Below are 121,896 nucleotides of genomic sequence, written 5' to 3'. Positions count from 1 at the left end.
GAGCTTGAGATGTCCCTTGCTGTAAGGATCCCAGACGCTCTCTTCTTCTCTAATATGCACATACCAGTATTCCTGGCTTTAAGCGTTTGGCTCAATCACAGCTGCTAAGCTTTCTTGGAAATTGAACCACAGTTTCATAATTCCAAGGCATGTGATCAGTTTTTCTTTCACACTGAAATAAGAAAACATGAGTTTCTGGTCTGCTGTAATGGAAATTCTATCACGCCTGTAGTAGTATGTTCTTTTTGTTCCCTAACTCAGAAGATGCAAGTACTGGAGACTACTATGATTTGTGTGCTTCTCATTTGAGAATCACAGATTTATTCTGAATTATGTTCCGTACTTGAATCAATGAAAAATTTTTCATTTGTACCTAAGTGCAATTTGCATTTTTCTTTTCAAGTGTTATTCATTCCAGTATGACTAACACAACCTGGAAACCTGGAAGCCAAATGTTCTATTTACTCCAGTTTTCACACAGCCAATTTCAGAAAACCTTTTTTTAAAGAATGAGATCCACTTCTGGACATTTTCCCATGTCATCATGTTGCTAGTGTTGATTAGTCTACCCTGTTACCTGTAGTAACGCATAACAACAGTGATCTCCCCCTGGCTGCAGTATTTTTCAGTGTCTTGTGCCAGATTCATTTAATGCAGTGCACTGATAAATAGTACTCAGACTTTGTAGATGCTTTCATTTTTGGAACTGAATGCTATTTACTTTTTCAAGTTTGCTGACAAATGTTCAGATCCTCTACTGAAGACTGAAGACTTTTAGGCAGTCTCTCATTTCAGCTTCTTTATAAAAATCCTTCAGTTCAGGCATCATGATTTGATAACAGACACAGGTTGGCCTTAGATCCTGGATTTTTAAGCCATGGAACTGGAGATGTTTCATAAAAATCTATTGTTTTCTATATGAGAACTGAAACTCTGAAAGTCTTCAATTTACTTGTTCTCCCAACCCAGTCTTATCTCACAAATGGTCCATGAAGTTTAAATTACCTGGGGTAATCTTCCAAGCAGGGAGAGACATACAGTACTTCAGGTTGTTAGGCTTTACAAGCAAAAGTAAAGGCTGACATAAATGATGATCACTTTTCATATGCATTGTCAGTCAAATATGTAAACTTTATTCATTCATCTGTTCTCTCTAGTATATTATCTTTAAATAAAAAAATGTTTTAAGTAACGTATTCCCTATTTATCTTTCAAATATAGAATCTCAGTAAATGCTTATGGCTCTAAAACACAAACAACATGACTGAACTACCACTATAGAATGCCTGTTAATTGCCAAGGATCCCAGCAGGCTCTGCTCACTTTGTTAGTGATGATATATCTCTAGGAAATCCAACTTTCAACACCTTTGAATGATTTCTCTGCGGAAGAATTTTCATTGGAGAGCTGAGCATTAAGTCAGTCTTCATTTACAAGTTATGAATGCAAAATATGCATATAGTTTTGTCTACGTATTCTATGGGTAGTTCATAGGCAGTTCCATATAGTTAGCTGAACTACTCTTAGAGAGATTACAAGACGGAGGAGAAGAGGATGAAGAGGATTCTGCAAAAAACAAGACATAGCGAGAGGAAATATATATTCTCCATCTTGCAGAGGAAAGGAGATCTGGGGTCTAGGTCATTATTGAAGTATCTAACCTGTGACTTGATGAAAAATCTAAAACAGGTGTCTAGAAGAGACATCATTTGAATGTGGATTCACTTCAATTTATTATATTAATTATAAAACAATCTTTATATTTCAGGCTGTGCTGGACAAATATACTTTCACAAGTTCCATCTGCCATCTTTCTGTGCATTTCTAATGTTTGCATTGGAGATTTTATTTGTAATCTCTTTGTTCAACAAACCTTTATTTTCCATCTCTTTCAATGCACATAAGGAAGAACTGCTTTTGTGGTGATTCATGAGTGCTGGGACCCACCCGTCTGGAGGCTGTTACTGAATGAGGGCCAAGAGCAGTCTTGAAGTCTGCAAACTTGGGTCAAAGTTCATGTTCAGTTTTGAGGACTATAATTAGCACAGCAGATTTAGAAAGGAAGCTGCTCCCTTGAGACCTAATTTCAAGGCAGTGAGGGGTGTACTCTTTCACCATGGCTATTGTGTGCTAGACCCTGTCTGCCCCACAGTAATGACAACGGAAGTACCCATTACTACACATTGTTGTGGCTTGGCTTCTGTTACAAAAGAAAGCATATCTTCTAATTATAATTCAGCATAAGACCAGAGGGAACTTCTGGTAAAGATGAAGATGCTATGCAGAGTTTTGCTACTTTTCTGTGTTTCAAAGATTTCTATATGTGTGTGTATTGCAAGTGAGAATTATTTACATGGAGTAGAAAATTGATGTACTAGCTTAGACACATTTCCAGTCCATGTGTAATTCTCAGTACTACTCCATTTTGGCTTTTTCAAGATGACCATATATGTTACAGGAATTAACTTAATAGCTGAAATATGTTTGCTATACTGTCAGATCACAGAGGGCTGCAGCATCTGAAGTTCAGAAACAAGACAGAAAATACACAGAGCAATTTGTCCCAGTGTAAAGAAATTGTATTGCTTCAAGGTTACTTCAAGGTTAATTTTGAAACACTGTTGTATGTATGACTTCTGTTCTGTTTTGCAAAGGTTGGGAATTTCCCAGAATACTTTCATACTGGAGGACGATCCATGACTTCCATGATTTTATTGAAAGCACATAGGGTACAAATAAGGTCATCTGAAATAATTAGATTATAGATCTGTTTGCATGTATTACAAATAGTGAGCTAGTCTCCCTGCTTAGTCAATCTCAGAAGGAAATGTTTCTCATACTGAGGTGGATATTTAAAATAAATTAGCTAAATCCTCTCTCCCTATCTTTTTCTTTTTCTGTTGACTCTGGAATGTGGCTATCATTAGCTTTGCCCAGACATCTCAGCGTTTTTATGGTCAAACTAATTAACTGTGTCTGTCTTGCTCTCTCTCATGACAGTATTTTGCAAAAGGCATAAGATGAGATGAATTCGTAGTTGTTAAGAATTCATGTGAAGGGATCATGATTTCATTAAAAAGCCAAAGACTTGTTTTTCTTCAAAACCCAAACCTTTAGCAAAGGTTTGCCTTTCTATTTAAATAAAACTACTCTTCTAACTCTATGGCTTGGTTGAACAGGCAAAATCTATTTTAAAAAGCATGGAAGAAAAGATGAGAGCAGCTAGAAATTCTGAGTGCTGTGCAGTTTTAATGTCAGTCTTGTCCTGTGTATTTTTTAATGATTAGTGAAACTGAGATCATTGGTGAAGAGCTGTCAGAGAAAGACTGTTTACTGTAGATGCTTCTTATCCATGTTTTCCTGGGATGCTGTGTTACTAAAGAGCAGCACTTGGAGCACAGACAACAATGCATTCCTTGGAGTCATATCTTTTTTTTTCTCTGAGTATATATGATATTTAGCCATCTGTAACTTTATCTCTGGTTCCTGAGCAAATTACTGTGATTAATACTCAGAAATAAGAGCAATGAAATTCCAGCCAGGATATTGCAGGGAAAATTCATATTCAGCACACAGGAAAGAAAAAAAAATACAGAAAAGATCTTCTAGAACAGCATGTCCATGGCATTTTAACAAATATAATTATTTACAGATGAATAACTTGCCTAAATAAATTGAAACCCAAGAACTATAAAGCTTCTCCATCTTATTCTCCATAAGCAATGACACCAAAACCAAAAACAGAACCAAAAATTAAAAGAGATCATAAAGGATTTGCCATTATCATTAGAAAAAATGCTGAAATACAAGGATGATTATATCCTTTCATAGTTTCAATCTTCTGAACTACATGAACTTTCCATGTCATGACTAGGCTTGTATTTTTGCTACATTTCAGCATCCTTTATTTTGGAAGATGTCATCCACTTTAGTCCCTGTAAATGTCAGAAATGAGTGCTAGCAATAGGAGCTCTTGTTTCTAGCTTTGAGTCTACATCTCATCTCAGGCTGAAAGCTTCCACATAACTGGAGTGCTGTTGAGTGTATCCTTGTTGAATTTATCATGCTTGATAGATTAATTTTACTAATGTATCCTGCACTAACAGATGAGATGCCCTAAGTCCCAGAATGCAAAATATTTCAGCACCACGATCTATATTGTGCGCTCACTCTGCACGAAGGAGGGCATCCTTCGTGAGAAGCAGCTGCTAAATATTTAAAGATGACAAGTTACATAAAAGTTACACTTCACAAAGCAACATTTAGCCAACACAGTCCTTTATTGCAGCATAACAGACATTCCATCATCCCACCAACCATCTCAACCACGAGTCTTTTTTTTTTTTCATGAAGAGAAGGAAATATTTGGTAATCGTGGAAGGATGGTTAGCTCTGGAAGATGAACATAAATTCTCTGCATAGCAATCACAGCTTTTGGCCTTGTGAAACATCTGTGATATATATTTGGAGTGTAATTAACACATCCATTCTTTGCAAAGTAGCTTCTTTTTGTCTTATTTGTAAAAATATGTGCTTCTGCTAATATGAAATTACACTTCCTGATGAAAAGATATGGGTCTTAGTAAAGATTTTCTGGCTCTCTTAGTGTGTGTTGGAAGTTGGAAAAGAAACTGTCATTTCTACAATAATAGACAATTAACCATCTTTACACTCACTTGTTACAGAATCCCTTTATTCTTATTGTCTTTTTATGTGTGGTTGGAGGAAAGAAGTAAAACTATGTTCCCAAACTTTAACACAATTTAGGATGGGAGAGGGACAGTAGCACAGCACTGAAACAGGATGTAATTTACAGATCCAAGCCTTCTTCCTTCTCACTGCCAGTAGGTTGCTCTCTGTCAGGAAGGGGGGTTGAGTAGTTCAAAAAGTTCAAAAACTAAGGTAAAAATCTTTTCAGTTCATCCTAACTCCTTGGTTATAGAGGAACTCTTCAGTCCCTGAGAGATCTCGTTGTAAATACAACATGAGACATATGTTGTAATAGTTAAGCAATGTGAAATGAATTAGGGTTAAACTGGAAACCTTAATTGAGCATTCTTGTTACTTATCATGGTTTGCAGCCAAGCCAGCAATGTTATTTAAATATGAGGTTTGTCGATTTGATTCCATGACCTGTTTCTGAGAGGAGTAATGAGGTTTAAACACCAGAGAATGCTTCTTGCAGTTTGTAAAGAGTATGATGTATCTCAAATAGCATTTCCATTACATACTGTGATAATAACAACCATTTCTTTATTTTTGGAGAGTTGCTGGGGTTTCCAGGGTTCTTTGGCCATTTATGGATATTGGTATTTCTATAGCTCTAAGGGTGTGCTTAGTGAACAGTCAGGTGAGTTATTTATGTGTGTTGGAGATGGATAGAGGCATACTGTTTGGATATTTCAACTTGGAAATGTTTACTGTGAATATTTTAGAGGGAGCAGATGCATGAAATCCTTTTTAGGCCTAAAGGACTGAACACAAAGAAGTCAAGCATGAAAAGTGTAAGCTGCACAGCCAGGGCAAAGACACTTCAGGCAACATTTGTGTTGTTAAACGTATCTATTACAGCCATTCAAGAAGCAAATGTGGGCTGACAGCCAAATGGTACAGAGAGCATATATTCACATCATTCAGACTCATGCTTTCTGGGTGCCACACTGCAAAGTACTTGGCACTGGTCTCCTCTAGGCATCAGCTGCCAGGTGCCTTAAAGATATAATTACCCTTTTATGTTTGTTATTTTTGTTTAATTGATCCGAAAATTTGTGGACCACTGTATAACAGTCCCAGGGTTGTCTTGATGTCATGAGTTAGAGGATATAAATGGCATGCTTCGGAGGACAGCCTGTGCTAGAGGAGAAGAGAGTGGGGGAAGACACATACTCTTACCCATCTTGCTTGTTCGGAAGGGTTCCTGAGCTGAACTATCCTTTAACACACATTTTGTGTTGGATGGATAGCTAGTTCAATCCAAATCACAAGTAAGAATTAGTATTTAGGGAATGTGAATAATAACGGAGTAGACTTGAAAGTAAATTTTGCATGGTTGTGTATGACATTATGAACATATATCCTAAGATTTGCTAAGAAGGTGTGTAAACAGAGATTGGAGTTAGTCAATAGATCATGCTGATCTATGTTAGTGTTGTTTGTATTTTGTATCTTGCCAGGTGAAATCATCAACATAAGATAATAAATCTGGAATCAGTAAGTGGCCTCAGTAAGAAAAATATGTCACAGAAGGAGAACTTTGTGTTGATGACATGTTGCTTACAACTTTTTAAAATTATTTCCAATAAAAACTTTTTTAAAAACATTTTCAGGCCAAGATGCTTTTATAAAGATGTTGAAAATATTAAGGAAATACAGCCATGAGTTCGAGTTTCCTATACAAATGTTCAGCGTGCAATTATTTGAATGACTGTAGAAATCCCATCTCTATGTTTCCAGTACAGCTGGTGTCACTCAGATCACAAAGGATCAGCCAGGGGAGAAGAATGTGCCCTGCCGTGAGCAATCTCATCATCTCTAAAGGAATCCTCCACAGATTTCAGTGGCTTCCCAAGGGGTAGATTATTTTTCTCACCTCTAGTCACTGTGTTTTCTGCATTGCTTTCAGATCTGGTAGCTCACAACATGCTCAGAAACAGCATAATGATGACACAGCTTAAGAACTGAGCAACACCAATATTTATGTTGAACTTGTCAAAACACGGGGAGAGAAATAAAGACACATCAGACTTCCTGAATAATTGTCGTCTTTTAGAGAAATGCAAAAAGAGCACTGCTGTCTGCTGGCCTTTGAAATTTGACTGCAAGGAAACTTAGCATCCTGAGATTTGTTTTCTTTTCTTTCTCTGTACAGAGTCTGCCCATATTCTTTGGAGTTGCATTTATCCTGGTATCACAGAATCATTAAAGTTGGAAAAGTACTGGATGTTGTGTTGAGGGACATGGTTTAGTGGGAGCTATTGGGAATAGGTGAACGGTTGGACTGGATGATCTTTTAGGTCTTTTCCAACCTTGGTGATTCTGTGATTCTGTGAAAAAACCTCTAAGATCATCTAGTTCAACCATGTACCTACCACCAGTATTGCCCACTAAACCATGTCCGTTAAGTACCATGTCTACATGTTCCTTGAACACCTCCAGGGACAGTGACTCCACCATCTCCCTGGCCAGCCCGTTCCAATGCTTGACTACTCTTTTGGAGAAGTTTTTCCTAATATTCAACCTGATATTCATTAAAAAAAATCATAAAAAAAAAAAACTTATTCATTAAAAAATCAGTGTTTTTCCTTCGTGATTGTTTCTCAAGAACATTCTGTGAGCCTGCTGCAATGTAGGGGTATAAATCTGTGTCTGTATATGTACAGAGCCGGGGCCCCAAGAGTAAAAACACACTGGCAGTAATTCAGAGGCATAAGAGAGAGTGTAAAAAGGGAAAGACAAGATCTCTCTGTAAGCTCACCTGTGCTCACCGCATCAGCCTCAGCTCAGAGCGCATCTAAACACCTGGCTGCCTGTGGCCGACAGACACTTCCTGCCAGCGGTTAATATTAGCTTCAGCTAGGCTCTCTGCTGCGGCATTGAAGATGTCATTGAAGCTGTGGTGTTAGTACATAATGCAGGGACTGATGCAATATGTTCTGAGATTCCTTGCTTTCCACAAGAAAGGAGGAATTTAAGGGAGCAGCTGATTAAAAAAGCAAGCAAGCAAACAACATGCAGAAAATGAAAGCAAATTTATTCCCTCAGTGAAAAAACACACATGGGGAAATGTCTTATTTAAAAAAATAGCACCATAAACCCAAGAGGCAATAAAGAAGTAAATTATTTTGTTACAAATCAAGCCTTTAGGCAGCTAATAGCATCAGATGTGTGACTGCAAATGGAAACTCTATTGAAGTCTTCTAAGGCATGGAAGAGGCTGCCCAGGGAAGTGGTGGAGTCACCATCCCTGGGGCTTTTCAAGAAAAGTGAAGATGTGGCACTGAAGGATGTGGTCAGTGGGCATGGTGGTGATGGGTCCACAGCTGGATCAGATGGTCTAAGTGCTCTTTCCCACCTTAATGGTTCCATAATTCTGGGAATTTTCCTATAGAATTTTCTTACTGTTACCTATTCAAAAGACAAATAGAGAAGAAAAAGGTGAGAGTGGACACAGAAGTGATCAGCCTAATTCTCCCAGTAATCAAGCTGCAGCCTTGTGTCCTGCTCTAATACCATCTGGAAGGTGCCTTAACAACACTGTCAGTTAATGAATTGGACTATTCTTTTTTAAATTCCCTATTTACTTCTTTATTTGATGTCCACAGGTAATTCTTTCTATACACTAGGGCATTCCTGCTAAAGTTTCAAACTCTTCTTATCATTTGTTCATTGCTATCTAGAAATAGCAGCAATGGAGTTTCCTTAAACTTGACTTTTGTAACCAAAAATGCACTAAATAGAGAACACTAGGTGTCATCAGTAATAACAATTGCATTTTATTTATGATGAATGTATCAGATAATGGGGGAAAAAAAGAAAGAAAAAAAAAGGACAGTTTTAGTTAAAAGTCAATTTGGCAACTAAAGGCAACAAGAAGGAACAGTTTAGAAGTAAGAATAACAAATGGATGGAAATATGTTTTGTGATTCCTCTCTCATTAAGCAATTTATAAATGAAGCTGAAGATATCAGATGCTATCCAGAGCTGGCAAGACCAAAGGCGGGAAAAAAGTGTGTTTTTCTAAGTGCATCAGGAACAAATCAAGTGCTAGTAGTTGTTGAGGTGGCATGCTTCTAATCTGTGTTTGGGAGCAAGCAGGATGATACGTGATCATATGTAGGTGATAAACTGCTTTCTGAGCTTTTTGTGGTTCAGAAGGACATGAGAAAACTCTTTTTGAAGTCAGCAGGCTCAGATAACTTTGACACAGATACCTCCAAGCGAAGCTGATGCACTCTGGTTCCCTGATGTTTTCTTTTAATCTTACAATACTGGGGAAATTACAGATGACTGGAAAAAATGTTAATTCTGTGCCAGTATTTGCTGAAGAAAAACAAGACAATGCAAAGATAGGCTGAAAGCCAGCCAGCCATTTGTATGAAACAGAGACATATCCATAAATCAACAAAGAGGTTAAACACTAGGACTACAATTAATGACCATTAATGACATTTTAATGCGGAAACAGCTCTTATCTAATGAAACTGACATATTCGTCTGCCAGTAAAATGAAGAGACTGTAAGTTTGGACATTCTCTAAATATTTTTCAAGGGCTTTTAGTACCACTAAATATTCTGAATAAAATACAAAATGTGCTTTGTACAACATCAAAGAATATTTTTGAATGGGTTAAAAGAATCACTTATCTGTCATTTATTTATTTGTTTATTTATAAGTAGGCTTTATGAAGATAAATGTCTTGCAAAGAAATTTGTGTTCCACTGAAAGACTGGTGGCCAGCAGGGAGAGGGAGTTGACTGTCCCCCTCTACTCTGCCCTTTCGAAGCCCCATCTGGAGTATTGCGTGTAGGTCTACAACCTCCAATACAAAAAGGATGTAGAGCTGCTGGAGCAGGTCCAGAAGAGGGCCAAGAAGGTGATCAGAGGGCTGGAGCACCTCTCCTATGAAGACAGGTTGAGGGAGCTGGAGCTTGTTTAACTTGCACCCTTCCAGTACTTGAAGGGAGCTTATAAGCAAGAAGAGGAGTGAATTTTTACACAATCTAATAGTGATTGGGCAAGGGAGAGTGGCTTTAAACTAAAAGAGGAGAAATAGATGTTAGGAATTTAAATTACATGTTAGAAATATTTACTTAGAGGGTGGTGAGGCACCAGCAGAGGCTGCCCAGAGAAGCTGTGGTTGCCCCATCCCTGGATGCATTTCTATCCAGGTTGGATGGGACCCTCGGCTGCCTGATCTGGCTGGTGTCAGTTCTACCCATGGCAGAGGTGTTGAAACTAGATGCTTTATGGTCCCATGGTCCCTGTTTGCAAGCAGTGGGGTGATATTTGTGACTTGCAATTCACAGGAAACAAGAAACATCATCTTCAGTTCTACTGATGGTGATGCACAAGGTGTATCTACGTTACCATACAGATATTTGAGATCTCACTGCATTACTTTGTGTAGGCATACCTTACTTTTTAAATAATGAATTATATGAATAATGGATTATGAAGCAGAATACATAAGACCTCCCTCATACTTTACTTCTTTTAACCCCCTCTCTCTCAGTTAGAAGTGGCAATACAGCATGTCAAGCAAGGTCCTCAGGGTATGCATATAACATTGCATATCCATCAGTGCAAAGTTCCTGCTAAAATTAAAAAAATAAGCAAACAAAATTACCATGCACTTCCATGGCAGAGTTTCTGCTGCATATTCCTGCAGAAGTCTGTGGGTGGGTTTGTCATCATGTAGTGCACATCTCTGTAAAGAATCTACATGTGACTAAACAAACCCAAGCTCCTTTTGTGGTCAGTGGAGAGCCTGTCAGTAGTGTAGGAGTTTAGGGGGTGGTTTGTCTCCTGAAATATATATCTATACGTGAGTGGATAAACTGAACCATAAGCTCCACTGACTCAACTGGATATAATGGAAGCCCAGACAGCCAGCTCAAGTCTAACTCCCATAATATCATTCGTGATTAATTCTACTTTTCGTGGTCTTACAGATCTCCTCTTAATGCTACTGCTGTAGGCTCTGCTGTAGGCGTCGTACAGAGACAAACTGAATGTAGTAGAGCTGTGAGCTGTGTTGCTGTGACTTATTTCATATGGTAAAGAAAACTAAATATATCTTCTTTTTTTAGGACAAAGCCAAACAAATAACTTCAAAACATGCAAAGGACTTCACCGCTTTATAAACTTTGGCCATGTTGAAAGAACAAGGGTTAGTCTTTCTGTATGAGAACTGCTGAGTCACAGCCTGAACCTCTGATTAATCACCTGAGGCGAGCCATGAGCCAGCCAGAGGAGCACAGGTGAAGGCAATTCACCTGTGCTGCCGGAAGGGGTGGAGCCAGGCTCCACCCCTCCTAGACCTATTTAAGAGCTGGCTACCAGAGGGGAAGGATCTTGTCTGGAGATCCCTCCTTCTGGTGTTTTGTGGTGTGCCCAGCATAAGGGTAAGCCTTCTATTTATTCTCTCTTGTTATCATAGTCCACTTTGCCTAACTCTCTTGTTTATTTTGTGATTGTAACATCTTGATATCCATTGATTATACATTTTCCATCATTGCACCATCTGTCTCAGATGAAAAGCTATTAAAAAATTAAACTTACCTTCAATACAGCTCTACCTGTCACTTGTTTCTTTCCCCTTTCTCCTCTTGTCTGACCATGGATTTGAGGAACGGCACTCAGAATTCCTGCCAACTGCACATGAAAATGTGGTGATGTAATATAATTTCCTCTCCATGTTCCATATGCACTAAGGCAGAGACTATGCAGATAAGCTATATTTATGGTATAATCACAATATTTCCTAAAACAAAGCAATGTTTTACTGCTTATATCCAGTTCCAAGTCATTACTGCATCCTTCAAGCAGTATTTCCATAACCTCATGATTAGTAGGGTGAATGTGAAGGAGTGCTGCAAGAAATTACAATCAGAGTCACTTATATCATCACATTTCATTCATGTTTACCAAGAAAGAATATAGAAGTCACACAATCTGTGGTTGATCTGAGATATTCAGCTCTGCTACATTTGCTCAGGCATTGCTCTCTCCCAGTGGTGCAATTGGAAGTAGGCTTTATGTGGTTCCAAAGTGTGGGGTCACAAGCACATATGGGGGAAAGCCCAAAGGTGTGTGAGTTTTGCTTCAAGTCTGAAGGACTACTTGGAAGAGGGTACTTTTGCTGCTGTATCCAGTGTTGGTTCCTGTCAGCCACTCTGCAGTAGGTATGAAAATCATGCAGCAAACAAAGAATAGACTGAGGATTTGGTATGCAAGTCTCTTCTGAGACTTTATCTTTCCTGCATATGTAGACATAGATCAGATACACCAAATAATCACTTCCAGTTTTTAAAAAGGCAGAAGCAAACACTAGCAATTGTAACTTTGAGTCTACCTCAGTGTGAGCAGCTGGACTAAGGGATCTCATAAAATCTCTTTGAGTATTCTGTCTGATTTCAAGGGTTATGCCTTTCATGCGACAGAAACTACACTGTAAATGCCAGATTCTCCTGGGCACTCCAACTCTTTTATGTTACCCTGGAGAAACAGAGCAATTATGAATTGCTTTTGCGTGCTTTATGGCTGCTTTGTATCTTTGGGGTATTGCAAAGCATTTGATACATTTTCTCTTGCAAAGCCTAGGGCACACTAATGGTAGGTGTAAGAATAAATATTCTCACCTGGGAGAAAGCAATAGGAGCAATCATGACCAGAAAGCTTCTGGAGACCCCCAGTGCGCACTGAGGGGGAGTGGCAGTAGCATGCTATTTGCTATAGAAGTGGGAGTATGCTTTATGGAATTTTCCAAATTATTTGCCAAATATCTCACTTCAGCTAAGAATGGGTACATAAATGCTACTGCTGCTGGATGTGTGAGGACTTACACGTGTGGTTTAAGGGGTAAGATGTGGAAAAAAACTTTCATCAGGGCTAGATTTGGAACTTAAATGCCCACTGTAACTCCTTGTTCCATGCTGTAATAGGATTTCATATTATCTAGTCAGCCTGCAGTCCAAGATCATGAAAAGTTCATTCATATGGAAGAGCTGTTTTATCACTAATGACAGTAAGTCAAACAGCAGATAATTTACTCCAGCATTTTCTTCACCATGCTTCTCCACATGAAAGTACAGTGGAAACAGCTACCCTCAACATGCACATGCAGCTCCCTGGATTACTTACAGAGGAGAGGGCTGAAGAGAAATAGGCTTTGGGCTTGTTGTGCACATGTGCTGCCATTTTGACTTTCTCTGGAGCAGAATTTTAAAGAAAAGCTGGGAGAGATTCACATACATATCTGTGACCGCTGAATATCTTATTTCTCTTCAGAATTCCAATGTCTCAATTTTTGGATACAGTGTGTTATTAAGGGATATTGAAAATGGAATAGAAAGGTGTTGTATTAGGTTGCTCTGAAAGTAATGCCTCCTATTTATATCCATGGAAACTACAACAGATACAAAGAGCACAACAACAGTACTTCATACAGTAAATTCTCAGCTACAGATCACTATTTTTAAGAATAGTCACCACCATTAGCTATGCATTTTCACCAGTGATGAACAAGAGCCTGCATGCTCCTTTCAAAAAATCTGTACCAGCAGAGATGACAACTTTGACTGGCTGTCCAGACATTGCTTTTCTTTCATGTTGCAGTCACCACTGGTGAAATGCACCACCCACCATCTCACTGTGCTGACATTCAGTGTTTGGTCTCCATAAATGTTCAACAAACATCAGTGAATATCAATGAGTGCCATTTTTTCTGTTGGAGGGTATCAGTGACACATCTGTGCTTCATACACACTTCCATGCCAGTTGCAGTTTCATCAGACTGCCCCTCTGCTGTCATCTGTCACACGGCAATAAAATTTAATGGAGCATTGGCAGGATGGTTCAGTCTCTGCTGTCATACCACCAACACTCACCTCAAATTTCGTAGATCAAAATAATAAAATGAAAGGTATTACTTTTGGACCAGCCCTTGTACCAGCATTTAACCCAGCGTTAACCCAGCATGGAAGCAAAGCATTGTACAGGCGTTCATTCTAACCCCCTTAAGCAGGATGGGATAAGATAAAACTCGCAAGTTATTCTGTCTCACCCACCATCACTCTCCTCACTGGCAGTGAGCTGAAGGTTACTTGATTTAAGCACTGGTGTGCAATGATGATGATCAACATTTTTTTCTCCTAAATCCAAAACATCACATCATACCAGCCTCTATGAAGAAAATTAACTCTATCCTACATGAAACCAGGACAAGAGGGTCAAAGGTTTTGCCATTTGATAGCAGAACTTTTTCTTAGGCATCTGCTTCTTCAACTCTATGCAACTCTGAGACTGTTCTTAATTTTACTCACAGAAATGATGATCCTACAGCATTTCCTTTTTTATGACTTTACCCTAGTAAAATCCCGTTGATAGATGATCCTGGCTCACCATTCCTCAGACCAGAGGTGAAACACAGCCTGTGCTGGTAACAGCTTGCAAATTGCATATGTCAGACAAATGGTCCATGGGGGTATGCAAGAAATGGAAACTAGGTCAATTTACTAAGGTTGCAGATTAAAGATTTGCTGGAGCATGTAGGGCCAAAATCATAAAGCTTAAAGCACAAGATGAAACACAACTAGCAAGGGACTTCAGTAGTAACAAGGAGTGTTCCATTAATATTTCAGAAGAGAGGAAAACTGAGGCAGAAGCTGGTCCTCCGCTTAGTGGTAAAGGAAAGCTAATAATGCCTAGGGGCTGAAGAGATTAATGCCTTTCACATGTCAGTCTTCACTAAAACTGCCATGAGCCAATGACTGATACATTAACACCCATGAGTGGACAGGATTCAGCCTACAGTAAGCAAAAGGCAAGCTAAGGGAATTCTTTGGGAAGACTGTTTTTGTTCAAATCAGAGAGCTGGTTTGAGCCAGCTACCCATTGTCTTGAAGAAAACATGGGGATTAAGAGAGAGAAAAGGGTGGGCAAAGGTCTGATAATGCAGAGGGAAATGAAGAGCCAATGAATCGGTCAATCTTCAACACCTAAAAACTTATTAATACAAACAGCAGAACAAACCATTTCTGAACGCTTTGAAGATCAGAAGTTTAGCAACACCAAGCATATGTAGGCTAAAAATAAATCATGGTTAAAAGAACACTGGGTCTGAGATAGATCTTGAGGACGTGAGAGACAGTATCATAGAAGATTATGAAGTTGCTGTGATGTGATTTGGTAAGACTTACTTACTTACTGGGGTAAGAATTTTGTCACTGTCTCATATGAAATTTTCTCATTTCAGATGGTAATTTAGCCCAGATTAAATCCTGTAGTGTGGATGGCTATTTTATGGGAGAGTTATCTTCAGTGGGATTTGTGAGAGAAGTCCTTTGATTCGATACAGTAAGTCCTCAAAGTCTTCAGTCTGCAATATCCAAAGTCAAGCAGAATTGTTCTGGACTTTGAGTCGAAAGACTTTCCCCTTGTCAAGTAAGAACTAGGTATTATGACAGCATTAGGGCAGAAAATTACTTTGTGGAACATGGGGAAGTTTTCTTTTTTGGCATCTCACAGTGCTATTAACGGCAAATTGAATTCCAACTTTGTATGATGGGTGCAACCATCACAGTACAACTGGATGTTTTTCAGGGCTGGTGGATGTACGAGCCATATTTTCAACTTTTTTTAAACAAAATAAACACACTGGCTACAATTTTTGCCAATTGTGAGGGACACAAGGTTTATATTCTCTGTATGTTTTGGTACTTAAGAACAGGAATATATGATGCAGCTTCAGGAGCATTGTGGATCCCAAGTGAAGATCTAGTCCCCATTCCTTCTTCACTTCCATGCTGTGACCGTCTCATCCAGATTCCCTTCAGGAAGCTTATCTTGGCTGAATGTGTGCAGCCTAGCAGTTACTTTTGAACTCAACAATTTTAAGCTTGATTGCAGGACTGAAGCTATGTTAAAGGGAAAGAAGTACTGCCAGACCCTGTGAACCCATTTTATTACTTGAAGTAAGAAGAAAAGCATCTGCTGTTTCCTTAGATCTGATTGAGTGTTCCCAGGCCTGGAAGGAAGCTGTTTGCAGCCATGGGGGATCTGCCTGCTTCCTGCTCTTGGATCAAGGCAGCCTCAGCTCTTGGGCCTCACTCAATCCTTCTAGGTGCGTGGGCTTACAGCCTTCTTCCAGGGCAACTCGTTCTACTTCTTTCCTTCGTGTCAAGTGCAAGTCTTTATCATCACATCTGCTCCAAAATGCTGACAGGAGGAACAAATTAGCCTAGAAGGAAATAATGATTCCTCTATGTGGTCCCCTTAAGTCCAGAAGAGAATGATGTTTTGCCACGAGGCAAGGACTGAGCAAAATGAACACTGACTACAAGCAGCAGAGCTGAGGGAAGTGTCCTGCTCAGACACATTACTTCCCATGCCCTGTTCCCTTTTTTCACTTCGGGACTATGTATATTGGGTTGGCAAACTATGGTTCTCCAAAGAAAATCAGAAAGCAAAGCCACAGTGCTCCTAGTTTTGTAAAACTAATGATAACTGTGGTCAACACTCTTCAGGAGATGAAATGTACTTTATTATTTCATTATGACCTTAGTAAAATGTTTCAGCAATTATTAGCAGTAATAAAAGCACATATCTCCTGAGTGCTCTACATAGGCCTTCTGCTGAAGTCTTCTCTAAAATTACCAATACCGGACATTTATTTTCATTCACCTTTCTGAAATGGAACCACTACAGATACACTGGAAGGAGTCTCAGTCTTGACCCTTTGAGAGAGTTAAGAATTTGTGAGGGATTTGCTATTTTAGTTCCTAAAGTGATAGTGTGAAAGTAGATACTTTTGTTTTCACCTGTTTTGCTTTTATAACCAAGAATGAATTCAGGAAAAATATTGATGTAGGCTGGGAGGAAAGAAGACTTAAAGTACAGCTTGCAAGAAAAAAAAAAAAAAGATGAGAACTTGAGAACATGTGGACTGCCTGTGCCTGAAGTTATTTCTGTGAGCACTACATGAATAAAGCTGTTTTCCCTGCAGATTTGTGTCTGGTAGCTGACTGCTAACTTAATCTGAAGTTGTTTTCCTGCAGTTGTTTCTCTGAGATGTCTCAGCTGTGTGGTTTCTCTGGCTTCTATTAGTGTATGAGTAAAGACTCTACTGTTCCCAAACATTGAATACTGCTGCCTACAGCCTCTCTCTTCTTCCTCCATGCTTCTTTTCACAAAATGCATGGGAATGTGGTCGTGTTTGAGAAATCCATCAAATTTGGCTTGATTTTGGCCGAAAGGCTCAAAAAATTACTGTGAAGAGAGACAGACAGACATGAACATGTATTAAATGGTTGCATAAACTCAGTTTCCCCAGGAAACAGGGATTGAAAGCTGCTCTGTATAAAGAGAAATATTTACCAACCAAATACCAAAGGAAACTTTGAATAAAATTTTGCCAGAATTAGAATGTAGAATTTGGAACTTGAAACTTGAGTATTTCATGTTGAAAATGGGCTCAATCTCTTGGGGATCTAATTGTAATTTGTAAATGCCCCATTAGGTTACTTTATTATTTTCATTACAGTGGAAAAAAAAATGCTAATAAAGACAGACAAATTTTAAGAAACAACACATGAGCTAGAATGGTAGAGCTACTTTCCAGAAGAAAAAGTAAGCCCATCTGAAATAGGAGATGGTTATGCTTTATAACCTTCATTCATTTACATTTAATGCAGTTTCATTTGTTTGTTTTTTCTTTTTTGTTTGTTTGTTTGTTTTTCTTTTTCCAACCAAAGATATGTACAATCTACACCAAACTTGGAAATATTGTGATGCATTTGCAGTGTTGGGAAGCCTCAGCGTGTGTGTGATTGAAAAGACCAAATCCAGACCTGACTAGGAGCAAAGACAGTGGCTACAGTGGATTTCCAGCAGACTTTAAGAGCTCTCGCTCCTCATGTGGCCAACTCCATCCATCAGAGGCTGGAGAATATTACTGTAGTAGCAGAAGGAAAAAAGTCCAGATGAATGAATAGTTGTGTAATTTTGTGGTCACCAATCTAGAGAATAGAAATACCAGAATGTGCACATTATTCACAATGAGTGAAGTCATTTTTTGGAGCAAGCTATAGACTCACTTTTCAAGGAGACCATGATATGAAGCAGACCTAACTACAGAGGGAGCAGACTGGGCCACTTCAGGAATGTGTGCTGTATCTGCTTGGATTTTTAATCATTTCATTCTTTCATAGTTTATTAGTCAATATATTTTACTCTCTTTTCTTGTCCATCAAGGCAAACATCTGCAGGTGGCATACCCAAAGGTTAATTCCCACTTTTGTTCAAATAGTTGAACTAATATTTATAAATAATTTATTGCATCAATGAATGCCATAAATCAACTCTAAGGACTTTGTTTTTACACCAGCTGAGGCTCAGACTCATTATGTGCTATTAATGCAGCTTTATTTATTGGTTAGTTAATAGTACATAAACTTCTACTTTCAGAACTTTTCTACAGCAAGGATTTCTCAGAGCTTGTTCATATTTCTGTCAGGTTCTTGGTTCTCTGTGGCTTGTTCATTCTGGTTATTAGTTATTCTTGGATATTGGCCTCTTAATTGTGTGATGTTTGTTTGTGTTTCATTTTTTTACTTTATTTTTTTTTGAAAGCTTTAATCAAGTAACTGGAATGTATTTTTCAGAGTGGATACTGAAGCAGGCAGTCATTCATGAAAGACATCAAATTCCCTTGGGTACTGTTGCCATTGTCATGAATGCCTGGTACTGGTTCAGAAACACCAAATTGCAATTTTTGCCCACATATTAACCATATAAATGTCCAACAAGAAATTATGAGAATTTAAGAATAGATGAACACAATAGTCAGGCCATTAATCTTGAGGGCAAAATATGAGAGAAGGTAAAAGAATTTATGGAAGAAAACAGAACACTTGAAGTTGCTGGCATAAATCAATGAAGATCTAATATGATATATATTTGTAAATAAATATAAAGCTCTACGTTTTCTCTAAAAGTTCTGTAGGAACTTACAGAATCTAGCATTTTAATGGCTCATTTTTTTTCATGGCTGCCATTCAAACCCTAGATGTTTTCACTTATAGTGGAACAGCTCAGCTGCTGTCAGCCAGATTAATACTGCTGAAATCAACAGTCACACAGATTGACACCAGCTGAAGAGCTGTCCTAATAAATCTGAGTCTATTTATGGGGGCTGAAACCACAGTCATGTCTCCCTAAGGGCAGTTTTTTCACTTGAATACAAATGGCCTTGGCTGCATGAATGAATTAAATATTGAGGGTTCTGTTTTTCAGACTTTACTGTGGCTTCACCCACATCAGCAGACCTGATCCATACCTTTCCTTTGGAGGAATAATCCTTCTGTCCTGGAATGCTGACCCTCAGACTGTTTTACCAGAACCAGATGATTTTTAAGCTGTTGGATGTATTATCAGCCTTAGATCTATGTCAGCATGGATGGAGAGGTGCAAAGCACAGAACTGAGAATGCTTAGAAGTGGAAAGTTGGGTTGAATGACACTTCTCTTCATCTGGCACTTCTTGAGGGACTGATGGATTCTAGAAGTGGATTTACCACATTATTACATCTCCAGACACAAAGTACCAGCTGGTACCTACTGCATGATGGTACCAGGGATACAAGGTTGAATGGGGCAAAAGAGCTCTTGGCTGTTTGTCCACATAGTGATTCCTGTCCATCTTCTCTGGACAAACTGTTTAAAAAGCAAAAAAGTGAACACTACTGCTGTATTACAGCTTCTTGCACTCTTTGGTGTCAAGTTGCATCTGCAAAGGTTGTGGAAACGAGATACTCACCTGTGTTGAAGTGGGGCTGGCTGCTTGCTCAGATGCTATCAGGAGTCAGCTAAACCAGATGTTTCTCAGGCTCCTTTGATATTTCAAAGGGGCAGGCTTTGTCTCTAACAGGATGTAACTATCCTTCCTACGGCCTAACTAATAATATCCACAATAATAGAGAGGGTAATTTGACTCCCACATTTTGCTCCCCATTCCATATTGTCATCTTCAAGTAGGTGATGTTCCCAGCCTTGGCCAGCAGAGTCCATCCAGCAGGTAAATCTGGATCTGTGTGGGTGAGGCACCCAAGGATGCCCTCATAGAAGACTAACACAGTTACCCACTTGACTTGTTCAAAAGCCAGATTCATGGCTCAGCCTTCACCTTTTATGAGTTAGGAAATTCCAAGGTGCTCTTTTTTTCCCTTGGACTTGCAGGCAGACTCTGATCTCACTTCTTATAGGGCAGATCCACTGCAGGCAAGGAGCTGTTTGTGCCACACATTTAGAATAAACTGTTTTCCTTGATGAACTTTCCTTCTGCTCTTAGCAGATCCTATGTAGTCTAACTACTTGCAGCCCTCAGTAAAAGTGTCACACACAGCAAACAGCATAAAACAAATCAATCATTTTATTTAGTCTAAAAAAACTGAAATGTAGTAAAACTGAGAAATGCATTTATGTGGCCAAGAAGGACATATTAAAGAGGGAGTGATATTTCAGTGCTGGGCTTACAGCATCAGAGCTGTTTTGCATTGGGTCATGCTACCTGTTTCCATTATCTGTGAATGGCATGACTGCAGAGTGATAGATAGTTGCATTCACAGATTCACAGACAAATATCCATGGAAGGTGAAAGGTAAAGAGATAAAAGGCATTAAAATTATAATAATGCTTCAAGATCCAGAAATCCATTAGACACTGCAACTGAAAAGCAATGAGACTTCTTTGTTTTATGGAAGAGTAAGTGGTGTTTTATTGAACACTTGAAAATTCATTCTCTGGAAGAAGGTACTGAATTCTCATCAGCCAACAAAACACTGGCAGAAAGATGAAACTAAGAAACTCAGACTGAAAATGTGGGACAGACTTTTAATGGTAAATGAAGTGGATTTTCTGTCATTTGAAAATCTTAAACTCAGTTTTAATTTTTGAACTTGACAGAGAAGTGTTTCCTGAGCCATTTATTGGAGTTGGTGCAAAACTCTCCAAGATTAAAGAAGAGTGAGAAACAACTGCAGAAATCTCTTCTAGCATTGTCAAACTAAGAAAGAGCTGAATACTGAGAAATAGAAGTAAAGATGGAGATTGTTGCCAGTCAAACAAAAGCCAAAGTCTTCCTGGCATTTTAGACTATCAAATGTCTGTGCATACAGTCACACCTGTGAGTGCACTGATTTGCAATCTGCATACAGAAATCAGCAGAGAGGCTGCTGACCTTGCTGGATATCTCAGCACCCTGCTCTGGAGCAACAGGATCACTCCTTAATCCCTGTCTCACCCGATCTAATGCAGTGCTATCTTATGGTCACCACATGACAGACTCTCATGACCAACATGAGATGAGCTGTGAGTTTGCAAGCAGATGGATGTCCCTAACTCAAAGACTCCATCCTTGCTGACATACTTGACCACAGCATTAGCTAAGTAATTCACTGAGAGGAATAGGCAAGGGAAATGCTCAAACACAAAAACATTCACAAAAAGTGAGTGTCGCTCATAGCCTACCCGCTTTGCATCTGAGCTATCACACTGGCTGATCTAACTACTTTCATCTGCTTTTGTAAGAAAACATCTAATCTAGGTCAGAGGTATTGCTTTTCAAATAGTCCTTGTGCTAAAAGAAAGTCGGGGGGGTGAGGGGGTTGATCTCAAAGTCAGGTACCAGGTGGTAGCCATGTGCAGATGAAACTCACACATTACGTGGGATGAAGATAGCAGAATTCCTTCTAGATTCCTCAGCAGAGGAGAATGCACATGGCTGAGTATTGCTGGAACACAAAGGAGGATTGTAGGTGGCAAAGAAAGTGTGGGTGAGAGATAAATACAGGGACTGCTCTGAAAGTAATGCCTCCTATTTTATTATGTTGGCCCACGACAGTAGAGAAGAATGTTGATGGTACAGCAGTAGAAGATTAACTTTACACCAATATTCCATTACATTTTGTTGCTGTGTGGCAGATTGCAGCAGGGGGGCAGTCTGACAAAATTGCATCTGACATGGAAGCGTGTGTGAAACAAAGGTGTGTCATTTAATTTCTTCATGTGGGAAAAGTGGCACACATTGACTTTCATTGACACTTGCTGAATGTTTATGGAGACTAAACAGTGGATGTGAGCACAGTGAGGCACTGAGTGGTGCATTTCAGTAATGCAACAGTGACATGAAGGACAAGATACATTGTAGATGGCCATGCACAGCTGTCACCCCTGCTGGCATGCAGACTTTTGTTCATTTCTAGTTAAAATATATAGCTAATGGTGGTGACTATTTTGAAAAATAGTGCTTTGTAACTGAGAATTTGCTCTATGAAATAGTGTTATTGTGCTTTTTGGGCGACAATGGCCCTGCCTGGAACACTCCAATGGCAAGGGGGAACAGAAATTAGGGCAGTTTCATTTCTCATTGGCATTAGAACATTCACCCATCCATCACTACCCATCCTGCCACACCAAGCAGGAGGGTTTGCCTACTTTTAAATTTATCTTGATACCTCTTTTACTCCAGATCCTGACTTTTTGGGGTTTCAGGTATGTAAATGTCTTTAATGTGACTTTGTTCCTTACATTGTTCAACTTCAGATGAAGAAAATAAGACTTTAAATTCTTTCAAATGCAGATTCAGAAGGCTGAGGGAAAATACCCTGCCTAGGTATGAATAAAAAATTTCAGAGATGAAAATCCTTCTTGCCAGACCAGGCTGTGCATTAAAAGTAATCAGAGTGAAAAAGTTATCAGAGACTTTAGCTCTGCTTGCAATGGAGTTTGCATTTCAGTCTACCTGGGCAGTATTCCGTATGCCTACTGTTGGCATAGGTTAGAAATAGGATGCCCAGGAGATGACATGTGCTCCAGTACACTCCACAAAAATCACAGGGGGGATACAAAGCATAGCAGTGTGTCCTTCCTTTCTGATTCGGGTTTCTCTGTGAAGAGGGGTGCCCCATGGGGTGCACTCACAGGTCTGACCCCTTCTGCACGACAAGGGGAGCCACCTTTAATTAGACTGTATACATCACACATCTGGGGATATTTGCGTGCATAAAAGCCTCATCATTCATAACCAGCGAAGTCAGACTAAATGTTTCTTGCCTAGCTGAATGCCATGAGCAGTGTTATGGACAGGCACTGAGCCTCTCAGAGCAGAGTTAAGTCACAGCATTGGACCAATGTGCTGCAGCTTTCCCTTTAAGAGCCTTTGGCTAACAGCGATGCACTGAAATGCAGGAGGTGGGACAACACCACACACAAAAATGAAGAAGTGAAGGCAGGAAAAGTTTCTCCAGAGGAAAAATGCAGGGCTTGTCCTTCACCCTGACGTCAGATCTGTCTTTAATAAAATCCCCAAAGAGCCAAGAGAAAAAGGCAGAGTTCCTAGGCTAGGTTACCAGTTAAGGATTGCTGTGTGTTCCCGAAAGTGGTGTTTTTGTTCAAAACGGCTCTAAATCTGGGTTCAATCAATGTATTTAATCCCGGCTTCCAGGGATGAGGTGGCTTTTGCCCTGGATTCTAGCAACAAGCAGCATTTTGCAGGTGAGTTTGGAAACTGCAGGAGTATCCTCTGCAAACACTCTTGTGCTTAGTGCATTGTAGGGTGGTGGGAACGAGTGCAGTGTGTGTGGGGAAGTGGGAACTGGTGAGTGGTGGGGAGGTGAGAGTGGAAGTGAGAAGGGAAAGGTGAGCTGTGGGGAAAAGGAAAGGGGAAGGGGAAGGGGAAGGGGAAGGGGAAAGGAAAGGAAAGGAAAGGAAAGGAAAGGAAAGGAAAGGAAAGGAAAGGAAAGGAAAGGAAAGGAAAGGAAAGGAAAGGAAAGGAAAGGAAAGGAAAGGAAAGGAAAGGAAAGGAAAGGAAAGGAAAGGAAAGGAAAGGAAAGGAAAGGAAAGGAAAGGAAAGGAAAGAAAGGAAAGGAAAGGAATAAAGGGAAAAGGAAAGGAATAAAGGGAAAAGGAAAAAGGAAAGGAAAAAAAAGAAGAAGAAGAAGAAGTAAGGAAAGGAAAAATGAAAAAGGAAAAGTGCAGAAGTGCCTGTGAGTTGAGTTCATCTCTGCTCAGCATCCAGGTGAATTTGCACACAAAACTGTGGGTTTCTCTTTTTGTTTGCTTGTTTGTTTTCTTTTATTGCTACTATTCTTGTTGTGGAGCAAAACAAGGAGGAAAAGGTGATCCAGTGCTGCCCGGAGCAGCCGGAATCAGGCTGCTAGGGGAGCAGGTTGGAGCGGAGAGGCGGGCGGCGGTGCACGGCGGTGCCGGGAGCGGGGCTGGAGTCGTGCCGAGCCGTGCAGGGACCGGGGCTGGCTGAAGGACCGGGGCCGGAAGCAGACATTGCCCGCCGCTCCCCTCAGGTGCGGTGCCGCTGCCGGCGCTGACTCCGGGCAGTTTTGTTTCTCGCTGCCGGGGTAAGAGCGGTCGCGTTTAGGAAGGTGACGGCCAAGGCAGGGAGGTGATGCGTGCGGGGAGTGTCTGTTCCCAACGGGAGAGCCGGGAACAGTCCCAGTTCCCGGAGGCTTTGAGGAGCGGTGGGTAAGCAGAAAGAGGTGCAGAGTGTGGGTGCCAGCGACACGCTTGAGGCTGTGGCATTCCCTGAGACAGCCACGTGTAAGGCAGTGTTTGAGCATCGCTTCTGCTCGCAGGGGGGTGAAATGAACTGCTTTGCACGGGGGGGGGATTTGTCTTTGTAGGGCTGCTGGCACTAGCGGTCGTGGGGTTTGTAGAGAGATGAAGTGGGGCATTACAGCGAGAAAGCAGCACGCGTGGTGTGGTGAAACGCACCTGTGTGCAGGCAGATGGCAGACGATAAGTCCTGCTTGAATGTGGAGATAGGCTGATATGGTGCCTCTTCAAAACAGAAAAAAAACCCTCCTAGCCAACGATCACAAAACTAGTAACAAAATGCACTCCTCTGTCTCTCTGAGGTAATAATCAACTCTGATTTTGTTGAGCAAGCAAAAAGTCACATGAACAGAACAGGAGACCCCCAACTCCTCCCTCTCCCCTCCAGCAGGGTTATTACAGAAGATGTGTGTGAGTGCCTTGGAAATCTCATAGTGGCTATCCCAGGCTCCCTGATATCAAAGCTGTTTGTCAGAAAAGCAGCTGTAGCATGAAAGTATGTGTGAGTGCATGCAGACACATGCGTCTGCTATGGGGATGAATGAGTGGGTGAAATCTGAATAGTTCTGGCAATGTATTTGGTCTAAAGAGTATCTAAAAAAGAGTTGAAAGAATATAAAAAAATAGTCTAAAAGAGTCATGGTTCTGGACTGTTTCCAGTTCAAGCTATCAAACTATCTGTGCTAGTGGAACTCCATCTCCTCGAAGTATCCCAGGGCATTGCCATCTCCTGAACCAAGATGTGGAGTTGGACCCTAGGAGCTTGTGCCATCTTTAGAAAGAAAGCTCCAGTGAGGAGCTGGCTTTCTGTGGACCTTCTCCACACCTGAGCTGCTGTGGGATGGAAGTACTAAGCTGCTGAAGGAGAGATTTGTGGTTGTTATACAAAAGGTGATGAGAGAATGGGGGTGACTAGTGTGACAATGCAGAGAGATGATACACGTAGGGCAGAGCAACTGGGAAGGAGAATTAGTCTGTGCAGTATTTATATGACTTTTGAGGGAAGATCAGGCGTGATCTGGTCTGCTTAAGAGATGTTAAACAGTAAAATGGAGATTGCAAGTGATATAAGATATTATAAATATTTATCTGTCATGACCACCTTGCTCATGAGAGATATCTCTTGCTCAAGGAGATGTCTAATAGAATCATAGAGTACCCCAAGTTGAAAGGGATCCCTGAGGATCACTGAATCCAACTCCTGGCTCACCACAGGACCACCCAAAAAATCAGATACTTTGTCCAAATTCTCCTTGAACTCTGTTAACTTGGGGCTGTGACACTTCCCTAGGCAACCTGTTCCATGCCCACTGACTTCTGGTGAAGAACCTTTTCTAGAATATATATATATATATATATGGGCTTCTTGCCAGTAGAAAAGGAGAGGAGGTTAATATGAGAAGAACAGGTATGTCTTCAAAAGGCAGCTCTCAGGTCCTGCAGGAGACACCTTCATCTCAGTGCTGCATTCAGCCACAGGTGGTCACTGAGTTCATAAAATGTTTTATTGATAAGGTTTTGTACTGGGACCTAACTGTATGGGTTAAGGGTTTGGTGGCTCTGGGCAGCCTGGTCTAGTAGTTGATGACCCTGTCTGTGGCAGGGGGGTTGAAACTAGATGATCTTTGAGGTCCTTTTCAACCCAGGCCATTCTATGATTCTATGAAATAGTAGAGTGTAATTAGAACTTCAGGTGTATCTTTTCAGATGTCTTAAAATGTTTTTCATACGTATAAGGGCAGAGACCATGGGAGCCCAAGTCCCATCAGCTTTGCTGAGATTCCTCAGTGCCTGAGTCATTTCTGCAGCAAGAGCTTTAGTTCTGGGTGCGATGGCCCCTTTCAGTTCTGTGTACAGAGGAATGAGAGCTGGGATCTTCTGCTTCTTGTCCTCTTGATTCGGCAGACAGGAGATCCCTTATTCAGATGGGACAAAAATTCCCGGAGCAAGGTGATGGTTAGCAAAGCAATTCTGCACTTTTTAGAAAACTGGGGAATTATATAGGAAGAAGGACAAGACTGGGTTTTTCTAAAATCCCCAGTGTGAAGTGGGGGAATGGGTGGTGTGTAGACAAGGAGTGAGTGCAGTCCCCCAGAATTCTCCTTTGATCATCCAGCTCCCCTGCACTGAAAAGGGACAACTACAGCTCTATCAGGTTGCTCAGGGCCCCATGCAGCCTGGTCTTCAGTGTCCCCAGGAGCAGGGCATCCACCACCTCTCTAGGCAACCTGTTCCAGTGCTTCATCACCCTTACTGTAAAAAGTTTTTGTCCTATATCCAGACTAAATCTCCCCCTTTTTTTTTTTAATTTGAAACCATTTCTGCATGTCCTGTTACAACAGACCCTGCTGAAAGTCTGTCCCCTTCTTTCTTATAGCCCCCTTTCAATACTGAAATGTCACTATCAGTTCTTTCAGTGGTGCTGGTAACAGCAGGTCAGATGGCAGAGTGGTACTGCTCTTCATTATATCATCTAGTGGGCAGGTTTCACACTTTTATTTGATGTGATGGCAGGCATGACACATAAACACCAGACTTTTGGCTTAGCGGGTGGAAAGGAGAAGAGAGATGTTCAAATATGATTTTACAGCCTCTTTTGTGAGCAGCAATTTCATTAGCTGGTCACTGATTACAACCTGAATTCAGAGCTGCCTAAGGCTGTGTGGAAGGTGGTTTGAGAACTGTAATGTGTGGTTTTTCCTTCTTTTTATAAGACTTATTGGCACAGATGTGAGCCAAGAAATTCATTTGCAAAATATTTGGATATGGTGGCAGGAAAAAATTATTACATTTCTCTGTGATCTTCCAGAAGAAACCACATTCTGACCAAGTTTGAACCAAAAAAAAAAAAAAAAAAAAAAAAAAAAAAAAAAAAAAAGAAAGAAAGAAAGAAAAAGAAAAATCTAGAGGTTGATTTCTTAATTTATCTATTTGTTTTGCTAGCATCTCACATATAGTTTAGAACAAAAGACACCTTTATCCTTGCCTGCAAAATCCCATGGCTCTCTGAGAGAAGTGAGCTGAGGTTTTTCTACTGAGTGCCCTGTAATGGAAGGATGCAAACTTGCAACATGGATAATGTCACATGGATAATCTCAAGCAGCATAGATTCAGGGTTCATAGTACTTCTCCCTCTAACCTTCCCACCATTCCCTGTTGCATATACTTAGCAAAGAGAAGCTGACTGTGGTCCTTAGAAACACAGTTTCATCCTCCACTTCCATACATTACAGATGTCAATTGAAGTTACTCTGATTAGAGCAGCAAAAGAGCCAGCTGTGAGTATCTTATGGCTCAGCACTGGTAGATGTCATTCCTGCGTGTATGGCTGCACCACACGTAGACTCTCCTAAATCTGTTTTATTCAGCAGCACCCCTTGCAAATCCTTACACGTAACAAAATTATTGCCATTTTTAAAGCAGCACACTGAAGGCAGAACTGAATGGTGCTTCAAATGGCTTTGAGGTCCAGACCCAAATCTGAGACTGCTTCATGTGTCAGCATTTCTGCCTCCCATGTGAGTACTCTTCTGGCAGGGATTCTCAGGGGAAAGGCATTAGTTAATGATAATAGCTGTGGGCTTTAGCAGAACTATGAGATTCCCATGGTTGTGTTGGGTGTTCTTTGAAAGAGTTGTGTATGTTTATGTTCTTCTGTTTTCCCAAGGTGCTGGGAAAAGGTCAAAAATTTCAGAGGTCCTCCACGTTTCTATGGGACTTTTGACTTCTTTATTCAGGAGTTGGACTCGATGGTCCTTTCCAACTTGCTTTATTATATGATTCTGTGATTCAGAAGCCCTGGGCTCCCACACTGGGGCACTAGGAGATGCTTTAGTATTGTGTCAACACTCATCTTTCTGAGAACTGCTCTTTTTTGGATGGCCTCAGTGTCCCAGCGGGGTCTTAAGCATTCCTGTCTGTACAGCCTTGGCTCTCATGTGTGAGTGGAAATGAAATGAAACTGTTTTTTTTTTTTTTAAAAAAGAAAGAAGTACTGCTGTGCATGAGGACATTGGCAGATGTGACCTGGAAGAAGCTGAATACCCACAGCTTCAACTCAAGATACTTTTGGGTATCCAACCTGTCAATGTCTCAAGCTGGGGATCAGAAATCAGGGGAATTTTTCCTTTCTATTTTCAAACTTGAGTTTGCCCCTGGGAGAAGCAGGTAAACACCTTAGATTAAGATGTCCTCCTGACTTTCCATTTGCTTTCTTATAATATAGCTCAACCTCTGTCAATCTTAAGATGCTTATGTTAAACACAACATTTTATGTTTCTATTAAGTAGAAATTTTGACTGATAGCTGCCAGTGTGGCAGTGAACAAGCCTAAGAAGTCAAACAAAGTCTACCCACTTATTTTCCTGTACATAGCAAGAAATCAACTCTATATCTCTGGCTTGGGCTCGTAGCACCCAAATTTTCCCATCAGTACCTCTTCTAAGCTTTATCCTGCCCAGAAGTTGCTGCATCCTGATACAGGCTACCTTCAGCCTTTCACTGCTCAATGCCGGCTGGCAGGAGATCACAGAATTTTGTTTTTACAGATGTGTTCCCAGGTTGAGGGTCTCTGAGTCTGCTGCTTTAGCAGATATGTGCAGATGTTCCTCTGTGCTGCTCTAGGATTGCTAGCTGTGGGAAGGATCACTAATTCTCCTGCAAACTAGTGGTCTGCCAGCTCTAGGTGGTACCTCCACTGGTCCCTGTTTTTCTGTGCATCCATACTGAAAACCTATGTTTTTCTCTCCTGACTGTTGCTTATTCTGGCATCCTGGGTGAATCTTCTAGAGTTCTCTTAATCCCTTGTGACTTCTAATAGACTGGGCTTTGATTTGTAATCCTTGCTCTAGGCTAGGTATGGGAAAGTAGTAGGAAGAAAAAGCATTTTTACCTCTCTGGGGTGCCAACAGTTGGCTCTGCTGTATGCGTAATTCTTCTTGTGGATGGGGAAGGAAAAGAGCCTTTAGGCTGAAACAGCTGTTGAAGAAGATAACATTTAAGCTAAGCTTTGCAGCACAGCTTGAATAATGAAATTCTAATACTTGGGTTGCTAATGCATTCCAGAACTGTGTGGTCATCTCTGTGTTCCACTTCTCTTTCTCAATAGCTCCCATGTTGTTCTGTTTTATTATTCTGGGTCTGTCATTCTACTTAACCTAGAAAGCAAATGAGAGATGACCAAGTTGGAAGGCCAAGTTTCATGAACTCCAGGACGGCTTTTGTTGAGCCCAAAGGGAAACCTGAGAAGTACTTGCAGAAATAATTGTGGGTTGATCCATCCATCCATGGGGGGTTGTGAATCAGCTGAGCATACCTGGATCCTGATGTTGCTGGACATGCGTGCAGCTAGAACCTTGCTGTAACAGAGCAATTCCAGACCTTCTCCTGAGACTTTGCCTTCTTGCAGATTTGGAAGAAAAGATATCTCATGCTTGGTGATGGAACAGAATAGCAAGGTATCTTGGTCCAGCATTTCTTTGATGTTTTTGATTTCTTTGATGAACAAAACTCTCAATACTAGTACTGCTTTTGTTGTTTTAATACCTTTCTATTAGAGCTGAATCAAATTCCTTCTGTTCAGTTTATCGTCACTGATATTTAGGGTGCATCTGTTCTTTCCCTTTTTGGCATACTAAATGTCTCTCCAGTGCAATACTTCCAAGTGAATATGAAGCATTAGTTTGATTATTCTGTCTCCAGCATGCAACACTAACTCAACCAAGTCAGTAGCATTAAATACAGAAACATGGAACTACTATACCTAGCACCCATATAAAAGAATCATCGAATTACAAAGGTTGGAAAAGACCTCCAAGGTCATCCAGTCCAATTGTCCATCTATCACCAATATTTCCAACAAACCATTTCACTCAGTAAAACATCTAAATGTTTCTTGAACACCTCCAGGGAAAGCAACTCAACCACCTTCATGGGCAGCTCATTCCAGTGCCTGACTGCTCTTTTGGAGAACATCCAATCTGAAGCCATTCCCTCTAGTCCTTGGTGTCATCTGTGAACTTACTGAGGGTGCGCTCTATGCCCTCATCCAGGTCATCAATAAAGATAGGAATAGGACATACCCAAATACCAACTCCTGGGGAGCACCACTCATGACCAGTCACCAGCTGGATTTAACTCCTTTCACCACCACTCTTTGGGCCTGGCCCTCCTGCCAGTTCTTTACACAGCAAAGAGTGTACCTTTCAATGCCACGGGCTGCCAGCTTCTCCAGAATAGTGTGGGAGATATTGTCAAAGGCTTTGCTCAAGTCTAGCTAGACTACATCAACAGCCTTTCCCTCATCCACCAGGAAGGTCACTAGATCATAGACGGATGTCATCTTGGTCAAGCAAGACTCGCCTTTCATGAACCCATCCTGGCTGGGCCTGATCTCCTGGTTTTCCCACACATGTTATGTGATTCCTCCCTCAAGATGATCCGCTCCATAAGCTTTCCTGGAACCAAGGACAGGCTGACAGGCCTGTAGTTCCCCAGATCCTCCTTACAACCCTTCTTGTAGATGGGAAGCCTCCAATCTTCTGGGACCTGTCCGGTTGACCAGGAACAGTGATAGATGATGGAAAACAGCTTGGCAGTCACCTCCACCAGCACTCTCGAAAATGTAATGGAAAGAACCATATGTAATGGAAAGAACATAGTAAAGTCAACAGTAGTAAAGAACTTCTGTACAACACTTGACACAAAACTTGCTACTGCCACCAAGGGCAATGCAACCCACATAGACTTTGACCAAAATAGCTCTGGATGACACAGGGATTTTTTCTTCTGTGTTAGATGGTAGCAATTTTTTGAACTGTATGTATGCTATAGAATTGTCTCTTTGCTACAATTTGCAAATTCAACTGAAACTTCTGTGTGGTTTGAAATTTATGATTCCTTTCTGTGCTCTACAGCTTTCCAGAGTACCATCCTGTTTTGGTTTTGGTATTTTCTAATTGAAGATTTTGAGTAACAGCCAATAGTAGGAGTGGACAATTACTTCTTTCTCTTCTTGAATTTTCCTCATCTCCCTGAAATTATGCTTGGCCTGTGACAGGGTGATCACAGAGAAAAGAAGGAAGCATGATTTTGCTTAAAAGCAGTTTGATGCCTTTTGCTTGCAGCCTAGAAAGCCAACAGTATCCTGGGCTGCATCAGTAGATGGGTGGCCAACAAGGTGAGGAAGCAGATTGTATCCCTCTATTCTGTCTTTGTGAGGTCTGGACTACTATGTCCAAGCCTGGGGCACCCAGCACAAGAAAGATGTTGAGCTGCTGGAGTGGGTCTAGCAGAGGGCCACAAAGATGTCAAAGTGATGGAGCACCTTTCCTATGAGGATAAGTTGAGGGTATTGGTCTTACTTAGCCGTGGAGAAGAGGAGGTTCTGGGGAAATTTCATTGTGGCCTTCCAGTACTTGGGGGGAGCTTACAAGGTGGAGAGGACAGACTTTTTACATGGTCTGATAGTGATACAACAAGGGGGAATGACTTTAACCTGAAAAAGGATAAATTTAAGTTAGATGTTAGGAAGAAAGTATTTACTCAGGGAGGTGAGGCACTGGCACAGGCTGCCCAGAGAAGCTGTGGATGGCCCATCCCTGGAGGCATTCAAGACCGGGTTAAATTGGGCTGTGGGCAGCCTGATCTGTAGGGTAGCAATCCTGCCCATGGCAGGTGTTTTGAGCTCGATTATCTTTAAAGCCCCTTCCAACCTAAGCCATTCATGATTCTATGTGATTATATATGATTCTATGATTCTTTTGGGGACAACATTAAACACCCAGAACAGTGACTCCACTGAGCTCGTCTCTGTTCAAGATGAGACTGTCTGTTTTGCACTGGGCAGACATTCATAGAATCACAGACTGATTAAATCATCCAGTTTGAAAAAGACCTTCAGGATTATCTTATACCAGGTCTCTGCATTCAGGCTGGTAGCTTTGCCCTGAAATTCTGACAGTATCTCAAAGCATCTCCTGGTTGTGTTATAAACAGTTGTCACTGCCATGTCTGCTAAATGCTGTCCTTTGCATGCTTATATTTGTGGTGCAAGAGGTTCCTCTGTGTTTTTTTTTGGACTTGTGGATCTTGCTTCCTGGGTTTTGAAGCCCACCAAAACATTCCTTCATATGTACGATAACTAAGTAGGCTATATTTCACATTTATGATCACCAGTTTATATCTGCTTTGACAAAAGGAAACTTCTGTATTTGGGCTGATAAGAAGGCAGAGACATCAAAATCCATCTGGAGGAAATTAAGCACTCTCTCGAATGGCTGGCACATGTACTTGGCTGCCTGCAGGCAACCAAGTCTTTGGTTTTAGAGTAACAGCTGGGTCATTTTATCTCTTTAGCAAGGAAGGACCAAACCACAAAAACTGCAGCCAGTGCTGAGAATCTTCAAGTGGATTATGCTATAAAACTCTTCAGTTACATTTTTAAGAAAAAAAAAAAAAAAAAGGAAAATAAATTAGGGAAGTATGCATTTTCCATTAACTAGTTTGGCCACTCAGCAGGTGATTTATTCAGAAGCACTGCTGGCAGTATTTCCTGCTCTTGGTCTTGGAGGACTAGGTCATACCCACAGCACCCGTGTGTGGGCTGGTAAACGCTGTTATAAGAATATGGGTGCAAATTCAGCCAGCTTTCCTGTTCCAAGTTTGACTTCATCTATTGCAGTCACCATAGTTAAATATATATTGATGTCCCTGATATCTGTCAATGAAGTTCATCTATGAAGATCATTTGCTGTTAATGATGTATTCACTATTAATGACAGCTGGACTAGATAATCCCCTAGTGGTCTTTTCCAACCATTATGATTCTACAGTTCTATGATTCTAATCCTCACTGGGTTGTTGGTTTGTTGTTTTGGTTTTTTTTGAGTACCAATTGTACGTCTCTAAAAGCAGACCCTTAACCAAATACTTTTGTGATACACAGCTCTCCATGGGCATCAGAAAGGGGTCAAATGCAAGTAGATGTCATGTCACCAACTCATGTTTCTGGGGGTCGCTTTACTTGTTTTTAGAGATTTTGCATCAAAAGTGATAATTGGCTTCTTTGGAGCACTGGAGTTCCCCCAAGGGTTGGTGTGACCATGTTTGCACAGACAGGTGCATTCCTCGCTCGTCAGAGTTGCCTGGGTGTGGGTGGGCTCCTAAGCTTGCAGTGGAACAATGCACTACTGTCCTGCTTTCATACTCTGATAAGAAACTTCTGCTTCTTCTAGATGGTGTGCTGAATTCGGTATGATTTACTTATATGTATATGCAAAAAATAGACATGTATATTCCCCCTACACACCTGTGTTTTTATGATTTGTGTCAATTATTCCATATGTATCACATAGGCTGTCTGCTGTAGGCTGAGGGGGTGCCTGTGTCATATTTTAACTTATTTTTTTTCCCCTCACCTATATTAAAATGTGTTCCAAGGTATCATCTAGAAGGCTGGAATGTTTGATTAGAGGAATGAATTGATATGACAGCAGCACAGTTAGGGTTTCTTTAAAACCTCTCCATCCTCGATGCTTCCACCATTTGAAAGAGGATTAGTTGGAGACTTCCATCTGTCCCATTCCCTGTGTGATCACGTACCTGTCAATGCACTGATCGCGCTTTTGTTGCTCACCCTGTAACACAGAGGGGAAACTCGCTTAGAAAAACCACCGGGAGTTGCGCAGATATAAATATTTGGGCTTAACACCACATCTCCCTCCACATGCGCTCCCCAAACGCGTTATCTGGGACACGAGGCGTGCATGGGGAGAAACCCCAGCCGAGGAGTTCGCGCGGGAGGAGCAGGAGAGCTCCGAGCCCTGACATCTGTGCACCAACACTGCCCTCGTGTGTCGGGGAGCCGGGAGCCCAGCCTTGTGCTCGAAGCTCCCACTTGGCTTGCGGGGCGCTGCGTGCAGCCGGGACCAGGGCCAGCTTTCCAGAGAGAAGCAAAAATGTCAGTACCCATATCATGAGAAATTAATTTTTTCCTCCTGGATCCATAGAATGTGTCCTCTCCTTTGTGGAAAAGCAGGAGCTTTATCCATTAAGATCTGAAATGTTTTTACCAGTTTATGTTTTTTAGGGTGGGAGAAATAGCGGTAGTTTCCTGGAGTGGTTTGGGTTTTTTTGGTTTTTTTTTTTTTTTTTTTTTTTTTTTTCTTCTTTCTTTCTTTGTCTTTTTTCTTTTTTCTTTTTTTTTTTTTTTTTTTTCTGGAAGATGTGAGGGTGCTGATGGGCATGGCAAAGTCTAAAGCACTTTGTACTTGTGACATGCTAAGGCACTTCATTGGAACCCACCAGTTGGTGGGCTGGGGTGGAGCTACAGCAGTACATGTGACTGGAAAAAAGTTTTTTTTTAATAGAATCATAGAATTGTTAAGATTGGAAAGGCCTTCAAGATCATCTAGTCTAACCATCAGCCTATGCCTGTGACCATCCCTGATCATAGCGTTCAGTGCCACATCTACACTTTCTTTTACACCTCCAGGAACAGTGACTCCCCCACCTCCTTGGCAGCCCATTCCAGTGCTTGACCACTGTTTTTCTAATGTCCAACCTGAACTTCCCCTGGCACAACTTGAGGCTGTTATCTCTCATCCTGTTACTGTCATCTGGGAGAAGAAGCCAACCCCCACCTCATCACAACCTCCTTCCAGGTAGTTGTAGGGAGCAGTAAGGCCTCCCTTGAGCCTCCTCTTCTCCAGACTAAACAATCTCAGTTCCCTCAGCTGCTCCACATAAGACCTGAGCTCCAGATCCTTCGCAGTTTCATTGATCTTCTTTGGACACAGTTCAACATTTTTGTTCTAGAGCCCAAATGAACACAGTACTCAAGGTGCAACCTCAAGCTGTTGTTATTTTTGCTTTTATGTCATTTATAGCTTTAAGAGATCACTGGAATTCTGGGGAATTTTTCCACCTACGTGCTTTTTACTTGAGTCCCTGTAGGTATCTCAGTGTCTGAGTCATGCGTGAGGGACTCTTACATCACATTGCATCAGCACAGCAAGTTGTAAACTGCTGATCACCAATGATCTGTTGGAGCTGAAGGTGCTGGAGGGGTGAGAGATTCATGCCCTTTGCAAGCATTGGGTGCGTGTGAGGGCTGAAAGATAAAACACAAAATAAGTGACTGCTGAGCAGCCGGCAACATATGAGAACTAGCTCAGTGGAACAACTTCTTTTTTGCATCCAGTAAGAACTAAACAACTTGGTTTGTTATCTGTGTGTAGGAGGAGGGATCATGGTATGGTTAGAGTGGGGGAACAAGAAATCTAGTTGCTATTTTTGGATCTGCCACAGACATCCTGTCTGCCTTCAGGACAGTCACTTCATCTCTTGGGCCAGAGATTAAACGTGGTTATTTGATACTTTCCTCCTTGCAAAAGATGCTGCTTTTCACCCTGAACATTCTGCTCCTTGAAGCAGAATGTATCACACTCTTCTTGGCCTTGCAAATGCAATGTATGTGTTTCCATCCACAGAGCTGACGCCATTGAGTCTATCAGCATGCACTGCTTTCACCAGCTGTTCCGTGTTCTTTCTCTCACATCTGGATTACCAAAGCCTTATGTTTCAGTTCTCCTTCCACTGACTTCTGGGGCATCAGGATTCATTCTCCAGCACAATACATAATTTTCCTATCTGAATAACTTCACTCTTTTTTTTTTTTTTTTCATGATTTGATGCCAAGAGTTGTTCTAATTTCCCCACTTGTAGTTTACACTGTATTTAATTTGAAAGCAATAGTTTTGTCCCTAAAGCTTTGTACGAGCCAAGGGCAAATCTATGGGTCTCTGGTTTCCTTTTTTCCATCCCCATTTGCAGTGTGGCAGCTTTCCTTTGTTGGGGGTGGGAGAGAAGGTACAGATGCATTTGGGGGATTTCTGTTGCATATTAAAACAGAATCTGAGCTTCAAATGTGTCTGGAATAGTGTTTGTCATGCAAAGCCCATGCTGACTTGAGAGCTGGCTCCATCTACTTCCGAACCTCCCTCCTCCTCCTTGCCTGAGTTTGCTCCTTTTGCTGCTTCTGGGCCAATTCTTCAGGAACAGTCTGTTCCCCTCACCACCCCCTCCTCCTTGTTCATAGCTTATGGGATAAGATGCTGTTTTCAGCCATCACTGCTGACTGCTGTCCTGCAGTGGTTCTTGGGACTGCAATAGATCTGTGGGTTCTGGAGGATGGAAAGCTGAACATGAGCCAGCAGTGTGCACTCACAGACTGGAAAGCCGATAGTATGCTGGGCTGCATCAGAAGAGGGGTGGCCAGCAGGGAGAGGGAGGTTACTGTCCCCCTCTACTCTGCCCTTGTGAGCTCCCATCTGGAGTACTGCGTCCAGTAATGTACTGATGCCTCCAATACAGAAAGGATGCAGAGATGTTGGAGCAGGTCCAGAGGAGGGCCACAAAAGTGACCAGAGGTCTGGAGCCCCTCTCCTATGAAAACAGTGAGGTAGTTGGTCTTGTTCAGCCTGGATGGCTGAAGGCTCTGGGAGATCTTGCTGTGACCTTCCAGTACTTGAAGGAAGTTTGTAAGCAGGAGAGGGACTGACTTTTTTCATAGGCAGAAAGTGGATAATGAGGAATGGCTTTAGCCTAAAAAAGGAGAAATTTAAGGTAGGTGTTAGGAGGAAATACTTTATTCAGAGGGTGGTGGCACTGACATAGGCTGCCCAGAGAAGCTGTGGATGCCCTATCCCTGGAGACATTCCAGGCCAGGTTCACTGGGGCCCTGAGCAGCCTGATCTGGTGGGTGGCAGCCCTGTCTATGGCAGGGGATTGGCACTGGATTGACATTAAGGTCCCTTCCAATCTAAGCAATTCTAGCATTCTAGGATTGTAGGTTTCAAAATATGTCTGAAAGGACTCCATGTTGTTAATTCCACGTTGTGGATATGGAGGATGCACTGCCTTCCACTGTTACTGTATGGGGCTGGCTAATGCACTGAGAAGAAGACGTGGTTCTCCTATCCATATAACCACATCCTCAACCAGCATCTTCTTGATAAAAATAATGGCAGGAAATGGGCAAATGCCTGCTGCAAAATTAGACTGCAGTGCACTGGTCATGCAGGCGTACATAAGGGTGCGAACTGCTTTATGCAATTTTTGTAGGCCAAATCTTGTAGGGCTTGTTTTCAGTATGGGAAAGAATTACACTACTTATGAGCAAGGAGCCAAAGGAAGGAGAATCCTTTTCATACCAGGTCCATAGGATTCTAAATATGGAACTCTGTGGAAATCCAGGCCAGTACAGACAAGATGTAGAGAGCTTGTCCAAAGCAAAGGAAACTTGATAGCTGTGAGAGAACAGTACTGTTTTAAGACTAAATTCCAAGTTTTCTTTAAAGAAGCAGAGAAAATCTCAGATCATCTGTGGAAAGGAACTCTGTACCATGCAGACAAAGCACTGTTTTGGAAGAAAATCATTATTTTATTCTCTTCTCACCAAAATAGAGTAAAATACATATGAGGCATTTCAGTAGTCAGCGTTCTGAATGATTTCAGTGTTGTCAATGTGCAATTTCCCTGACAGTCTTCGCCTGCAGAAAGCTCTTAACTTCAGGAAATTCATTCATCTCTGAAACTTTTTCTGGTCATCTAACTTCCTTTTAGCCTTATTAAAATTGAAGTGATATACACCAGAGATGTGGTGGATGCTTCACCCCTGTAGACATTCAAGATCAGGCTGGACGGGGCTCTGAGCAACCTGCTCCATCTGGAGGTGTCCCTGTTCACTGCAGGGAAGTTGGGCTAGTTGGCCTTTAAAGGTGCCTACCTACTCAAATGATAATATGATTCTGTGATTCCTTATAGTTTTAATTAATCTTTAGTCAAACTGCTACTTTTAGCAGTTATCTGATACTATTAAGATCTATGGGATGAAATGATAGATCAAAATTTAACATGAATAGGGTAACCATCCAAGGGAAAAGCAAAAAAAAAAAAAAAAAAAAAAAAGTCAAACATAAAGCAGACATGGATCTAAGTCACTCTTAAGAATGAAACATAGGACAAAAAAGCAGCAAAGCCTAAACTCAGGCATCCCCCTGCTGTAAAGGTACTGAAAAGCAGACAGCACCTATTCCCTTCAGTTTTGGAGAGTTAATGGTTCTGGGCTCTGCAAATATTGGATGTGAGACCCAGGTCCACAAGGATCAGCCCTAAACTGTTGACCACAGTACAGTTTAGATCCATACATGCATTTTGGTATCTCTGTATTTTTCTGTGCTGTGTATCTGAACCCAAACAGAAAACAACGAGCCTTGGACACTCCTCTGAGGCTGAATGATAGGCTGAAAAATGGAAGTCAAATTTTAACATTCTAGGGCTTTCAGCTTAGCACACAAGGGGAAAGAGGAGAAAAGTGACCTGGAGGCCTGGCAACATATAGAGATTTACAATCATGGGAGGTCTGGTCCGTACAGCTCTGGTTGCATCTGGCTCAGCTTGACCTCAGGGTCTGGCAGTTACCCTCCAGACAGCAAATTCCCATTGTGTGAGCTTTCTTCAACCTTGAATAGGCTTCGTTTCTTGGCTGTGTCCTGGAAAGTGGATGTTGTTGCTGATAGCACTGTGTGGCTGCCAGCACACTAGAGCCAAATCTCCTCCCTCTCAGCACTTTGTTGCTACAGAACTTACACAGTTGGGGTCTTTCTTTTTGTTATGAAATCTCAACTGTTAATCTTCTCAGTGGATTTAGGGAAGAAAAGGACATGTTAAAATTGCACTTTTGACTCCAGGTTCCACTTTTCTGTTGATGCAGCCACGTTTCATACTCACTGGTTTGATAAACAGAATAGTTTTGATCTTCAAATCTTCATAGAATCAGAGAATACCTAAAGTTGGAAGGGTCCATAAGTCCTGGATTCTCTCCTGAAAGCAATTTCCCCCTTTAGTCCCTGTCCAGAGCAGCCTTTTTTTTTTTTTTTTTCTTTTTTTCTTTTTCTTTCTTTCACACATCCCACACATTTTCCATCCTTTTGTGATTTAATGCTTTATTCAGAACAAACAAGATTTCCTCTTGCTTTTGATGAAAACACTCCTCTTCCTTGCAGCTCTCACTTTCTGTTGTTGTGTTCATAAAAGAAAAAGTTGTTACGACTTCTAACTTTAATTCCAAGTAATTAAAATTCAATTGATAAATTCCCTGAGTAGTTTCTACAGAAGGAGAAGGGTTATTTTTTTCCTATAATGGGATGAACTGACTCTTGAATACTTGTGCACTTCAAAGCTTTGCCCTTCTGATGGAATTGTCATGAAAACACACTTTTATTTTTTATTAAAAACATGGAATTTGGTTTGTTTGTTAGGTGCTTGAGAATGTAATTCAGATGAAATTAACTGCAGCATTACAAAAACTAATAATACGGTATTTGTGAATAGAAAACTGAATATGAGCCGGCAATGTATGCTTGCAGCCCAGAAAGCCAGTTTTGTTTTGGGCTGTATCAAGAGGTTTAGTTAGCAGGTTGAGATGATCGTCCCCCTCTGCTTTGCCCTCACGAGGCCCCATCTGAAGAACTGCTTCCAGGTCTGGAGCCACCAATGCGAGGAAATCATGGACCTGTTAGAGTGAGTCCAGAGGAGGGCCGTGAGGAGGATCGGAGTGGGCTGGAGCACCTCTCCTGCACATACAGGCTGAATGACCTAGGGTTGTTCAGCCTATAGAAGGGAAGGCTCCAGACATACTAGCAGCTTTCCAGTATCTAAAGAGGGTCCACAGGAAAGCTGAAGAGACACTCTTTGTCAGGGAGTATTGTGATAGGACAAAGGGAAATGGCTTTAGACTTAAAGAGGGAAGATTTAGATTAGATTTTAAGAGGAAATTCTTTATTCGGAAGTTGGTGAGGCACTGGAACATTTTGCCCTGAGAATTTTACGCAGAAATGTTATGGAAGGAGGATGCCTCATTCCGCTGGTCCACTGTAGACTCTAAACTATGTGCTTAGTCCTTTCTCTTGTAATGTAAAAATCTTGTCACAGACGTGTTAAGATAAATGCATTAAGTACACTCAATTTGCAGTTGCCCCTTTTCTGCTTACAGAACCCATACTCCAAACTATTTCAGTCTTGACTACTATCTAGAAAGGATACTGATTTCCATATTTGTTTACTGATTTCCTCCATCCTCATAGCATTAGCCTTTATAATCATCTGTGTGAAGTGTTTCTGTATACATGTTTTTGCAAGTAATGCTTCTGGTCCGCATGTGAAACAGTTAAATTCCTTCAGATAGTCTGTTTTGTTCCATAGATTTACGATACATAAGCTCAACAGAGGTTGGGAAAAGGAGACCTTTAGCTAATATGAGCATAGAATGTTTCATCATTTCTCTAGCTTATGAGTTGTCATATTTTTGATATCTACCTGGTGTGTTTGGGCAACTGTTCTGTGTGGTTCCATACATCTGACCTCATCCTGTGCTGCCAGCTACATTTCTATTGAATTTACTGTCTTTATGTAAAAGTCTTAAGACTTTTTTTTTTTGCTATTGTTCGTTAGATCTTTGCTTTTTAAGTCAGCAGAATAAATGCTCAGAAGTGTGTGCTTCACATTCTGCTGCTTGCTTCTCCTTTGAACATCAAGAATCACTATAGCAAAGAACTTCAGAGCTCCTTTTACAGTTCCTTTTTGGCACATAATAAAACACAGTGACAAAATGCCTAATTAAATCCACTGAGGGAGATTTCAAGAGGCAGTTGTTTGACATTAGCAGCCTGTAATATAGCTAAAGGCTTTACATCAGCTTTAGGAAGAAAACAATTAGGAAGATAATATGTTCCCAGGGAATTCAATATTTCATCTCCTTGAAGAATTGATTTAGAGCAGCATCTGCTCTGTGCTCTGTATTGTTTTATATTTTCTTTCAGATCCCTGAACCTTAAGTGGATTATTTAGATACTCATCTGTTTGTGTGAATCAGTCTGTATACACACATATGTAATAGGAATCTTTCTAGGATTTGCAGTAGGGGGAGGGGAATGCAGAAAACTCAATCATTGGAAGTAGCATAGGCCATGACAACATTTCTGTCCTGCTGGTGGTGTTGTGAGGTGCCAGGAGAGTTTGAATGTTTGTCAGCAGAGGCCACAGAAGATATCCAGTTCCCTTTCCTTCTTTGTGTAAACATGGACACTCTTATTATTCTGTGTTCATATTTAAATTCCCACTGAGCCATTAACCACTTTGTATGTCCTGGCAGGGGGTGTTTGTGGTTTGTCTCCTGACTGTGTGTCTCTTTTGCCTCTGCACCGTCATTGTGATAGCACAAAACTCTTGCTCTTCCTATGCATATTAGGATACCTATAGTTCTATTTTCAGAGGCTTCCAGATGCCTGGCGCTTGTTCAGAACAAGAGACCACCTCTTGCTGTCTGGATGTATAACATCATCTTCAATTCCTGTTTCCCTTCCTTAATTTAAACGCTGCTGCCACTAGCTAAATAAGTTTATAGCACCATGAATACTTCCTTTATCACCGTGAGCTTTTTCCTTTCAACCTTTGTGCACTATGCACAGTTGATGCAAAGGAGGGCTGTGTTTCTTCAGTATTTCCTGTATCTGTCCAAATTATTGTAATGAAATCAATTTACCTAATAAATCCCATGTTTTAAAAAAAAATAATCTGATTTTCATTAAAAATCTTTGCTTTACACAGAGTTTAAAGTCCCTTTAAACCTCCATAGACTCATGAAAGAATACTAAGCCCTACATACTTGCTATGTTACCACACTGGGGACCTGGACAACCTAACCGACTACTTGATATAGTGGTTGGCAAGCCTGCCTGTGGCAGGGGAGTTAGAACTTGGTGATCCTTGAGGTCCCTTCTAACCCAGGCCATTCTGTGATTCTACGATCTTTTATACTAATCACAGGAACTTGTTTTTCCTCCATCTGATACTCATTTCTACCTGCAAGTAATGAGAATCGATGATTTAGTTGACTCTTCCGTAGACAGAGAAGCTATAATAAAGACTCTTTAGCACGGTCTCATGATAGGACAAGGAGAAATGAATTCAAACTAAAAGAGGGGAGATTTAGGCCAAGTATAACAGCAGAAAAAGATTTTTTTGATGATAAGAATGGTGAAGCACTGAAACAGGCTGCCAGAGAGGTGGTGGGTGTCCTGTCGCTGGAGAAATTCAAGGTCAGTCTGGACTGGGCTCTGAGCAACCTGATCTAGCTGTAGGTGTCCCTTTTCAGTGCAGGAAGGTTGGACTAGTTGACCCTTAAAAGCCCCTTCCAACTCAAATGTTTCTATGATTCTGTTCTGTTTCTGAGTATAGGAAATTCTGTGCTTCCTACAAGCATCAATCTCTTATATGTGGAAAATTATGTTTGTTCTCAAGGGTTTTTCATCATGAGTGATACCAGCCAAACCTTTCACAGTACAGATGTGGAAATATCATAATGCCTTTGAGTATAGTGATGCTATCATATATGTTAAATAGGGGGAAGAGAGGTTTCCAGAGGATGTGAGGTAGAATTAGCAGAAATATTTTATTTGGAAGGGACCTTTAGAGGTCATCTAGTACAACTCCCGTTGGACAATTCTGCAGCTTATTCTTCTTCCCACTTACCTGGCAATACATTCTCTCCTTTTGGACAAAAATATCTCCCCTAACTCCTTCTCATCAACAGAGAGCTCTATATACCACAGCTCTGCTTTGCCATCTGGCTGAGAAAAAAGCACTTGTTTGCTATACATTCTCTCTGCTAAAACAGATCACTTGTTCCTGTGCCTTCAGAGAAATCAGGCTGTCTCTGCAGTGAGAAATTAAAGAGAGGATAAAAACAGAAGCATTTGGTTTTCTAGCGACTGCCTCAGACGCTAGTCAGATGCTGGATGAATATTTGTATTCCATGTTTCCATCTTCTCAGAAGAGCTCCAATAACTAGGCTGTGGTAGATCCTGATGTGGGTATCTTTGCTTCAAACCTACTAATGCTGCCTTATTCTCTGCACACACAGAGCTGACTCACTTTCAGTGCTACAGAAGGTTTTGCCATGATTTTGCCTGGCAAAGGGTAGAATAAGGCATATCATTTTAAGTTTGGTCATTCTATTCTGCAGTCAGACTCTGAAATAGTTTCAAGTGTCTCTAGAGCATATGAAGGTCTGGCATCTTCTGCTTGTCCTAAGAATGTTACTGACCCATATTTCTTTCATCTGCATTATCTGTCTAACAGATTTAATCAGACACCAAAATACGCCATTCTTGGAGCAAAAATATCCTTTCACTATGGGTTTCTTTGCCTGGAAATGATACTGTTTATTCAGAAAACTTGTAAGCTCCATCTGTTTTTCACTCAACCATAAGTATTTACCAATGCAGCCTTACTTCTCATCTTTCACTGAAAGTCTTGAGGTGGCTTTGATATAGTGATATGACACCACATTAAATGGTAGCTACATTTCTTTGGATGAATCTGCGCATGCCATGTGTTCCCATGGGGCCATTAGAACAGCAGTGGCAAATTCACTTTCCTTCTATTGTTTTGAAATCCTCCAGCTATGAAAGTAGACATATGGTATGTTTCCTGTTATCAGATAAAATAATAATTAGCTGCCAAATGACATATTTGTCTGTGCTTATGAAGAGGAGATGTATCTACAAAATAGGATATTTTTGTCTGCATTAAATGTATTGTTTAACAAAAGAATAACAGTATTTTACTTTTGTGTGCCAGAACCAGACTTGAGCTAGCTGAAGGCAGGACTGGTTTGGCTTATGGACATATTCTGTGAATGGTTTTGATAAAGTATGCAATCACACAGTCCCAGAAATTGTGGTTGCCACTGCAACAGCCAAAGATGAGAATTCAGACCCATAGGATCTGTCTCAGTTCTACACTCACCTCCTTGTCAAGAAGTAGCTTTGCTGGTACTCAGACAAAGGCTCCCTGAATGAATTCTGTGGCTATTGTCCATATATATGCCTTCAGCTACCATGAGAAGAATTTTGTTGTGATGTTTTTTGCTTACCTTCATGCAGCTGTGGGTTGATACCAATCAGCCTCTTTGCCAGACTCCAGAAGCCCAGTTCTCTCCCATCTTGCCTCAAATTATGTTAAGACTCTGACCATCTTGTTTGCCATTGTCTGGTGCCTATTTCCTTAATATTCCACTTAAATAAGGGCCCAAAACTGAAGTCCAGGAGTGAAATAAATCCCCTGATATCTCACCAAGGCTAGATTAATTTCTGTATTCCGTCTAACCTATTGAGCCCTGACAAGATGAAAGCAAGTTGTTAAGTTGTTACTCCTTGGTATGGACTTCAGGGAGGACATTTGAAAAATAACAAGTGATCAACATAGAAAGCCAACGCTAAGCAGTGGAAGCTTGACATGGGAGGAAAATTGTTATTTAAAGGAAGTAGAAACATACAACTTCATCAGTTCATCATCATCTCAGGGGAAAGGCTGACATTGGTTCAAGCAAAATGTTTCAGATTTAAATGGTAAAATTTTGAAATGAAAAGTTGTTTTAAGTCAAACAGTTCTGCATTGAAAATATTGGTAGAAAACTGCTAACATTCAAAATTCAGACTTCTGTTTCGAATAGAAGAATTATTAAAACTAAGATGATTTAGAAAAATGTCATCAAACTTCTGCTATTCTTGACAGGGGGAAAGAAAGGAAGGAAAAAAAAAAAAGAAAAAAGTGGAACTTCTGTCTTTACTTTTTTTGTATGGCTTGGAACAAAGTGTTAAGAGTAAGAGGACAGAAAGCATCTTCCCCTTTATTCCAGATCATGACTGAATAATATGAGATAAGCAGAAATGCAGAACATGGCTAATTGCAAAGTAAAACTCTGCCAAAGCAGTCTGGTTCTGTCTGGGAACTGGAACTATGATACTGCTTTTGTCACCCAGCCCATGACTCATATGTCAGCATCTTGTTCTGTACTGTTTTAGGATGATTTGTAACCTTATGACCTTGGATGGTCCAAATGCACTCTCATTTGTTCTGCATTCTACTTTCCTAAAATTGAAGTCTGCCTATTCATCCCTTGTGGAGACTCTTCTCTGTTGCTCCAGATGTTCCCTGTTGATTTTCAAACTCTAGTTCAAGCTAGTTTTACCACATGAGCTCATTAGCTGCACAGATGAAACATGTGCAGCACAAGACTTTGAAATGTTTTCAGAACGCAGAAAGTATGTTGTTTAATGCCCTAATTAATGGAGTATGTAGTGGCCATGTCAGCTTGTTAATGATGTACAAACATTTTTAGGTCACTGTAATTCTAAGGAAGTGCTACTCTTACTGGAAGAATGCTTACAAAACATCAGGTTGCTTTCTATCAGAGAAGTTCTTTCACTCTGAACACTCCATCAAGAAAAGTAAAGAAAACACAAGACTACACTGAGTTTGCCACTATGAGCAATATTTTGGCAATATTTTGGCAAAGCAGTGAATGTATGTAATCTTTACTCTGCAATTGTCTGAACTGAGTTAGAAAAGGATATTTCAAACATCTGCCTGCATTCTTCACACAGATATATTTTCCAAAATGATGTTATGGGAAGTTGGTTTTTCATTACTTGCAGATCTCAGAAATATTAATGGTTGACTCACTGTGGATTTTTTATTTTCTTAAGCTATTGAATGTTATGCTTCATGAAGAATGTTCCTTTCTGCTCAGCTTACAGTGCACATCAAGAATAAATCCAACTGGCACTTGACATCTATAAAACTGTCTTACATTTTCTGTGTTCAGGAACCACCAGTGTACAATATATTTTGGAGATTTCATGTCTGACATCAGTTTTAAGAAGGTATCTAGAAACTCATGGATGCTCTGGGAAGCTGTGCCCCGAGTAATCGTATTTTCCTCTTCCTGTTATGTGTCCTGCAGAATCTGATTTATATCTGTGCCCTGCTGCTGGCTCACTCATCATTAGTATTATCTTGTGATAGTTGCTGAGCATTCATAGGGATTTGGGGATTTGCTGTGAAAGTATAACAAGGAAAATCTGATAGCACTGTGTTTACTGCTGATCTAGCTGTAAGAACTGGTTCTTTGTCAACCCATCTGTCTTGTATTTAGTAGTAATCCAAATATTCAGCAATATTCAGCTCAGAATTTCAAACTGAGTAAAGCCAAAAAGCAAATTTCTACCTAGATAGCCTGATTTGAGCCAGGTGTTAGTTGACATCTGGCTGAACGTGAACCAGCAGTGTCCTCACTGTGGACAAGAAGGGCAATGGCGTCCTGACTTGTATCAGAAATAGTGTAGGGTTAGAGAAGTGAACATCACGCTGTATTCTGCTTTGGCGAGGCTGTGCCTTGAGTACAGTGTTCAGGATATTAGGAAAAATTTCTCCAAAAGAGCGGTGAGGCATTGGGACAGGCTGCACAAGGAGTTGGTGGAGTCACCACCTCTGCAGGTGTTCAAGGAAGCGCAGATGTGGCACTGAGGGACATGACATAATGGGCATGGTGGTGATGGGCCAACAATTGGACCAGGTGATCTTAGTGACTTTTTCCAACCTTAATGATTCTGTGATTCTAAGCCCACTGATGTAAGCCAGGTCCTACTGTGCTCATCAGAAACCAAGAAAAGCACTTGCTCTTTTGACCTGTAGTAACCAATACTCCTGCTTTCACACCCTGGCAATGTATAATGAGATAACTCTTCTGCTGAGCTACAACTAATCTCCCTTTGTCCCACATTATCACTTTGCTCTAGCTTACAGCCTCCTGAAGCTAGCCTTATTAGGCTTAAAAATAACCCTTCCCTGGCATGCCTTCTTCTCTATCATCTCCTGTATACAGTCACAAATCACAAATGTGTCCTGACCTTACTTCTTCTCATTTGTTTCTCAAAACAGTCAGAAGACTGTAGACAAATGTAATGTCATTTGTGTGCAAAATGAGTAACATTTAGAAAGTAGCTGTTTTTCATGACAACATAACCAGTTGTTTCCATACACTGGTGTCTTTGCTGTAGCTTTACAAGCTAGGTAAAGCCCTCACAATGGAAACACCACAGCCAACTTGCCCTTTCAGATTCATTTTGATATGTTATCTATTTTATAGTGAAATAAAAGTTGTCCCTTTTCAATGTGCCTTTCAGCCTTTCCTTTTCTTCATCATAACTGAATTCAAGATTAGTCCATCTATGAGTGTCTTGCACTGTTGGGAAAAAGTAATTCTAACAGCAGAAATAGCAGAAATGCAAAATTTTGCTCTTCATATGTTTGGAAGCAGCAATATTCATAAGGTTTCCAAACTGGATACTCAACAGAGCTCTCACATTTCCATCAAGGTAGACATAAAATTGCTTTTTTTCTCATGGGTTTACATGACAGGCATCCATACTGTGTGAATGGGGTGAAAATGTTTTGAATTACAGCGTCTCTAAGCATGATTTTCACAATGTTTTTAGAGAGACTGATAAAATTGCTCCACTCTCACTGGGGATTTGCCTCCCATTCAGATATCCACACAATACTACTCCCTTTTTAACTGTGGAATTGAAAGGTAATTCTAGATCCTAAATGTGGTGAAAAATCAGCATTATGCACTGAGCTGTCAAGCTCTTTTTCTGTTGGGTTTACACTAAGCAGTCTCTGTGCTTTCCCAGTGATGGTACTCAGAGATGGATATTGCCTCATTACATACATTCTTTTTATATACAAACATACATACATACGTATATATAATTCATTTTAACTTCTTTATTAAGCTCCAGCCCTTGTGTTCTCCTGCAAACAGTGTTGCATCAGGTTGTTAAGGGGATGATGCAGCTCTCTCAATCTGAGTCTCCTGGGTGATTTTCAAAGAGCTTTGAGTGAGAACATTTGGATCTGTATGTTGTACGTAGAATTGGCTCTACTGATGTTTCTGCTCAAGGCTGACTAAATAGTTCAGCCAGTAGGTGGAACCAGGAGAAAGCAGATGCACCACTTGGAGGAGAGACGGGAGGAATTCTCAGTCCATTCCTCAGATATGCATGTGTAGGTGTCCACTTTAAGTATTGCTATTAACTTCAGTGTCCTGGCTTAGGACAGTCAATCTGAAAGAAATATGATTATTTCTAAAGAGTGATAAGCTGCTGCTCACAGCCCTGGGCACACAAATCCAACCAGCGAGGCTGTTAGGGGCAGTCTGCAAATCAGATGATTTGATCACATAATCTTCTTTTGATAATAAGGAGGGTATTATAAAAAAGGTCTCCACTTCAACATCTTTCTCTTGTGAGTGTGCCAGAGCTGGAGGACAGGAGATAATTCAGATTGCGTCTCGAACGTGTTCAGAAAGGCAGTATCAGAAATGTAGCTTAGAAATGCTCCTTTGAGCTGCTCTACAGTTGGAAAATAGAGACAGTCCACCTTTTTTCTCATCAATAAAATAGAGGGGAAGAACACTGATAACTTTTCTCTCCTTTCTTCTCCAAGACAAGACCTACCTTGTCTTGAGAAAAAATTAGCTGAAAGATTTTAAGACTAAGATCTTACAGCATTGGAACAGTTACATGAATACATGCAAATGTACTTTTAAAGATCTATAAGAAGTGGAAGTAAAGGAATATATTGCAATGTATCTCAGCCTTTATTCTAAAAACAAAGCTTGAGGTTTCCTCATGTATTATGTAACAGTGTTGCTGTTCTCTTGCAATTTGGGCTGTATGCATTAATTTCAACACTGCATCTTGGTCTTTCCAACTTTAAAAAATAAAACAAACTTACATCTATGGTATTTTCCAACAGATTGGAAATACACCTTTCCAGTAGGTAGAATATGCTGCAAAAATTCTGGTATTCATATCTTATCTTAAAAATCTGCATAATAAAACTTGTGGCTATTACAAGTATTGATTTTGTGGCTGTGGTACCCACTCAGACACTTTGTTTTCTTCTTCTCTTTTCTTGACTGTGAACCTAGAAATTATCAGGAAGTTATTGCTAGTGAAATGTTATTATCTGTGGATACAAAAAGAAATGATTTTGGGGTTTGCCTAGCATAAATTAGGAGAGATGTTATTACAGAGAAATACTTCAGTCAGTAAGTGAGAATGGATTTTTAATCCCCAGTAGCAACATAGTTAGATCTCGTTAATAACTTGCAGTGGAGCATCTTCTTCTCAGCACCCAACACAACAGATTTGCTGACCCCAAGTATGAAGAGTAGTTATAAAAATGAAATTAATTACCAATATCTGGAAAAAAATTTTCCTAGCAGATGCTTTTTCTGTTTTAAAATATGTTTTTCAACTCCCCATCACTATTGTTACATTTCTCTTCACTCTCATGCTGAATTTCATACAAAATAGTTGTCCTCCTATGTATTATATTGACCCTTAAGACACGATTCTTGAAATGGTAACTTACACGAAAGTTTTTGTTGTGCTGTGCCTTTGTTGTTGTTGTTGTTGTTAATTCTACTTTGATTTTGGTAAGGATGCCTGTTGATGAGGACCATTACTGTGTGGTTTTGATAGTAACCATGAAAACGATGGTTTTTATTATGTTTTTTAGAAAACATTACTCACTGTGACTTAACCATAAATAGGAAAGTATCCCAAAAGGCTCTGAGATGCTGCAGTAGAGGGGTTAAATGACTTTTCCAAAGGGATTTAGGTATCCCAGTGGTGACAGATGGCCATGAGAAAAGGCCAAGTATTTATAAATGTGTAAAATTGCTTCTTTTATAACAAAGGGAATCAGGAGGGTAGAGGAAGAAGGCCTGGAAGCTGCACAGGTAGCATACTTGCTCTGGTGCATGATGGACACATTTCAATATATGGTGGTGACCAAGCCTTTACAAGTATGCAGTCTTAACCCTCACCTATTAACTATAATCAGTGGATTGACAGGACTTACTGATTACTTTCTGTATGTTGATTCACAGACATTTAATGTAGATAATGTAGATACACATAGGGCTGTTTGCTTGCCCTTATTAACAGTAGAAACAATGGTCTGCGAAGGGGTTTACTTACGGGGTTGGGCCATGGCAATGGGCCCTTTAAATAGCTGTGTGACTTTTGTCTGTCTATCTGGATTTGATTAAGCACTTTTTTACTCATCAGCAACAAAGTAAATAGGTTTATTGCACTTGAAGAGGCTTCTCAAGTAACAGATTATTGAACTTTCTCAAACTATTCTGAGTGGAATGAAAAATACCATTAAAGGGACAGGGCTTTTCATTGTTCTGGACATTCCTCTTTTAACAACTTTGGCAGCATTAAGGAGCTTTAAAGTGGGAATAAATTATATTGGTATGTTTTAGTTTAAACATGAGTTTAAATGTGATTTTAAGCCAACTTTAAGGCCAGCTCTGTATAAAGGAGGCCTTAATGGATTTGGGAATGATGCCCAGAGCAAACACAGTGCCTATTTGGCAGAGATTAGCAGTGAGTTAACAGTTTAGTGTTCTACATAAAGGATAACTAATTACTAAGATACTTAAACTTATCTTCAAATATAGCACTAGCAGTGGCAATTCTTGGCTTTTCCCAACAAAGCCTTTGTTTTGATTGGAGTGAATAGAAAGCCAGCCAACCTCCACCCCATTTTTTGTTTTTTTTTTTTGAGACATTTGACACTGTAAAGAAAACAATACATTGGAAAATATATAGAACCAGGAGAAAGCAGATGCACCACTTGGAGGAGAGACAGGACGAATTCTCAGTCCTTTCCTCAGATATGCATGTGTAGGTGTCCACTTTAAGTGTTGCTATTAACTTCAGTGTCCTGGCTTAGGACAGTCAATCTGAAAGAAATATGGTTATTTCTAAAGAGTGATTAGCTGCTGCTGACAGCCCTGGGTACACAGATCCAACCAGCAAGGCTGTTAGGATATTATAAAAAAAGTCTCCACTTCCAACTCTTTCTTTTATATATAGAATATACAGTTGTTGTGGGAGGAGACTAAAGCACTGCACGCTTCACTTGTAAGAGGAAGGCAGAAATTTACCTATTGGTATAAATAGATACAAGATGGTAATTTGAACAATGACTTCACAAGATTTGAAATGGCTAGTTATCCTTGACTATTTGCTACACAAAAGGTGGGGGGTGAAAAATGAATCTAAGCTCAAATCTTAGCAAAACTAGAGTAGTTTAAAAACAATAAATCACAGAGGATCTGTCAGCAAGGCATCACCAAGTCCTGAGTGAATCTCTGCACGCATGTTAAGTATCCTCGAGACTTGCACCTACTCAAGGGGAGATTCTGGTGTGCAGCCAGATGCTTGCAAGGAGAGAGTTACTCTGCCAGGGGTTCTTAGACTGCTTGCTATTTTTGGGTGGAATGGTTGACTCACAGTTATACAGTTTAGAATTGGTTCTGTTGAACCAGGTGTCTGTTATCAGGTGTTTGATCACCACTGGTGAAACCTTGATAGTTATTAGTCCCAAGAACAAGATCTTTTCCACCTCATTGTGTGCACTAGGCCTTAAATAGGCCACAACGATCAGACTGGATTGTGGGGAGAGAGGGGGGTGTTAGGGCGGGAAAGGAGTGCACTGTCACAACAGTACAAGATAGCCAGGAATGGATGGGGTTAATTTAGCAGTCACATCTTGTGATTGGGGAAAGTTTCTACTTTAGGACTGAAAGAGAGCATCTCTGTTGAATGTGTGTGTGTGAACACTACAAAGGATGGATAAGGATGGGGATGGTTAAAAGAAATGCATGTCTTTTTTATTCTTTTTTTAAAATGTTATAGCCAGAGTATAGCTTCCTTGCTTAGCACTGGGAATCTCTCAGGGAACTCAATTTTATGTGTGTTGTGTTACAGGAGGCAAGCAAAACATTATTCAGAGGTGAGTGTACTTGAATATCAAAATGCTCAGAGCCAGTTGGATAGATTTTTATTTCAGAGACTCTCTTTGCTTTTCTCTAACCTTGTTTCTGTTCAAGTTAAAGTGCTAAGGTATTGTAAGAAGGCAGCTGTATTAATGCTATTGCAAGAAAAGAATAGGTGGCCAAGCCATCCTCAGGAGATCCATGATAGAGTGTAAAATCTGTAGATTTTAGTTCATCCTCACATCAAAGAAGTTCCTAGCTGCATGTCAGTGTGTTGTGGGCTCACAGACCTTTTTCCTGTCCTCTTGTGAGAGGATGTTTTGAATGCAAGAGCCACATAACTAGGGATAAATCCAAGGAAAAGGAAGTCAGATAGAGCCCATTTTCCTGTGTTTTCAAAATACAACACTTTAACCTCTTTTGCAGAAGAGAAGGCTCTGGGAAGATCTCATTGTGGCCTTCCAGTACTTGAAGGGAGCATATAAACAGGAGGGGGAATGGCTGTTTATGAGGGGATTGTGATAGGACAAGGGGGAATGGTTTTAAACTGAGACAGGGGAGATTTAGGTTAGATATTAGGAGGAAGTTTACCACTCAGAAGGTGGTGACATACTGGAACAGGTTGCCCAAGGAAGTTGTGGATGTCCCATCTCTGGAGGCATTCAAGGCCAGGCTGGATGTGGCTCTGGGCAGCCTGGTTTGGTGGTTGGTGACCTGCACATAGCAGGGGGATTTAAACTAGATGATCATTGTGGTCCTTTTCAACCCAGGCCATTCTATGATGATTCTATGATGACCCTGGTTGGAGACCTGAATGGCAGCTACTGTTGCCTGAGGGAGCCTTCAAGTTGTCAAAAGGCTCTAATGCTATCTCTCAACCAACAGGCAGCAACAGCTATGGTGAAGCATCCTCTACCACACCAGTACCCTCTCTCATAGCCAAGTACCCAGGATAACACAGACCGGACTCATCACGTCTTCATCTCATATATCAGATTTTCCTACATGTTCAGAGAGGAGAGGTCTGGAAAAGGCTGAGTACCAGCAATCTGGATCTATGCAGTTTGAATGACAGTCCAAGGTGCAGAGTCTTTGTCCTTGGTTGACATCTGAAGGGGTCTATGGTAGAGCAGCGCATTTATGACATTCTTTGGTTTCCTTGTAGCGTCTTTGGAACCAATGGGATTTTTATTGAGGACTAATCACCGCAGGATTCACGGCCACTTTTCTCTGGAACAGTTTCCAAGCTGTGTTTCTTTGTTTGTAGGCCATTGCCCAGACCTCCACCACCATGACCCCCACCATCCCTGCTGCAACAGAGGCCTACACACGGACTCAGTACTGTAAGTGGCCGTGCGAGTGTCCGAAGTCCCCACCTCGGTGCTCAGTAGGAGTCAGCCTTGTCACAGATGGCTGCGATTGCTGCAAGATGTGCGCCAAGCAGCGTGGAGAAAATTGCACTGAGGCTGATACCTGTGATTTTCATAGGGGCCTGTATTGTGACTACAGTGGAGACAGACCTAGGTACGAAATAGGAGTATGTGCACGTAAGTGATGTACATATATTTTTGACTTAGATATACACTGGCAGCTCCTCTCTGTCTGAGCTGAAATTTATCTCATTAAATACCTGACTGTAAATTCAGTGGCTCCTCCATTCATCCTCTTCCATTTCCTTTCTGTCTTTAGTCTTGGAGTAGCTGGCTGGATGAGGAGGAATGGCAAATGAATTCTTGCTTTTTGAGTTGCTGCATCCACAAGCAAGAAGTAACCATCATTTGAAGGCCTTACTTCACCTGCAAGTAGATGATCCTTGTAACAGGAAGAGGTTCTATAGTGGGTTGTGAATGTAGGAAGTGCTGTTGTGCAACTGTCTTTAAAGACAAGAAATATTAGGGTCTGGATGAAAAACATGCTGATGGAAAGATTTATTCCCAATAATGGTTTTCAAAGAAGAACAGCACATTTTTGTAGCATACACAGAATAACAACTAGAGAAGCTATGTTATGGGAGCTAGAAACTTAAACTGTGTTTTTTAAGATTAGAAAGATCCAAGATAAAGAAAAGAGGATATAGGATCATTCAGATGTTTTGTCTGGTGTGAACATGGTATCTTCTTGGGAGGTCTGCAAGAACAGGTTAGGTAAACATCTGTCAAAAACAATATCAGTTCAGCTGGCCCTGCAGTTGGAGAGGAAAACAAGCTGGAGGTTGTCTCTTCCTCAGCCTTCCTAAGCTTCTTTGGAAGCATTGCATTGTGTTTACTTATCTAAACACTTGTTTTCTTAGTTGGATTTCACAATTTGTAGTCCTCCCATAAATCCCAAATAATTACTATACTTGTGGCAATAACAGTGTGTTGTAGGAGGAGCTACAGCTTGTCCTGTGAGGTCTAAAAGGATTCCCCATCCAATATTTCACATATTTCACATATAAATTCACATATAAATATTTCACATCCCCTATAATCATGAAAATATATCCCCTAATTTGTGACATTTTTGGTTATATGGTGAGGGGCATGGTGGTGTGCACAGCTGAGGGACATGAGAAGCTAGGTCTTTCCATGATTATGAGGTAAAACAGCTTATCTCTGACTACAACAAAAAGTTGTGGTGTTACCCTTGCTTTCAGCATGTGGGTGGATGCAGATGACAGATGTGCTGACACGTTCTTTTCCATGCGCTATGTTGTACATAGGCTGCATCCCTCCACTCCAAATACACCAGACTCTCACTGGCTATAGGGTGACTGAAGGCAAGGGTGGAGCCCTGAGTTGGGGATTGGGGGGCTAACTGTTGTGAGGAATTTGCTATGTAGCTGGATGCCAAAAACTCTAGCTCTAGAGAATCCAAAGCATAGAATTGTAGAATGGTTTGGGTTGGGAAGGACCTTTAAGACCATCTGGTCCCAATCCTTCTGCTATAACAGGAACACCTCCCACTAGATCAGGTTGATCAGTGCCCCATCCAGCCTGGCCTTGAATGCCTCCAGGATGGGGGAATGCACAACTTCTCTGGGCATGCTTGACTTACAGGAACAATAGGATTTGTGGAAAATACAGATCCTGAATGATCTTGGAAGCAGAATCAGGAAAAGAAATATGGTGGAAATTCAGAGTGTATCTGGACTAGCATGCTGATGTATGTCTTGGACATCAGATAGGAGCCTGTTGAGAGTCACTACAGCTCTCCTTGTGTTGCTGGATTTTCTCTGTACTGTAGCAGGGATACAGTGGGGTGCAGAACACACATCCAGATGGAGAAGTAGGTTTTGTGCATGTAAGGATGGGAATTGTGAAGTACCCCCCATTCGCTCATCTTAGTTGCAGTCTGTGTGCACAGTCTGTGTTTGGGGCTGTTTTCACAGTGAACCTCTTGGTGGATGTGGACTTTAGGAAGCAGAGTTAGCACAGTTCCGGAGGAGTGTCCTTAAAGCAAATAAAAAGATACCAGGGAATACAGAATTTTCTTGAAATATAATCTGTGTGCGCAGCCAGAAATGTGTGCAGCAGAATCCTCTGCTTTGGCTCCAACAATGAGTAAACCTTCAATATAAAGGCTGAAGCATCATTGCAATTGGATCTAAGCACAATCTGGTTCTGTGCTTCACATTCCAGCAAGTATATTTATTTATTTATTTTCTGTGTGTGTAGAAGAAAGGATTTGTGTTTGATCTTTTCATTCCACTCATTCTAAAAATAGGCAGCTTTTGAGGATTTTAATCCAGCATTTCAGTTTGTGCTGGCCCTGAAGCACAACCGCACTGCAGCTCCATTTCCAACCAGACTTAAAACTTGAGCAAACTGATCTCTGGGTGCACACTGCCTCCGTGTGACCAAACAGGAAACTGAAGCTTGAATTTACTATTTGATTTCTCCCACCGATTCCAAATAATTGTCCATGCCTTCAAAATTAAAATTGTTGCTCTGCATCTTATTGCCTAAATCAATGAGATTCCTATTCAAGGATAGCAAAAAAACTTGATCATCCATGCTTTTATGTACAAATATGCATCAAATGATATTTTTCATAACATTACAGTGTTTTTCTTAATTTTCCAAGGAAATTGTTCTGTGATAAACTCGGTGGGATCTACTTCCCTAATACAGTAATCCACTCTCATTTTAGGTGCTCCTTTGCTATCTCAGCTCTCTTCCTACTGCTGCTTTGGAAGGGTACAAGTGTCAGCCAGATCTGTATTGCATTGAGACTGCGTGCAATCCTCTCTTATTTCTCAGAAATTATCAAATTTCACTCAGTTTCAGTTTTAATTAATTGGGTTGTTCCTACTGTGAATAGCTTCTGATAGTTTCTTTCAGACTGCCGTGAAACAATCATTTAAGTGAGAATTTGTGCATGAAACATTTTATTTTATACCATTTTTTTTTTCATGAAGCATTATAGGATTTATTTTTTCAGTGATTCGGAATTTAAGGTTTCTCAGATGGTGTGACTACATTTGTCTCAGCATCATGCTGAACACTGCAGCCCTGACATGTCCCTATGTTGCCTCCTTTTGCTCAGAGAGCAGCTTGGTAAATCACAGAATTGCAGGGCTTGGAAGGGACCTCTAGAGATCACAAGTCCTACCCCCTGTTAGGGGGGACCCTACAATAGATAACACAGGTAGGCATCCAGATGGATCTCAAATATCTCCATAGAAGGAGACTCCATAATCCCTCTGAGCAACCTGTTCCAGTGCTCTGTCACCCTTCCTATAAAGGTCTTCTGCTGTTAGTATGGAACTTCCCATGTTCAAGTTTTAAGCCTTTGCTCCTTGTCCTATTGCTACACACCACTGAGAAGAACCTAGGCTCATCCATTTGCCTCTTACCTCCCTTTAGATATTTATAAACATTTATCAGATTCCCTCTCAGTCTTCTTTTACCCTGGCTGAACAGACCCAGGTTACTCAGTCTTTCTTCAAATGGGAGATTCTCCAGGCTCTTTATCATCTTTGTGGCCCTCTGCTGGATCCCTTCTAGGAGATCCCTGTCTTTTATGAACTGAACCAAGTATTCTAAATGTGGCCTTACTAGGGCAGAGTAGAGGGGAAGGATCACCTCCCTTGCCTGCTGGCCACACTCTTTTTAATGCACCTCAGAGTGCGTTAAAAGGAATACATTAACACAGTTCATTGACAGCATTATTGTAATGGTGCTTTGTGTGTCTTTTTCTTCTCTCCTTTCAGAGATTGTCGGTGTAGGATGTGTCCTCAATGGAGTCAGATATAATAATGGTGACACATTTCAGCCCAACTGCAAATACAACTGCACATGCATTAATGGGGCCGTGGGCTGCATTCCCATGTGCACAAACTCACGCCCCCCCCTTGTCTGGTGCCCGAACCCAAAACTGATTAAGATGGCAGGGAAGTGCTGTGAGCAGTGGGTTTGTGATGACTCCAAGAAAATCAGGAAGACTTCTCCACGTCACATCTCTTCTGCAGGTATGGTGAGAGTTTGGTGGATGTCTCCTTAGTAATCAGGGAACTGAACCATAGCATCATATAATCAGTAAGGTTGGAAGCTGCCACTACAATCATCCATCAACCCATCCCCACCATGCCCACTAAACTGTGTCCCTCAGTGCCACGTTTCTCTACATTTCTTGAACACCTGCATGGACAGTGACTCCCCCAGCTCCCTGGGCAGCCTGTTCTACTATGTCACCACTCTTTCTGAGAAGAAATTAATACCCTAATACCCAACTTGTATCTCCCCTGGTATAACTTAAGGCCATTACCTCTTGTCCTGAATTGAAGTCAGTGTCAGCAACAAAATTATTAGTTTGCACTGTCTGGCCTGGCAGGTGTCTTGTATTTGTGTGAACAAGGCACAGACACTCTTAGATGACTTGTACTGAAGGACAGGACACGTATACAGCAGCGGGGTGCTTTACCTCCTGAGCAGCAACGTGAGATTGATCAGACATGCCTGTGTGACAATAAACACACTGCTGGCACTTGTAAGATGTCACAAGTCCTTTTTACTTCACCATTTTTTCTCTGTCTGGACCTCTGAAAAGCAAAGTGATCTCATTTTAATTTGATACTGAGAGTTTCTTTCTGGCTGGTACTGCATTAGTAATACATTTTTAAAGCCCCTTAATAGTCCCAAACTCAGATATGCTTTGAAATATTGTGGTGAAAGGTTCACTAGAAATTTTGGGCAAAAATGTCTTTGAGATACAAGGTTTTTGTATCTCAGGTTTTTGCTGTTATGTTCACTTGGATCAATGTCATTATTCACCTTATGTTATGTATCATATAAGGTATCTTTTTCCCTCACACTCACATTCACAGTGAGGATCATATAGTTCTCTGAACAGATGTGGTACCATTTGCCACTTGCATGGTCTCTAAATCTTACAGTGTGTTTCCATTGCCATGTGTCATACATTTATCCTCATAACATTGTGAAGCAATGTACAGACGTGAGTCACATCATTCCACAGAATATGTCACAAAAGTAGAGCTCAAGGAGACACAGGTTGTTTGCAGTAGGCCAGGGAACTTGGTTATTTTTCCGTTGATGATACATACATTTTTTCTCCATCCTTGGACCGTATGATTGTTGTACAAAAAAATAAAAATAAAAAAAATCATAGAATACCCTGAGTTCGAAGAGACCCATAAAGTATCATCAAATCCAACTCCTGAAAAATCTTTAGTCTCTTTTCTGTGGATTAAAACCACCAGATTTTATCACTCACTTCTGTCCCTGGTATCTCTCAGCTGCAAAGTAGATCCAAATTTAAAGCATCTCTTACTGAAATGTGCCTTTTGTCTGCATGGACTATAGCATACAAATGGGCATAGCACAGCTTCCCCTGCCTAACTTTTTATCTTAGAAGTAGAAGTAGGGTTATCTTTTATTATATTTGATTTAATTATTAAAATAGCATTTTAAAATTGATAGCTAGTATTATAATGAGCATGCTCAGCACAGCTGAGTTTCTACCAGAGCCATCCTGTGAGCTGCAGACCAGTGGGGACTTTTACAGAGACTGTGAAGGAACCTGACCTGAGGTCGATGGCTCCTTTCAAAACAGAGCCCACCCTTTTCTAAGCGGTTCCCAAGTTCCTTGTGAGCTATTCAAGCTGCTCTTCCTTCCAATGAAAGGCGGTGGCTGCTTCCCAGACCTCTCAGCCATACAGCAAAGACTGTCAGCAACTTTCTGCTACAGGGAATCAATTGAATGGACTCAGAAATCATAACCCTTCATGGTGCGATCAGATCTCATTACTTCTCTGCACCAACTTCTGTGATGAAGTGTTTGCATTGTGATAGCACCTGGGGGCCCAGACAAGGACCTCCTTGTGTGAGGCTGTAAAGAGAAATAGAGAAATCAGCTCCGGCCCCAAGAGCTCGCAGTGCTGGAAGGGCTGACACAAGTAGGTCAGTGGCAAAGGGGGTGGGATGGGGAGGTAAAAAAGCAAGCGGAGCTTCGTGGGGATGCTGAGCTGCTCCGTTGTGATTTAATTATTTGGGTTAGTGGCCTGAATGGGTAATGAGCTTGAGCAAGGGTGTTTAATACAGAAAGCTGCCTGGCTGAGTAATATATGATAATCTGTTCCCTATAGCATACGAGGGGGAGGATGAAGCCTGGCAGAAGAACTGCATCGTTCACACCTCACCCTGGAGTCCCTGCTCAAAGACCTGTGGGCTGGGCATCTCCACCAGGATTTCCAACGACAACGACCAGTGCCGGCTGCTGAAGGAAAGCCGCCTGTGCAACATGCGGCCCTGCGAGGTGGATATCACCAAGCACATTAAGGTGGGGACCACTTCTTCGTGCTTCCCTTGAGCTTTGTCTGGACATGAGGCCAGCCTTTGTTTGCTAGTGTGCTGGCCTCTGAGAACTGCACTTCTGAACTCAGAGGCCATTAGTGAGCGCACGCAGACTCACTGTGCTGCAGAGAGGTCAAAATGTCCCCTCCGGTGCTTTCACATGCTGGAATGAAAACCTTCCCCTGAGAGCTTTAACTTTATCCAAAAGCTCCTTACAAGGAAAAGCAAGCCAAGCCTGCTCTGCTCACTGCTGGTGTAGGCAGATCTGAGGCTCAGCTAGCAGAAAAGTGATGCTGCACTGCTGGTCATGCCTATAAATTGTACTTTGCAAGTATCCTACTTGCAGCTTCTGGATTCATGTTTAGATGTGTCCACCTGTCACACCTCTAGATCCAGTCTGTAAAACACTTTTATCAGCTTCTTAGAATCATAGAATCATTAAGGTTGGAAAAAAAATGCTAAGATCATCTACTCCAACTACCAACTCATCACCATCACGTCCACTAAACCATAAACCTTGGCGAGGTGGTTTTCATCTCCCTGTGTCAGTTTGAAGCAATGAGTATTAATCAGTCTCTTTTTCTGTTCCCTGATTTAGCCTGGGAAGAAGTGCCTGGCTGTCTACAGGGCCAATGAACCCATGAACTACACCATCTCGGGATGCGTGAGCAAAAGTCCTTATAGACCCAAATATTGTGGTATCTGCACAGACAACAGGTGCTGCACACCCTACAAGTCCAAGACTATTGAAGTGAGGTTTGAGTGCCCAGATGGAACTGAGATTTCCTGGAAAATCATGTGGATCAATGCTTGTTTTTGCAACCTGAACTGCAAGAACCCCAATGACATCTTTGCCGACTTGGCTCATTACCACGATTACTCTGAAATTGCTAATTAAATTGGCTGAATGCTGGAATTGACCCATTGCTCTGATTTTACAGAGGTTTTAAAATAAAAGGAGAATCTTTCATCCAATGCCAATGTACAATTTGTTTTTTCCTGAGTTAGGATGTTAAGTTTCCTTGTTTTGCCACACTGCTTTTAGAGAGGCTTTGAACAAGCAGGGTTTTCAACTCTTAACAGATCTCCATCCATTAAGAGTAGCCAGAAATTCTTCTAAGCAGACTCCAGGACTTAAATAACAGTCTTGCTGGCACTGGAACTTATTAGCCCAGCAGTTTCACTGTCCAAAAGAAAGAGCATTACACTTGTATGAGAGCAAAAGTATGGCTGTCAGGAACTTAGACATGAGCTTGAGACATCTTTACTATTGTTTCTTGAATAATATAATCTAATATGAAAAACGAGCATTATTATATGTAATTTATTTTCCCCATAATACTTCAGCCTTTGATGCTAGTGACCCTCTGTACTTGACCTGTTCTCTATCACACACAGAGAACAGTCCCAGGAAATTCTCCTCTGTCATCCTCCCTTAGATCCCACTACTATGGATCCATGGGAAGACCTTTAGGAGAAGAATGTTCCTCTGTGCTGTCCCTGTTTCACTGCACTAGTATAGGTAAAAGATCCTCTGTGCTCCACACTTCTTGAGCTCCTATTTATCTCCTGGGGAATCTTGTGCCAGAGTTATTTTCACAGTTTTGCTACCAACTCTCATCTTGAACAGCCTGAATGCTCTGAATCCAAAATGACTACTCCAGAGCTCATGCCTTCAGGACAGAGTCACTTGCCCACTTATACTTACTGCCATAGGTCAGTGTTGCAGACCTTGAGGAGAAGCTGTAGAGAGTCAGATGAGAGATGAAGAGAAACACCTGTGGTAGAGGAAAGGCATTACATGCATGTGTTAGTCTTCCCATTAGCTCTGTGGATGAGTTCATATGAAAGGAGAGTTTCTGGCATAACCAATGATACATCAGTCACAAATGGATTGCTTTTTAGAATAAAATGATGTTTAAAGTGGTTTCACACTAGAATATTAGGTAAGAGTAAAGCATATTCCTGTTGTTACCATTTCAGACAACACACTTCTTGTCACCAAAGTGTACTGGAGTCAGTTTTTTGAGAGCTAGTTGTAGGTACAGATCCCATGCACCATGACCGGTTCACCAACTGCTTCGCTTGAGAGAGCAGAGCAGTAGAAATACGTTTCTGCATGGGAAACTTCAGTGTCTGTTTGTGAATTCACTGGTGACACAGGAGAACCACTGAGTGGACTGGGGCCTGGACCCACAAAGGTCTGAACTTCAGTTGATAAACTGTTTGAAATTAGTCATTTGTTTTGCTTTAGTTACAAATAGCAAGTTGTCTGTCTTCATCCTGATAAGCTAGAGGAAGCTAGACTAGTTCCCAAGAGACATAAATCTTTCTGACTAATGATAAATTAATGTTTCTTGTGAGTAGGATGAAAATAATGCAATCTGTAGGTAAAAACATACAGGAAAAGTGCTGTAAATCTTCAAAACTCTAAACTTCAAGAACAGTGTTATGTACAAGGATTTGATGTGTACATTCTCCCATAGAGATAGCATATTCCTTAATCCAAAGCTCAATGCAAACTGAAGCTCAACTTTTGCAAGACTGGGCATGTCACATTTTAAACATCATCTCTTGGAAAAATGGTCGGTGAGGACATGAGAAAAAGAGACTTCAGCCAAGAAGTTGGCAATATTTTCCAAAAGATGGAATGGTTTGCACTGGGGTTCTTGATAGAGAGGTCATCCCAGGAACTCAGTAAGATTCCCTGAATATGATTTGGACCATGTTCTAGATTTGGACTATGTATATGTATATATACATGTGTGTGTGTGTACATATATACTTACATACATATATGTTTGTGCATATCTACATAGGGGGTGTATATAGGAATATGTATATATTTGTCTTATATGCATGCACACATATGATGCTGCATACAATATTTTACATATTTTATATATGGAACATTTATGAACATGTCCATGAATATATATGTATATAATTATGTATATATATTCCTATCATGAAATACACGGTGCATAAAACAGAGTGTGTATATAACATATTTCCATGTACAGTATGTCTTTCTCTCATACAAGTACAGGTAGAGAAAGAAAAAATTAGGGTGAATACACAGACCCAAAGCTATGGCAATCAATACCCTTGCTTAGCTTTGCAATTAGCTAACACTGTAACCACCACTGCTGCAGTGGCTGAACTACACAGATTTCATTGAGAGATAAAAGAAGCTATTGTAAGCTAATGCATGACCAACAGCTCCAGTGTGTGTTGGCTTTTAGTGAAGTGAATGCCTAGAAACCACAGATCTCCCCCTAAAAACCCAAGATGTTTCTGTTTCTGTCATGGTTTCCTAAGGGAACAAGGCATATGCATTTGTTTATCTATTAGTCGCTCCGTTGGTAGCAAATGTCAAACGAAGTAGACAGAAGAGTAAAGATCTGAGAAGCATTCTCTTTCCTGAAATAAAAAATGAAATGAGACAGCAGGGAAGAGGAGAGGACCAGCACATTGCTCCTACCACACTCGTACACATCTGCCAGGAAGCCAGTGCAACTGTAGGGATGGCCCAACCACAACAGCAGCATTAAAACATTTTGAACACATCTGTCAGTTGGAAATGAATCGCAGTGGTGAAGGAAGTGCTGAAGGTATCCAGGTGGGAAGTAATGGCTATTACCCTTCTTTAAAGGAATTTCTGAGTCACTGGACACGGATCTATAGGAAACCAAGCACCGTTGGCTTTGCTGCTGGTGGTACAACTGCTTTTCTGTGCAGTGACGATGGATGGGATGGGTAACTCTTTTAGCCAATGCACCTGACTTGCAGTTTATGGTGCTTTAAAGCTCCTTTGTTTTAAGGGATGATGTTTACAGGAAGATTAGTGCTAGGGTTAAGACCTCTAGGTTTGGTTCACTGGCTCTCTCTGAACTTGAGCAAGTCATGTAACTTTACAAAAGTAGCTTTGGGATTACTATTTACATAAGCTGGGGAGCAAGGCCTTCCAAGACCTTGGAGGATTCAGCCCTCTGCTTTGCTTATCCTCAGTCCTTCATTAGCGAGGCCAGAACAAAGCTATAGTGTTTGTTGCCTTTAGTAAGGGTGAAAACTCTTCCATCAACAGGAACTGATGATCACTTTGCATCTGTACTGTGCCTTGCACAATGGGCCCAGGTCTCTGCTGGGACCTGAAAGTGGTGTCATCATCCAACAAAGCAACAATAATACCATTGTGGAGATGTCAGGCTCTGACCTGGTGCCAGACCCATTTGGTGCAGCAGTCCAGAAACAGGCTTGAAAAAAGATGAGAGTGAGGATTTTGCAATGCAGACTAAGCTGAGACTGTTTGACCCAAACCCTGCCCATAATGATCATCATGTTGGCCTTGCAGACTGGGAGAAGGATGGAGTATGAGACTCTGATGCAAATGGCAATGCTCCAGAACCCATAGCCCTTTGTTTACCCTAGGGGCTTTTCCAGTGTCTATATGGCAGCTCAAGATGCTATGTTTGGGAACTACTCCTTGAAGGATGGAAAGAAACAAGCACGTAACTTACAAGATGTCTTTGAATGGAGCTTTGACTAGAATTTAAAACACTATTTCAGCATGCATTCAGGGTGTGGTGCAGTTGCTTCATTTTTAATGGATTCACAAGGACTGTGCTGTATATATGTCATGCGTCAGGACTGCAATACTCAAATTCTGAGTCATCCAGTGAATTAAACCCTGTGGGTTTTTTTCCCCATTTTTTTTTTAATGAATTTTAAGATAAGCAGTTTATTAAATTGATGGAAATGGAAATCTCTCATTAACTGCAAGCAAGCAAATACATTTTCAGACTGCTACTTCTTTATTTCAGCAGTCCTGCAGAAATATTTCTGTGAGCTTCAGATGCTGAAATATATGAAGAAATAATAGGAAAAATAGATTGGTTTGGTGTGTTAGTCTGAGTTACACCAACCACGAACACATGTTATTTGTTCATTCGGAACCATGGTGAGATTATGTGGGTGGCATGTTGCTGCTGTGGTTTTAATATATTAAATAATCTCATAAGTGGCAAATGGTTAATGAATATATGACCGACACCTCATTTAGAGGCTTAGGCAAGCAAAAAAAGGTGAAGTATGCTTACCATGGACGTTTCTTTTTCCTTTTCCAGTCTCCTCATCTGACCAGCATCCAGGTGTGAGCTTGCAATTTGTGACAAAGCCCTGAGCTGTAGGATCTGTAAAAAATGAAAATAAAGTAGTATGGAAAAGAAAGATGTTCTGAGGGGAGTTCCTTCAGTGTGAATATTTTGGCAGCTTGGGAATGCCAAGTGTTCCCCAGCTTACATGTCCTCATTTGCAGGCCTGTTTCTGGCTCTACTGGCTCTACTGGCTCTTTCTTTTTTTTTTTTTTCTTCTTCTGAAGTATTCTTATTCTTATTGGACTTGGGATAGCTTGTGTAGGCTCTTCAGCAAAGTCAAGTGTTTTAATCAACCTGCCTAAGCATAACTTTTTTTTATCTCTCTTAAGAAGCTACAATAATCTGTTTGCAACAGCCGTATGGACACAAATGGTTTAAACGAGGTTATTAAAAACAAGGAGAAACACATTTTAATTAAAGAATCATTGTTCCATACCCCAGCTCACATGCTCGCAGCTAAGCCCAGAAAAGATTCCATCATTTAGTGCTAGGAAAGTTAAATTGTCATCATATTAAGATTTTCAGAATTTTCCTACAAATCTAAAGGGGATTTCCTGGTCCAGTGGGAACTTAAAATACTTTCCAGGACTTGCGGGACTTGCTTATGGCTACTGGAGCATTAGGTGAGAAATCAAGCTCCTCCCAGCCTTCTCCTTCACTATGCCTGTTTGGATGTGAAAGGAACTCCTCTTCAACTTAAACACATTTCAGCAAGAGACTTCAGCAAAGGCAACACATTTCCTACAAAAGTCCCATCTGGCTGATGCTTCTTCTGCTTGCATGTCTGTCAGCTTCCAAGCATACTGCCTTGCATGGAGGGCACCCTGGCTGCTTTCTCAGCCACTGTATTTGGACTAGCTTGGGAAAACCATTGCCTCCTAAGCACTTTCCAAATCAAGTACTGACAGCCATGGTGGGCTCTACTGCTATGAGATTCCCCACAACCAAAGCCCAACCTGAGCAGTGGAGAGGGAATGACTGTGGGATCAAGGTTTAGTGCTGTCAGCTGGTAGTAAAGGAGTGAGCCTTCTTGAAGTTGTTCCTTAGTTGTCATTAATATTAAATGAAACCACATTGCAATTGGTTGAGCAGAGACTTTTCCCAGGTGGGGAGATGCAAGTGTAGGTGTGAGGTAAGGCAAAGAGACCAAGAGGAGCCTCACTGGTGTGTGATGGGCTGGGTGGCACCACTCCGTGGGGCAGCTTCACCAGGTCCTACTAAGATGAGTGTCAATGATGTGTAACAGCTGGGTAACACCACTGCTGTCACACACGAAGCCCTGTCACACAACAGGACCACCGTGTGGGTTGGAACCTCGGCTTGGCAGCTGCACTTGCCCTGTACACCTTGCTGCTTGCAGGGACATGCACACACACACAGCCAAAGACTGCCAGTGTAGTCAGTAGGACCAAGGTGGTGTTTGTCCCTCTGTTCTCAGCTCTGGTGAGCCCCATTTCTGTGTTTAGATTTGAGCTTCTCACTATGGGAGGAACATTGAGGCCCTGGAGCATATCCAAAGAAGGGCAACAAAGCTGTGAATGGTCTACAGCACAAGTCTTATGAACAGCAACTGAGGGAACTGAGACTGTTCAGTCTGGAGAACAGGAACCTCAGGGGAGACCTTATCTCTACAGTTCCCTGGAAGGATGCTGTTGTAAGGCCAGGATTGGGCTCTTCTCCCAGCTAACAGTGATAGCACGAGAGGTGATGGCCTCAAGTTGCACCAGGGGTGGTCTAGGTTGGTAAGGCACTGGAAATGGCTGTCCAGGGAAGTGGTGGAGTCAATGTCCCTGGAGATATTTAAAAAAAGGGGTAGATTTGGCACCGAGGGACATGGTTTAGTGGGCATGGTGGTGGCGGGTTGATGTTTGGACTAGATAATCTTAGTGGTCTTTTCTAGCCTTAATTCAATGATTCTATGAAATCCAGGCTGCTAGCAGTCTTACATTCTTCCAAGAGCCATTAGTTATTGCTATAGGGTGTGTACAGAGCTGCCCTAGTTCTCACTGAGTGCAATCGCCCAGTAAAAAGCTCTTCCCTGCCCCCAGCACTCTTCACGCACTGACCTTGACCCGAATATCATAATCCACTTCAGCCACAAGGAATAGCAGTGCATGGCGGGTCACCCAAGGACTGTTTTCAGCTCTGATGTGGGTCACGGCTCACCAGAGTGGTGGTGACTGCATTAGGTGCTGTGTGGGAAGGAAGAGCTTCCTGTAACAGCTTTCCCAACCTTCAGTCTCTTCTGGGGTTGCTCCATGATGTTTGTGTCCAGTGTCTGATATACACAGGGTGAGGGCTGTGAGGGCTGCTTCTTTAATTACCGTCGAATAACAGCTCTGCTCTGGCCCCCAGTAGCTGCTGGGTAAGCAAAAGATCCCCATGCTGGATTGCAGGGAACAGACATTGGACTGTTTGGCAGTTGCAATCAAAAGCCTTTTTTTTTTCTTTCTCTTTTCCCAACACTGGTCAGCAGCTGTGTTGTTTATAGGATGAATGGAGCCCTTAATGAAGCAATAGATAGAAACAGTGAGAGGCTGTGTCTGTTGCAAAGGGCTGAGGGGGAAGGGCTGATCTCCTGAAATACCCTGACATCCTTTCTTTTGGTTATTTAAACATCAGATGCAGCAGTTATCAGCTATCAACATAAAGCCTATATTTGGCTCAGTGGAAACACTAAATCCACACATCAAAACAGCTGTTGATATGTACGGATCCAGAGAGACTTACAGGTCCGGTGAACGTGGGATAGCACAACACAGTACAAAACAGTGCAAAACAAAAGCAGACAGCATGTGGGAAGAGGGCAGACCGAGTTACTTGTGAGATTGCTGAATGTGAAAACAACAGTGTGTTACTGGCACAGCACGGATTGCAACAGACATGAAAACAGACAGGAAGAGGATTCCAGCAATGGAGAGAAAAATAAGCAGCTTTTCTATAAACTGTTTCTTTTCCTCCAGCTCAGTCCATCGCTTGCAACACGTGACATTAATCATAAACCCTGCAAATGCATCTAGGTTAAAGTTTCCAGCTGTTTGGTCTCCAGAGACTTTTAAATAGAAAAGCAGCATCCTTCAACACAAAAGTCCTGTGTCGCTCATGCAGTATTGGCACATCCACTTCCACTCTTGCTCTGCAAGGACAGGATGGGGGAAGGCTTCGCTGAAGTTTAACTGATCTTTGCATAGTAGATGCTGAGGCCCATGAAAAGGTGGAAAGAACTCTGATTTCAGCAATTACTCTATGATTCTACGAGAGGTTCTGAAGAGCAGTTAGGAAGCCTGTTGGTCCTTCTGCTCTCAGTAACCCCAGGAGCACTATGAAAGTTGAATTGTTTATTTTCCGGAAAACTCCTGTTATCTAATCAGAATTTCCTCTCTGCCATAAGGCACTCCTGGCTCCTTAGAGGCCACCCTTGAGTACTAAGTTTTGGGCCCCTCACTACAAGAAAGTCATTGAGGCACTTGCAAGCTGTAGGAGTTGGGTATTTTTATTTTTTAATGAATTTTCATAAACCTGCAAGCCATTTGCATCTCTTCAGGTTAAGCACCAGTAAAGGATGCCCAGTACTGCAGGCAAAAAGGAGCCTTAACTCCTTTTAAAAGGTAAAGCACCACTTCTCTGTAAAGCTCTCCAGGATTTCTGTACAGGTACACACTGTTCCTTGCCAGATGAATACTTTTTGTTGCAGAGCTGACATTTATAGTGGTCCTAGCAACTCCCAGCTGCTGAGAAGTGCTCACAGATCCCTTTGTGCTACAAGAAGGATTGGATGCATTCCTCCCTGTTTAAAAAAACTAAAATGCTTAGGCTTTGACAGACACACCATGGTGTCCTTGTGGAAGGAATGATTAGTCATTCCCAGAAAAGCTCACAGAAGAATATAACTTTGCCCTTCTTTTGTAAGATGTGTTGGCACATGTTATTCCCATTTTCACTGGCAGTGGCATAGGCTGTGGTTGACCAAACCAACCTCCATTCTGGTGACACTCCAGTAACAACTGCTGAATAATCACATTTAGTGGGACATGGGCTCAAACATGACAAATATTTGCTTTTGTCTCTTTGTATCACAGTATTTTCTGAAATACAGGAAGAGCATCAAAATTGTTTCAGCAAAGCCACAAAATCCCCTATCCCCAAAACTCCCAGTATATTACAATGGTCACTAGGTAAGAGGGTGGTGAGGTTCTAGAACAGGTTGCCTAGAGAGGTGGTACATGCCCTGTGCTCCTGGGGACACTCAAGCTCAGGCTGGATGGGGCTCTGTGCAGCCTGCTCTAGCTGTAGGTGTTCTTGTTCATTGCAAGGGATTTGGACTAGATGACCTTTAAGGGTCCCTTCCAACATAAACTATTCTGATTCCAAGAGCACCAGTGTACATAAAACCAGTCTGCCAGCACCCAGATTGGTATGAGAAAGCAAACTTATACTTCTGCTTTAAGGACAGAAATAAAACAGTGCTTTAATTATTTCCTGCATCTTCAGATTCCTCTTTCTTTTATGTTTGGGGTTTTCTTTCAAAATTATTTGGAAGAGGGGATCCCTACTGTTTTAATGTGAAATTCAAAAAAGAACAGTACTTAGAAACACAGAGAGGTAACTGCAAGGCAGTCAACAGACAAAAATACCTCCAAAGGCAGGTTCACACACCCAGAATTCAAAAGCCTCAAAGGCTGAGGAAAGAAAGGGTGCAGTAACGAAGACACCAATTCCTGTGAGAAAGACAGGATTGTATAGAAACACAAAATCATTAAGGTTGGAAAAGACCACTAAGGTCACCTAGCCCAACCATCAACTCATCTCCACCATGCCCATTAACTCTTCTCCCTCAGTGCCACATCTCCACATTTCTTGAACACTTGTACGGACTGTGACTCTGCCACTTCCCTGGGCATCCTGTTCCAGTGCCTCACCGCTCCTTCTGAGAAGAAATTATCCTTTAGTATTTTGAACAGCCAGTAACACTTCATACCAGAATGTTTTGTGTTTTCTTAGTATAAATACTACACTGGAGTGGGGGGAAAAACAAAAAGAAAAAAAAAAAGCTCAGAGCATGAAAATAGGGAAGGGCAGGAATAGGAGAATGAGGAAAAAAGATTTCATTTCTACAAAGGAGTGACAAGGAAAAAGCTCCCATTAAGCAAGCTTGTTGTACTCCTGGTAAAAGATGAAGACACACGACATTGCAAAGTTACAAATTTATTTGTTTTGAAATAAATACAAATACTTCATTAAGAAACTTTTCTTGATAGACTTTACACAATAGCTTTATTCTCTCTTGAAATTGTCCTTCCCACAAACCATTACAGATATCCTACACGAGAGCTGAGTTAGTCAATATAAAGTAACCTAGATGGCATTCCTCTGAACAAGCAATCCCAAAGTATTAACATCTGCCATTTAACTGCACGGTCTTTGAGTTTCCTTGTTTATGCAAGGGCTGCAATGCAGCAGGTATGCACTCGGTACTCAGGAAATCCCATCCTGTTGAAGGACAAACTTAAGGACATCCAACTATGAAAATCTGACTGGCAGAAAGATATCAAATCACCAACATCAAAAGAAGTAACCCAAGGTATCGGGCAGCTACTTAAAGATGCAGAACCAGCAGATCATTACATTTACATAGTCATTAAACACTGTATTTTGCAGTTACAGTACTGTTGCTCCATCACTTTCTCAAATACGCTTCCCAGCACCAGTGAGATCTCAGTTTCAAATCTAGTAATTAGCCATAGTTGAATGTACAGCATTTAATTACATGCCATTTCACACTTATTCATCTATCCTGACAAAGAACAGCTGGATCTGGCTGTGCTTACAGATTCTGAATGTCTTTCAATTGTGCTGGACGCAAAAACTTGAGCTGCAGACATAGGAAGCTGTCTGAAGTAAAAATCAATCTGCTTTTGCTTTCCTGGCATGTATGGCTACCCTACTTTCTCAGACTACACCATTTTTTTGCACCACTATAAACCCTTTGGCCCAAGATCCCAAAGAGAAGATGCTTCCTTGCTCATAAAATTTAATCCTGTCCTCACTTGGCTAAGCAGATTTTAGGGTCTAGAAAGGGGGAAAGAAAGGAAGACTGGAACTAGATCTCAAAAAAGTGAAATAAAAAAAGCTTAAAGATTTAGTTCATCTTAAAGTCACATTAAATTTGTCTATTTTAGTAGTATATTATTATGTGTAGGAAAACTAATGAATTAGAAGGCCTATAAATGCACGATACATTAACTTCTCTATCATTTGAAGTCAAGCTATATACAATGCATTCAACTCCAGCTTCAACATGAGGCCATAACACATTTGTTTCCTTTTTTTTAAAAAAAAAAAAAACAAAACAAAACAAGCCATCCATAATAGTGATTTTCTCCCTCTCTTTGAAGCTCATCTCAAATTGTGCCAGTTACTTCAAGAGAATTAGAGATAAAGGGGCACGTAATTGATTTTGAAGAAGAATATTAAGCAAGTCTGGTTTGACTCTGAAGTGTTTACAACCATATCGGCTTTTGGCAAGTTTCCTTTTGAATTCGGCATCCACTGAAGGAGGGCAAAATAGCAGCAACTGTCTGAGTTACAAGAGTAACAATAGAGCAAATGAGATGCTTCTTTTCTTTGGTCCCCATCAGACCCTGGAGAACAGAGCTCATCCTACAGAATAGCTTGAGATTAATACCAGTTATGTTTTTGTGATACACAAGGGGCATCCTTTATTTTTTCAGACTGTGACCAGTTTAAACCTCCCTCACACGCTTAGCAGGACACTTCCATGGACTTGGGGCCTGATTGCTCAGCATTGCTGGCTGAATTCGGCGTCAGCTCGATGCGTGTGTCTGTGTGGGAGCGGTTCCTGGAACCCTCCCCAGTGTGGGATCGGCTCCGAGTTCCCTCCCCAGTGTGGGACCGGCTCCTTGTGCCTTCCCCAGTGTGGGACCGGCTCCTCTGTCCTTCCAAGGAGGTTACGCTGGAGCCAGAAGCAGTGCGGGACCTCATCAGCCTGGTCATGCTAGCAGAGGGCACTGGAAGAATCACAGAATCACAGAATTATTAAGGTTGGAAAAGACCACTAAGATCATCTACTCCAACTGTCTAACTGACTTTCATTAATAACTTGCTGTCTAAGCTTGGAAGAAAGCCTTGCCTTTCTTCCAGCCCTAACTACCCATCATGTTGAATACAGTATTCAAGGTAGCTTCACACATAGAAGTTAAAGCACTGTTTTTACCATGTGTAAAACCCCAAGTTCCTGTTCCTTATGGAGGCAGTTGAGTTTGCTGGAGAGTGCAAGTTCGGCAGTGAAAGGACTGCTACTTCAGACTCAGCTTGAATGGAGTCACCACTATGCCATCTTAACTTTCAGGGCTTGGAGAGCAAAATGGAAGATGAAAGGAAAGGACCTAATGTTTCCCCTGTAGCCGATACAATAGATCACCTGCAAACCTGTGCTGGGATCCACATATCACACATCTGACCAAAAGCCTCAGAGATATTCTGCAACTTTGTGAAACGCTGCCTCCTGCACTCTTTGGTATGAAGACGTTTAGTTTAAGAATATCTTCATGCATTCTATGAAACACAGAAGCATCCCTTCCTCAACCTACTGGTCATTAAAGAACTGACAGAATAGTATGAATAATGATTATGGGAAAACATGGATTAGATGAGATGCCTGGGAATTACGTACAATTAGTCAGATAAATAAAGAAAGGGCAAAAGAACTTCACCTTTATTTTGGAGAATTACTTTGCAAAAGAAAACTATCTACAAAGCTTTCTACTATCTAATAAGATGATTTGGACTCAAAACCCCTCTCCAAGACATTGATGGTAGTCTTTTTTTTTTCTCTTGCAAATGCATGTCAACAGGGAAAAGACCAAATATCAGTGATCAAAAGGCCCTCTGAATGCTTAGATGCCCAACATAGTTGATAGCTACAGGAACCATTCCAATACCAATACTTACTGTATCCCATTCCCTGAACAAAGTATTTGAAAGCTTCTGCAAGTTTTGCAGGCTGTAAGAGAAACAGAATATTACTGTACACAGTGATCAGCAATTTAGTTATATTACAGTATGGTAGATGCCACAGATGTCTGACCTTCATAGGACATATTAAGTATTTTCTAGGTTCTTCTGAATTCCCCTGAATTTTTCATTTACATGAGGAAATGCCACTATTGCCCTATCTCATCTGCTTCTCTGCCCCACTGTATTAATAGAAGGAGACAAGCATTTGAGAATGACATTTTGGGATAAGTGACTGTAAGTGGTCTATGACCAGTTCAAACTTTACTAGTGCAGTTATTTAGGCAGATGAATCAAAGTAAAACAACTCGCCTCATATGAGGCATTTCATACTGGGTCCAAATCAGCAGAGAACAAATCCAAGCAGTGAGAGTCAACAGTTACCTTTACAGGGCAAAATCTAAGTGGAATTATCCAAGAACAATTGTATGACTGATGTTCTTGCAGTACTTTTCTTTGCTGATAATGCACCAGCCAGATCAGCCTCTACCTCAGTTACTCAGTTTGCAAATACTGCTAATATTTTTGGCATAATTTTTTCCTGAATCAATGCAAAGAATGGAATCCATCACAGCAGCAAAGTACAGACTGAACCTGATTTATAGGTCAGCATTTTTAGTGAAGCAGAACTAGAGCATAAGTATGTTTTTAACTTTTCCAGCCTGGTTTCACTATCAGTCCCCAAAATTGTACCCAAACATATTTTAGAAATTCCAGTTCATTCTCAGTCAAGTCAGGCCAGTGTACATGAGAACATGGCATTGTTATTCCCTGCCTCCCCCCTTCCTGATCTGTACTAAAAATAGTCCAAGTAAAAATTCAGCTTGAAAATGCTAGTGCACAAGCCTTAATCTATGTTAGCTTAGTAGACAGGCATAAAATAATATCTTTTCATTCCCACATCAAACCTTTTCTTGGTTAAGACTTAATTAGTGGAAACAATACCCCCTTCTATTCTTAATTCTGAGCTTTATTGGTCTTTAAAGAAAAAAAAGCTGAGATGACCAATTGACTCAATTATTCAAGTAATCATAACCACCCTTTTGGCTGAAATTTGGGAACAGCGAGTACCCCGGAGGAAAACACCCATTTGTTGCAACCTGGGACACTGCAGAACAGGATTAGTAGGATTTCCGTCAGCCAAATCATACCTGGGAAACTTGAGGGAGCCCACCACAGTCAGCCATCTGAAATGAGGATGAGAACAGTTAGAATATTGCCAGAGGAACTCATTTGTGCTCAGGATACACTAAAATGACCTTTTTAGCTATCTGGCAGGAAAGCATTTCCTTTTCTTGTACGAGTAACACACATGTAGAAGAGTGCACTAAAGCAAGTAGCTGAGCATTCATGAAAGCAACGACTGCACCCCAGAAAACCTCTGAAGCTATTTGACCCTCAGGCAAAGCATCAGCTAGAGCTACAAATAAATGTTTTTGATAGGAAGAGATCACTTTCTTAGAAACTAGCCTGATAGTCCTGGTTACATCTCCAGTTCTGAATTACAGTAATGCGATGCAGTATTGACCTTAATGACAGGGGAGAGAAAACAACTGCCTAAATCTCAGAGGTGAGGTAAAAACACTTGCTGAGATTGTGGATGGCAAGCATCAGCCTGACTTGCCAAGGGAAGCAGAGAAAGCCAAATTAGAAAGCTATCTTGAGTGCATGCAATATTTTTGGAGCACTTCATTTTTCCTGCCACTCCACCCCTCGACGTCATCCCAACAAAAACAGTCCTGTTCCAAGGAACACCACAAGCTGAAAACAGCTGAGTTGTGAATTACAGGAAACCCCAAATCCTATTTAGGATTAATTAGCAGCAAAACAGGCCTGCAGCAGGTTCTAGCATCAGCCATATCCTTGGATGGGCAAAGGCTGGTCACTGACAAGTGTTAGAGACAGTGTCAGATTTTTCCTTAGGATAAATCTGCCATGGCCATGTAGTAGGTCAGAGTTGGAACTCCCCAACATTAGGAGGAAAAATAATTTAAAATATAATTGCCTACTATCATTTCCTCTGGAGAGTTTAATAAAGAGAGGTCGTTAGAATTTCCCAGTAGAAGGATGACCAAGTTTGTGTCAACATTTGTGTGCTATTATAATCATCATACTTTAAGCATCATTAATGAGCTAGAGATTGCATCCATACTATGAATGCCAAATACCAAAGACTACATGATTCTTTGCAGTTTTGTTGGCTCAACTTACCAACTTTTTGGAAAATACAGAAGTTATTTCCAAATATAAATTGTCCTGCATTGTGTCTGCACAGAAGGCAGGATGTCAATACTACGTGAGATAGATCAGTTCCCTACTCATCTCATAAATTTGCTGAGGTGCAGAGGAAAATAGAGTGGATTGTTTTCCATTTTCACTCCTCTGAAGCCCTTTTCAAACACCAGCTCTGCCAGCTCTGGTCAGATTCATTATGGGTATGTGAAATACTGAGCATTCTAAGTCTCATGTCTGGTGTTCTAGAATAGAGGGGCTGTGAGGTACCCTGTTGTTAGCACTGACAAGAAGCTCCCAGCTTGTTTTATCCCAATAGAATATTCACAGAAGCGTAGAATCATTTGATTTGGAAGGGACCTTTAAAGGTCACCCAGTCCAACTCCCCTGCACTGAACTTGGACACCTACAGCTAGAGCAAGCTGCTCAGAGCCCCATCCAACCTGACACTGAATGTCTTCAGGGAAGGAAGGGGCAAGCTACATCTCTCTTGGCAACCTGTTCCAGTGTCTTACCACCCTTCTTGTAAAAAAGTTTTTCCATATATACAGTCTAAATCTTCTATTTTAGTTTGAAACCATTTCCCCTAGTCCTATCACAACAGACTCTGTTAAATTATCTGTCCTCATCTTTCTCATAGACTCCCTTTTATTATCCTGAAGGCACTACCCTTCCACATCAGAAATTTCACTGTGTCACCTCTACTGCGTCGCAGTGGTCTGGCTCTTTCAATTAATCCATTATATTTTAAATAAGGAGAATGTTAAGTTTAAAAGAAACAGCTCTTATTACCTTCAGAAGTGTTGTTCTTGTTGGGTCCAGCTTTGAATTGCATTCAACCTATGTGAAAGAAGTGCAGGGTAAGGCATGGTAACAAGATACAAAAATATGAACTGCTTGCTGAAAACATTGGTTTCTGGCTTAACGCAGACTAACTTTGGTACCTTAGGCTTCTGCATAAAGACAATACATATATACTATATATAATCTTATTGTATACAGCTGAACAAGTGTCAGTTCACATTTACAACTGTATTCTTTGCCATGCATAAAACAAATCCATTAGCTAGGGCTTGTGATTTTTTTTTTCCACATGTGTCTGGCACGCTTGTGGCAACAAGGGTTGTTTATCTTGTAATCTGGGGTCATCTGGTAGTGTCCCAAGTGGTGAGCAGCCACGTGGCCACCAGCCAGCAGGCTGGCTATGCCTGTTAGGGCACAGCACTTGAAGTCACTCAGTCATCTGGGGCAAGTAATAATAGACAAATAGAAGCTCTTCGCTTCCATAGTGACCCATGGCAGGACTCCAATGCCACAGAACAAGTTCAGATACCAGCAGCAGATCCCTCTCTAAAGGAAAATATTTGCAGTTTGTTGGAACTGCTGTGGCAATTGTTCTTAATGCAGGAGCTATTAAATAATGATGCACAGACAGAGGGCACAAACAGCTAGGAATAATGGCAGCTCTCCCGCGGTCTGAAAGAGGACTGTCATTTGGGCTGACTCGATGGCTGGCGAGATTGCTGTGCTGCTGGGAGCTTTGCTGGGCTGGCTAAGCATCTTGAGTCACCTGCCTAGCAACACTGTATTGATGAGGGTTCAGTATACACACCACAGCATCCACTGCTGGGGAGCTGTCACCAACTACCAGGAGCACAGGGCACCTGCAAGGAAGCATACAAAAGCTGTATTATTTCTGTGATGCAGCCCTCAGCTTCATTTCGTGCCCTGGAAAGGATAAGGCAGGTGTATGAAAATTATGTGTTGTGTGTTCCTGGCACACATAAACCACTCCATATTACACACTCTGAATGGTTGAGGTTGGCAGGGACCTCTGGATCCATCTGCTGGCCCAACACTGCTGAAGCAGGGACACACAGAGTAGGGGGCCCAGGACCACATCCAGGCAGCTTTTGAAGATCTCCAAGGAGAAAACCCCACAGCCTCTCTGGACATCCAATGCCAGTACTCAGTCACCCACACAGCAGAAGTGCAGATACACAGACATGCCTTGACACCTTGCCTGAGATCCTGTCCTTTTTCTTGTGGCAATCAGCCCTTCCCATCACTCTTTCTTTTTTTTTTTTTTTTTTTTTTTTTTTTTTTTTTTTTTTTTTTTTAAATTCAATAAGGATTTGAACGTGAGTATCAGCCTCAAAGTCTCATCCCTCTCCCCAATGCTCCCCCAGTTCTAACTTTTGGACTGTAAGTCAATTCCAACCAGTTTGACAGATGAGTGAATGTTTCCCACGTTTAAAGATCAGTATAGGACTGGAAAACTATTTCATTTACAAGATGCTGTGTAAGTAAAAAGCTATCAGCAGAAAATCTGGTAGATAACCGTTCTCACACCTATTTCACTTTCCTTTGTTGTTCAAATTGGTTTTGATTATGTTTCTCTGGTTGGGTAGGCATGGCTGTAGTGCATCCAGAGCTGTAGTTCCCTTTAACGAGGACAGACTTCCAGGCTAAGTACATCTAGTTTTTTAGCACCTAGTCTGGTTTTTGCACTGAGTTTGCAGTACACAGTACATGGCAGGCACTACTTGTCTATGTAGTTAATGTGTCTCTGAAGTTTGAAACGGGGAACTCTCCATACTGAATGTCCCTGACTTCACAACAATTCAGCTCCCAGATGAAGCTACAGGACCTTGCCAGAAACTCAGCTACAGCCCTATAGTGTCCATGCAATGCACCCAGATTCCATCTCTTGGCTCACACCACATACAAGTGAACTGATGGGAAATAAAATACTTACTGAAGGGTGACAACATTTAATCCAGGAACAGGGCGCTCAATCTCTAGGTCTCGACGACTAAAGAAAATGAAGAAGACAAATATTTTTGACACGCTGAAATTGAACAGATGCTTCCAAATTCTAGTTTACAGAAAGCACAGACGCTCACAATATGTTAATCTGATACGTTAATCTCCATAACTGATAGTGAAACACTTTTAAACTGAAGTATCAATGTCCACATGTACCATCTGTCTCCCCATAAACACATGAAGACCTTCTCTCATAAGCAAACCACCTGAGATCCCTAAAGGTGCATATCAAGTAGAATTTCATAAGGGGGGAAAACAAGAAACTCCACCACACAAATAACACAGGCTGAAAAAGAGCTGGACAGCCTCTTAAAACAGTTTCCAGTTAAAAATCAGGTAAATACGTTTACCTGTTGTAAGAGTTGACAAAGAGATGAAGGTTGGTTTGATTCATATCATTAATAATATGCTGACGGTAAGTATGGATCAGGTCATGGTTGCTGTGAATCTCTTCCTACAGTGGAAACAGAATTGTTCAGAACAGGGGCTGTTTTCTGAGAGGATCTGAAGACATGGCACAGCAGTCATGTATCAGGCTCATATCCATACAACAGGAGTGCACTCTTAGGGCAGGAACAAGTTGCAGCACTCAGTTTTATCACCCAGAGTTAACATTAGCATCTGACTGTTGTTCCATGTTTTTCAATTTAAGAGTAGGCTTGCACTGAAGAACATCATTTGTACTAGTAAGCAGTTTTCTCAGAGATATAAGTATATTACTGTATAAAAGCACAGTAGTGCTCTACTCGTGCTTAAATATCAGCAAGCCAGTCTGGTAGCTACATCTTCTGGAGTTGCCATGACAGCACTGTACTTGGTTGTTTGGCACTCAGCTAGCTTCACTGCAGCATCCATACTTCAAAGAGCTGGGAATGCAAGTATTAATCCTATCCCACAAGTTTAAAATTAAATTTTGCTACTTAAGTGAAAGATTATCCCCTCTTCCAGCTCCAGGAGGTAAATACAGATGACTGAAAAGACTAGGTTAATGTTTTGAACGTGCTTACCTTTCCAAAGAGATGTGAAATGACCAAGTCTGGTAAAGCATTTGTCCAACCTGAAATCTGAACAGCAAGATTATCTAAGTATGTGATATTAAAACTATCTTTTGAAACCTTTTAATTACCCCTACGTAGAAGAATGGATGTTTATCCTGGACCGATGTTCTTCCCCTCCATTCCTACTATAACATCATGAGGCATCAATTATGTTTGAGTTGTTCTCATAGAATGTTTTTTACTAATGCAGATATGCAAGGAGCACACTACTAGTGGCATAAGTATATATGGAATTACTCTCTGAAAATCAGCCAGATGCATGCAATTTAACCTCACTGTCCAATACCACCCCTAACACAATGGCACAATGACAGTAATGTGGAGCTGGAACCTAAGGACCATAGAGGTCAAATTCCAGAATACATCCTCTTAGTTTGGAAAAACTGAAGGATACAAGGGACATCTGAGGTCGACAGCACCTAGGAGAGGTGGACAGCAGAGACACAAATGTGAAAGAATTTAATAATGGAGAAATATTGCATGAGATAACCCCGAAGGGTCAACTGCTATATCTCAATGTAGATGAGTTAATAAATACAAATCCAGATCACTTAATGTCTCCTGGGACATTTACATGGGATCTCTGTATGTATGCTTAAAAGACAAAACAATAATTTTTGTACTTTTGTGTGTTCATAGTAACTGTCATTCATTAAAACATGACCCTAAATGATATGAAGTGCCAGCTTTTTCAGTCTCCTCTGAAAAAATGTTTTAGTAAGTTAAAATTGAGTGATGCATAATGTAACATTTATACCTATTAGCTCCTTGAGGCTGCTTGAAACCAGCTCTCACCACATTTTTCCCACATTGTAATCTTATAGCTACAAAAGAATGATGTTTACAGGGGATTCTTTATTTGTGAACAAGTTCACTTAAAAGTCTAATTGTACGGGCAGCCTTTCCAGCAGTTATCATAGCCAACGCTCTTTTATGACTCTTTTCGGTATCCAAGACTCAGCTAGATGGCCTAAACCAGGAATATGTTGTTTTGAACATTTTTTTTTTCCTGTGTTTTAATTAATATTTTGGACCATGCTTGTAAACAAAGCCACAGGCAAGAAAAGCAACACTAAGCTTGAATTTTAATTGGAAGAATGCTGTTTCCAAACCTATCTCATGTCCAGGTTAAAATAGCTTTTTCCCTGAGTCATTACCAGCTCTCAAGTATTGTTTGTACCTAACAGCTCCATTATACCATGGGTAAGCAGCACTTATTTTTATCGCTAGCCCTACAGGAGGTATGTTTGAAAATGAAAAAATAAACCCAAAAGAAATTTGTCTAAGATATTTTCTCTTTGCAGTCCTGTCTCGACACACAATCTTGTCCAGCTCCTCATGCCTGACCGCCTCACAATATGATTTATTTTTCTAACTTAAAAAACGTTTACCTTTGTTGCTGCCCAGTCCATCCAACCTTCAGCACAAGGGTTTACATTAATGAGAACCAATCCCTCCACCATGTCCGGGTGGTTTAACTGCAAAAGAAAAGGTTTGAGTTAAGATTCATCCTGTGTCCTTTGCAAGCTGACAGTCAGCATAAAATTTAAATTAGCAAATTATCTCCTGGGGAGAAAGGCAGTAGGTGTAGTTTTATCTTGCACAAAACAAGCACATGTATGGAAAAAGGATTTCATTAAAGCAATTCAACTGAGCAGCTGGAGAACATTAAGATTTAACATCTTCCCCACCCTCAGTCTAAATAAAGAACTCCCATTAAAAAAACCTTTTGTAAATCAGCTGGGTAGAGCCCAGGCTCTAGAATGGAAAATCTAGGTCTTTTGGTTGAGCTATCCTGCAGGCTGTGGTATTCCACTTAAAAGCCTGGCTGCTTGCTTAAATGCACACAGCAGAGCAGGAATTCTCTGCTCACCCTATGGGGGCAGCAACACCTCAAGGAAATGGGGTTCAAGCCTTTAAGAAGGCTCCATGACACTTACAGCAAATCTGGTCAGGACGTAGGCACCAGCTCCAGTTCCCATTCCAATAATGCTCTTCAGCCTGCACAGCAGTTATGTGGCATGAGATAGAGGAGACAAATCAGTAAGAGAACACCAGAAATAAACAAAACCCTATCAGCAGCTTTCCTATCAAGCTGCATATTAGGGAAAATTTCTTCTGGGAAAGAGTGGTCACGCACTGAAACAGGCTGCCCAGATTGGTGGTGGAGGTACTGTAGTTAGAGTAGATAGGGCAGGCATGGCACATGAGTTAGTGGCCATGGTGGGATGTGTTGATGGTTGGACTAGATGATCTTAGTTATCTTTTCCAATCTTAATGATTCAATGATTCTTCTTGCAAACACCAGTGAAAGGGCAGATCACATCTAGAGCAAACCACAGATTTCAGCAATACCTCCAGTAAAGAGCAGGGCACAGCAACTAGTTGGTTTTAGGAGATTAGCAGACTTTGGTGCTCACACACTACAGCCCAGCAGCAATCCTCACTTATCCTTAAGTAAATACATGGAGAAACAACAGCATTGTTCTGACTCTGGAAGGAAATGGCTCCTCTGCCAGAAAAACTTCTAAGATAGAGTCCTGTGGTCTGCAGTCAAAACACAACAACTCCACCCCAGACACCCCTGCCCTCTGCTATCAAATTGTGACGCCAAGTCCTCTCTAGCAGGGAGCTGGCAGGGAAACCTCTCCTGCTATCCAGTTGCTGGAGTGAGTGAGATTAAACTTCAGAACTAAGCAGGGCAGAGACAAATCAAATATTTGCATTTGCTCAAATTGGTTCTAAAGCATCGCCTTCAAGGTCTTAGAATATACGTGGAAGGGAGACTAGACAAAACCTGTCAGAAAAACAGGTTACGCAATGCTTTTAGGAAAATATCTTGAGAAAGATTTCATTCTCATTACAATATTAAATCAAGTCCAGTTTAGTTGGTTTTCAAGGTATTGACATTATGTCAGCATGTTGTTGCTTTTTTTTTTTTTTTTTTTTTTTTTTTTTTTTTTTTTTAAATGGCCAATAATGCGCTTTGGTTTTGAAAAAGAAGGTTTAAAACCACACCCTTGTTTTAGGAAGGTAGCGAGATAAGAGGAGTATCTAGTCAAGATACTGTAACAACTAATTTGTCTAAAGTGAGGTGGTGTTTTGAGACTGAGGGCTCCATCAGCTTCCCAACCTGTTTGCCCTCCAAGGCTGCCTAACCCTGAATGTCAGATTTTCTCTCCTTAGTCTGAAAAAAACCTGCAAGGTGCTCACCTACAGATTCTAAACTGCTCAAACCGTAGGTGTCCTGGTCATTGCAGTGCAGTAGGGATAGATGAGTTTTAAGGATCCCTTCCAACTCAAATGATTCTATGATTCATTGCACACCAGGTGCCCTAGCTCTTTAGTAGGGAAGGCGTTATGAATAGCTCGAGTTAAAACTAAGTTTTGAAGGAATATACACAGCTAAACTTGCTGCAGGTACACGGCAGAGGAACAGGGAGGCTGAAAGCAGATGATCCAACTCTCCAATCCAAACCATTCCATGATTATATGAACACTGTCACCAAGTTCCTCAGCATCAGCAATCTGGATCTGCACAGGCAGAAGAGTGCTAGTGGTGGCAATGGGGATGAGGAGACGTTGGACTAGATGATGTTATAGGTCGTTTCCAACCTTGTGATTCTATGATTCTAAGAGGCTTAATGAGTCAGGACTGACCCCTGAACATGCTCAAGCCACAGAAACAAAACACTACGTGTCTTCAGATGGGGCTATGTTTTTTTCTGCTACCCACACAGGAAAACGTGGGTTGCTTCAGTGGGAAGAACAGATTGTCTATTCCCTTTCCCTTACAAACAGAGAAAAACCGGAGGAAACCCCTAAATTAGGCACATGTGATTTCACTCAAAATTGCTTCCTGTTTAAAAATATACAGACTTTCAAAAAAAACCCAAACAAACAAAAAAAAGGCCAAATAAGTTCTTTCAGAATCAAAGTTAAAAGGCAGCCAACTGTAATGGAGGAGTTAAAAAACAACCACAACTGTAACTCTAGGAAAATGTCAGGTAGCCTGTGTGAAGCTTTGGGGCAGCACAGATGCCGTTTGGTATGCCAAACAGTGACAGTAAATGAAGAAAATAAGTCAAGAATCCTGCTCACCCAAACTGTTTCAGGATTCCAGGAAGCATTTCAGCCAGCTGATCCATGGAAGGATATATGTACCTATAACAAATACATGTCTGTGAGTTCCTATGCCACGTTCAGTAGAGTAGGCTGCTGTATTTAGGGAAAAGGTGGTCATTGCAGATTAAATAACAAATGTGTCCATTGCCAGGTCACGGTCAGCATGCACTGAATTTAAATCAGGAGCAAGTACAATTAAGTGATTTCACAGGAGAATGAGCATACTCAATATGGTACTTTATGTGAGTTACAGGAAAGATGTCTGCTCCAGCTGAGAGCAAAACAGAGCACAGCAAATCTCTTCCAAAAAGCAAGTCAATACTTAAAACCTATAAAATATTTGAACTTCAGAGGTGAGACTCCAACCACATTCACCACATGTGTACTTCTGGTTTACCACAAAAAGGTTCTCCCACGTCACAGAATCAGACTACTGCAGTGTGAGATCTTTGGCAAATATTCACCTGCGTGTTTTCAAGGATGTACATTTCTACAGCAATAAAATGAAAAAAACCAACAACTTCCTATCGATAAAATATAAATATAAAAAATATATAAAATATATAAAAAAAATATAATATAAATATAAAATATTATATAAAATATATAATATAATATATAAAATATAAAATATAAAATATATAAAAAAAAATATAAAAAATATATAAAATATATATAGAAATATAGAAATTAAAGCCAAAAGAAAGGCTGTGAAGCTGCTGAAGGCGTTTGACAGCTCTATATTAATGCTTTTGTTCTGCTTCTGAGTGACAGTGGAATTCTGAAAGGAGAAATTTTTTAACAAAATCTCTATTGAGCAGCAAATGGAAAAAAAAGTCCACCCTAAGAAGCTGGAGAACATAGTTCAGCTTCTTCTGCTGCCATCACTAGCAGAGACTATGACAGTTGTGCAGTTGACAACTCAGACGTGTTAATGCCTGTTTAGGACATGAAGGTTAAGACACTTAAAAGCTTTTGATTCAAATAAATACAAACTGAAGTGACTGAAATAGCTTTGTCATCTGCTTGAGTAGTCAACTGGGCCACTGCATTTAACTCAGAACGTGGCCCATGATGACCTCCTCAGCCAGACCAGCTTAAAATATAAGAAGGTATGGCTCATGCAATAAGGTATGTACAAGCTCCTTAATACCCAATTCTTACAGAACAACTGTCTCTTGACTTGTCCCCCACCTCACAATGTTGGCTACCCTCTTTCTCAACCAAGCTGACTCCCCACCTAGGGGCATCTTCAAGCAAACCCATCTCATTTCGCTAAATGAGTCAAGCATTTTGGCAAAGGCAGTACTCAAAACTCACAAGTTTCCAAGAGTTACAACATCATTTATGTTACACGGTCAAGAGCATGCAGTAATTTATGATATCCCATGGCTTACATTACTTTGTTACTGTACAATTAGTTTAAATTTCCAGGAAGCTTACTATATCTATTTATCAACAACTACCATGCAGACATTTCCTAGAAGCTATAGACTTAGGAAAGAGATGATACAGTGGTGAATGACTGTGTTGTTTATAGTAACAACTTTGTTTTGTATTTGCATGCTGGATGTCACTACAAAACAAGGTAGCCAGTACTTAAACTGGCAGATGTAAGCATGTGTCGAGGAACTGTTTTACAACAGGGTGGTTATTGGCAATAAAACACAAAGTTACAGACCTGAAGTTTACTGTGAACCGGCAAAACTCAACAGAGCTCTGGAAACTTAAATAGAAATTATCAGCATTCAAAGGAATGCTACTTTTCTTTCTGCAATTGCTCTTCAGTTGAATTGCAGATTAAGGCTCTTTTTCCTGACAAAAGATAACTCCGAAAGCAGAGGCTGTTTTCCTCACAACTCACCCAGCTTGGAAAGATGGTGCCCCATCCTGTTGACCAGGTGCATCCACGTGGCAAACTGCAAAGTGCTGGGTGATTTCCTGCATATCCTCAAAGTTGAAGAGAGGATTGAAGCAAGTTTTGTCTTGAAAATGAAAACACGAAATAATTTTGCTGAGATTAAATGGTCTATTCATTAGTAAATTTGCATCTCTAATAAAATCACTTGTTTATTAATGTTACCTCTGCTGAAACCTGGACTACAGATTAATGAAAAGTTCCCTCCATCAGCTCAGAAAAAGTGACAATTCTTTATTTTTAAGGAAGAATGAGGAAGTCCTGCTGCAAAGCAACCTGTGCTTTGTACAAAATTGTATCAACACCCTGAAGCAAAAAAATGAAAAGCTCTCTCCTCATGGCCAGCTAGCATGTATCCACATTATTCTGGTCCTTCCCAGAAATACTGGCTTGGTACACCAAAAATCAAGAAAATGTTCCTTATGCAGAAGTAAAATAGTCATAAACTGTCATCAGGAAAATTCATACTGAGTTTTGGCTCAGGTAAAATTATCCATTTACTTGTCCAGCCATTTTTCTTTGGATTATGTCAAAACAGATGGGGCAAAAGGTATCCAGCTCTGAGATCGTGACTTGTGTTTCTGCCCAAGTATCGCAAGATAAACATTACGTTTGTGTCTCTCACAGCAGGGAATTCAAGACAAAAGTGTCCTTTTGGGATACTGAATGCTGCAGGCCCCCAGCTCTGAGATGATCTGATTTCTGATGTTGAACAAACTTTAGTGTGGGGAGAAAGTTAGCATGTTCTCCTCTTGGAGTGCAAAGAAGGAATTCTGTAGCACCGCCTCTGATACGCGCAGAAAATAACATCTGTGTGTGTTTCCGAATGTCCTCTTACTACACAACATGCAAAAAAAATCACTAGAGCATATACAATATTTTCAGCTAAAATCCAGCTTTAGGAGAATATGCAAGATAGGCATAAAGCTTTCTCCCTTCTCCTTTAAAAGGAAAGCTTATTCATCATAATTTTTTTTATCTCCAGAAAGAAAGTTTTATTCAAAGATGAGACCCAGATTAAGCTCTGCCCTGATCCACTAACAACCCAAAGTAAAATAAGGCAGTGCTACTAAAAACATGCAAAAAAGAGATTTTTTTTTTCTTCTGAGTAATATCACTGCTGCCACTCCCCCAAAAGCCAAACATTCAAGATTCGCAGCTGTTTTTAGTTTTAAAATTGATAGCTTTCTTACAAACAGCAAATGGTGTGAATCAGGGTACTAGTGAGAAAAACAGACCAACAGATCTGGACATCTAGTTCATTATATTCCTGAATACGACAGATACGACAGGAGGCACTTGTCAAAGTCACTTTCTTAATACAACACCAGCTTTCATTTAATCATTCAGATTTGGCACACAGAAGTGTAAGACTGGTTTCAGACAGGAACCTACAAGCCAAAGCAACAGCAGCGTTCTTGTCAATCCTGCTTTCAACACAGCCTCAGCCTTCCTCTACAGATGTTTTTACAGCATTTACACACAGTCATTACAAGCTACCAGGACATCCTTTCGCCCATTTAAGTGAAACATTCCAATTACTTTCTTTGGGAGCATGTAAATCTGAGAGTTAAACTTGCCATAAGAGAAGAATTAGGCTAGGCACAAAGGCAAGTACCTTCTATGAGTATGCAGTAGACACAAGTGGGTGAGGACCTGGGAAATGTTTCCTAACCATCAGGGATCCCACACTTTTGACTACAGCTATAATGTTAACCAACCAGGCCATCACTATGCAATAAAATATAAAGCCTACTTACGATTCAACCCAATGTCATGGTATGTGAGGATAGCAGGTCTATTCCCTCTTGGTGTCCCACACATAGTGACATGGACTAAGCCATGCATGGTCTCCACATCTTGCTCCTGACAAAGAACAAGGTGAAACTGTCAGATTGTAGAAGGGCTCTACTTAACACTCTAGTGTTGGCAGCCATGACCACGAACACAGCTCCTGCCCTATCTCAGGGCTGTCCACAGCCTCTCTGGCCCCAGGACCTCTGCAACTCCCATGCCAACACACTCTAAGCCTCCCCATGGTGCAGGCTCTTTGCTAATGTTTTTCACGCAGCTGTCATCTATTGCTGTTGACAGCCAATGACAGAAGCACTCAAGCTGCTAGCTCTAACTAGATGCTGAGGAAATGGTTTTTGACCACAACAGTCAGTGTTAAAAAAACAACAAAAAAGCTTTAAAAAAGAAAACGAATAGGAGAGACAAAACTGAAAAAAAAAAAGGAAGGAGAAAACAAACAAACAAAAAAAAAAAAAAAAAAAAAGAGGGGATAAGATAAAAAAAAAAGAAGTGGGAAATAAAGATGAAGGTGAAAAAAAAAAAAAATTAAAAATTTAAAAAGGTAGTTTGGGGCAAAGATGCCTAAAATAACCTAAGATGCCTAATGGCTCACTAGCATGGCCAGCAGCATTTGCAATGGTGCCAGTTTCCAAAACACTTCTGTTTTCTAGGAAAATGATCGTAACTGAGCAAATAACTAATATTCCCCTAAAAAGCACTCCATTAAAATAGCTTGTATTCACCATAAAGACTAATCACACTGCAGGACCTTGTGATTAGAGCAGCTTTCTGCAGTAAATATGGCAGGCAGCTACATGTTAGCTTTATGGATTGCTATTGCTTAAACCTAAGCACAAACTCAACTGAATGAAGTCTGCAAGAAAGTAATATGGCTACAACAATGCTGTGGTGCTTATCACAGAAACAATCTTAAACAGCCCATTGCTATTATCTGACACAACTGGATTTTGTACTATTTAATGAGCTTAAAACGCCTTTAATATCAAATCGGAGACCACTTCATTACCATCCCATTTGCTAGATGTCTGTGTTGGATAAATGAAACTTGGTTTGCACCAATGTCCTCAACGTATGGAACAGTTCTTGTTTCTTTCACACTTGTACTTAAGATAGACATAAGCAATTTGTTAGCCTGACAATGTATGTAGGGGGGGATTACAGAACAACGGTTATTTTCTATCTACAGTTACTCTCATGGAATCAAAGCAGTATGCAGTTAGTGACCGGCTTTAATATTTCATAAGAATATTTTCTGCATAGGATACAGACATCCATGTCATTCAGTACAGCATACTGCTCCTGCCTGGCTTTATTTACTCTTTGCAACAATGCCCAGATGCAAAATCCAAATTAAATTAAATTAAACATACTACAAATTATGCTGTAGAAATTAGGAGCGAACAGCTCCAGCAGAAACCTTTTCAGAGCAAAATCCAGAAGCCTCTGAGATCTGATGAATTAATTCAATCTAAATTATGGCTCAGTAATTTCATATGTCAAATTTACTATGTGTTTTGTTGAACATAAGGATGCTAAGCAGCACTGTTCCATATTTCCCCTATTTTCCTTGCAATTTACATCAGCTATGATCACACCAACAAATCAAGACCACCCCATGCACCCAAATACCAGGAGAGTCTCTCTGCTCTACACTACACTGAAACCCCACTTTTCAGCTTTTCTGTTCCCCCAAGGTTGTTCCCCAGAGGTTAATTCCTCTGCATACTCACTGCATTATTTAGCAGGTATGCTGTGTCTTCTACATCCAGTACCATCTTTAGGCAAAACAGGGTGATAAATCCACCAAGCAGAGAGAGGACAGGAGCTGGTTCCTACTCTCCCCAAGTAGGAAACTGGGTTATATGGAGAGGCTGCTTTTCTGCACAGGCTTATGACACCCACAGTGCCCAACCAGAAAACCCAGAACAGACTAACTCAGGAGGACGTCATTCTTAAATAGGATTTGAGTCAGGTTTGACCAGGAGAAGTGCTTATTCTGTAGAGCTCAGACATCAAAGATGAACTCTGTCACACAATGTACAAATGCCAACTTTCAAACCTGGGAACTAGTGATTAGCATAGTATTTTCTGGTGATGTTTCAATTAGACTTTGGTAAATACAGATTAATTTGAGGTGCTGAACCACCCCAAAACTATTTTACATAAAATTAGGAGCAAGTTCTTTTCTATAAGGTGGGAGTAAAGCTTCCACGAGGAACAAAAATAAATTAAAAACTTCATGTAAATGAGAATGATTCTGCACAGCAACACAACAACGTCTGACTTTAAGTGCTAAAAGTCTTGTATTTTCCAAAGTTCACAAGCAACACTTAGTCTAAAATATTTCAACATCACTCACCTGAAAATTAAGTTTCACTTTTGGCAAAAGTAGAGTGTTGTAGGTACATTCATTATTTTATTATACAGAGATTTGCAATACTAATAAATAGAATTTAACAACAGTAGTAATCAATATTGTCCACATTCTGCCTTCCTTCTGCATTTAGATTATTCTCAGTAGAGAGCATAAGAACTGATAGGTTGGGAATTTTAGCACCAGTAATGAGTAACACACCTTCACGTGAAAGATAATCTCCTTTTCAGTTAGAGAACAACAGCATTCTCTATCATCGGGTTTTATTGCTAGACCTTCTCAACAATAGCACTTAAGGGCCCAGAACACTTCCTTAGGAGAGACCACCTTTCAAGCCTTAGGTTCTTTATCCTTTGTGCAGGACAGAAAAAAATCTCTTTGTGACAAAGCCAGACACTTGAACCTGCCCACCCCACTGACCTCCACTGCTAATTATTCTTAACTGGAATCCTGAGTCTAGTTCAAACTCAGTGTCAACTAAAAATAGTTCAGAGGTGATGGGAGACCACACATGTAATTACTGGCAAAAGTCACCATCAGTTTAACGATTAGTTTAATTCCTCATTATCTTCACAATAAGGCTCTTGCGATGCAATAGTAATAATGTTGCACTGTTCTCCATTAGTGTTAATTCTTAATGAATAATGTCCCAAATTTTCTCCTAAAAAACAATTTAAACTTGTTTCTTTAGTGATGCCAAGCCAAAAACTCAACATCCCTACTGATCCTATTAAAGATCAAGAGATTTGTCTACGTGATGTCGGCATGGATGTTTTCAAAAAGCAGAGCACTGAAAACAGATGGCAGCACACCCCAATCAACGTCAACATTGTAGTAAGAGGCTCCTCAACCAAGTGATTTGTATTAAAACACTATCTTAGAAAAACATCCAAGGTACACTAATCCGATAGAAGGATAAAGACAAGCATGCCATCTGTTCACATCTCACTTTAACAGAGGTGCAGTCTTTCTTTAGTGCTCTAAAATACACACAAAAATACCTACGATACATGCAATTTAAGACAGACTATCTGTGTTTAAAGGGAGTTGTTCTCTTCTATGGCAGATTTTCTTTTCCTTTGGGTCAAATTGACATTTTTTGAGATGCTGTTATGGGTCTATAAGAGGGAGGCAACACAGTAACACACGAGAGTCTTTTATTCCTTCCTCTCTCCATCCCGGCAGATAAACACATAGAATGAACATGTTTATAAACAGGTTTTTGTTTTGTTTTTGTTTTTCTGAATATGTAATCAAACCATCTTTGCTGTCTAAAAGGGAAAACCAGACATTGCCCACTTAGCAAAAAACAATGCATTTTGTATTTTAAGTAAAATATTATCTTCCATCAAGATTATTTTAATAATTCCCATTATTCCCTTTATTTGAAAGGTCCCACTAGGAAATGCACTCCATCAGTCACAATGCTGATTTGTCTCCCACTGCATCCATGGTGGCTCATTCCCTCTTCCCAGGCAACAGAAAGGGATTCTTGCATGCTTGTAAATTTTCATGCCATGAGCCCCGAATTGCACAGGACAAGCTCTTCTCTGCTGCCTACAGATTCTGCACAGCTCGGAAAGCTTTCCTTCATTATTGAAAAAGCAGTGTTCTGGCAGACTGTTCATTTCTGAAGTATAGAGCCACAGGAATGTATACAGCAGCAGGGAGACAGTTTTCCCCGGACTCCAATGTTAACAGGTAAAAGAATAGGCCAGTGCACTCAACTGCAAATATAATAAAAGCACATTGGGCATTCAGCCAACACAAAGCAGCACAGGGCACACTGCCCTGCATCAACTTATCTTGAACTGTGCTAAAACAGGTTTGGCGAGGAATAGTCACGTTCTTGGGAGGCATAACTTAACTTCTATCTTCAGGTATGCACCACGGACAGAAACGTAGACAGTACAGAGTGGTGGGAGTTCAGAGTTGTCAATTCTTCCGTTCAACTCAGGTCTTGGCCAACTCCCAGTAACTCACAGAATCATTTAATCATTGGATATACCAAGTGGGAACAAACCCAAAAGAATCATCAAATCCAGCTCTATTTATGGCTTTTCTCCAGAGAATAACCACACACAAATCTTGCAATTTGGAGGATGATATTCTGCTATATAGTGGGTCACTTCAAAAATGGAAAGTTTGTCAAAAATAGCCTGTGAAGTAAGAGCCTGCTTCTTTCCAAATCTGAGCAGCTAGATGAAATTTCTTCTTGGAACAAATACACTCACAGGCAGCCACTACTTTTCACTGATGACAGAAATGAAGTTATTAACTGAACACTGCATAACTTGTCTGCAAAAAAGGACAGTGATATAGAGAACTGTCACATCCCTATACAGACATATGGGCAGTAAAGGAGTGTCCTGCTGAGTCCTGGGATCCTTTCTTAGCTAGATGCCTCCTTCTCCCAAACATGCTCAAGGGACAGATCACTCACTAAGGGCATATGTGAGCTTCATTGTCAGTTCTGAGTGTCCTGGATCCTCCAGAACCTCTTGAATAAATTAAGTCATTGAGGTTCTCAAAACAGCTTCAAACCATCTTTCTTCATAGATCAACCACAAGGAAACTTGAAGATGCATAGTAGGGTTCTTGTGGTTTTAAGCACCAAAGCAAAGTCTCCTTTCCAACAGCAGTTCTTAAAACAAGGGATTGAGGTTGTTTTCCCACATTTTGCTTCCTTGAACTAGAACAATCAAAGATTAAAGTCTAAGAAAGGAACATCATTAGAAAAAGAAAGAGATGGCAGAACAGGGCTAAATAGCAAGAACCACTAGTCTGGATTAGTGACAGTTAATCCAAAACATGGGAAAAAAACCAACAAAATGGCTTAGAGAATTTGATCTTGCAAGTTAAAAACCTATATATACACACTGTTTACAAGCCAAGCAAATTTATTCCAAGAATAGAAATAAAATATGGGTCACTTCTGGATTTTTAATCAAAATGGTGCAGTATTCCTATTCACAGACTTAATCTGGGATTCATATTTATTTAGAACAAGTGGTCAATCTGGGCCCAAACAAAAAGCTTCTCCCATGCTGTGCACAGGCCTGCAGAAAGTCTGATGATGAGAAGTTTAACTTATGTCTATCAAGACTTCAGGCAGTGGATTTCAACGTTAGAAAGAATGAAGGGGAAAATGTCAGACTAATATGAACTACATTCTTGCTAAAAAATTAAGAGCTGCTGAAAGAGGGCAAGTTGTTTGCAATAACTGCCTGCCTTGGTTTCCAGGGAGGTGACAGCAGTGTTTCTGCTCGATTTCTAACCAATCTGTAAAGCACTCAATAAAATATAAAGAAGTGAAAATAAAGTGCAAGATGTTGCAGAATTCAACAGGATTATTTTTTCAAAAACCTCTGCTTGCACATATAAGAGACTAAAAAAACTCAATAGCTTCTCTTATTCCTGTATGATCTATCTCCCATTAAACATCCTTGATATATACAAGACACCTGGCAAGCCTCAGTCTCTGACTCATACTCCTTGTCCTCAGTAATGGGAATGCACTGCTCACTCTTTTTGTTGAGGCAGGTGCACACTCACTTTTCTCTCTCCCAATCCAACTCAACCTGACTCCAGCATTAATTTCCTTAGTTGTAGCTTAAGAGCCATCAAGAACAAGACTCAGCACATGGAGATAAAATAATTTAAAAGAGGAGAAAAAAGAATCATGAAGTCACCTCTCAAACACACATCACATGAGAAAAATGGAAAGGCACCATTGGACCTGGCAGTATACTTCATGCACAATTGTGTGCAGGGTGTAAATAAATGTATGGAAAGTGCCATCACACTTCGTACAGCCAAAATTGATTGCTTACTGCCTTCCTCTTATTCCCAGGCTTCAGAAATATTTTGGAAACTTTTAATGGCATAATGGGTTACACCAAGAGGGACATTTCCTCATAGGAAATGCACACACACCGCTAATGAAAGGAAATTAATTGGGGAAACTGCATGCTCATGTGGGAGGAGTGCATTTTGATTTTGCTACTACAGCTGGAGAATCTTTCTTTTAGCAAAAAACAGAGCTTCTTGCAACTCATTTCTTTAGGATGATTTTTTCTCAGCTTTAGGTTGAAAAGACCTCCTGCAGTCCCTTTCACAAGATAGTGTAAGAGCCCCATTCAGGCTCCTTCTCACAAGTACAGCATTTTTTATGAGCAGTCAGTCATTTCTGATCCAATTTCTGTTTTCCCTTTTATTAAAGAAAAAAAAAAACCAACAACAGAAGTATAGCTTCACTGACCTGAACATCGAAGTCTGGAAGGAGGCGAGTGATAGCCTGTGAAGAGATGACAGAATACTAAGTCAGATAACATTTGCAGTTAAAACCTCTGCACTTGTATGTGCACTGAGACACGTGTTCTGACCCACTGGTTCTCCAGTGGAGAGCTCTTTCCCTTCATTTCTTGAATATTGCTGAACGTCTAAATGTCCACTCCTACATCTAGCCATTGCTATTACTGACAAGCTCCTCTGCATCCCCTGCATTAAGATCAGAAAAAGAGTAAGGCGACATCATCCTCATCTCCATAACCTCAAAGGAAGACACATCTTTAAGACGTTGCTAGCTATTAGAAAACTTGGAAGGAGTCAGTTACATTGAGGGAGATGCACACAGTAGGAAGAGCAGTCAAGCTGGCACTTGTTACACTGCAGTGTGACCAGGAAGTCAAAGCTTGAGGGAGAAGTACAGAAATAAAATGCAAAGTTCAGGAGCCTGACAAGGAGGTCATGCAGTCCTAAAATCTCATGTAAATGAAGGATGGAAGATATCAGAAGCAATACAACTCTGCCTTGCGTAATACCATCTAGAGGATGGACTTCTAAACTTTGCAGTTCAAACCACAGTTACGATGTAACACTAAAGCTGTGATCTTTAGGTAATTAAGGACTGTGATGCACATGCAAACAGGTACGTGAAGAGCTGATGAATTTGTAGAAGTCAATTTACAGCCTGAGTCCAAGTTCACTCTTTACAGACTATGTTTTTAACCTTAGACAATCTTTTGATCTGCACTATTGGACTCATGACCTTTTAAACATAGTAATTTCAAACACTCATGTTTCCAAGTGGTCTACAGATTGAAGGTGTATGTAGGTATAGCAACCATCTAGACAGTGTACAAAACAGGGCTCCATCACCACTCAGGAATAAAGAATTGGCTATAGAAAGAAGCCTAGTACACAGTAAGTAAGTAAGATTACATTTAAGAGAGCATCACACACTCAGTCCCAATCTCCACCACTAACCCTAGCATATGCTGAGTGTCATCTGAGGCAATCATTTTTCCACTTTCTCTGAACACTATAAAAAACTTCCTCCATTTATGATAAGGATAGCCCAACAGATGATCAAACCAGATTAACTCCGCTACTTTCCCCACATTGGCAAAAATTAAGGCAACTGTGAATAAAAGCACACAGGACTCCTCATCAAGATAGCAATTTTTCATCTACATGCTGCAGAAACGCAGGAAATTCTTCAGTGTAAGACATTTCTGAACTCTGAAGCAAAAACATTTCAGTAACCAGAGAACTTCTGCTTCATTTTGCTGCTACTGAACAACATTGGCATTAGAAAGGGATCTTAGTTCCTGAAAGCCTTGCTTTCATGCAGTGTCCTTGGCACAGGAATTGTGTTTAAAGTTTCTCAAGACATTTCATTACATTCGTAAGTGGAAATAATTTCCCGAAGTGTTTACTCAAAAAGAGGTAGAGAATAAAAAATGAAAGTAGCAAATAAAACAATGAGGAACCTCAGTGTAGAAAAATAGACGAGAATGTCACCACGTGTCAAGAATGACGATCACTGGGGAAAGTGAAAGAAGAATCTTAGCCTTGATTCAAGAAAAAAAGCAGCAAGTTTGTTTGAATATTCCAATGAATTATTTGCAATGAACATGCACAGGGTAGTAGTGCCATTGATCAGAGTCAAACAGACACTGACCCTAGATGCTGTGGAAAGAGATTTGGAGAAAAATAGTGCAAAAACAAATGCAAAGAAGCACAACAGAGTTAAGCAAACAAAACAAAACACTGAAAATGGTTTTATGCTGCAGTCATAGGGCAACCTGAGCAGACACGATGGGGCAGACATGCTTTCAGACCCAGAACTATCAAGAGCAACGTAAAGGCTCTCTCTGCATATCTGCTCCTCCATGAAAGGCACAGGATAGAGCAAAGTTTGAAACTCTGCACTGAGAAGTCTATAGGAATAGGTAGATCTACTTGAGTTTGTCCAATTGGAACTGTTCAAAATAAACCCAGAACTGTAACTATATATATATATATATATATATATTTTTTTTTTTTTCCTGAATATGTTCACAATAGATCAAAATTAAAGAAGCACACAACCAGAGCAACAATTAAAACTCAATTTTGCTTTATTAACAAAACCCACTATTATTGCACCACCAGTTTCTCATCTGTCTTTCCATACAGCTTGTTAGAACTAAGAATAAATGCACAGTTGCAACAGGAATCCTGAAAGAAGACACAAAAGCTTTAAAAATGTTTAAGATAATTACCTCCTCCTTCTCCACCAGAGGTTTCACCTCTGCAAGGTGAGCATCCTGGAACTCTGTTGACATGGTCAGTAGCTGGTATCTGTGAAGATGAAGAAATATTTGTTTTCAGCTTGCATAAAAGATTAAATACAGAAGCAAATAAAGACCCTCCCCCTCCACCACCTCCAGTGATCTGCTGTCTCAGGTTATAGTTTAACACAGCTTTGCAAGAGGGTTATGAATCTCCTGTAAAACATCTCCTGGTTTGTTTATGTACACACGCCTGTACAACCTGAGATTAAAGAAATGTTAAGGCTGTGAGATCAAAACAAAAGTTTGGCAACTTCAGAGCAGAGGATGCTGAAGGAAGTAAGGCAAGGACAGCACAACTGGAGTTGAACTCGATGATCCTTATGGGTCCCTCACAACTTGGGATATTCAACGATTCTTGCAGTATTCATTCAATCACATGAAAACTCTCATTTCACATGTGAAAGGAAGCATAACCTAATCTACACAAAGATCTTCTCTCGAAGTTAGATTAAATACTCTCTTTGTTTAGATATAGGCTTCCTCTCCAGTATCTCTGCTTTAAGTAAACTAAATTAGATGCTCATAAGCACCATTCTACTCTCTTACCAAGAGTAAAATTGGAACAGGAATCTTCTTTGATTTGAACAACCCAAGCAGTACCGTGTACCAAGTAAAAACAACACCAATGCAGCTTATGCAATAAAAGGTTTCAAAACTATCACAGTAGGGAAGAAGATTGCTGCATCCTGCTCTAGTAAAGGCACAGCATCACTCTGCCCAGCTTAATTGGGCACATGGATTGGAAACAACCACTGGAGCCCCAGATCACATGAGTGCTGATGAGACAAATGGTGCAGCAGATCCTTCTGCAGGTGCAACACACTGTCTGCATACTGACCAAGCTGTACTTCAGTTTGGTGAATATATCAGTCCAAACTGGGAGCTAGAAAACAGAATATTTCATTCCTTCCATGGAGTTAAAGTGCCAGGGGCTGCTCCCTCTTAAGCCTGATGAATGACCATAGCAGTGTTTGCCTATGAAATGGCAAACACTTGATTAATTAAGATAATGTCAAATAAATGCTGGCATCTATGTACATGTAAATGACTTCAGATTTTAGGAAACCTTCTTGGAAGCTATGCAACTGGATGCAAATTTTGGCAGAGTGGATTTTAAAGTTTAGAGAAGTGTTTAATGGGTGTATAACTTCACAACTCGAATCATGGGAGCAAAAGCAGAACTGTTATACAGAATCATAGAACCATTTATGTTGGCAGGGACTTACAAGATCACTCAGACTAACTATATATAACTATATATATGTAACTATATAGCATATATATATAATATATATATGTATATTTCAGTCTAAATCTCCTGTTCTCATTTCCCATTCCCAGTAATTTGTAATTCAAATTTACAAGACACCAAAGCTACTTAAGCAGTCAGAATAGTCAAAACAGAGTTAATTCCCCAGCAGTCACTCTAACTCACCCTCTTTCTCCAGTTTTGTTCTGAATGATTAAGATCTTCACAGACAAGCAAAATCAAATTTTTTTTGCAAAAATCAAAAAAAAAAAGCAACTGAAAGTGACGTTTTAGAAACAATTACATTTTTTTTGAAATTACAGCCACCTGTGCAATGTGTCATTCTACACAGTTAGCAACTCGTTGTGGCAGAAAAGGAAAATAAAAGCTGAAAATATTTACATGCAATCTGGAAGGCTAGAAGTACAAGGGATTTTCCATGTTTTCCCTATATGGGAGGAAAGTAAGAAGCCAGGCTCCCTGCAGTTTTCCAGTAAGTGGCTCAAGGAACAAAGCCACAGCTAGCACTCGTCGAAGAAAGTTGTTTACCCAAGACAGCTTTGGGTTTTCAGGGAGTCAAAGCATTGACTACAAATGACCAAAAATCTCTGCCAAAAAGAACAACATGGATGTCTTTTATAGCCTTAAAAAACAATCCTGTTGTAGCCTTGAAAAACAATTTTCATAATAGCTCAAAGTTGTTGCTCTATGTTTCCGAAAGAACCAACATTAGGAAGTGCTGACCAGCAGATTACACTACTGCCATCAAGTCTGCTGAACAAAAGCCCAATGTGCACCACGTTCTCACTTTTGGAATGATACCAGGCCTTCAAGCCACACTATGTTTTCAAATAGACATTTACAAGCTCTGGGTTCCCCCTATCTGCACCAGGGATACCTGAAACATTCCAACTAAGGAACAGCCATGTGATAAGCTGGCATAACGGCACATTATTTCTTCCTGAGAGCTGGCAAACAAAGCCCTGCTATCTGACACCACTGTAAAAAGCTTCTAATTTTCCAAAGAGAAAGATGCTGGATTGCATAGAGGTTTTAAAAATCTCTAAAAAGGTGCTTTGTGCTCCACTCTTATGTGACAGGATAGCTTGAAGCTACTGTAACTGCATAACTTTCCTAAATAACCAGACAAGCATTCTTTTATATCAATTGCAAAAGCACTTGCCTCACAGAAGTATTCGTAATACAAAGTTCATTTATGTCTGCATGCAATAGAGTAAAGTTGCCAACTCAGAGAAAAACAAGTTTTCCACTCCATTTGGCCGACTCAGCCTGCACAAGGTCCCAAGTTCTTCCCTCTTGGACAAGCCACATCTACCTAGCAGACTCCCACTATATCCAGCTATCAGCTGAATCCACAGCAGATACACCTTACAGTTTTAACTTGTAAAGCAATCATTTTTTTGAGTAAGAGGAAATAAAAGTTTTCAGCTGGCAAAGCATCCTGGCTTTTCAGAACAGGGATCCCAAAAAAGGAGCTAAGAAATCACACATCAGCTTATCCATCCTCAGACACCAGCAATGATGTAATCACACATACCAAACACTAGATAATCATAATATATGTGATTTAATTCATCCCAAGTACAGGAACCAAACAAGTTCCAATATACCTTGATGAAACAAAGGGAAGTGGCTTCTAACTAAAAGAGAGAAGATTTAGAGTGGATATAAGAAATTTTTTTTTTTACAATAAGGCTGGTGAGGCATTGGAGCAGGTTGCTCAGAGAGGTGATGGGTGTCTCATTCCTAGAGACACTGAAGACCAGGCTGGAGGGGGCTCTAAGCAGCCTGATCTAGCTGTAGATGTCCCTGATCACTGAAGGGGAGTAGGATGATTTTTAAAGGTCCTTTCAAACTCGAAGGATTATGATCCTACCTTGCTTCAAAATTTATTCTGCTGAAGACACCCGCAAGGATGTCCAGGTTCATGAGACAGAATGCACTGCCAAGCAGGATGGTCTCATGCCCATGAGGGCTTAGGGAAACCACTGCAAGCACTACAGGATTTACCTCTGCACTCAAACCCAACCTTTCTTTATTTACACGGTATCATGGAGAACAAAGAACAGGAAACAACTCCTTGCTAAATGCATCATAAAGAAGGCAATCTCCTCTAAACAGTTTGTTTAAACACTGGCGGTAGATATTATTCTCCTTTTGATATATAACACCGACATATAAGAAATTAAGCTTGCCAGAACAGCCTGACAGCATTTCCACCACAAGCTGAGCAAGCAGGAGGGACAGCAGTCACTTTAAACGTGGGACTAAATACTTGTGAGGATTAAAAGGCAAAGAGAAAAGGGAAAAGTCCTTGGACGCTGAAGATCATGACTCCTAAGCTCTGGTGTTGCTCTCTTTGGGCAGAGAGAACCATGCAAGACTTAACGCCTGGGCCACATCTTGGAGCCATTTCAAGGCTGGCCATATCACTCTGAAAGCCCCATGTGTCCTAAGAGCTCAAGCACCAAAGCAGGTAGGAATTATCCCTGGAGGATTACCCAGGTAGGAATTTATTCTTGGAGGTGTTCAAGGCCAGGTTGGATGAAGCCCTGGGGAACCTGATGTAGTGCCTGATTTAGTGGTTAACAATCTTGCCCACGGGAGGGGGCTCAAACTAGATGGTCTTTGAGGTTCCCTCCAATGCAAGCCATTCTATGAATGTGTGGCAGCTCAGGACTTCATGAACAAGCAAGGTTGGAGCAAGGAAGGAGAGACCTAACATCTCCAGAGCTCCAGACAAATAACTAAGCAGCTCAGGCCACTGACAATAAGGCAAAACAACTTATTGTGATGTTCAAACAGCATTTATAACCTTACATATAGCCAAATAGTGCTTTCCCAGTGATTAACAAGAAGTGCTGTGAGCTAGTCTGATTAACTTAAAAGAAAAATATATATACGTGGTCTCTATAAGCTGGAGAAAACTTGGGAAAAAAAAAACCACAAACATCTCTGTTACACAGAGACACGTGGACTTAATAACAACAGTGTATGGTTATGCTCCACGGCATCATAAATGTGGCTTGCATTTCAGATATTTCATAACAAACGTTACAAATATAATCTTCCTCTTTATGATTAGCTTGGAAATTAATCATCTTGCAAGCATCCAAAAGTGTTCATGCATAAGCATCTGCCCACACTATGCGCTCTTTAAGCTATTCTTTGTTACAGGCTCTGGTGTCACAAGGTCCATTGTGTACTGTCTGAATTACTGATTTTCTCTGACATAGTTTCACACAATAAATCCAGAAAAGGTTTTAACAGAAGTGACTCTTTCAGAGCTCTTCCCCTTTTAAAAATACATGACTTGACAGTTACATAGCATCTAAGTAAACTGAACAGCAAGTGTCAAAAGTTGAAGACTCTCACCTGCTTGGTACATACTTTTCCTTAGCCTTTCGTTACTACATCAGCCTCTTGATTTTCAACTGTTAAAAACCAGGTAACCTTACATTGCTTAGAGTCTCCTATCAAAAATGTGTATTTTTAAATTGAATAATACCAGGAATCTGAAACAATTTTTGTTGCCTCAGAGTGGCAGGATGCACTCGGGTTCATAGATATTCTGTGCATCACTGGTACCCTTCTTAAAGCACAGAGCGTCGCTGATCCTTATGTTTTTTGCTGCTTTATTTGGCTTTATTCCCTTCCAACCTCTTTTGAAGTTTGTCCACAATCATGCTTTGGTAGAAAATAAAGCTTAAGTCTGGAAAAAAAATTGGTTCTTAATAGCATAATGGATCATAACAGCAGTTCTCAAAGCCAAAAATAATTAGGGCTTAAAGTTTTAGACATTCTAAAATTGAGATTTATGTCATGTACTAATCAATCTGATTAGGAAACTGAGATGTTTCAGCCAAAAGCTTGAGTCCCATGCCAAGTAACAGCTGAGTTAAGCCACAAGGATATGATCACGGTGATGGAGCCAGCAGTGGGTCTGCTGGGCTCCAGGTAAAGCACCACAGTGTTCCCTATGGTTTCATCATACCCCTGCTGGTATGAAAACAAAGATCTCAAGGCTTGTCTCCAGTCTTTTTGTTCCATCTGTTTCCCTTGTGTGGCTGGCACCAGTGCAGAGCTGTTCTGCTACAATCTCTCTGGGATTAGACAGAGCCCTTACACTGCCAATTCCTCAGACCAGGGCCTGGTTCCTCTTCACACGCATGATACACTCTGGCAACTGAGCACTGTAGTAGCATTAAAGCAAAGGGAACTGGAAGCAAACCCTCTCTCTATCCCACAGATATTGAGTAAATTGGACAGAACTGTTGCAACACTGTTTGCACAATATTCTGTCTGTGGGATGCAATGAAGAATGTTTCTTGAAAGGCCTGGGGTCTAACCATGCTTCTTGGTAGTAAAATCTAGTATCACAAAAGGTGGCAATGCTAATTAAAGTCCATGTCTCCCGTTTCTTTTTTTCCTATGATGAACACCCCTACCTCCTCCACAATATAATGGGAAATAGTTGGCACAGAAATGGACAGCCTGCCATGTCTTAATGTTTTTATTGTGGTTGTTTTTTTTTTCTCCTATTGCAGCAACTTCAATATAATCTAAAGTATAGCATGAGTCTGGGAAAGGTAGACTACAGACCCAGACATTCATGTTTTTTTAGCACCTGAAACGTGGAAATCTTAGTGGAAAGTGAAATCTCCAAAAATGTGCTTTCTTTTTCCAAAAAGCTTAAAAATACTTGTGCTTTTAACACTAGCATTAAATAGTGTTTTTAGCTCCAAACAATGCTGTTATCCCCACCCACCTCCTCAAGCAGCCAATGTTCTGTGCTGATATGGTAGCAAACACTCCTTGCAGATTGTGGTGGCCCAGCACAGCCGTATCACAGAATCACAGAATGGCCAGGGTTGGAAGGAACCTCAAGGATCATGAATCTTCAACCCCCCTGCCACAGGCAGGGCCACCAACCTCCCCATTTAATATTTAATACTAGACCAGGCTGCCCAGGGCCCCATCCAACCTGGCCTTGAACACCTCCAGGGACGGGGCATCCACAACTTCTCTGGACAGCCTGTTCCAGCACCTCACCACTCTCTCTGTAAAGAACTTCCCCCTCAGATCCGATCTAAATCTTTCCTCCTTCAACTTAAAACCATCTCCCTGTGTCCTGCTGTTGTCTACCCTTCCAAAGAGTTGACGCTCCTCCTATTTATAGGTACCTTTAGGTACTGAAAGGCTGCAATGAGGTCACCCCGCAGCCTTCTTTTCTCCAGGCTGAACAAGCCCAGCTCCCTCGGACTGTCTCGTAGGGGAGGTGCTCCAGTCCCCTGATCATCTCTGTGGCTCTCCTCTGGACCCTCTCCAACAGCTCCCTGTCTTTCTTGTACTGGGGTCTCCAGACCTGGACGCAGTACTCCAGATGGGGCTTCACAAGAGCAGAGTAGAGGGGACAATCACCTCCCTGTCCCTGCTGGCCACCCCTCTTCTGATGGAGCCCAGAATACCATTTGCTTTCCAAGCTGCAAGAGCACACTGCTGGCTCATGTTAAGTTTTTCATCCATCAGGACCTCCAGGTCCTTCTCTGCAGGACTGCCCTCCTTCCAGTCTGCCTTGGATTCCTCTGGTCTAAGTGCAAAACCTTGCACTTTGCTGTGTTGAACCTCATCAGGTTCACCCGGGCTCACCTTTCTGTTTGGCATCCCTTCCTTCCACTGTGTCACTGCACCACTCAGCTTGGTGTCATCAGCAAACTTGCTGAGGGTGCACTCAATTCCATCATCAATGTCATTGATAAAGATGTTAAAGAGCACCGGTCCCAAGACAGACCCCTGGGGGATGCCGCTCATTACCAGCCTCCAATTTGGACATAGAAACCATTAATCACCACCCTCTGCCTGTGGCCTTTCAACCAGTTTCTTATCCATTGGGTGGTCCACCAGCAGGGGAGCCCAGGGCCTCAGTGAGAAGAAACTCAATATCTAAGTGGCAGCTGGAATTTACTTAGAAATTCACTATGCTCATTTGTTCTATTGCCAAAGTTTTGCTTTAAACAACTCCAGGTCATGAGTGGTGGCACCAAAGAGTGAAAAAATCAAAGAGCAAGCAGATGTCTTCCAGGCCTTGTTCTCTCACACCACCATGCCAGCGTGTCTCCTGTCACTGTCCCAGCACTCCTAGCATCCTCTTAGTATTCTTCCCCAACCCTCCCTACTCGCCTCCTTGAGCTGAGGGCAAACAGAAAGGTCTTAAGCAAAGATTAAACTAAAAATTGAAGGCAAAGTACAAACCCTGACACCTGGGCACTAGGCTGGGCTTTGGGGGCTGATTCAAAAATGAAAACTGCAAAGACATATTTAGCATTTCATTGCATGAGAAAGAGACGGCTTCAGCCACAAAGACTGCAGTCTAAACAGACAAGAAACAATCTATTGTTCCTGTAGCTCACCAGTGTCAGGCTATGCTCCCCACCCCCTCCTATTTTCAATCTGCCATGCTTTAACAGTTCATAGCTTCTGCCCAGCTGCAACTACTTCAAAAAGTGGGTGGTTCTGTGCAAGTTAGTGGCAAAAACACGATGAGATTATTCCAGAAGGGACATGCTCATAGAATACTCAGAGATGAAGAATGTTATTGGGCTCTAAGCTGCAGCACCCTTACAAACACATAATTTCTTTTTATTCAATTTGCTTTTCATGCTGATATTGCAAATACAAGTAATCAAATTACAAAACAACACGACAAAGGTTGTTGATGTGTTTCAATTTACATTTATTCATTAGGTTATGCTATATGGGTTACAGCTTCTGAGTTCATAGACTATTTGTTCTACCAGCTATTAAAATTGCTCGCTCATTGCTATTATAAGTTCTCTATAATCCTTGCCAAAATGTCTGGGATGAAGTTTTCCATGACAAGTCTCCAATTGTTTGTTTGTTTTTTAGTAGAAAAGTATTATTTATGGATATCTTTTTGATCCTGCAAGCTTTCAGTCCCCTTTTCTAGAAAGAACTTTGGTGTTCTTGAACTTAGCCAGTACTGGAACTTTGCACAAATAGTCATTGTGTTAAAGACACAACTTTCATTCTTCTGAGGGAATTCCTGTTATAAAGTTACTCAGATTTAAGCATTAGCACACACTGAACTATTCCGGGTTAGATTTGGGTAACAGCGATATTGCCTACAAGTCTCAACACCTAGAGATACAAAATAATCTTCCTAAGGTTGCACACACCATTGCCTGTATCACAAGGTAAGAGGTCAGTGGGTTGTATCAAAGTTAGCACCATCAAGTGCTGGAATACTCTTTGTTTCTTACAATAAGAACTTCCAAATTCCATCAAGATGATGAAAAAGCAATTCTTTATCCTCAGATAATGTTTTCCAATACCTTATCCATCCATACTCCAAGTCGGCATCTATTGCATCAAGTAGTGAATTACAAGTTATCACTTTCCAGACTTTCTTTATAAGAGAGGCTGGGGTTACCCAGGCACACATTGCAATTCATAATTGGGACTTTACATGTGATATAAAAAAAATAAAATAAAAATGCAGTATGTTCCACGAGAGAGAAAAAATGTGTGATGTTCTTAAATACTTTCTGAACATGTCAAAATATAAGGGGCCATCACGAAACACAAGAAAGCCTATATTTCATAGAATAATCACATAATCCAATACAGTTCAAATTTGTCAAAGGATATAAATACATCCTAAAATTTATCAGGGAAATGTTACATACAATATATAGAAAGTATATTTAGAGCACTCAAGAATCCTAGCAGAAAAAAAATGACATCATTAGCTTGACCAGGTGCACACAAACTTCCCAAAGGAAGCTAAACCAAAAACTCACAAGAGCAATCCTTCCTTCCTCTAATATTGCATTTCCTGTCTGCATGCCTGCTTACTCTGCTAACAAATAAGATTTCCTTTAAATGTTTTATTCTACTTTCCTAACTACTTTTCTGCTATACCTTGTGCCTACTATTAAATACACTCCTGTACATAAAATATATTACAGATCTTAAGCTTTGAACACCAGCTCTTCCATCTAGCTTGACTTAACTGTAGAAATGCCTGTTCATTGCAGGGGAGTTGGACTAGATGAACTTTAAGGGTCCCTTCCAAATTAAATGATTCTTTGACTATGGTCAACAGAATCTTCAAGGATATTACAGTTAAGATCCCTATCACTTTTTCTTCCTAAACATCAGAATGTCTATAGAGAAATGAAGTCATAAGAGTGGTGAAATGGCAAAGAAACAAATAACTAAGTAATTAACTCAGTAAGTAAATAAATGCCAAACCAAACAAACAACAGCAACAGGAAAACACTAGGAAAACCTTGAAAGAGCATGGAAAAAAATTGTTTTAATTAATTAGATTTTCATGCTCTGCTAACTCCTAAGGTTTGCTCTTTTCATTATGTTCTACATCACCCATACAGTACTAACAGACTGGTCTTAGGCATAGTAGAAAAGAAGGAACAAGAGCTATACTTTTGATACTATACTTAGATCAGAGAGGAAGTAGGCAGCTAAAGGCTTGGAAAAGTATTGAATATCCAATTTTAAAAACAGGACTTGAAAAGGAAGATCTGCATGGATCCACTTCCATCTATAAAGATAAAAAAAAAAACAAAAACTGACTGACAGATGAAAAAGATATATTAAAATTGTGACAATTAACTGAAAGGAAGTAGCACAAAACCCAAAAGAAACATAGGAAACGTGATCAGCCACACAGAATTAGAGCAGTAAAACTGACATACATCCTGCTTCATACAAACAGATGTAGCTGCGGAAAATTTCATCAGTACAAGCTGTCCAGTTGTGCATCCACACGCACACCGTGGAGCTCTGCTGGATGGAGAACATCCCGTTGACAACAAACTGCTGGGTGCCATCCAAAGACAACACTCCCATGCCAGTTTGGAAACAAAACAGGCTTGATCCTGCATCAGCCCTTAGCTAAAAGTAAAACTAAACTCATATCCCTCATTGTTAACATAGGAGCTTGCACATTTGAGTCTGAAAGTTGGATAATTGCAGGCTTTACTCTCTAAGCACTTTCTGAGTTTAATTACATGGCAAATAATGGTACTGATTCCCACAGATGCTCTGAATTGAGTTTAACTATGTCATAATAACACTTTTATGATACATGATCACCTATCTGAGAGAAGCTGAGAATGGTTTGTTGCTGCTATTCCAACTCCACAGTTGAAGTGAATTAACAATAGGGATTACCTCCCGCTGACTGCCCCACTGAAGTTACCCAGAGCTCTGGAAGTGAGACAGATAGGAAAAAACATCACCATTTGAGAGAAACAAGTTCAATAGCCATTGATTTCCAAGAGGCTTAACCCAGCTTTTTAATAATCGGTAGCAATACACATTACCAAAGTTGAAAACAGGAATTCCATACTCAAAGCCTTTTAAACAGTATTTCCCATGACTTTCCAGTACTAGAAAGTCATACATGCACCACTTTTTAGACACAGTTTTTGATAGATAGCACAGGAGCAACTGCTGCTTCCTTGATCTGCTGGAGATCCCCATGTCTACATCTAGAACTTCTCCACCAAGAAGATGACAGGGATTCACCTTTGTGCATAGGTAGACTTATCAATGCCCACCTAAAAGCAGAAGCTGAAGGGACATCTACATATAATACTATTTGCTTGGAGAAACAGCATCACTGATAGGACAGAGTGTGCTCCTCTGCACTTCTGTGAGATTTCTAATTCAGTAGCAAATAAAGTCTGTCAGCTAGAAGTCTCACTTGGTCTCAAGAATCAACTGAGGGACACGGTTTAGTGGGAAGTATTGGTGATAGGTGGACAGAGGGACTGGATGACCTCAGAGGTCTTTTCCAACCTTGGTGATTGTATGATTCCATGATTTCATCATTATTCATATCAAGCAGCTGCTGCACCTGCCATCATCTCCTGTTTCCTGCAGTTTTCCTTTCCAGTGGTCAAATCAGACCAACAAGAGAAAGTCACTGCTGCTAAATACTGCTGGGATTTAACTAATATAGGCCACTACTTTCCCAGGCTGTATTTCCCCTGACAGCAAAAGGGCTTTTGCTACCTTACACTTCCAGCTGCATACGTGATGTAAATGCTGTTGAACTATTATAATTAGTTTGCATTACTTTTGAGAATTTTACTGTTCCCAGTCATCTTCTTTCCAAAGAACTTCAAGCCAGTTTCACCCATCTGTATATCTTCTTTCACTCTGTCCATTTTGAGGCAATAAAAGCAGGAAATATCTCATTCCATTTACCCTCCACATTTAGTGCAACACAGCTCTAATAAGGTTAAGTGAAAGAACAGTGTTTTCTTTGGGAAGTACAAAATTTGTCAAAATCCCTTAAGCTGGCCATGAGAAGATGCATGTTGCACTTCAGTCAAACAAATTTATTACTTTGGTTTAACAATTTGAGTCAAATAATTTTTCTCATGCCAGTTCACTGTTAATCCCACATGAACTGCAAGAATAAATTACTCATTTGGTTTAGGAATATTTTTAATGACCAGGCTCCCATGCCAAACTGCTTCCCAAGGCACATGCACTGTGATATTCCTATGTAGCTGTCACAGTGTCAAAAGGAAAACTCAAAACATAGAATAATATTCCCCCTGGGAGCAAAGAAAACTGGGGAATCCTGCTGTTCTCACTGATCATTCTTCTGATCTACTCAAATAATCTGTCATGGCTTTACCCTCCCTTTCTATTTCAGCAAGAAAAAAAAACATCACTGTGCAGGGGAGAAACAGCACAACTTAAGGAGGCTTTAGGTGGTGAAGGTGCTGGTTCCCAAGCAGCAGCATGCACATGTGGCAGTGCTCCCTCAGCAGGGACATCCACATCATTTCTTGTGCTGTTGCCAAATTCCGTGGGCACCTAGAAGCCTGACATCTCTATCCTGCTGTCACTTCGGGTGAAGTGACCAACGAATGAATGGCACCAGTATATAAATCTGTTTTCTGAAGAGAAATAAATGAAAAATCCCAGCTTAGCAAAACCCAGATCCCCCTCCACTAGCTTGGTTTTAGGCCAGCTATTCCAGAGTATGCCCAATCTCAAGGAATTATTTCATCTCTCAGTTCACTAAAAATCGATGTTTAGGTTCAAAGTTTTCAAGTTGAAGCCCAAGCCATCCCTTGTCTGCCTAACAGCAGCTCAAGGAACTCACATTCAGAAGTTGCAGCCTGCAGTTCCTCAAACTGTTATGCCACTGCATCTGTTCCATTTATGCTGAAAAATATCAGGTTCAGAAACCATACACCTCCTAAGAAGTCTCTCATCACTACAATAAAAACTGTTTTCACTGTACAAGTGATTTCCAGATACCTCTGTATGTCCAATGACACACCAGTTCCTCCTGAATCCACTGATGAATTGTTCTTCTTGAAGGCCCCAGTGCTTATTAGTACTCAAGAGATCGCACAAACACTTTGGAAGATTTTATTTTTTGCTGCATCTACTCCTGTTTCATCCACAGTCATTAAGCTCTTGCTATACATGGGACAAAGTACAGCATTAGCTGCTCTGTTGACTTCAGTACTCGTGGTAAGAACACAGTCACTCTATGTCAAACTGTTAGACTTTGGTTAAGAAAACACAAGATTTTTAAAAACACACTCCCAGAGCCAAGTTCAAACTGCACAAACTTTGCTGCCGGCCAAAGCTTTGCTGTAAATTATGCCTGTAACAGCCAAGACTAAAAACAGCAAAGCAGGCTTACACGTGTGTAAGTATTTCATAGCTCTTGTTTAAAGGCTATTTCCATTGCTTGCACCGAACAGTGTGCTTATCAGCAGCTGTATATTTTTGACATACTTGAGTCCAAAAACAAAACCAAAACCGTTGACAAAAAGTCAGACGAAGTCAAAGCAGTGTGAAACCTAGCACAGTATCTGGATAGAAAGCTTCAGGTTGTCACTGATCTCTTCCATGCCTCCACCATTGCACCTTCAAGGTTCAAAACACAGGTCTCATTTAAATAGCCAAGTCAGGAAAAAAGAATAAAATAACACAGCTGGTAAATGTCTCTATCTGGAGTCTAAAACGAATCCCCAGTGAGTCTGGGGATGGGGTGAAAAACTGGACATGAGAGGCTTCATAAAACACTGGGTAAGACAGCGGTAAGGCAAATTTGCAAGTGTTTCATAGGGAAACCATAAACCATAACTGAATAGAAAGCACTAACCAAAACATCCTCTCTGCAGAGTGAACTCTCTTCTTTCACCAGATCCAGTAGACAGACTGCCTCCACTACAAACATTACACTGAAGTGCCCTGAACCTGGGCACTGCCTGAAAGGGCTTACAATTAACTGCACCCAGCAGAACATATTAAGATGGTAACCCCACTGAAACTACTGTCAAGGAAAGTCTGGATGTCAATCAAATCTATCATCTACTGGAAATACAACGTGGAGCTGCGACGGCACAGAGACAAGAGCAACAAGCACCAGTAGTCAACTTCCGTAATAAAGTATGTGCTTTCGTTTCACAGCTGTTTACCAGCACAGCCCGCTGCTGCCACGGGAGCCTCAACCGTGACAGCAGCATCCAGCAGCTGCCCCCGCCGCTGCTAGTACTGGGGCACGGCTGGTCTGCCAGCCTGCAGCCCCTGCCACACCTCCACCCACTTCGCCAGCAGCTAGAAAAACCCTGCTTGGAAGAAGGGGGTAGAAAAAGAGGAAAAAGAAAGAAAAAGAGGGGGAAAAAAAAAAAAAAAAGAGAGAGAGAGAGCGAGAAAGAGAGAAAAAAAGAAAGAAGAAGAGAAAAAAAAAAAATAACACCAAGAAAAAAAGAAAGAAGAAAGAAAAAGAGAAAAAGAGGGGATGATGCAATGCTAGACCCCCGAATGGGCTTAGCTGCAAGGCTCATGAGGGAAGTTAAGCGGATGGCTGGATGGATGGTTAACTACGATGGATGGATAGATAGACTAACGGGCAGAAAGATAGACAGACAGACATAGATAGACAGACAGGCAGGCAGGCAGACAGACATAGATAGATAGACAGATAGGCGGACCCGCCCCTACCTGCTCCCAAGAGCCGCTCTCCGCGCGCTGCCACCGCCGCGCTCCAACCGCCACCCGCCTGCGCCCGCGGGGTGGATTTATAGCCCTCGCCCCGCCCGCCGGGAGGCGCTGCCCTCCGCCGCTGCTGTCCGTGCCTTCCCGGCGGCCGCACAGGGCGGGCCGCCACCCGTTTCGGGGCTCCGCCCGCCCGTCTCGGCGTCCTAGTGCCTCTCCCCGCCTTGGATGTCAACACCCCGGCTGCCAGATCTGTACCGGTTCCTACATCTCGAGTGGAAACACTGCCCCTGCACCGGTAACCGGGGTCCCTCTCATCCATCGGGTCGTGCAGCCTAGCTGGGAGGAGGCTGACTTCTACATCTCTCTCCGGGAAAGATTTGGGTGCAGTGAATGGCTGAGACCTGCCCTGCTTCACAAAGTGTTCACGGTGCCGGGAAGAGTTTCACACAATTCAATGAGGAGAGGCGAGTTTGCACAAGAGTAGCATTCCTGAGAAGGCTGAGCAAAGGACTGCAATGGGGGAGGAGGATTCTGGTACAGGGGGTCAAAATCATGTCTATGTGTGCATTACTATATAAAGATAAACCTGCTTACCAAATTCTGAATTATGAAACTTTTGCGCATTGACATGGCCACTAGGACTAAATGCTGCTTTCAGTAGAAACAAAATAACGCCGTCATACATTTCTAATGAAGTTCAGAGGGTGCAGCGGGTGCAACAAGTGCTGTGAGAGTTTCCCAGAGAACAGCTCTTTGGCAAGAAGCGCAGCTAATCGCTTATTCCAAAAAGAGGCCCTAGCCTGCTGAGTAAAGAGTATCGCTATATACACAGCTCTGCTGTGTAACCACCCGCAAAGGGGCAGGTTAAACTGTGACAGCCTGCTCTGCTTGTCCGACTTTCTGTAAAGCACACTTAACTCCATATGTGTGATTTCACGTAACAGCCACTCTTCTATGACAGACTGCTGTGACCCAGACTATTGAAATCCACAGTGTGTTTTGATACTCTGTCATGCAGCAACTTGAAGGGGAAATCAGAAATTCCTGATACTCTGAAACTCTGGTAGACTTTCAGCCTCTGTTTTCTCAGCTATACAATACGCTTACTAAGTTCCGCCTGTAAAAGGTTGCTGCTGTTCAGACGCATATTAGCTTCTCTCCTCCTAACCCTGCTTCTGCACCTGAGTCAAAAGTGCTGACTTTGGAAAAAGAAAACTGGAAATCTGGTTCTTTTTTTTTTCACTGTGTAATAGAGAGAGACCATGCTGTGCAGCAGTAACTATGAAATATTAAGTGTTTACTAAATCTAAGTTCTCATCAGGTTTTCTTACCTTTGATTAGTTAATGTCTACAAGGGTGAATAGTGTTTCTAAAACAACAAAAGGAAAGCATTTGTCATTCTGAGACACAGACAGAGCTGCTCTGTGCATGCTCTCTCTGCTTTTTTCATCACAAAAGGTCAAACAGTTTTCACTCTCCTTTTACACTGTGAGGCCAAGAAGCCAATGAAACCATGAAAAATCATTTACAACTGAGCCGATTTCAAAGTCAGATCTTCAAAATGAAGTCATCGAATAGCTTGGCTCACTGTTGTGGAAGATCTATCAAGATCAGTGGCTCCTAAAGTTATGGAACAAGTGCTAGAACAAAAAGATGGGCTTGACTAATTTTCCAAGGGATTAATCCTTTCTTCGTCTGATCATGAAACAAAATCACTCGGAAGCATTCAGTCCTTCATAGTTGTCTGTGTAGTTTGGCCCACCCTTAAGCAGTTTTTCATTCTGCTGTCCTTGGCCGCTTTCTGGGGAAGGGGCTGAAAGCTCAAAAGTTTCAACCGGTATGAACCATTTCATATTCAGCAAACGCAGACTTCTGCAGTAAAAACAAGAACTGAGATTGGAACGAACTGGAGAGCTGGAATGAAGTGTTTTCTTTTGCTTTGACTTCTGCAGTTTGTTATTTAGATCACATGTAGTGCTGGACTCTCAAAAATGCTGGAGACAGAGAGGTAGCAGCCTCCAGGAGTCAGTAGCTGGGAACACACGTACCCAGATTGAGACCCCTCACCAGCTCAAGCACAGTTCCTACCTATTCTGCTTGTTTATAATAAGAGAATAGCTGAGAATAGGCTGAGAATAACATAGTGATTCACAGGGCCTTTTGAGGGTGGTTGGTGGATTGCAAAAGAAAATGCTGTTGTTCCAAAACCAAGTTAGGAAGTATTTTACTATGTGAAGATGTAATTGCTGAAGTTTGTACTTGGAGAGCCAAATCCTGCCATGTGCCAGAAAGGAACGCAGCTGAAAGCTTGGGGAACTTCATTCCTGTGTCTTCAGGCAGTCCACTTAGAAAACAGGGAAAACAGGAATTTCAAGGCTTAATTTGCTAGGGTGGCACTGCTGACAAAGCAGCAGGCAGTGCCTCAGTGAGCTTTCAGTCTGTGCCGGGTTGCACGACTGCGCACGCTGCCTTCCCATAGTGGCTGAGCATCTCATACACCATTCGCAGTACGTGCAGGGACTTGTGGACTGGAGGAACCACTGTGCTAGGGAGACAGGCCAGCTGCCAACCACAGGGGCCCAGTGAAAAGCTAATGAGTGCTTCTACTTTAAATATTATTTTATTTAATAAACCAGCTTTATGCAGCTGGCATGCACTTAGCTTTTTCAAATCAGCATTTCTGCGGGAAAGGCTGCCCAGCCACTGATTTCCATTCCTTTACCATCTAACAGGCTGTTCAGAATTGCCTGAAAGCATCACTGCTCTCCAGTTCTGTCTTTGACTTCCAGTTGAGATGACAACATCAGTCTCCCAAGATTTTTAAAAGTAAATAGGCATTGATTTAGTGTTTCACTTTGTTCTAGTAAGCTGAGGTTTTGCACACCCAATGAGATACACACAAAGAAGGGAAACGTCATGCTTCCATACTTCAAGATTCATGTTTACTACATAATCATATGTGCTGAGCAGAAACCTACTTAAATTTTCCAATACCTGGAAGTAACGATCTGTCAGAGTTTAAAAAACTCTTTAAAACCATTAACTAATCAATGCTTACAAGGCTCCAGGGAAAAGAAGATGGTGCAAATGAAGAACCACTAGATTAGGGACCTGATCCAGTACCCACTGAAGGGCAGCAGTTTCATCTGTCTCAATACTATAGAAAGATATTTTAATTATTTTACTGTTCTCCTTTCCTTGCTATGAAAGCATTAACAGAGGAAATTATTGTGGTTGTGCTGCAGCAGTAAAGAAGGAAAAAGAGTTGAATGAACTTGGAGCACAGCATTATTTTTTAAAAAAAGAAGTCCCTTTCTTTAGCAAGCTTTCTGCACTCTATTTACATTTAAGCAGTGGTAATATTATTAGTCACTGCTAGAGTAACTGGGTGTTCCCTTGTTCTCACTAACAATACAGCTACATGTTTTATGAAAAATATACTTGATGTTTGCTGGTTCATGTAAAAAGAATTCCCTGTGTGACCCATCAAATATCACACCCTCTCCACTGGGAATTTTATTCTACTGGACCTTTTGTTGTCTTTGGATCCCTTGATGATGCTGACATGGAGCCATACGGATCAGTTCTCCTCCAAAAATTATCCAATGCAGCTTTGAACTAGGGCACTGACCTCAATAAAAATTATAAATAAAATAACACAATGGACTACAAATTCACATGCCCTTGTCACAGATTTCCCTGATATCATTTATATCCCCACATAAGTACTTATTTCCAGTTTGGAAACTGTTTCTGGCAGGTTTATCTTTTTCAGTAAGAGCATAGATCTGAGATGACTCATTGGGCTTGCAATATGAACTTCCTTCCATTTGCAAAGGAAGTAACACATTTTTTTTTGTATATTTCCTTAGAAAATGAGGGCATTATTTTCCTAGGTATTTGATGAATGGAGTGGCTAATTTTTATTTTGTTTTGTTTTGTTTGCAAAGGTACGTCCCTTCAGGAGGTTTCTGCTGAAGCATTCAGGACGTTTTGGTTGGAACGAAATGATCTTTCAGATACCTTCCAATCCAAGCCATTCTATGATTCTATGATTTTTTCCAAAAGGAACACTTTTTTGCAGGAAGTTCAGTGAACTGGCATGACATCTATGAGCAAAACTCACAGCAGGACTCAACTGCTGAGTGATGGTCCCAGCCCAGAATCAGAACTCATGCTCTCAGTTCAATGCATGGGAACTACTAAAGTGCCTAAGAACTGGGTTTCAGAAAAGTCAACATGCTGAATGGCAAATATTAAACCTACCCAAGAGAAAGTGCCAAGAGAGGCATTTAAAATAAGTTTTATGTTTCTTTCCACATAAGGTTTTAGGCTCTGAGTCGTCTCCAAGGAAAAATACCTATGATCCATCAGTCTTTGCTTTGTCTATTACTGCCTCATAGCCAATAACCCATGGATAATGCAGGCCATACCATATACATGCAGTTGAGTTGCAGCACAGCCCTCCTGCTTACCAGGAAAAAATCTCAACCACAGCCTACTCAGTGGTTATATACCCATTGCACAACATTTTGCTTGCAATTTCTCTTGTTGATGCTAATGCATCTTGGAAAAAAAAAAAATCGTCAAATCAGACAAAACCAGAAGAATTTAGTTCTGTGGCTCACACATGTCATTTGAAAGGCTGGGAGATTGCTCCATTCCCTGCTACAGTAGGAAAATAGGGCTCAGGTTGTAATATCTAGATTAAAGAAAGGATCCATGAGGACAGCTTTTTCAGTGTGTCTCTTGGGCAAAGATGGAGTCAACAGAGACTCTGAAACTTGCACACAGTTAGACAAAAAGGAAGAAATTCCAGATGGGATTTTGGTTAGGGTCTAGAACAGCTTCTCTTCCTAGTACGGCACTGGTTTTGCGCATATCAAGTGGTAAAGGTCTGGATTTGGTGGCAGCTCAGAAGAGTTATCTTGTCCTGCTTTCAGCTGTGACAGAATTACTTTCTTCATAGTGCCTGGTATGATGATATGTCTTGGCCTTTGGAGAACAACACTATTGATAATACAGTGATGTTTTAGTTGTTGCTGAGCAATGCTGCACAGAGGCATGGATGTTTCTTTTCCTCAGCTTGTACTGCCCAGCCAGTGAGGGGGATGGGTAAACACAGGGAGCTGGGAGGGGACAGAACTAGGACAGCTGACCCAAAATGGCCAGAGGGATATTCCATACTATATTTCCATATAAAAAAAAAAAAAAAAAACATAAAACTGAGGGGAGTTGACTGGTGTTGTAGCTGCTGGTCTGAGACCACTTGAACATTGATTGGTGGGTGGTGAGCAGTTGTTTTGTGCATCACTTGGCTTGTAAATATATGCATTTATCATTACTATTATTTCTGTCTTTCTTTTCTGTATTACAGAATAGCTTTTACCTCAACTCATGAGTTCTACTTCTTTTCTTTCTTTTCCGATTCTCTCCCGCATCCCACTGGGTAGTAGGGAAGTGAGTGAATGGCTGCATGGTGCTGACCTGCCTTCCAGGTACCACAACATGTCTTTGTTTGCTTGCATGTTGACCACAGCTGGAGTGTAATACACTGCTGCTAACTATCTTGCCTGATTTAATCTCGTGTTTTCTACTCAGGCAGGTTCTTTGTTTTCTTCTTTATCACCTGCTTGTCACAGAAGCAGAAAAGTGCCATTCACCATGGCCTGTCTGCATGCTGATGGCCTCTGTGGAAAGTGCATAGTGGCCAGCTGCTCAGGGCCCTCTTGTTTTCCCAAAGCTAAACACAAAGCTGTACAGAGCTTCTGAGAGATCAGAGAATAGGTTTTATGGCACCTGATAGTGCCTTTTATGAGGCTATTTAGGCCTGTTGAGGCAATATTGCAATCTTCAGGCCTGTCCACCTGCTAAACACACACGTACACACCTGTATATACAATGACAGAGCTGATTTGTTTCGAGATCTAGGCTAAACATACAGATGAATGCAGTACATTCCCTTTTAGGCGTAGCTGTACTGAATGGGTATGAGATATTATTCTTGTCTTATTCGCGCTGATTCTTTTCATGCCAATGATAAGCAGGCAAGGAGTACAGAGATCTATTTGAACTAAAAGCAGTGCTGTAACCCTACACGGTGGTCAGAGGAGGAATGCAACACTGCACCTTTATAAATGAGTGGGCATGTTTTGCAGATCTCAAAGGTGGATGATCTTCTCTATCCCATATCCAGTGGTACTTTGCATTATTCAGAAGGGTTTACTTTGAGTGAAGAAATCATATTACAAAGTACTCCTTTTGGCATGGGCAAATACTATTTTCTATTCCTGTCTGAGAGTAGTGTATTTACTTCTCTTCAAAAAATGACCTGCAAGAAGACAGGCTGCATAAGTCACTAACTTACTTTCTGAAACGTTGTGTACATAGAGTAACAGTGCACAACTGATACCCACAGTTACACATCTAAGACTTATTACAGCTGTAATCTGCTAAGCTGATGTCTTGGGGTGCCAAGACCCTCCATCTAAAGATATCCTTTTAAGTTGTAAATGTCTTTTCAAGAAAGTTGCTTTCACAGAGTAGGAAATAGGTATTATATTTACTTGAGCATTAGGAGGAAAACACTATGCACATCTATCCCATTGGTACAGCACTAAGAACATTAAAACTGAACTCGTTTGAGGGCTGGATGATCAACATGGGTCAAGTCTGGAGTTTTCCCCTTATTTATGTAGTACAGACTTTGCAGTGGCTTGTTATTGAATAGAGACATGACCAGGAAGATACAGGCTTTGAGTGTGTGCTCTGGTAAGACAGACCATTCAGACCCGTTATCACAGGACCTGGAAGCCAGCAGAAAACTTCCTAATTCTAAACACTTTGGTGCTGGTCAAATCGATTTACATGTCAGTCAGAAAGCTTAATCATTTTCTGTATTGTCTCAGACAAAAGACACCAATCGCAAGGTGATGTCATGATGTCATTGTTTGTGACCTTTATTTGGCTAAAAAAAATTGCTCCATAACTGAAATACTAGTGCTCCCCACTCTCGTTTTACCCCTCGTCTTTCATGATTATGTTTTGAAGGAAGTTTCTCTTCTATCTATCAATTTGGAAGATCATTTCTTCCCCCTCACCTCACCTCCCACTCGGTCTTGCTGAAGTGTTGCTTTATGCAAAAATACAGAAACACAAAAACATGTGTGTACCAGAATACTTCCTTTTTTTTGTCACAGCATATCTGAATATCCAACTCAAATGTAGATGAACTTTTGAGCCCAATGGCCGAAGATGGCTTGAAATCAAGCAAAACAGGCTGTCCACTGCCCATCAGTGTAAGGTGCAACTAAGTAAGTGTAAGTCAGAATTCTTTCCCAGCTAGGTCTGATAAGAAAGATCTGTCTAATTTTTATAAGGCAATAATGACATGTCTGCTGCTTGAGTATGCACTTAAAAATATACACCTTTTGGTCTGAGAGCAGAATTACATAGCAAAAATGAAGACGAGCAATTAACTAAAAGAAAGTCTCGCTCTGCAAGACAGTCTGCTAAATGGCATAATTTGCTATCAGTTAGATGACTACTTATGAAAATTTTGGTTATAAAACTGTTGTTATAACTTGAACCCATAGCCAAGGAACACATAAAACACAAGTGCCTATGTAACAAATAACTCAGGTTTCCTTCCTGTCCCATATTCAGAGAAATGGAGGTTGATTCACTTTTCACAGCAGAGGGACTTTGTTGTAAAAAAGAAGGTGCTGCAGAGGGTATAGGATAATTGTTGCAATTATAGACTGTAATCTAGTCTCAGGGTCTCTTTAGGAAGAATTTGTCAAAGAGCAGGTGTGCAATACTAAGAGGAAATAATGGAGTAGGGACAAGAGAAGGGAGCAATAGAAAAGCTGATTGCAGTTCTTGCAGTAAAACTGAACATGCTTTGTTTTTGTCAGCCATTTCAAGACAGTTGCTCAGAATCAAAAGCCAGCTCTAAATCATCAGTTCATTTATTTAATAACTTTAAAGGCTGTTCCCTATTAAACAGGACATGGTAAATCTGTTTGAGATTAACAAATTGAATGAGTCAGAAAAAAATCCCACTTCGGTGTTAAGTTTGTCTTTTATGAGCTAAATCTCAAACAGATGCTAGGTCCATACCACAGAATGAAAACCAACCAAAATCCAATCTCTGTCCCTGGCACTAAGTGGCCCAAACTAGCTGGTTTCATGTCATTAGAGCAGACCTATGCAGCAGACTGACCATATAAATGTTGCGTGGTACTTGGCCCTGCCTTTCTTCTGTGCTACAAGTGATGTCCCCATACTTCTAACACATTATCATTATTTTTTATCTGTTCTTCAGTTCAAAGGGTCTGAAATAATCTGAGGGAAGTGTTGCAATCCACAAAAGTGATGCTTTTATGGCACAGAGCTGAAAGGATATGCTGCACGCCCCAGGGTATGAATGAGACAATACAAGCATGCTGGAAGTTGCAAAGCCCAATGGGATAGTCTTGGGATCTGTGGAGGCTGGAGTCAGTCTTCTCAATGCTGCTGGTGGACAGCCATGCAGCAAACAGCAATTAAATGGTGTAGGCAGATGAAGGGCAGGGATTTGAGCTCATACTCTGTCCCATGTTAGCTTAGACATATCTAGATGAACTGCACAGGTTTTATTGTCTCATTAATCCAAATTCCAATTGGGTACATGGAACAGTGGCTGACACTGAACAAAAAAAGTCATCTTAACCAAACATTTTTTTTAAAATGTGCAAAAATATAAGGAAACCACAAGTATTGTATTTTTATCAGGAAGGAAAAATTAATGAAATATTAAGCAGTTCTCAAGATGCTTGAGTAGTGGGAAAGCAACTGAAATCCAAATCACATTTCTAAAAAAAACTTTATTTGACCTAAGGAGTAAAAGAAGTAGAGAGACTCTTGCTCTAGGATTCATCTAGATAGTGAAATCAGCAGAAATAAGTAATTGCCAGCTTGAGGTTCTTGATAAATGAAGAAGTCATATCAGTGAAAGGAGAGTGGTGGATATAATAAAGCTCAGCTTTGGTAAGGATAAGGCAACCATCATTAAAAATATTCTTCTTTTCAATTTAAGAAAGTATGGATGCGTGAATGTGGCTAAAAGAAATGGACATACTGCTAAGATCAAAGTGTTCAATAATACCAGCTGAAGGCCAGTAACAGAGGGATTGCTGCAATGTTCTAGTATTGTTCAAGATTTTCATTGATTTTTTAGATAATGAGATTATCATCATTTGCTGTATCCAACAGCAAATTCAAGATGGTGTTAAGGGAAAGTGATTGCTATACCAAGCAGCAAAAATTTAACACAGAAGGACCTTGTGAAATATGACTATTGTACTAAGAAGAGCTTCATGATATCCAGCAGCAGAAGGTCTATGTCTGGAGTGGAATAATCCCATACATTGGCACAGGCTAGGAATTGAATGGCTGAGCCTTGGTGAAAGGGGATCTGGAGATTGTGGTTGATGCCAGAATGAGTATGAGTAAAGAGACTGGTCTCATTGCAAATGATACAAAATGCACACTGAATTACATCAGAAATGTGTCCAGAATATTTGGAGAAATTGTTACCTCCTTTATTTATCTCTGATGAGACCAGTTTTGGTTATCCCAAGATATCAAGAACCTGAAAGAGCCTAGCAAAGATCTGCAGAGATGGTCAGGAGATTAGGGCATATTACCTTCAGGAAAAAGGCAAAGGAGCTGGGATTGTTTAGACTTGCAAAGAGGATTCTCAGGGGTGGGCTAATAGCAGCCTACCTCTCTCCAAATGCAAACTGCGGGGGTGATGAAGCCAAATGTTAGTAGGGGCAGAGCATAGAATCAAGCTATGGCTACAGACAGAGAGGTCAAGATTAACTTTAAGAAACTGGCATAACTAAGAAAACAAAAACAAGTTCTGCTAAATGAAAGTTGAGGTAAAGGGAAAGTTGTCAAAGGAAGGTGTATGGTAGATCACAGCAAGGTTGGGACTGCCACCATAAAACTGAAGTGGGTAGTGGGAGACGCCAAGACTGCTATAAAGGTGTACTCTGAAGGTTTCATCTTTCTGGCCAAAACAACCAGTCACTGGGCTGAAATGCTACAGTACAGCATGTCATCTGGGTATGGAATGCAGGATAATAATGCTAAAAGTTCAAGAAAGAAATTAAAAATGCAGAAATGTTGGTATGCAGTAACATGACTATTAGCCATGTATGGCTTCATTCCTTGCTCAAAGGGCAGTTTGAATTAATGCTCTTCTAAAAAAGGATCAAACATGTATTTTGTAAGCTCCAATAGGGTTTTGGTAGTAATAGGAATAATTTGACCTGTGGAAAATTCAAGCATTTTGTCTATACAAAACTAGAATATACAATGCTTAAAGTCATTACTAGATTGAACAAACTAGTTCCTATGAAAAAGAAATATATTAGAGAATAATTTTCAGTGTTAAAAATCAAAGAAAATGTTGGAAGAATGTTAGCTATGGCAGACCCATGTCTTAAAGTTCTGAATAAGTACCAGAGTCAGTACCTCATTTTCAATATGAGCAGATAAATTTCACTTGAAAGCTGCACACATCGTACTTTGATTTGAACATTTGAACACTGAACACCATTTGAAAATGGTGGATCAACAATGGCAGAGCTATAGAGCTGAGCTTAAATACTGATTAAAATGCTGTTTAAAATTACAGGTAGGGTTTGGCTGCACAGGCTATTTCCAGATTCAGTTGCCATTGGAAAGGGAAGAGCTCACCAGGGAATAGAATTTGATTCAAAGACACCATATCAGGGAACAGTAACTGGGACAGAGAATTCAGGTAAATATGCTAAGAACAGGAAAGTAACAATCACTGAAGACTCTTGGGGTTATCTTGAGGGGAATGCAGTGGAAAGAGAGAGTAATAATGCCTAGAGCTTGTCCTTTTGCCAGAAGTACAGGCAAAGTAGAACAAGAAGAAACAACCCAAAGCACTGTTTACAGTAGCACTAGAAAAATTGCATCTAAAATGCCAAGCCGTGTTTATTAGCTGGAATATTTAAGTTCTTCTGGTTTCTATCCTACGATGCACACAGGCACGTCACATTTATTTTTACTATACACTGTACTACATAGTCAATAATTGTCAGCAGCACTCACAGTTCTGTGGGCATGAGTTCCCACTATCTGTAGTCAAGATGCTCTTGCTTTCTTTGTCCTTCTTCCAATTAGTTGATCACCAGTTATTGAATTAAAAAAGCAGCTATTCAAAAAGTCTGGACAGCAAGGTTGTGTTTACCTCTGTTTCCCTTATTGAACTCTGCAGGTGTCTGTCAGATAACCGAGGATTTAATTTAGCTTTTCATCATCCAGTGATGAGATACAGCATCTATGGATGCAAGGCCACAGGTGTTTAATAGCGTGTAGCAAAACTTTACAAATTTGGCTAATTATTATTCATTAGCACTGATATTACACTGCTGGGTAGAGATAAGGTTAGGAACCCTGCTTTGCTACAGTTTCTTAAAACTGAATATCAAGTGATAGTTCATGGCAAAA

At 40.9% G+C, this 121,896-nt stretch overlaps 2 protein-coding genes across 2 annotated transcripts; one reads left to right on the top strand and one right to left on the bottom strand.

Moving 5' to 3' along the window:
* Positions 1-23,220: 23,220 nt before the first annotated feature.
* CCN4 (cellular communication network factor 4) lies at positions 23,221-60,805 on the top strand (the record flags this gene model as incomplete). Its single annotated transcript, XM_079533699.1, has 5 exons — positions 23,221-23,268; positions 53,379-53,658; positions 57,306-57,563; positions 59,700-59,893; positions 60,506-60,805. 5 exons carry the CDS (start codon positions 23,221-23,223, stop codon positions 60,803-60,805), a joined length of 1,080 nt encoding a protein of 359 aa, XP_079389825.1.
* An 11,020-nt stretch (positions 60,806-71,825) lies between these two features.
* On the bottom strand, positions 71,826-99,267 carry NDRG1 (N-myc downstream regulated 1; the record flags this gene model as incomplete). Its single annotated transcript, XM_079533622.1, has 16 exons — positions 71,826-72,091; positions 73,035-73,086; positions 74,249-74,284; positions 76,122-76,169; positions 76,942-76,993; positions 78,088-78,144; positions 78,509-78,612; positions 79,166-79,222; positions 80,608-80,694; positions 81,157-81,217; positions 83,318-83,380; positions 85,206-85,326; positions 87,020-87,125; positions 93,710-93,745; positions 95,997-96,075; positions 99,215-99,267. The coding sequence occupies 16 exons, from the start codon at positions 99,265-99,267 to the stop codon at positions 71,826-71,828; spliced, it is 1,278 nt and encodes a 425-aa protein (XP_079389748.1).
* Between the last annotated feature and the right edge of the window lie 22,629 nt (positions 99,268-121,896).

Source organism: Tetrao urogallus (genome assembly GCF_951394365.1).
Source record: "Tetrao urogallus genome assembly, chromosome: 3".
Taxonomy (NCBI): Eukaryota; Metazoa; Chordata; class Aves; order Galliformes; family Phasianidae; genus Tetrao; species Tetrao urogallus.
Note: the sequence above shows the minus strand (reverse complement) of the source record. Positions and strands in the feature narration are given on the sequence as shown.